Below are 144,179 nucleotides of genomic sequence, written 5' to 3' on the forward strand. Positions count from 1 at the left end.
GAATAGATGTAGAAGTAGAAGTGCATGCAGAATTTGTGTTAGACGTACAGAAGCAAGGAGGAGAAAAAGAGATGGACAAGGGAACGGCATGTAAGAAAAGGAAAACACTCATCTCAAAGTGTACTGGTACTTAATTTAACTAATGTTGCTAGATTATTTGTACATTAGCTTGGTTTTGCATGATCCACTTAATAAGTCTAATGTCATGGTGCTGAAACTACTTACTAATTTTAATAATATTTTAAAATCCACATTACATTTTAACCCATAAAGACCCAAACAGTCACTGGTGACCAAAATCATCTACTAATCTACAATGTCTTAGAACTTCTGATCAATTAATATTATATCAATTAATATTAAAAGAAATGGTGTAAAATTCAATTTGTTGTCTTTCGTGGTCATCAGATATGGCCCATTTGGACGTTCAGAGGAAACACCGTCATCTTCTACAACACTGATTCACCAGTAAAACCCATGGAGTTGGATCAATGACGGTGGATGGAAACACTGGGTTTATGTTCAGTTAATGATATCATTGCTGTTAAAGGCACTTTTTCTTCAGTTTTCTGACATAAAACCCTCAACTTTAATCTGAGCTTTTATGAACATCTACATAATCAGTGAATTATATGTGGGAAAATACCAGATTTTCACTTAAAAATACAAAATACAGAGGATAATATTATTATAAACAGTGATAATATACTTAAAGGTCAAATAGAGAGACAAATTCATTTTTGTAATTGCCACAAAAGTGGCATTGAATCGTTATGGGTTAAAGTTCACAACTCCTTGAATTACTTTTTAACTCAAACACAGTGATTATTGCGATTACCATAGTCGCTGTTTTACCTGCAGTAGGCGACAGTTTTAAGTGTCTGTAAAATAAATACTGTTTATGCTCCTGGTCTATTTACAACAGTGCATCACTTCACTTCATGATCAGCTGTATGCTGATGTAAATTGTTAATTTATTTACCTTCCCCTGAACTGGACAGCACAGACTGAAAAATGAAACATAACAGGTAAAGATGCGAAACACCTCATAAAAGCCTTATTCTATGCCAGGATAATCCAGAAAGATCTGGTTTTCCAGATGCAGTGGGAATAATGTTAATTAGCTAACACACTAGCATTGTCAGGAGCCTTTTCTTTCTTACTAGTTAAATGCACTTCCTCTGATCTTCATCATCACATGTAAAGTGGTAGACTGAACTGGATGTGTTTTATGGACTCATGGACACAGTACTGCAGTCTACAGTATAGAAATGTTTATATCTCAAATCATCATTAACTGGACATTTTACACGTGTGGTCATGATGTCTTCCAATATTTTTGTCCATATACTTTAGAAACATTAATATTTCCTCAAAGTTTAATGGGAAATTTTTCTTTATATATGAGATTTAAAAAAAAAAAAAAAAAAAACGTAGATGATTAATTGTGGTAAAAACATTATTATTTACAATCAGAGCACGAAAAATATTTAAGAAATTTAGAGGTAGAACATTTAAAATTATAGTCATGGATTAAAAGAAAACAATACTGTTGAGAGAAACTAAGTCAAAACCATCTCTGAGGCATTTTGGAAGCAAAAATAAGAATTTAAACAAAACTAATCAATGCAATGCAATGCAATGACATTTATCACAATATAAAACTATATTATGACATTTGTCATTATTGTTTTATTAGAAAAGAAACACCTGAATTCAATGTGTCCCAATATTTTTGTCCATATAGTGTAGGTGTACACTTACAAATAAAATACACTAAAATACCAGAAGGTCCTGTAAAAGTAAAGATCGCACAGCACATAAATTATTGCACAGTGCAAAGAGATGCACCGTAGTTGAGGTTACTCATAGTGCATGTCAGGACCAATATCACCAGTGAATTAGAGCAAAAACAGAGAGAGACCAGAGAGAGAGTTGGAAATGTTGAAGAGTTGAAGAGTCTAATGGTTCTGGGGACAAAGGATCTCTACAGTCTGTCCATCGAGTGGCTCTGTGACAGTAATCTGCTCCTGAACAAACTCCTGTGCTTCATTATGGCTGTCTCATCCATGACAGACACCAGTTTGTACACGGTCCATCTTTCTGCCACCATTCACAGAAACCGCCATCGCCATGTGTTTCAGCTTCATTTTCTACCTGCCACACATTAGTCTTTCATCATATTCTCCAGTCTTGGTGCTGCTGCAAACAATCAGCCTTCATCCTGCATGAAGTGGTGGAGGCGGAGTGGGAGGAAGATGTCCCATGAGTGTCAGTACATGCAGAATAACAAACACGGCGCCTTCTTTTATTTCTTCTTACATTTACAGCTGAGTCAAAAACTCCAGGTAAGGTTCTCCACGCTGCATTGCTCTGTTGTACATACAGGAGAAACTAAGAGCAGGTGTCAAACTTAAAGCCCCAAGGAAACTGAAAGTGACTCATGCAGCACCAGCACTTCCTGGACAGATCGGTCAAAACACAACTTACTCACAAGAAACACACTCAGATCTGAAAGAGATCTGGTCCAATCATATCAGTTTATACCATTATGTCCTATTTTTAATTTATTAAATTTGCTATAAATAAATACACAGAATGGCCACAAAAACATTCCCATCTGGATTAAAGTATTTAATATGTAAGTATATAGTTCAGATCCTTTCATTGGATAATTACTGGAGTGATTAATATGTGTGTATTATGTTAATGTATGCAGTATAAGTCACTTCTCTTTTCTGAAATAACCATCAGTTTGCCAGAACATATCCCACATGTCGTAATTCAGAAACCGGCTTAACTGAGAATTTCCAAATAGAATCCACTGTTTACACGATGCCAGCCAAATTCAGAATATTATCGTATTTAGAATAATAGCGTTACATGTAAATTTTTGCCTGACTCTTGTTTTAAATCCTAAAAAAAACCCTGCTTCGTGCATGTTCCTGTCCTCTGCCCCCACATCAGCTTCAACCTACAGCTGTGGTTATCAAAAAATAAACATATATAAATACAATGTGAGAAGGCTGCCTCATGTTTCTTCTTTGTTCCGGTCTATCCCAAAAACAAAAACTCTGACATGGACACAGAGGCTGGAACACACAGTGGGAGCCTGGAGCCAAAACTTGGCCTGTTTTCAGCCTGTTAATCAAACATTTGTATTGGCCTACAAACGCTCCACAAGTGGATCGGTGTGATGCCTCCACTGGAAAAAGTAATATATAGGATGTTTGTTTCTGTCTTTTGATTTATCATGACTGCTCTGAAATTACACCATGGCTTTGGCTCAGGAGGTAAAGCTAATAACCAAAGGGTTGGTGGTTTGAATCCTGCTCTGTCCTAGTCATGCGGCTACTACTCACACTGGTGTATGAATGCGTATGAATGCTCGGGGGTGGTCGGAGAATTGGCAGCCATATTATTATTATTATTATTATTATTATTATTATTATTATTATTATTATTTCTGAATGATTTTCAACTGCTTCGTATTCGGGTGCGTCTATGAAACTAGGTTAATTTTGGTACCTACCACTTTGCCAGCTTTTTTAGACCCAATAACAAAAGAGAAATTTAGACATATTTCACCCCAGGAAGTACCTAATGATGACCTCAGATAAACGCAAAAATGATTATACTCTTACTCTGAGCCATTCCAAAATTAATGAATTTTTAGTAAAACATCGGGGCTAAAAATAGGACCAAAATGAAACATGAAAAACATGAAAAGCTACCTAGGTGTCAGTGCATTTTATCTGGAAAACATGACTTGAAATTGTCTTATACACTGTTAGATTTTTTAATCCAGACGTGTGGGTTTTTCATGAATCAGCAGTGTCATTCCAGGTTTCGCATGTAATCCATCGTGTCCACTGGCGTTAAATGTGGAACCTGCCTATTTAAACACATACAGTTGTGGAAAAAATTATTAGACCATCAAAAGTCATCAAAAACAATGGTTATGCAATCAACTACTAACTCCTGTGTGTATCGTGTGACTAAAACAAAGATGGAATGTCTAAAAGCACTGTTTTTGGCAGTACAATGTCATAGATATTGATGTAAGAACTGAAGTGATTTTGGTTATTATCAAGAAAACATGGAAAATGGATAGATATCAACTCCGAAATTAAACTCTTATGAGCTATTTTTGTTATCATTATATTTGTCCAAACAAATGTACCTTTAGTTGCACCAGGCACTAAAATGAACAAGAAATTTAAGAAAACAAGGGGTGGTCTAATAATGTATAAATCGCGAGTTATTTTGCAACAGCGGTAATTTTTGTGAAACACTCTGCCTTGCATAATTAGTTCGATTCCCAAAATGTACCTGTGACAGAATAAAATATATTCAAAAAAATTGTAGCACATAATTTTCGTGTCCTTTTTACTGTCTTGCATGCAGATTTTTGTACAAAAATGATAGAAAAATAATATAAAAATGTGTTTTATCTGAAAAATAGCATCTCTTTTATCTTAGTAAATATTTATTTTTTAAAATTGTGCTTCCAAACTTGCTTCATAACATTAGTCTACATCTGGTTTGAATTTTTAGCTCCTCTGTCTTGTTTTTAGGGTCCAGTTTCATAGAAGCATCCTTTGTCCAAAGACAGAAACTCACTCCCCAGCTTTGATAACAGAACACATAGAAAAAAAAAACAAAAAACATTGATTAAGTATACAAAGTTAATGTGTGAGCTAGTTTGTAGCTTGAGAGTGTGATGAGCACAGCACAGTGGAATACTACATCAAATCTGTTCCAACATTTACTCAATCAAAACCAAAACCCATGATGACGTCACCAAACAGCTGGAAGAGACAAAGCAAAACAGACACAGATCAGTGTCAGATGATGCTCTTCAGTAAACAAAGAAATGAGAAACTACTCACTCCATCAGTTAGATTTAAAGAACAGATGAAACATATTAACCACAATAAGACTATTTATGTAATGAAAAATAATCTGAAAAAAATACTGCCATTTTTTCAAGCAAAAAAACAGAATCTTGTGCTGTCCTTGATACAGTGCTTGAGTAAGAAATGTATTAGGAATTAGATTTTTTTTTTTTTTTTTTTTTTTTTTGCTGAATGGTCTGTTTAATGTTTATTTAAGTATTTTATTTTATTAGTGATAGTTAACAAGACATTGTGGACAGAAAAAACAACAACACATACATAAAGGGAAAATCAAACAAATAAACAAACCAAAAACAACAACAATGACAGAGTAATGACAAACAACAACAGTGACAACATCATATTACAATGAAAAAGATAATAAATGTGAAGAGCAACTGAACAGTATCTTGGTTAGGGGCAATAGGCAAAAGGGGAAGAGGGGAGTGTGAATGAAAGATTAGAAATGAGAAAAAAAATTGAAATTACATTGTATTTGCAGTGAACGATTTGTGATTCATAATGCACTAATATGTATTCTTAATGGAGCATCAAAACATCAAGTTATCAGTTACATTTTAACATAATAATTTAAGGTTTTATAACATCATTATTTTATAAGTCATGGGTTTATTGTTATACTTTATGTTACAATCATATATTAATGATCATATATGGATTAAAGCATGTGTTTATCTGAATTCATGTATCTGAGAAACAAACAGGCCTGTGTTTAAAATCGTGCTTGTGTAAAACAGAAAATACCAGCGAGCGGAAGGTAAAAACAAAGCAAAGCCATAAATGTGCTCTGAGGTGGTGGGCAGCTGTGCGAGACTGGTGTGAAGATTTTTAAAGACAGGATTTCTTTTGTCAGTTAAGGCCAGTCAGCCAAAAAGTGACAGGGCTCCTGTCTGTGGCAGGTGTGTGTGTGATGATATTAACCAAAAAGTACCAAAACGAAAGCACACACAACTGAGAAGTCTGGGACATTCCTGAGAGATGGTATTGAAGATGTTTCTGAGTTTATTGTTGTGTTTGCTGATGAGTGTTTAATCAACTCAAATTCTGTTGTGTCAAAGTTTTAGAGACAAGTGTTCCATGATTATTTTTAACAAAGTAACACAGAAGATTAACAGAATTTTTAGTAAAATTTCAAGATAATTCACATTAAAGCTGATAGAGAGGTTTCAGTGGATCAATATATCAATAATGTGAAACATATGTATGCTTTTCATGAACATATACCATAACCTCTTTATTGAAAATACTCAATAAGGAGCCAAGAGAAGTGTGAGAGGTGAAAAATGAAACCATAAACTATATAAAGAAGTGGATTTGGCCACCTTGACATCATCTGTTGGTCATTGTTGTTTTGAGGCCAAGTGTCTGAAGTTGGAAAACTGCAAAATTACATATTAGCTTTAAAATCTTATTAATAGAACAGTAATTTAAAGATGGACCACCTGATCACTTATTAGTGGGTCCAAATACAACAAATGAGGCTAGAATGTGTCCTGGAAAAACAAAAAAAAAGTTGTGCCAGGCACAACAAACCCCACCCCTCGTATGTATTGTATCTTATTTTGGCATCGATCCAGCTGATGTCATCATGTCTATGTGTGTGCTGATGTCAGCATATCAATTGCCTCTATATATGTGCCAAGTTTGAAGTAAATTGAAAGAAAATTGATGTTTTAATAGACATTTGAAATTTCGCCCATTATAAGTAAATGGGAGAAAAAAAAAAAGATTTTAAAAATTCATTAAAAATTTTAACTTTGACCTACCTTTCCCAAAATGTACTGACATCTGTTCTGGGTCACTGGTAACCTATAAACCAAATTTGGTATGAATTCAACCAATAGTTTTGCTGCTACAGACATTTGAAATTTTGCCCATTACAAGTAAATGGGAGGAAAAAGATTTTAAAAATTCATTAAAAAATTTGAACTTCGACCTACTTTTCCCAAAATGTAATCAGATCTATTCTGGGTCACTGACAAACCCAATTTGGTATGAATTCAACCAATAGTTTTGCTGCTAGTGTTAATAAAAAAAATAAACAAACAAAAGTAATTGTAAGTCTTTGGAAGCCACCATAGCTTACAAACATGTTAAAACACTAAACTTCATAATGTAACTGTGATCTCAATAATGTTTTAATCCACAAACTTAAGCTTCAAAAGTCTGTTTCGGTCGGAAATGAGCTGTTAATCAAAGCCCACACAACAAAATCCATAGCCTTCTTCTCTATTCACCCTAAAATCTTATTTAAAGTAGACTTTTTACAGGGTGCAAATAAAGTGAAAGGCCTCTGTCTACAACAGGGAAGTCAAATTCATTTTAGTTCAGGGGCCACATTCAGCCCAATACGATCTCCAGCAGGGCAGACCAGGAAAATAACATAATAAACTATAAATAACAACAACTGTAAGCCTCTCTCTATGTTTTAGAGCGAAATAAGTAAAATTACATTACGAAATTGTTTACATCTACTAACTATCCTTTAAAAACTTGAATAACATGAACAACCTGAAATTTCTTAAGAAAAATAAATGCAATTTTAGTTCTACTATGTCTCAGTGTGTATTACAAATTACAGATCACAGTGGATGTACAAATGCACAAAACCTTTAATAACAGGCAGAATATTGTTCAAATTGCCCTCATTTCTTTTAAAACATTTGAGGTTGTTCATGGTTGTTCAGGTTAGTTATATTTTTGGTGAAAGGATTGTTTTTAAATGGAAATATTTTCATGTAGTTTTACTTTTTTACAGTAAAACAAATTCAAAATTTTGGAGGTGTCATGACTTATGGATTATTATGATAGTATTTTACTGCTCTGACTCACTTTAGATCATGTTGGTCTGTATGTGGATCCTGAACTAAAATTCAACACCCTTGATCATTAATATCTTCAGTGTAATTTTTGAATTTCACAAGTTCATCCCATCGGCCGGATCGGACCCTTTGACAGGTCGGTTTTTGACATCCCTGGTCTACAAGTTTTTCTAAAATCTCACCTTTATTTTAAGTAATAGAGGGAGATAGGAGAAGATTTTTGGGTTAAAAAAAAAAAAAAAAAAAAAAAAAGAAAAACATATTTAGTTTGGAGTTGAACCAAAGATGAGCTGATGTGAAGCTAAACTCAAAGAAAAATTGGAAGAGCAAAAATAAACACAGAGAAGACTTTAGACTCCAGCCCAGACCCGAAGAGAGTGATTTAACACCTCAATGAAAGCGTCTTCTCTTGACATTTTCAACTGGAGAAATCAGTCCTTTAGTATGAGGGGACCACCCCACACAGGCTCCATCCATATCACTAATGACTTCCTCTGTGAGCATTCAACGCCCCTCATTGTCAAGTGAAATTACATTATGCTGAACATGGCTGATGATGATCTCACTGGTCTGGACTGTGAAGTGTCTGTGTGTGTGTGTGTGTGTGTGTGTGTGTGTGTGTGTGTGTGTGTGTGTGTGTGTGTGTGTGTGTGTGTGTGTGTGTGGTAGGTGTGCGCTAAGTTCAACTCACACACACTTACGTACAAAGACAGACCAAATGTCTTGGCTGTTTCCTGTCAGCTGGTGTTTCTCACGTCTGTGCTGAAGGACACGTTGAGTTGTACATGGCAGAACGTGTCTTATTCTGTTTAGTCACTTCCTGAACAGCACATGTTCTCAGCTCTGGCCCTTAAAATGACTTATTTGTGATTATGCTGTGACATTTCATTAGGAAATATATATATAAAAAATAAAACTCTTCTCGTAGACAATACAGGCAATACTATCTTTTCCAATAGCTGCAATATTTTGGTGCAACCTCTCCTCGAGGCGCCAGATGACTTGGATCTCAACAACTATGACCTTTATTTGGTAAACTTGGAGACAAAATTGCTCTTTCGTTTAATGAACTTCGGAACTTTGGACAAACTCCAGTCTGGTTATCAAACAAATTCAAAGAGACACTCCTAGTGTAAGCTGTGAATGATCTGAGGATTAAAGTTAAAGCTCTTTTAAATACCATCTTGAAAAGGCCATTGATTCATTTGATATTTGTGTGTGTCCAAAAACCTCTCAATATCCATTTTCATAATATTTAACAAAAGGTGTGATTCCCCTTCTCATGAGAAATGTGGACTTTTCTTCAGAGCATCAATCCATCCATCCATCTTTCTTTCTTTTCTTTTCTTTTTTTTTTTTTTACAGGGGCAGGGGAAAAGAAAGCGACGGATTGACACAAGACAGTGGGACAGAACAAACATAAGACAAGACAGTGGGACAGACCAACTAAGTGGCTGCTGTTGGAGATACTGATGCTGATCAGATGTATTGTGTTGGCATAAGCGTGTGTGTGTGTGTGTGTGTGTGTGTGTGTGTGTGTGTGTGTGTGTGTGTGGGGGTCTGTTCTGGTGATATGTGGTTTTCAACTATGTTTGCTTTAAAAAAGTTAATGATGGATTCCAGAGCATCCATCTTTACCAGAGAGGATCTTTGTCTGAATCCCATCTGACTGTAAACAGATGTTGTGTGTTGTAACCTGAGGTAAACAAATCAGATTCATCCTTTGAATGTGCTGTGTACATGTACAAAGAAACCTCTGTAAAAAACAGAATAATATCAGTGTGACGGCCTCACCCATGTTTCTCTGGTCTCTTTCCAGTTGCCAGAATCCCTTGGAGGGCAGGACCGTGGGCCAGACCGTGGGCCGTCCAGTCTTTGGCCACACCTTCTGGGTGTGGCTTGCTATTTAAAAAAAAAAAAACACCACCTCAACAGGTGTGCTGTCTCTCTCTCCCCTTGAGCAGCCTGTTGACCATGGCTCACATGTGGTATTGTTACCTCCGCCAAGAAGGTTCTGTTTTTGCTGGCGTTGGTTTGTCTGTCTGTCTGTCTGTGTGCAAGATAACTCAAAAGTTATGGACGGATTTGGATGAAAATTTCAGGAAATGTTAATACTGGCACAAGGAACAAATGATTAAATTTTGGTGGTGATCAGGGAGGGCACTGATCTGCCTTGGCAGAGGTCTGCGCTCTCCGAGTGCTTTTCTAGTTTTGTTTTTGTTTGATTCACATTTTGGTCGGATTTAGTTAAATAAAGCACCTTTCTTTGTTAAAGGAAACTGTTTTATGTCTTATGTTACATTCTATGAGCCAGGTTTGTAACATATGGGGGCTTGTCTGGGCCTTGGATTGGATTTGGATCATTGGCTGTTGTAGCATTTGTTAGGCTACATTCAGACAGCAGGTCTCAATGCACAATTCAAATTTTTTGGTGAAATCTGATTTTTTTTTTGTGTGCTTGCTCAGAATCCGAATCCGAATCAGCTCCAAGTATGTGAACACATACAAGGAATTTGGCTTCGGTTTTTCTTTGCTTGTGACATACAGTTTCAACATAAACCCAAACACACTTAAACATAGACCTAATATAAACAAACATTAGACTAGAGACAAGGACAACAATGGGTTGAGATTTACAGTGGATTTATATTGTAATATGTACAGAGTGCAAATTGGAGTTTTATACAGTGAGTGGATGAGTACAGGGATCTGGTCTATTAAAAATATATGTTTATGTGTATATTGTGTGACGGCCCCTGCTTAGGTGTCTGAGAGTGTACTTGGTGGTGATGTCATTCTGTGTTCTCTCTTGAGGATGAAGCTGAGACATCACAGTGATTGGGAGCACCTGGGCCCGGTGTTCCTGAGGACCTTAAAAGGGCCAGATCCAGCGTGGCTCTTTCTCTCTCTCTCTCTCTCCCCTGCCGACCAGCACCTTTTGTTTGATTTACTTTTTGTTTCTTTCAGCCACACAACCTTACACCTATACTATCCACGCATCCACATGCACACCACTGATACTACTGACTTACACACCTCATATTTATTGTAAACTTTGGTTATTTTGCGTTATACTTTAATAAATATTTTGTATTAAGTTAGCACTGTGTACTCCTCCCATCTTTTTGTCATGGCCTAGAGCCGGGTTATGACAGAATGGGGGCTCGTCCTGCTGTTCCTGGTTTGGTTGCGTGATTTAGTTTTGATATTTGTGGATTTCTTTCAAGGTAGGTTTAAGTTTAAAATTTAAGTAATCTGGTTTTGATTTCCAGTTGTGCGTCTGAGCTTTGCTTGTGAGTCGGAGTTCTGTTAAGGTTTGACGGTGAATATTTGAGGTTATCCTGATTGGATTTAAATTGGCCTGGCTGCAGGTGTTGGTTCTTTTTTTTTTTTTTTTTTTTTCTTCAGGTTAGGTTTGAGCGCAGGGCCGGCGGGTGCGCGCTAGTGGAGCGTGTACGCCGGTGCCTTTTGTTCTTTGTTATGTTCAACAGCTGTTGCGTGATCAGCTGTGATTGAGGAGGGCACACAGTGCATTTTGGCTGTCGGATTGTTTCAGGTACGTGGAATCTTGGTTTGCTGTTTGAGGTTATTAGTCTGTGAATTTTGTTTCTTACCTTGGGGTGCTGAGGGAGACTTTAATCCAGGGGCCGGTCTTTTAGTTTGCGCCGGTGTCAGGTGACCAGTGAGACGGTTGTTGGTCCTCGGTGTGCAAAGTGGTCGCAAGTGGTGCGGAGTTTTCCCTGGTAGGCTTAGCGACGTTCCCCTTGGGTTCGTTGCAGGGGTTTGTAGTGTTGTGGCGAAAGTGGTTAAAGCATTGTCTTGGGAGCGTGGCCGTGGTTTCGGGAGGGTTGCTAGTTCACTAGTCGCTTTTCCGTACCAGCGGTCTCTAGTGCATAAGTACCCACCACAAGTAGCTGCATGAAGCCTAGGGGGGAGCTTAGTTAGGCGGGTTGTGTTTAGGTAGCGGGGAAACTCCAAGCCGGTGTTCAGGTGCACACTGGGATACTTCACTGTCCTGCTGGGCCTGTTTGGGCGGAGGTTTATTGTCTGGTCCTGGTTGTGAAGTTGGTGCGGAGATGGCTGAATGTGACGCGTTTATTGCAGCTCCGTCAGAGGAGGCTCTGGAGAAATGTACGAAAGATCAGTTGCTTAAGATGGCTGGTTATTATTCAGTGGCTTTGGGAGATAAAAAACTCAAAGACAACATTAAAGCGGCTTTGAAAGTAAAACTTTGTGAAATTGGTGTTTTGGCAGACCCGGAGCTGATTGCTTCCTCTTCCGGGTCCTTTCCTGAGCAAACTCAGGGGTTAACATTTGAACAGAGAAAAGAGCTTCTGTTGTTGCAGATGGAGCATGAGGATCGGAGACGAGAAATGGAGGCTAAGACACAGATCGAGTTGGAGATGATCCGCCAGCAGACTGAAAAGGCAAGGTTGGAGCGACAGCGGGTTGAGGTGCGTCCTTTTGACGTTAACAACTTGCGGTTATTGCCACAGTTTAATGATAGGGACCCTGATTCATTTTTTGTGTTGTTTGAGCGGGTTTCTGCGGCCAGGGGCTGGTCTGATGTGGAGTGTGCTCTGCTGCTTCAGTGCGTCCTCACGGGGAAGGCGCAGGAAGCCTATTCGTCTTTAAGTTCGGAGGATAGCTCCAGCTATGTTAAAATAAAATCTGCTGTGCTTAAGGCTTATGAGCTTGTACCGGAGGCGTACCGTCAGCGTTTTAGATCGTGGGAAAGGCGAAATGGCCAAACATGTTGAGTTTGCTCGTGATCTGACTATCCATTTCAAACGCTGGTTAACTGCGCTTGACGTTTCGACTTTTGAGGGTTTGTGTGACTTGCTTATTTTAGAGCAGTTTAAGAACACACTGCCTGGTGGGATTGCGACTTATATTACTGAGCGAAAGGTTTCCAATGCTGCCGAGGCGGCTGTGTCAGCAGATGAGTATGTGCTGCTCCATAAGGGCAATTTTAGAGAGCGCACCCCAGGCCGTTATGGGTTGGGGGGAATTAATCGCGGTGCCCCGGCAGCTGATCAGATGCGTCCTGGGAAGGCTGGTGTGTTTAAAGCTGATTTAAAATCACGAGGTAGTTTTGATAACAGTAAAATTTGTAATTACTGTCGTGGAGCTGGCCATTGGAAAGTGGATTGTCCTGTGTTACATTCTAAAACTAAGGGGCTGAGGTCTCATGTTAAACCTGTTGCAGCTGCTGCACCTGTCGTGACTGGCTGCGTGTCTGAGGCGTGTACCTCTGATGTCAGGGAGCCAGGTGTGTTGGAGGCATGCTCCTTTCATTAGAGATGGGTTTGTGTCACTGGTGGGCAGTAATGTGAAAGTCCCGATTAAAATCTTGAGGGACACAGGAGCCTATGATTCGTACATTATGGGCTCTGTGTTGCCGTTGTCTGCACAGACTGGTACCGGTGATGGTATCTTCAGTCGGGGGATGGGTTTAACCATTCTTCCTGCTCCGTTGCATAAGGTGGTTCTTGACTGTGAGCTGGTCCAAGGTGAGGTGGTTGTGGGGGTGCGGCCAGCGTTTCCTATTGAAGGGGTTCATTTTATTTTGGGCAACGGCCTGGCCGGCGGCCGCGTCTGGACGGACCCTCCTCCTTTACCTGTGGGTGGAGGTGGTCCGGTGTCTGTGGTTTCTGACCGGAGCTCCAGTGATTTACCTGAGGTGGGTTCAGTGTGTGTGGCTACCCGTGCAATGAGTAAAACTGAGTCGGAGGCAGACGGTGATGGGAGGCTTGAAGTTGCGTTTGAGGCTCCATCTCTGTCGGATTTTCCGCTATCGGTGTCGCACAGCGAGTTGTCGCAGGAACAGCGGAGTGATTCCTCTCTAAAAGACGTGTTTGGCAGTGCTTTGTCTGCTTCTGAGATAAGCAGTGTGGCCAGTGGTTATTTTGTGCACAACAGACTGTTATTCAGAAAGTGGGTGTCTTTGGGTGACTGCTGTGTGGGAGATGCAGTTTTTCAGTTAGTGGTACCAACTAAATTCCGCCCTTTAGTGCTTAAAGTGGCTCATGATGACAGTGGACACTTTGGTGTCAGGAAAACTTATTTGAATGTCTTAAAACACTTCTTTTGGCCACATGTTAAAGCAGATGTTGCAGCTTACATAAAAACTTGTCATGTGTGTCAACTAACAGGCAAACCAAATCAGTGCATTAAGCCGGCTCCTTTACAGCCTATCCCTGCCATAAGTGAACCATTCCAGCATTTGATTGTTGATTGTGTTGGTCCGTTGCCATGCTCAAAGTCTGGCTGTAAGTATCTCTTAACAGTTATGTGTCTAAGTACCAGGTACCCTGCCGCGTACCCATTGAGGTCGATAACTACTAAGGCAGTGGTGAAGGCGTTGTCCCAGTTCATCTCAGTGTTTGGCATTCCAAAGGTTATCCAGAGCGACCAGGGCTCAAATTTTTCATCTAGTATGTTTAACCAGGTCTTGAAATTATTGCGCATTAAACATAATCAGTCGTCTGCTTACCATGCGCAAAGTCAGGGCGCCTTAGAAAGGTTCCATCAGACTCTTAAGTCTCTCCTGCGTGCATATTGCACAGAGTTAGATCGGGACTGGGAGGAAGGGCTCCCATGGCTGATGTTGGCTGCGAGGGAGGCCGTGCAGGAGAGCACGGGATTTAGCCCAAATGACTTAGTGTTTGGTCATACGGTGCGGGGACCTTTGGCTGTGTTAAAGGGTAACTGGGTGGAGACTGAGCCGCCCACAAACTTGATTGATTTTGTTAACGGATTTCGGCACAGACTGTTTATGGCAGGTGGTATGGCACGGGAGAAGCTGCAGTTATCACAGAGCCGAATGAAGAAAAATTATGATCGTCGTACACAGCGTCATGAGTTTAGTCCAGGAGACCAAGTTTTAGTCCTTATGCCTATTGTGGGCTCTCCATTTCAGGCAAAGTATACCGGCCCTTATACTGTCACTGAGAAGGTTTCTGATCTTAACTATTTTGTTGCTACACCAGGACGGAGAAAGTCGAGGCAGCTCTGTCACGTCAACCTTCTGAAACTTTATTACACGAGGGGTAGAGATCCAAGTACAGCTGATGGTCCAGTGCGGCCGGCTCTGATGGTCAGTTCAGTTGCTGTAACGTATGAGGATGGGGTGCCTGAGCCTGATGACAGTTTACTGTATGGTCGTTTGAAAAATTCAGAGTTTCTTGGTAATTTAGATAAGTTATCACATTTACCTGAGTCTAAACGTGTTGAATTGGCTGAGTTGATGCAGGGATTTCCCTGTTTGTTTGGTGACGTCCCTTCACGTACTGACTGGGTGGTGCATGATATTGATGTGGGGGACGCGCAGCCTATTAAGCAGCGTTGTTATCGCATGTCACCGTTAAAGCTTAAACATCTTGATGCTGAAGTGGTTTACATGCTTGAAAACAATATTGCGGTGCCATCATCATCTAGTTGGGCCTCGCCATGCATTTTGGTTCCAAAACAGGACAAAACACCTAGGTTCTGTACTGACATGAGAAAGATAAATTCAGTTACTAAACCAGACTCTTTTCCTTTACCAAGAATGGATGACTGTATTGATCAGGTTGGGTCTGCTAAATTTGTGAGCAAATTCGATCTGCTCAAAGGATATTGGCAGGTACCTTTGTCTGAGCGTGCTCAGGAAATCGCAGCATTTGTTACACCATCAGGTCTCTATTCATATACAGTAATGCCGTTCGGGTTGAGAAATGCACCCGCAACATTTCAGCGCTTAATGAACAGAGTTGTGTCTGGTTTAGAGGGTTGTTCCGTGTATTTAGACGATTTAGTTATATACAGCGACACTTGGCCTTCCCATTTACAGCGTATCCGTGCCCTGTTTGAGCGGCTGGCAGAGGCACGGCTCACCATCAACTTGGCCAAGTGCGAGTTTGCTAAAGCAACTGTAACTTATCTGGGTCGGGTGGTAGGACAAGGTCATGTAGCTCCTGTCAAAGCGAAAGTTATGGCCGTTGAAAAGTATCCACAGCCTACAACAAAAAAGGAATTACAACGGTTTCTGGGTCTGGTTGGATATTATAGAAGCTTTTGCAAAAGCTTTTCTTCTGTGGTGTTCCCGCTTGCTGAACTTCTGAAGGCCAAAGCAAAATTCATTTGGTCTTTGGAATGTCAGCAAGCGTTTGATAAAATAAAGTCTGTGCTCTGTTCTTCTCCTGTACTGGCAGCTCCACGTTTCGATCGGACCTTTGTGCTCCAGGTGGATGCCAGCCAGGTTGGAGCGGGGGGCCGTCTTGCTCCAAGAGGATGACCAGGGGGTGGTGAGACCAGTTAGCTTCTTTTCAAAGAAGTTCAATCGCTATCAGTCCAATTATTCTGTAATTGAGAAGGAAGCATTGGCGTTGATTTGGGCATTACAAAATTTCGAGGTTTATGTTGGAGGATGTGCGCCGCTGGTGGTTTATACCGATCACAATCCTCTGACGTTTTTGCGTTCGCTGAGGTGTCCGAATCAGAGACTGATGAGATGGTCTCTTTTCCTGCAGGCCTATAGCCTTGACATTCGGCACATTAAAGGTGCTGATAATATTATAGCCGACGCATTGTCACGCGCCCCGATGCTCTGAATTCTTGGTTTTCGAATCAAGAATAGGTATTATGATCACGTGATGCCATCCCGTACTGCTTCTTGTCATGCTTTACTGTGCCTGTTCTCTTAAATGTGCTTCCCAGGTACCGGGATTGCTGAGGATGGGGGGTTAGAGGACAACAGCAGGAGGAAGGTTATGTATTTTGGTGTTTATTTTTATTTTTGAGTAACTTTAGTTTTTTTTTTTTTTCAGATGAGTTTAGTGACCATTTTCACAAGTGTTTTCATTGAGGGTTTTTGTTTGTTAAAATTTTGGTGTCTATTATGTTATGTTAGAGTGCCGGTGTTCCCTTGGGGACACCGACTTGATGGGGGGGGGTGTGTGACGGCCCCTGCTTAGGTGTCTGAGAGTGTACTTGGTGGTGATGTCATTCTGTGTTCTCTCTTGAGGATGAAGCTGAGACATCACAGTGATTGGGAGCACCTGGGCCTGGTGTTCCTGAGGGCCTTAAAAGGGCCAGATCCAGCGTGGCTCTTTCTCTCTCTCCCCTGCCGACCAGCACCTTTTGTTTGATTTACTTTTTGTTTCTTTCAGCCACACAACCTTACACCTATACTATCCACATGCACACCACTGATACTACTGACTTACACACCTCATATTTATTGTAAACTTTGGTTATTTTGCGTTATACTTTAATAAATATTTTGTATTAAGTTAGCACTGTGTACTCCTCCCATCTTTTTGTCATGGCCTAGAGCCGGGTTATGACAATTGTTATAGTGCAAATTAGTCAGTTTTATACAGAGTGCAAATATAAGTTTGTGAATGGGTGAATTGGAGTCAGGGGGATACTGCTTGGCTCATGAAGTGTTCATTAGAGTGACGGCCTGAGGGAAAAACTGTTCTTATGTGTGGCTGTTTTGGCGTACAGTGCTCTGTATGTCACCTGCAGGAGGGAAGAAGTTCAAACAGGTTGTGACCGGGGTGTGATGGGTCTGTAGAGATGTTTTTCCTTTTACAATGCCTCATATTACACATTAAATGCAACTTCTGTCAGTTTTGAGTATGAACTGAATAAGACCCTGAAGTGACCCGCATGTGCAAAAGAGGTCCTGAGGCATGCACTGTTTACTGAAGTGATACTCCTGGGATGCTGAATTGACGTTTGTTGCATTTTGATGATGTAAAGGTTGGATAAATGCAAATGGCAAAACATCAGATAGGTACTGAATTTAGGACCACACATGAAAGTGGCCTGGGTTGGATTCGGAAAAATCAGATTGGTACTGTCTTCAACAGATCGGACACAGCTCACATATAGGCAAAAAAAATCGGATGTGGGCCACATCTGCCTGCAGTCTGAACGTAGCCTTCATCACCTGTCCAACGATATCCCATAAAGCCTTTGTGGACTACTGTCACAAATTCACTCCAGTATTCCACCATTTTTGTAAAGGGGTAGAGTCTGTCTGAATGGACCTGTTACCTTGTTACATATGATCCCTGTTTCAGTAACAATGTTATTCATTTAATGACATTCTACAGATTTTTGGTTGACTGGAGAAAATGATCAATAGCAACATCAACAAAATAATCCAAATACCTGAGACTGGAAAATGTGTTTAATTACTATTATATATTAGGGCCTATAGTACAGTGTACTAGTTGTGGTTTGAGGTCCAATAAATATTAAGTTAAATAAAGTACCTGTCTATACTTTCCTACTTTCTGCAACTGGCCCGTGAAACCCGCTCAAACATCCTAATTCTTTAACATATTTGAAGATTTTTCAAAAAAAGTAACATAATGATTACTTTCCCCGGTAACTAATTACATTTATGAAGGAGTAATTCAGTTATTATTCAGTTAAGTTTTTGGGAAAGTAACTAGTAAGTATAATTAATTACTTAAAAATACTTAAAAGTAATTTGCCCAACACTAATTATGACAATTATGCCTAATCTCCACTTACTTTAGCATGTCCATCACAGCAACAACACAAATAATTTATTTTTATATAATTGCAAATAATTTATGGCTATCAGGGGTTAATGGTTCTTGAAATAAAACATAAAATAATGGAATATGAGTGTGAGGGTAAACATACTCTGTGTTGCTCTCCTCTATATTCTAGATGTCAGTTCAGTTTTGATACAATAGACGTCAAAAGCCTCCTACTGATGGACTGGATAAATGGATGGATCACATGTTTTCATCTGGTTTTCTTCTTAAATGGGGCACACACCTGAGCTGATAATGAATCCATCAGATCAGCTTCAGCCGGGTGGAGTCCCGCTCAGTCTGAGTTCACGGACGTCAGTGAAAGTCAAGTCATGTACTACGTCTATATTCTTAGTGCGTTGTACATGTCAGATGTTCATTTATGTGAAACCAGTAGCTGCTGCCATTTTGACCTGGACTCCATGGAAGAAGAGAACTTGGATCTCAGTGGAATCTATCTGAATAAATAAAACATAAACATAATGAGTGTTGTTTAAATATTCCAGTTTCAAGTCTTTATGAGAACAATGTCCATGACTTACTTTACTCTTGTTTGATATTTAATGAATAGCTCTGTCACACATTTAATGTATAATCACTGAAAAATTAAGAGATTCTCTGGTCTTCCTCATTAAAGGCATTTATTCTAGAAACTACTACCAACATTTCAAATAAAATAGCCATTTAAAACATGTATTTGCATAACATTAAGATTAATTACAACAAAATAATAGGCCAAAATAAAATAAAACAAAATATAGTGTCTACATGCTTTGTTAATGCAAAGTCAATGTACAATTCATATTCACTTGTAAACACTCAATAATAATGACTGAATATAAGAAGAGTGTGGTATCAGTATTTGGTGGATTAGCTCTAATTTTCAGTCTCAGTGTTGATATGTTTAATTAAACTGTTTTGTTTCCGTTCTTTCTTTGCACCGTCGAATGCACTGTGTCACTTCTAGAGCTGAACTGCAGTGGCTCAGCTTTGTCTGTTGGACTGTGACCCTCCATCTTCATCAGGTTCACATTCAGAGGTTTTTAGTGACATTTGAGTGAGCTTTTTTTTTGCCTGAACTGATGACGTTTGCATTTGGAGCAACATCCCCCTCTAGTGGTCATTAGGAGCTACATGGGCTTGGTTTGGTGTCGATGGAAAAAAAAAAACCTTCACATCTGGTTTAATTATTTATTTATTAATTTTACTGAAGCTAAAACTGCTGTAATGAAAGAAACATTTCACTGTGAATCTAAAATGCTCAATGTAAAAGCTAAGAAATTAGTTTTGAGGGTGCTTTATATCAGTGTGTAGGATTTATTTATTTGGTAATAATGTTTTCACTTGTATATAATCACCTGAATAAAAAAATTTTGTTTCATTATCTCAGGATGAGCTATTTATGAAGCAGAAGTGCCAAGTTTCTATAGTAGCTTCTGTTCCTTTTGTTCATTCCATTTAATGTTCTATCAAGTGTTATTTTGTTTTACTGTTCCTTTCACTAAAAAGTACAGATCAGACTGAATGAACTGACTCTAACCAGGATATTTCATGTTTCTCCAGCATGTTAGAATTTTGATTAATGCACAAGTCAGTATATAACCATTAGTAGTATATTGTGCAGTGTTTTCGTTTTATAAAATTCAGATTTTTCAATTTACTGAAGGAAATAAACTGTTGCAGTGAAAAGTGATTTAATGATGAAAGCACTGGATCCCAGATTGGAGAACTCAGTGGTGATCCTGTATTCCACTCAAAGACTGGGAATAATTTGTGTAGGTGACGGAACATTTACGTTAGACTAAATAATGACAGACTAGACGAGGACATGATAAAAGTATATGAATGGATGGGATGCAGACCTCAAAATTAGTTTCCTCCACCCACACCTTGTTTTTTTCCACCCAGTTCAGATGTAGGTGGTGATCGTGGTGAAGGATTCGATCTGGATATTTCTGACATGGATTCAACCCAAACAATGATGATGATGATGCTGTTGGTTCCTACAGCAGGAACCTGTCACAACCACAAGAACAAAAGACAAAGTCTGGAAGGTTTTGGAACAATTTAGAGCCAAGCTGATACTCAGGTTTATTCTACATAAGGCTTATTGTTTATATCTATAAGAAAATTTAACTAAGTTAGTCTTTGTGTATTTACAATCCAAAAATAGAATGGACTGTAAATGCACAACTAAAGATATTGGTACAAGATTGTAAAGTAGTATTTTCTTTCATGTTCCTAAAATGTAAAATCTTTAAATATGATCATCTGTCTTACACCAATTCAGTGGAAATTAGTTTCATTTTAAATTAGTTAAAAATGTCTGGATGGAAAAACATTTGAACATATCGCCTCCAACTGAGGACAGACGGCCTCATATTACAAGGATACTAAAGAATAAGTTAGTCATAAATGTTTTATCTATTTTCAACACAGATTTTTTGATTTTATTCTAATATTAAATAATATTCTAATACTAATTGCACTACTGCTGCTATTATAAACAGATTTATATATGCACACTTCATATTCTGTTACTTTAGTCTTTATACCACCTCTTTATTTTTATTGTATTTTTTTAATAAACTGCATGGCTTTATTAAGTACAAGGTGAGAGAGAAACAGTATCTCAATGCTCTGCACATCCTCTGCATCTAGTGAATTGACAACAATAAAAATCTTTGAATAAATAGTATTGTTAAACTCTAGTCATGTCGGTTTCATTTTCTGGGTTGCTTTAATTCTCTTTAGACTGCATGACTGTATGAAATGGGCTACATAAAGTTGAATTCCACAGATTTTGTACAATATCACTTATATTTAAAGTTATCTGGAAAGACTGAAAATTTAAGTTTGACACAACATCGGTGACATGGACCAGCAAAAACAACAGCTGCAGCAACATTACACGACTGAACCAGTGACACCTCAGCAGAATGAAAGGAACATCTGCTGTGAAGGTACAGTCATAAGAGCTGCAGCTACAACAGGTTTGTTTATGCGCTTGCAAAAAGTTCTGTCTGAAAATGAGGCTTTCATAGTAAATTCACCTAAGATTATGTGTTTTTAGTCTCAGGTTCAACATATTTTTTACCTGATAATTAATGTAAATTCATAAAATGTGCTGGATTTTCATACACATCTGACAAAGTGACAAACGTTGGCACATTTTACAGTATGAGAATGTGAATAAAACACACAAACCCCTTAGTTTTTCAGTTTATTGGCAAAATAAAACAGAATGAATGTTGTGAGTACACACATAATAATCCAGCTAGCTACCAGAAGTCCATCTAGTTTTAACAGAACTAGAAATCACTATGAAGTTAAGGGGGTGTTTTTCATATAGGCTGTACATAAGAAAAAAAAAACAAAACAGAAAATCAGGATGATGTTTTTGTACATTATAAAAACTACACGACTTCTTGGCTCAAAGTTAAAATTGTACATAAATGTGTTTTTAAATGATTTGCTGCATAAACAGTTTTTATTTCCATGATGTTTCTCCTCAAAATACATGTTAATTTCCCTTTCACATATTTCAAATGTAGTTTAAAGAAATAATTCACCCATCAAACGTTTGTCTTGTTTGAGATTTTATACCAAAAATACAGGTTTGTCTATGAACTTAAAGCTTCTTTTTTTTTTACAAAAAAGGTTTGCTTTTGCTCGTCTTTCCGACAAGACAGTCTTCTTTAGTATCTCATTATTTCTATTACTTGAACAAAATTATTTCCTGATAATTAAGGAAAGAATGGGGGAAACAGGTTTAAAAAAGAAAATAAAGGAAACACTGGCAGTATTTTTGGAAAATTCACACAAATAATGACTAAAATTATATACAAAATACTAAAAACATTTCACAATAACTCAAAACGCTGGTGTACAAAAGTTAAAAAAAAAGAAAAAGAAAGAAAGAAAGAAACAAAAATAAAAAGAACACCCCGTAGGTGGAGGTTCCAGTTGTCCAAATCTGTTAAGTCTTAAACTTAGCTTAGATTCTGTCATTGTGGACAATTAATGATTTCTTTTCAGATTATTGTTGGGAAATAAACTAAAGACACAGCGACACTGTAATCTGAGCCTGAGAGAAAACGCACTATAAGGACAGGGAAGGAAATCACACACGATACTTCATCCTCTCTGTCTCATCATCCATCATTCCCTACTTCCCCCACCAAATTCTCCTCTTACTCCTCCTCTGCCTAAAGGTTCCAGTTTTTCACAAGCATCGCTCTTTGATACAAAGTTCACAACTAAAAGTCTCTAAAGTGCTCTGAAGACTGGACAATACAAAAATAAAGAAAGAAGAAAACAAACAAAATATAAAGCCAACACATTATTTTACATTTGGACAAAATGTTTCACCAAATACAGGGTGGAAAAACACATGACTCTGACTCCCTCTGTCTGTCTGTCTGTGCATCTGCAGTTCAGAGTGTCACTGGGTGTGCTGAGCTTCAGTACTTTGGCACTTTGGTGTAGTCCTCTGTGTGGACATTCCTGCACAGGCAGATGGACAGGATCATCCCCAGCAGCTGCAACAACAAACAAACAAACATCAGACACACGCTCACTTACAAACCTGGGTCACAAATAATTCAAACGGTGCTTTTCTGACACTGTGCAACACCGAACACAAGAGCAGGAGTCATGCAGTCATGTAGCATTTTTAACACTAGCCATATTTTCAGTTGCACATATGTAAGCATAGAAACCCTTGATTTAATCATATAATAAACCCCGCCCACTCTGCGTTGGTACTGGTACTAACACACACAGTACTGCACTTTAAAAGTTAAACCAGACCCATTAGTGGCAGGACAGTAGCCTGGTCAGCCATCCCTCTTTCTCAATAAGAAATCCCTCTGGAATCGCGGGGCTTGAATCCAAATATGAAGGCGGGACTAACAGGCGCCGAGTAAACCAATCACAGATAAGACTGAGGTGATGCTTTTGTCAGAGAAATTTAAGAATACAGGATGTAATCTGTAATTCAACCCTTATTTCTGAATCAAACAACCGATGACAGTTGCAAAGAGATCTGTGGAATTGGAACTGACTTTAACTTGCGACAACATCCGCCCCCCAGACTTGTGATTGGCTCGGTATAGAATAGATTGTGCATATTTCACAGCGACTGGCCCAATTTCCAGACTGTATTGTCAGTATAGAATACACTGAGAAAATGGGATGGCTGGCCAGGCTAGTAGGACTGGGCAATCTGACCAAAAGATGATGGTTAAAAGATCATCTTTTGAGGTAGAATCACAATCCAAATTCGCTTCTTACAAAACAGGGATGTCAAACTCATTTTAGTTCTGGCGCCACATTCAACCCAATATGATCTCAAGTGGTCCGGACCAGTAAAATAATAGCATAATAACCAATAAATAATGAAAACTCCAAACTTTTCTCTTTGTTTTAGTGTGAAAAAAGTTAAACTGCACCAAGAAAATGTTTATATTTACTGAAAAAAATGTGAATAACATGAACAACCTGAAATTTCTTAAGAAAAACCAAGTGCAATTTTAACAATATTGTGCTTCGTCTGATCATTTATGCATGTACATTACAACTTACAGATGGTACTGGATCTACAAAGACATAAAACATTTAGTAATAGGCAAAATATTGTTAAAATTGCACTAATGTTTCTTAGGACATTTCAGGTTGTTTGTGGTTGTTTATGTAATTCCACTTTACTATGAAAGATTACTTCAAAACATAAATATTTTCATGTAATTTTACTTTTTTTAACTAAAACAAGGAACATTTTTGAGTTTTCATCATTTCTAGGTTATTATGATAGTATTTTACTGGTCTGACCCACTTTAGATCGAATGAGTCTGTATGTGGAACCTGAACTAAAATGATTTTGACACTGTTGACACTTAATATCGTCCGTATAATTTGTGCATTTACCAAACTCATCCAGTGGGCCAGATTGGACCCTTTGGCGGGATGGTTTTGGCCCACGGGCCATATGTTTCACACCCCTGCCATAAAATATTGCGAGTTACAACCAAAGTATTAGTTTTGCTCTAGTTTTCTCTGGTTTCTGGAGACTTTGTGTGCATTGTATTTGACTATAAACCCTGAATGTTTGCATCATGTTTGATAAAAAATTATTACAACACTGATAATACCTAGATGAAACAAAGTCTTTTCCAGTACATACACCTACAAGGTTCCAATAATTATCTTGATAATGTGGCCTAATTTGTCCTGCTGAAGTTTTTTAAAGGATCAAAACCTTACACATAACTCTTAAAGCACCTGTGTGAATCAGACTCACTGTCTGAGCTCATAAGCCAGACCTGCAGCTCCTGGACTTATGTTAATTCTCTGTGTAACATTGTTTTGCTGCAGCTGAAGAAATAGCAAACTCTGCAAGTTAATGCAGACTAAAACACTTTAATGTGGACAAACGTTCAAGTATTGCTATACAGAATGAAGAAACTCATAAACCTTGGTCTTTTAATGCTACAAACCCATGGAGCAACAGTGTAAAATAATGTAATCATACTAGTAAAAAGGTTCTTGAAAGTATGTCATATGACACAAAATCAAAATTTGATCTAAACCGTTTAATACCTATTGGTGCATTAATCCTATCGATACATGTAAATAATTGGTGAAAAATGCAGTTCGTCATCTTTTCATGGTCATCAGATATGACCCCTTTGGACGGTCAGAGGCTCCGAAGTGAACATGGAAACACCGTCATCTTCTACAACATTGATTCACCAGTAAAACCCATGGAGTTGGATCAGTGACAGTGGATGGAGACACTTGTTTTTATGTTCAGTTAATGATAGATTTGACTGAAAAAGTCACTTTTTCTTCAGCTTTTTTAAAATTTCTGATATAATAAATCTCAATTTTAATCTGAGCTTTTATGAACATTTACATGATCAGTAAAATAACTATAGGAGGATACCTGATTTTCACTTAAAAATGCAAAATAAAAGGGATAATAATATAATAAATGATGATAAATCTCTTAAGAAAGGTTAAATATAGAGATAAATTAATTTGGGTGCTGCCATAAAAGTCGCTCTGGGTCTTTATGGGTTAAAATGCTGCAGTGTTGCGTCTCTTCGATAATGCTGCCTACCTCAATAAAAGCCACTCCGAGGCAGATTCCCAGGATGACCCACATGTTGGTGCGAAGCCAGCTCTCCACGCTGGCAGAACAGCCCTGATGTGACACAAAGCGAAGCACAGTCATCAGTTACACCTCAGCCAGTCTCACTTAGTCTGAAACTGGTGAGACCATAAAGAAGAGCGCTTTACCACGTCGTATACGGGCCAGTCGGGCGTCTGGGCCTCGCAGAAGCCGCTGTCGGAGAAGTTCCCAGTGGCCAGAGAGATGTTCTGGCAGGAGCAGGGGAAGAGCAGCTGAGAACTGTTGACGATCACCATGTTACCGTTCCAGTCCATTCGACCAGTCCATCCACAGCACTCCATCTGCACAGAGGAGCAGAGACAAACACAGATGAACACACCTTTGTGAATAATTAAAGATTCAGGTTGGATTTGATTTTCAGCAAAAAACTGTGTTTCGACATAAGCGTCAGTGTTCTAGATGTGAGATAAATGTTTGACTGTTCAGGTTCAGACTATGGGGAAGTACTCCCATGATTATGAAACTAGTCTTTACAGGGACAGAGGTGTAATTTTCTGAGCAAAAAGAAAAGATCTACAAATAAAGTGGTACATTTACACAGGAAAATGGAAATAATCCGAGTTTCTACCTTAGCTATAACATCATAAAAACATCTGGGGTTGTGAATGCTGCTTCTTACTTATTACCACCTTACCTGACCTCCTATTTCTTCAAGTTTTTTTTCTCATTAATTGTAAATATAATCTTACACCTTTTCCTCATAACCTGATCCAGCCTAATAGAATGTAATAATTATATATTTATGTATAGTTTCTCTACTTGCCCTTTTATTCTTTTGAGTATGTTTCATCAATCACTGAGTCACTCTGTTTTTTTTAGAGAAAGCTTCTTCTTCTTCTTCTTCTTCTTCTTCTTCTTCTTCTTCTTCTTCTTCTTCTTCTTCTTCTTCTTCTTCTTCTTCTTCTTCTTCTTCTTCTTCTTCTTCTTCTTCTTCTTCTTCTTCTTCTTCTTCTTCTTCTTCTTCTTCTTCTTCTTCTTCTTCTTCTTCTTCTTCTTCTTCTTCTTCTTCTTCTTCGAGCTACTTTTGTGGCAGCTCCTAAATAGATTTTTGTCAATATTTATCCTTTCTTAAGTTATTTATCACCATTTATTATTATAGCATCCTCTGTATTTTGTTTTTTTTCTGTGAAAATCAGGTATTTTCCCATATTTAATTCACTGAACATGTAGATGTTCATAAAAGCTTGTGGTAAAGCTGAGGGTTATTATGACTTTTTCAGTACAATATATCATTAACTGAACATAAACCAAGTGTCTCTATCCACTGTCACTGATCCAACTCCATGGGTTTTACTGGTGAATCAATGATGTAGAAGATGACGGAGTTTCCATGTTCACTACGGAGCTTGTGAAGGACCAAATGGGTCACATCTGATGACCATGAAAAGATGGCAAACTGTATTTTACACCAGTTATTTCAACGTATTAGCAGGTTTAATGGTTCAGAGGTTTTCAAACATTTTAGATCAGTAGATGTTTTGGGTCGCCAGTGGCTGTTTGGGTCTTTATGGGTTGATATTAATAATAACAACAGTAATTATAATAGTTATAATAATTCTACAGTCTAAACAGCATTTAGAAAACCTTCAGCTTTGTATCAAATAATAAAAACATTGTGTATAAGGTTGAGATTCTTGTCTGTATTAAAGGACTGGGGGTTTTTTGTTCTTATTTTAGGGCAAACCAATAAGGATGAAAGAAATGTGATTTCCCACTCACAGTCCTCTGGATGAAGTCCCAGGCCTGCTCTGTGGTGGAGTTGTTTCCAGGGTAGTTGTCCAGGACCTTGGAGACGATCTTCAACATCTCCTCATCCAGCTGAAAGTAAACAGGTTGTGGAGTTCACTGAGTGAGTCCTGTGAGTTTAAACGCCTGCTGGTGTGACCTCTGATTACAATTACAGTAGACCTGTCTGACAGAATGTTGTATTCAATAAACAGTTCATCCTGTATAGTTGTCATGAACAAGGAAATCAGACATAGACAAAAAACCTCTCTTTTTTGTTTGTACTGGAATGCAGCCTTAAGTGGACACAGAACTGCAGTTTTGGTTCCTTTACACTGAACTACTTCTCAGTGACATATCGAGCTGATTATTACTCTTTAAACCCAAACCTGTGATTACTTCAACATAACCGTTGTGTACATTACACTAACTCAATTTAATATGTTATTCAACAATTCATATTGTATTGCAGATGTTCGCATCAACATGACGGTTAAACCTGTATGCTAAGATCTAAAGGCATGAAACGATTGACAAGAAAGTTACTATAATGCTACTCCCATTAGTGTCTTTTTCTATTATATAAATATGTTTAATTCTACTCCCATTAGTGTCTTTTTCTATTATATAAATATGTTTAATTCTACTCCCATTAGTGTCTTTTTCTATTATATAAATATGTTTAATTCTACTCCCATTAGTGTCTTTTTCTATTATATAAATACATTTAATTCTACTCCCATTAGAGTCTTTTTCTATTATAATTCTACTCCCATTTGTGTCTTTTTCTATTATATAAATACATTTAATTCTACTCCCATTAGTGTCTTTTTCTATTATAATTCTACTCCCATTAGAGTCTTTTTCTATTATAATTCTACTCCCATTAGTGTCTTTTACTATTATAATTCTACTCCCATTAGTGTCGTTTTCTATTTTATAAATACATTTAATTCTACTCCCATTAGTGTCTTTTTCTATTATAATTCTACACCCATTAGAGTCTTTTTCTATTATAATTCTACTCCCATTAGTGTCTTTTTCTATTTTATAAATATATTTACTTCTACTCCCATTAGTGTCTTTTTCTATTATATAAATATGTTTAATTCTACTCCCATTAGTGTCTTTTTCTATTATATAAATACATTTAATTCTACCCAAACATTTCTTTTTGCCTCATTATTTAACATTGTTAAAGTTACCATTGCCAGGTTCCCTCATGGACTGACAGTGTTGTGTATAACGACCTACAAAGTAACATGTCCCAGTAACGCAACTACTTTTTTTCAGGTAAAAAGTAGTGTAACACGTTGCTATTGAAAATTTGGTAATGAAACGCAACTCCTTTTTCAATTCGGCACAATGTTACTTTTCTCAGGGAGAGACCTGACAACTATTACATACAATTTTTTCGCCCAATTTTTTACGCTCTAAGAATTATGTGCATGCTTCAAACGGTCGGGCATGGTCAAACACACTCTTTTTGATGTAAATACCCAGTAGTCATCCAGTAGTGAAACAGCTGTGCCTGCGCAATAGTCACAGGCTCTTATTTCACCTCGTTTCATCGGGTAACTAAACAACAGTTGGACAAAAAATGATAACCCTTATGTATTTAGTGTTCACCTGTTTGCCCATAAGACGTATGGAGGCTATGTTATTTCATACTGCTTGGTAGGGCTTAGTGGTGGTGTTGAAGCCTATAGTAGTCCAATGTTTTCTTGTCAAGTGCTCTGTTTGTGGCATTTTTTTTTTTTTTTTACAACAAAGAGCACAAAAGAAATACCTTTTATGTCCTCCATAGTAGAACTTTATGTAGCCCTACACATTTAAGAACAGATATGTGGTTCTGCCTAAAGTCAAGCAACATAAAAGTAACGTAAAAGCAACGAGTAACGTAAAAAGTTAGTTTCCAAAGAGGGCAACTAGGTAAATCAGTGGTTCCCAACCTTTTTTGGCTCATGACCCCATTTTAACATCATAAATTTCTGGTGACCCCAGACATTCAAAACGGAGATATTTTTTTCCTAAAATTAATTTGTTTTTGATCATGTAATAGTTTGCTATACTATGTTGCAAATAAAAGTTAATTCTAGATGACATTTAGTCTATATAATGTATATTATTATGGACGGAGGCAGAAAAGCCAGGCGTAGATTACTGCACAAAGTGAGAATTTTATTTTCCTTGGTCAGGATATGTACAGTCAGTCCAGCTTGGATTTACAAGGCTGACAATTAATACTGAACAAACAAGAACTCAAACTATGAATTATGAAAGAGCTGCAGCATCTGAAACTGACCACAATGAACATTTGAAAGATAAACAGTACCACAGTGCTTCAGTTTCAGCTTCACAGTTTGTCATGTCTGTTATGTATGTGATTGTCTCTCTCAACTCACCATATATTTTCAGTAAGTAATTTTTTATTTTTTTTAATTTTTTTATCAATTACTAGAAATTTCCGGCAACCCCATTTGAATTCCAGGCAACCCCACGTGGGGTCCCGACTCCAAGGTGGAAAAGCACTGATGTAAAGTAATGGATTAAGAAGTAACAAGTAAAAAGCAAAAGTTACTTTTTAAAAGGAACTTCTAAGACTGCTGACTGATAACTTTTTAAAAACATGTATTTGGTCTGAGCTGTGGATTCTTCTTTATCGTCAGTAGAGTCTTGTTCCTGTGAAATGAGTCGTCCAGGTCCAAACACAGCACCTTGAACTGATCCAAACCACTGGAGATGAGAACATTTCTGTGTAATTGTTACAAAATCTTTTCCCATAACAGCCCAGGATCTACTGGCACATCCAAGGTCTCCAGTAGACTCTGAAAAAGCAGACATTCCTCTTTCATCACGGCGACAGGACGGAGTTTCGGATTTTCATCTCAGATTGGCAGAAAAACTGGGACTGAAACAGCGTAGAGGTATAAAATCTAATGTTCACATACAGATATATCTGTTAGCGCTCTTAAAAACTAGATTCCTGCTTTTTATAGCATTCTTTCATGCAGAGGCAGACAGCTGGATCCACCCAGACATGTGGACTCAGGTCCTGTTTATCTGAGCCAAAGGTTCAGATCCAAGATTTAACGCTGAATCTTCCATTTTCAATTGCTTTATTTTTCTTCTCTCTTGGCTTATCTTATTGTAACTCCTCTTTTTATTCATCGTTTTCCTCATCTCTAGTGGCAGAAAGTAATAAAACGCTGTGTTAAGGGGCACTTCTGAGGTACTTGTACTCTACTTGAGCATTTAGATTCTATTCAATTTTATGTTATTTTATCCCTCCAGTCCACTACGTCTCAGAGGCAAATACTGTACTTTTCACTCCACAGACAGTTTTGGTTAATTGTTTATTTTATGAATGGATTCTACATCAGTGATGTCCTATAATAAGCAGCGTGTAGTTGGTTTATATTTCAGATGTCTGGCTTTATTCATTTAATTTTAGTGATCTTCCTACCTCTATTCTTAATTTAAATCCACTTTTTGGTCTTTTTCTCCCCCTTACCTTTAGCGGTAGAAAACACTTACTTAAATACTACACTATGGTACACATCTGAGGTACATGTACTCGACTTGAGCAGTAGAGTACGCTATTTTAGAATTCTAGTCTACAACATGTCAGGGACTAATATCATAGCTTTTATTCCACCACATTTGTCTGACAGCCTTAGTTCATTTTCAGATGAGGTTTGATATCATGGGTAATAGAACACAGTTTCAAAGCTTTGCCTCTTTCATTATCTCACAAAAAGCAGCGTGTGGTCACCTCACATTACAGATGTTTTGAGTTGTTAACAGCTCCAACAAACAGTGATGCTTCCATTTAAGCTTCTCACATGGTTTCATTTCAATACGTTTTCTATTTATCCAGCATCTCAAGGAAAAAACATTTAAAAAGAAAACAGATGAGTGCAGCAGAACTGTTTTCTTTCTTCTGTCCTCTGTCGTTTATCCCATGTTTAGAGGTTTATCTGATGTCCCTGCTAATACAACAGGATATAAAATCATTCAGTTTAGCTCCGCCTACAGCAGATTACACAGTAACAGTACATTACACTAACATTTTCCTAATTATGTACCTTTACTTGAGTAGAATTTTTGATGGATGACATGTAATTGTATAGTTACATGTGACAGAATGTGATTTGTAATTTAAGACTATGTCCTCCACGATTGCGAGTCTTTGAGTGATGTTGTGCAATCATTCGCACCATTCAACAATCCACAAAGAATGCATTTGATTCCTCTTTGCAACAAGAAAGAAAATCAGAAAAAGATAGATAAGGAAATAATGACCCACATAAATCTAGTCTTTTCATATTTGGTGAATACTCTACTATGATATGTGTTAGCTAGAACTGTTGACAAGTTAATACACGTATTTAAGCTTACAGCAATATATAATGTAACATTTTTAGAGGTTTATTTGCTGCACTAAAGTTTCTAGAGTCACTGGTCTACTAGTAAAATGCCTCCAGAATAAAAGTCGTGAAACTTTACCGAAGAACAAAAGGAAGAATAAGTCAAAAATACTGGTTGGCTGTAGTTTCCATGATACAGTCTTGGGTCAAATGTGAATTTCTGAGAATTAATGAGAGAGTGGGTTTTACTCAAAAGGAATGTTTGTCTCAGAGGTACCAGATCTACTTTAAAACACTGTCTGTACATTCACTTTCAGGTTCTTTCAAGTGGACGATTGATAAATCTATTGTATAAATATACATAAATCAACATATATGTAATAACACTTAATCATATACATTGAAAGTATCAGCAAACCAGCACTTTTCCAATTCATCTTATTAAAGTATGCAAGATGTAACAGATTTAAATTGTAGACCAGGGTTTCCCATTGTCTTGTTTTTTTGGGGTTTTTTTTTGTTTTTTTTTTGTTTTTTTTGTTTTTGTTTTCTCTGTAAAGTCTTCTCTGACTGTACACCAGAGGGCGCTGCAGCTCCAAACCCTGTCAGTTTCAATTTCAGTTTCCTGCTGGTATTCCAACCATATGTCACCTAATTACACACTGTATTCTCCTGCCATGGATGATGGTATGCTTGTTGTGGAAAAAAAAAAAAAAAAAAAACTCAGGAAACTGAGCCGGTTTCCATTTGTAGAGCTGGTTGTTTTCTTGTTGCAGCAGGGCACATATCTTTGTATATAATGACATGTTATGACAAACTGTGGGTGTGAGAGCAGCCAATCAGATGGAGGCATTTTAACAGGTGTGTTACAAACCGATACATTCCTTTTATCAAAGTCATCTGCACACACAGTCAACACTCTGGTATCATTAAATCAGGTGTGGGCGAGAGTAATGAAGAGGAACCTCCCACGATGACTATCTGTGCTGCTGTCGAACATGGGCTGAAGAGTAAATCAAGAGGAAGTGACATCACTCACCACGTCCTTCTGGAAGTAGATGAGCGCTCCGGCTGCTATCTGAGCGATGAGGATCAGCAGGAGGCAGGTGAAGTACTGAGAAGGGAGGGATGTGAGATGACACATGACAAACTCATCAAAACATATGTGGTGATTGAAAATTTTAGACACCGAAACACTGGAAGATGAGGTGTCCCATAACTCAATGTCTCATATATTCATTTTGAACAAAATCAATGTGTAGGATTTAAGTCAGGTTTCCGTCCACACTTACTGCAAATTATTACTGAAATGTGCTAAAAGGGAAGTTTTTCCCCGCCACTGTCACCAGTCACAAGTGTTTGCTCCTGGAGGATTCTGTTGGGTTTCTGTAAATTTGATTTGATTTTGATTTGATTTGATAAAGCACTTTGTGACTCTGTCTGTGAAAAGTATATAAGTATACTATAAATAAAATTTGCTTACTTACTTACTTACTTACTAAAGAACATTCAAATTTCTACGTGTCAGTATTGTGAATGCTCCTTTTGAAATGAAACAGGTTAGACATTATTGGAAACTCTGCAAGATATGCAATAAAATAAAACTTCCTCACCAATGTAACATAATTTACAAAAATGTTTTAAATGGACAATAAAGCTGGAATGCCTTAGTTAAATCAACACTTAGTGGTATTTTCTGATCTCAGGAAGAAAATGCTATTGATTTAATACTTAACTTTGATTCAATGCAGTGAAAGCAGCCTCATAGTGAACAAAATAAGAACAATGAGAATTATTTTTCATCTCTATTATTTTTATTCTCAGCAGCTGAGGGAGAAAATGTCTAGACATGAAGTAGATCTGAGGAGACAAAAACATACTTAATAACCATATCAGTTAAGAATTTTTGAGGCTTTAATGGGTGATCAGAAGGACCTGATGATGTCCAGTGAGCAGGTAAACAGATCCAGGACTTAATTTTGTTCCCATTTTAGTAAATAAGGATAAATCGAAATAATTTTAAGTGACAGACAATATAATGAAATGTAAAACGGCCTCTCAGCATTAGTAAAAGTTCATACGCTACCCTATACAAACATACTCTTCCTCCTACATTTTCTATATTTAGTTGTTAAACTTCTGTGATAAACAGATCCAGGACAAAGCAGCTACAAATTCTAGGTTAGTGGTGTTTTAGAATAGTTATGAGGAACTTTAATGTCTGCTTTACTTTCATGGTAACACACATTCTATATGTGCAGACTGAACTGTAAAGCACAAAAAATACACCAACACACAAGGGAAAACCATAAACTGTATAACAGAGGTGGATGTAGCCACAGTGACGTCGCCAGTTGGTTTGTGGACTGATGCTTTGAAGCCTCAACTTTGGCGTTTAACTGGATCTGGACGAGAGAGTGGAGCTGGAGAAGAGCAAGGACCGAGATATCACTAACTTTCGAAACACATTAACCACATGGACTAATCGCTAATTTCTGCTTCACAAACATACCTTTATGTTTGATGACAGTAAAATCAGCCTTGCTTTATATATATTTTAACACACCAATTAGTGCTCCTAGGCTAGCTAACAGAACATATAATCAAATACCACATTAAAGTTGCTGTGCTTCATAGTCTTTTGGGCATCACTGCCTAAAAATTCCATGATGACCTTTCCACATATTGTTATTAAAGTGGTCTGAGAGGAAAAATAAATTCTATCTATTTCTCTAGATTGTGTTTTTGAGTTGCAGAAAATCTACCCCGGCACTAACATGGGGATTTTTCCCAACATATATTTTCCTCATTTGTTTTTCTCTCCATACAACCATTGTTTTACAAAATATCTGTTCACAGTTAAATACAAAACACCTACATCCCCCAGCAAATGTTTGGACAAACTATTGTTTCATAAATTGTGGCCTTCAGACAATAATATTGGATGTAGCACATGCAGAGACGTCTGTCGTGATGTTGAATGGCAACAACGATTAAGTACGGTATTGAACTAGTTTTTGAAACAGCACTAGTATTGATATCTGTTTCCCAAATACAGTCCTAGGTAAAAATCCTAGGCCAGCATTAGGTTGTTGGTTTACTAATGTTATAAAAATCACACATATACATTCCTTAGTCTCTGTAAATCTGGATACATGAAAAACACATATGTAACCTTTTAGTTCAGAAAATATCATTGGGATTTATTGCATTAATTTTCTGATGTTTGATACCATGTTTCATTCAATGTCAAACATTTCCAATTGTTCAGCTTCTTCAACAGATATTTGAGATCAGGATGTGACGGATCATTTCCTAACCTCTTCATTTTCCACATGGATACAGGAGTTTACCGTTTATGTGTGGATGAGAGGCCCAAAACATAGAGGAAAATGTTAATTTTGCTAAATATTAGTATTTGTGTGGAAAAGGCACAGGTTTTTGCCATATAGGTACAGGGTTAAACATATGATTCACAGATCTATGTAGTGATCAGTGTTAAGATCTGCTCAACACTGACTTAGAAGAATGGTTTCACTTTTCCAATGCAGCATTAAACATTGTCAGGTCATCTATTATTAGTTATTTGACATGGTGAGAGAGATACAGAAGGTTTATATTTCACATTCTGGCTCTTAGCCCCCACTTTCAGCTCCTGCAGCTTTGATGCTAACATTAGCCAAGTTATGCTAACAGCTCAGGTATTGTTATGAAGTACCAATGAACTTTATTAAACATTGCCTTGCCCCCTGTGAGATCTCAGCAGAGTGGAAATATTGTTATTATTATTACTGTGGTGGATATGAGTCTACAGTCTAGTTTTGTGATGTAAATGTTTCATGGTGTACACCTTTTGCTGAGGTAGTATGTTAGCGCTAGCATTAGCTCAACCTTTCCTCTTCTCCAGCTATAATTATCTGCTTATTTCTGACTCCTAATCCAGTCACATCACAGTGGCTACATCCACTTCTTTTATAAAGTTTGTAGAACTTTTGCTTTGGCTTCATTTTCACATTTGGAAGTTACCCCTTAGGGAAAACTCAATCTGTATCAAACTGATATGATGCAAGTTGAATGTAAAATCAATGAGTCAGTCAAATGAAACACTTTCACAAATGAAAGTTTAAGATCTAATATAATGAAACTACTCCATCTTATTAAATGAACTCTTTAGAGGATATACAGTCCACACAGGCCGACTCACCAGGCCTAACAGACAGCGGATCTCATAAATGGCCCCGAGACAGCCGAGGAAGCCCAAGAGCATGGAGAAAGCCCCGACTCCGATCAGGATGTAGCAGGCCACCTTCACAGATGTGGAGTTACCTGTTATGAAAAAAAAACAATAAAACAGACAGTGTTCAAAAATATAATTTGATTTTTCATAACACCTAAAATTACAGCTTGTTGGAGAGAATGTGGAGATGTCAATGTAAATCATGCACATGTCTTTGGTTATGTCCTAAACTTGCATTATTTTGGGATAATATATATTCAACAATGGTTAAGATATTGGGTTATGCAATCCATAAAACATGTTTGGTGATGTATTCCAGATGTATTATTGGTAATAATTTAAGAAAAAATGATAGATATTTTTTTAAAATACTATTTGCAGCCTGTAAAAAGGCTGTTACCAAAAAATGGTGCAGATTAGAACCACCTACAACTAACGACTGAATACAGATTGTGAACAGAATATTTGAAGAATCTGACCCACAGATTGAGGACTCAAGAAGAGCAGTGTCATGATAAATGGGAGAAATGGACGATTTTCATTTCAACGTCACATTACTAAAACCAATTGTTAGTCACAAAGGTTTTTTGTGGTCAGTGTATCCCAAATGTCCCTTATGTTTGTTTTGTAATGTACAGAAATCAAACAATAAAAATAAAGTGTAAAAAAAAAAAAAAAAAACAGACTGTGTTCAACTTGCAGCTATCAATATTAATAGGTATGTTTTTACCTCCTACCCAAATATGCAATAACATTTTACATTTGAGTCTGTTCCAGCTCATCGAAAAGTTTATTGTTGACTTGAAGACAAAATTCACTGCATTAAAACAATTCGGCAAAGTGAAAATCCACTGCACACCCTGGAGTATAATCATTTCTCACTACAGAGATAAAACACTACTACAGCTTTATGTGTTAATAACTGTTGACCCTTGAGAAAATATTTCAGAGGGTTCAGAGAGAAGTGAAATTCGCACACAATTAGAAACACAATGATGATGTAGGGAAAACACAGGAGAATTGTTCCATTAAATATGGAATACAAACAATAATGACAAAAAGTGAAACAGAAAAATTAGCATATACTGATCTATGAAATATTAATGGTGAGTTACATAAAGTACTAACCATTAAAATGCTGCTCATAATAATATGATTACATAACACTGCACACTGAGTCTGGATACTTTGGCATTCTTGTACAATAAATACTTGGCTTCAAGGCACATCTGCAGGAGTCAAAGTCAGGAGGAGTTATTTTTACTTTTATTTAGTTGAGTTGTTCCACCGTATAATATGAAAGACAATTATTATGTCAACAATAAATTCATTAAAGGGATTTCCACAGGATGTTATAATGTTAAATCAGTGGTTTCCAACCTTTTTTGGCTCATGACCCCATTTTAACATCACACATTTCTGGTGACCCCAGACATTCAAAACAGAGACTTTTTTTTGCTAAAATATGTTTTTGATCATGTAATAGTTTGCTATACTATGTTGCAAATCAACGTTAATTTTAGATGACATTTAGTCTATATAATATATAATATTATGGACGGAGGCAGAAAAGCCAGGTGTAGATTACTGCACAAAGTGAGAATTTTATTTTCCTTGGTCAGGATATGTACAGTCAGTCCATCTTGGATTTACAAGGCTGACAATTAATACTGAACAAACAATAACTCAAACTATGAATTATGAAAGAGCTGCAGCATCTGAAACAGACCACAATGAACATTTGAAAGATAAACAGTACAAACATTACCACAGTGCTTCAGTTTCAGGCTCACAGTTTGTCATGTCTTTTATTTATTATGATTGTCTCTCTCAACTCACCATATATTTTCTATTAGTAAGTTGTTTTTTTTTTTTCTATCAATTACCAGGAATTTGAGGTGACCCCATTTGAATTCCAGGCAACCCCACACAGGGTCCCGACCCAAAGGTTGAAAAACACTTATGTTAAATGTTTGTAAAAATCTTCTATCGCTCAGTCAAAGCCATGCAAATCTGCACACAGTTGCATGAGGGAGCAATCTGAGCTCTACAAACAGCCTGACATGGAAACAAGCCGAACATGTGTGGCTGTGAAAAATGAAAGGAATCGGAAACAAATGTGTTCTACAGTGCTCTTCTTCTGGTGTGTGATCAGAGTCCAATGTAACGCAGGAAGCTAAAATAAGACTCCAGCTTCAGATTCAAAGCCCACGGTGGGATTTGGGGAACTCTTGTAAGCGATGGAGTGTGACGTGTCAACGATGAGAGTGAGGCCTGGTTTAATCGGGTTCATAGATGTTCAGAAATACAACTACTCAAATAAGTATCGCATAGATTCACAAAACATTCAGACAGAGCTCAAACATCATGATCTGCAGAAGAGGCTGAAGCTTCAAGTCTCGTACTGGAAGGAATACATCACTGTGCGGATGTCTGCCAATACCCTGCTGTTAAAACCTGAACCCCCCTCAAGCAAGCGTTTGGCAGAGTCTCCATGGCCTCAAGGAAACATGGGATGCCCCGGGGGATCAGTGAACCAGGGCAGGCAGCTCACAGCTCCAAGACCAAGACAAAGAGAAACTAGGGGAGTTTATGATGGAAAATTAGGCTGAGGAAGGGGGAGGGGTGGTGACGCAGGAAATGAAAAGCTGCATGTGTTTGCGTACCCTGACACACATGCATACACGTGTGCAGAGTCGACCTACAGAGGCCAGACTGACAGTAAAACACTGATGCAGACAAGGCTTGAGGACACACAACGTATATATTTTCCACTGACAGTTTAACGTTACAGGCCTGTTTCTTATACCTTTCATTCAATAGACAGTTTTAGGCTTTAAAAAAAATCTACTTATGAATTAATTGACTCATCTTTACAGCTCATGTTTCTGCCCCGTCAGCTTCAGCCCATTAATAATGAAATTTGCTGACAGTGTACATCTGCAGGCTGATCAGTGTGTGTATAGGGTTTAAATATATACTGTACATGTTTGTTATAAAAGACAGTTAGTTTTGGAAGTTGTGTGTATCTATGTGAATGCATTTACTTTGACTTGAACATCCTGGTTAGATTTAGATTTTTTAAGTTCATGGGTTTTGTGTTTTAAACATCACGAATCTGGATCTAATCCTAGTTTTAACAACATTCAGTCTTGAGATTCAGAACTCAGACTGAATTATATAAATCCCTAAGAGAAATTCATGAGCCCTTAAACTCAAAGAAAAAGGAAAAATAAACTCAGAATCCGTTGCATGTATAAATCTTGTTTTTGTCTGTTGCCTAAAATGGTTTTGATCTCAGAATTAGTGCCTTGTAGTGGTTTTTACTCAGACTGATTTCACACAAGTGTATGGCATTAAATAATGGATGAATCAGTGTGACATTTTTAATAAGCATATGAATGCTTAAGTTATGGCCAAAAATGTGTTTTATGAGATCACAGTGATCTTTGACCGCCAGAAATGAGTCAGTTTATCCAAGTGAAGCTTTGTGCCACAGGAATAAAGCTGACATGAACCAGCGGAACTCAGTGAGTCAGTGTGGAACAGCCCTGAAGTGATGTGAAATTACTGTTAACTTGTTTGAAGACAATAGAAAACACGCTCATAAACTGCTTTAACTGTGTCTGGATTCATAAACTGTATGTCCTCCCTAATCTCTGTTCCCTCTTTCCCTTTAAATAACAGCACAAACAGTGGTGTGGAACACAGAACTGAAACAGACGGTGTCAAAGTCATGTGGATTTGATGTGACACAGATGAAACAGAGCTCGGGTCCTGTTTTGCTCCGACTCAGCTCAGGGTTTGTCCAACCAGGCCACAGCAGCACCAGGCTGACTTCATTTCTCACATGCTGCACCAGGCAGCTCATTGATTCATCCTCAGATCACTGCGATCATCTGTGAGCCTATAACGGGCCACTGGCTCGCATCAGAAAATGTTCCATTGAGCATCAATACGTCTCATTTATGTCGTCAACACAAAGCTAAACTGTGCACTGTACTTTAACTCTGTGCTTCGTGTGCTTTGTGTCGCTGTATGACCGCATTTCGATGAAATCCCTGGACTCACGATGCCTGTGCACCCTCCCCTCTGTTCGGCCAGACTGGTGATGTAGTGTGTGTCTGTGTGTGTGTGTAGTGATGAGTAAGGCGGTGAGCGCACTGGGCTGATGTGATGCATGCTGATGCTGGATGGAGCAGAAAGGGCCCAGTGTGTGAGGGGAGGACACCTGCGGAGCGGCCACAGACCACGGACAAATGTCCTCAGTGACGCTGCCTGGTCTGCCACAAACACACACTCATCCCATCCCACTGGCTGTCTCTCTATTACACTCGCTCAATGTCTGTCTGTATATTTGAGTTCTCTGTCTTTCTGTCAAACTGACACTGTGGTCTTTATCTTCATCTCTCAGACTCCGCTCTTCTGTCAGTACTTTAGTTAAAGCAGGAAAATCTTCAATGACATCTAACAGAAAATACACCCGTAAATTAATTCATTAAAGTAGAGGATCCAGTAGTGCAGGGGTGTCAAACTCATTTTAGTTCAGGGGCCACATTCAGCTAAATTTGATCTGAAGTGGGCCGAACAGTAAAATAATAACATAATAATATAGAAATAATGTCAACTCCAAACTTTTTTCTATGTTTTAAAACGAAAAAAGTAAATTTACATTCCGAAAAGGTTTACATCTACAAACTATCCTTTCAAAAGATGTGAATAACATGAAGAAACTGAAAAAAATAAGTGTAATTTTAACAATATTAAGCCTCAGTTTATCATTTACACATGTACATTATAACTTACAGATCACAGTGGATCTACAAACACACAAAATTTAATAACAGCTGAAATATTGTTAAAATTGTACTTACTTCTCTTGAGACATTTCAAGTTGTTCATATTTGTTCAGGTTGTTCACATTTTTTGTTTTAATGTAAATACATGAAAATATTTACATTTACAAAGAGAAAAATTTGGATTTGTCATTATTTCTGTTATTATGATAGTATTTTACTGAATCCTGCCCACTTGAGATTGAATTGGTCAGAATGTGGAACCTGAAATAAAGGATTGTTAATATCTTAGTGTAATTTTTGCATTTCACAAATTCATCCCAGGGGCTGGACTGGACCCTGTGGCGGGCCGGATTTGGTCCCCGGGCTGCATGTTTGACACCTGTGCAGTAGTGGGAAAAAAAACAGGACACTTTACTCGAGTACAGCACTTCAGGTTCAATATGAGGTACTCTGCTTGAGTATTTCCATTCTCTGCTACTTAATACTTCATCTCCACTACATCTCAGAGGTTAATATTGTATTTGAACTCCACTATGTTTGTCTGACGGCTTCTGAATACCAGTGAAATCTCCTGAAATCCTACAGAAAGCAGTGTTTTGTCAGCTCATGTTTCAGACATCTGAGTTTAGTCTTTTTTTTCATCCTGTCTCTGTGTGTTTGTCTGCCCTTTATCCTTACTTTAACTCAGCTTGTTCTTTTTTCCTCACTGTAGTTGCAGAAACTAACAAAGAACATCTACTGAAGTACCAGTTTGACATACTTGTATTTAACATGAGTATTTCTAGTTTCTGCTACTTTATGATTCTACTCCAGTGAATCCCAGGGGCATGTATTGTCCTTTTTACTCCACTACATTTGTCTGACAGTGATGCGAGGACTTTGTACAATGGACAATAGAATGAGATTTTAAAATACAGCACATAATTAAAGATTAAACCACAGTTTTCCAATGTTTTTGATGTAGATCTGTGTTCTTACAAAGAGTAGTGTGGTCACATTTGTCTATCAGCTGCTAAAAGCTCCAACAAATAGTACCTTCTCCCTATAAACTTCTCTCATGATTTAATTTGAGTAAAAGGTTCATCCAACATGTTTAAGATTATAGGAAAAAACAAAGTGAAAACAGATGAGTGGTTCAAAAATCTGAGATTTATCTAGTGTTCCTGTGAGGAGAATGAAAATTAAACAGAACTAATATGTGACAGCAATGTTTGAGGGCAAGGGTGAACTTGTGGCACAAAGTGATGTTCCCATTACAACCGTAACTTAATTTAACCCATAAAGACCCAGTGCCACTTTTGTGACTGCTCCTAAATGAATTTTTCTCCGTATTTAACCTTTCTTAAGTGATTTATCACCATTTATTATAATATTATCCTCTGTATTTTGCTTTTTTTTTTTCAGTGAAAACCAGGTATTTTCCTATATTTAATTAACTGATCATGTAGATGTTCATTAAAGCTGAGAGTAAGTTCAAGGGTTTTTATATCAGAAACAGAGAAAACTGAAGAAAAAGTGATGTTTTCAGCAAAGATATCAATAACTGAATGGAGAAACAAGTGTTTCCATCTACTGTCATTTATCAAACTCTATGGGTTTTACTGGTGAATCACTCAGCGTTTTTACATTCACTGTGGAGCCTCTGAATGTCCAAATGGGTCATAAGTGATGACTATAAAAAGATGACAAACTGCATTTTACACCAATTGTTTACATGTATTGATAGGATTAGTGAATCAACAGGTATTAAACATTTCAGATCAGTCGATGATTTTGGTTGGCAGTAAATGTTTGGGTCTTTGTGGGTTAAATGGTGGGATCCTAAAGAGTTAAGTTTGTACCCGGTTGCGATGTAAAGTAAGAGTCATGTTACAGATATAATATCCCTGAACCAATATGTTCCAATTAGTCACTAAATGCAGCATAAATACAGACTGATGTTCTACTTTAACTGTCCATGAGCAGCTTGGTTTGTTTAGCTTATGAGCTAATGCTGTGTTTACATTATGAAACTGTTCATTGCGAATGCAGCTTTGTGGTCACTGCTGTTACTAATTTATCGTTATCCTTACATCACTGAGTTTGCCTTTGTGAGATACAACATGTGGAATGTTCATGTGTGTGTATCAGATAATAAGTTAAACATCCAAACAGTTTATACCCCTCACAGATGTTTGCCAGGATGCTAATAGCAGTGGTTTGTCCCAGTAGATAAAGGACTTGATCCTCTTTCGCTGCCTCGCAGTCAGAACAACTCATCCCTGATCCTACACGATTCACTTTTCCGCCATGAATATGTTGACCCAGATGGAAGCCAAATGTTAAGTATATTTACTTGTATGTTTAAAAGTTCCTAAACTAGGATCACCGTCAACAAACCCACGTCAGTCTGGATCAGCAGGTCTGTGTCAGATATCTAAATCTTGCAGATGGGTGTCAGGTGGAAGTGGGGAACTGTGGTGTGTAGAGGAACCTTATTACTGAAGATGAAGATACAAGCTTAGGGTTGTGTGTTTAGTTGATACAGGAAGGAGGAAAGCGATGGGGTGAGATAAGGAATCACATGTCATCAAATGAAAACGGTAACCTCACCAATGTAATGTCTGTTAGTGTGGTTCTTTTTTTTTTTTTTTTTTTTTTTTTTTTTTTTTTTTTTTTTTACAATTTAATGCTCAATTAAATTTCAAAACTCCTTTTTATTATTTGTTATACTTTTTTGGTCATATTTCACATTGATATAAAGCTAATTTTTGTAAGGTAATGCAACAAACATGGGGCTGTAACAAATTGTTGATACACATAAGTATCATGACATTATGTCTTGTAAGATATTAATTTCTCAACAACACTAAGTTGATCTTTTATTAACAGTTTATGAGCAAAGATTGATGCTGACAATGACTGAAATAGTAAGTAATTTTTTTTTTTTTACTAACATAGTATGAATACTGTAGTGTTCTCTTTACTCTAGATTGTTTATTTCAAATAGGCAATTGATTCTCCAGGTATAAATACATACCTACATCCATTGCATGTCTGAAAGAAATACAAACTTATGGAGGTCCTACCCCCTTTTTCTATTCTTATATAACTCAAATAAGCATATTTATATGCATGTAACTTAAAGTTTCATTGTCACTGAGCAGATCCTTCAAAAACAACAAAAAAACTAAAATGAAAACAATATAATATGACATGATAGCGAGTGATAGCAACAACACAACCCTGTTTGAAAGCTCAATTCTCTGTCCTGTACACCTCCAAAAATGATTTATACCTTTTTTTTTTTTTTACACTGCATTACATACACATAACTTTCATAACTTTAACTGCAGCTCTTCTATAAATTCACACCACAAACTGAAACACACATGCACTTCAAAGCAAGATCTCAAGACAGTTTTTTTTTTTTTTCTTTTTTAGCCCTTCTCTGTCTACTGAAGTAAAAAAATATTTATAAAAATGGGGATTATGCTGTCGGGGGCCGACAACAAGGGTATTTCCCCCAAAAACCCCAGTCCTCTGCCATATATAAATCTTGCCCCGATAACTGTTAGGCAATCGATATGAACCCAATTTGAGCTACCCCGACCTGACAGCGGCAGAATAATGGTCAGAGAACCAACCAGTTTTTCCCACAAAACTCCACCTAGTAAATGAAAATGACACCATATGAACTCTGGATGATAGACAGAAAATGGACATTTGTAAGACGATAAATATGAACCAGATTTTATCTCAACTGGCCTATTATCGCTTGATTTATGTTAAAAAAAAAAAAAAAAAGATTTTCAACTAAAGTGCCCCCATTTGGATAACTTATAACACTCATAGAGAAGCTGAAATTGATAGGGTTTTTCCACTAGGGGTCCCCTATGTTGGTTATCAAGGGAGAAGAAATCCAACCAAATCTGTCCTAGTTATTGCATTCACACAAAGGATATTAGGGGTAAAACCGATCGCTTTGTTGCTTTTCTTGCAACATCACTCATTTACTGCCAAAGACTGAATTGAAACCCGCCTTTTTTTTTTTTTTTTTTTTTAAATTACTGTGTTGATACGTTTACTGAAGTACGAGCTGAACACTTTCACTCCATAATTCTAAAGGAAACAAGAAAATCCACATCAGTCTGGTTAGAGAACCCCTGTCTTTAATTCCTCCTCAGAGAGAGAACGTCAGCGTGACTTAAAGGAATTTCTTTTGTCAAACACAGACAGGAGCAGCAGACAGACAGAAACAGAGGAAATCTGTCTGACACTGGGTGTTTAACTTTGAAGCCTCATGTGGTAGAAACAGCATACTTCAGTACATAAGCACATCTCTACATGACAGGACGAGGCTGAAGTGAAATGAGAAATGCAGGTGTGTTTAGACGACATGTGCATCAGTAGCTTCTAATTTAAACAACAGTTTCCAAACAAAAATGTGTTTCCATGAGCTTGACGGAGGACAGTGCAGGACTGAAAAGCGCTTAAATGTTAACCCAGATGCATTTCAGCCCCCAGCCCTCATCACGGTCACCATGACTGATATAAAGAGGAAAGGAATGTCTGATACCAAACACTACTGAGCTGAAATGTGACGGCCTTGGCTGACTGCAGGGCATTACAGTAGGTGAGTTTTACTAATGGTGCTTTTACAGTCACAACAGTGCATCTCCACCACCACTGTCATGTCCATACTGGAACAGGGTTTCTTTCCTGTAATCCTTCTGTTTATGCTGAACATTACACTTAGATCATTTATTAATACACTTTAGATATTAATAATAGGGGGAATCCAAAGCACTGGTTATCAGCAAAAATACTGTAATGTTTTATGAGTTTATCTGAAGAGGACATGATGGTTCAGCAGACTGGGCCTCTTTGCGCCTCAGTGTTCCAGGTATCAGATTCCATGCTTGGTTCACTGTAGTAGAAGCCAAGTAACAAAAAGGCAGACTGTGACCTAAGAATGGATTGGATTTTGTCCCCAGGCCAGTAGAGAATATCAGTATCCAGAATCAACAGAATTAATAATTATAGTAAATGATATAAGTCACAACCACATGTTCAAACCAAGGTTATTATCCTTAACGAAAACTAACGAAATAACTGAAAACTATAATTAAAAGAAAAAAATAATGACAAACTGTATTGCGTGCTTTCAAAACTAACTAAAACAGATAAAAATTATGGATAAAATTCCCTTCATTTTCATCTTCGTCAATGTCGGATTGATATGAAATCGATTTATTTCGCTCAAGCAATTTTAGCTGCTGGCACCATACGCCACCTCACAGTCCGTCACTTCTCGTCACTTGTCGTTCAGTCGACTTCTCACCTCCACTCTACCTGGAAACATGGAGACTAAAGTTGGGAGAAAGCAGCAGAGTCCTGTCTGGGATTTATTTGAATATGATGGCGAAGAAGATAAAAGATATCAAAAAACTAATACTAAAACTAAGCATTTAGAAAAAAAAACCCAAAAACTAAAAACTAATTTAAACTAACTGAATTAGAGAAAAAAAGTCAAACCTAAATAAAACTAAACTATGATGAAAAATCCAAAACTTTTATAACCTTGGTTCAAACTGAAGCCAATGCAGGATGCTCTTTAGGTTAAAAACAATAGACTTCCATCCAAAAAATAGTTTTCTTTTAGAAATCCTCAGTTGATAACCTTTTAGCTGGAGTTCTTCTGGTCTCATTAATTCATTTATAGTAAGAGGTTGAGTGGTACTTCAGTAAATTATTGCTTTGCTTTTTAAATTTTAAACTTTCACAGCTGCTGTTTATTGAATAAAACATTTTTTTTCCTGACAGATAAGTCAACTGTAGTTGTGTTTAATAAGTTAAACTAACAAGAGAAAGAAATTTGGTCCACAAACGTTCCAATGAAAGTAGGAGTATTTTAACATAAAACTGGTCCATCAGCATAATTTAGCTATGTTAACTAATGTTAGCGTTATTCTTTTGTAATTGTTGTTTTCTAGACACATAACTGAAACCAGACCTGACCAGCTGAAGCAACACCATCATAACACAACACATCCCACAGGTTTGTCCTGTAAGCACTAGGTATGATGGGCAATTACCCTGATGTGTCCAACCCTCTGGAACAGGGTCCGTTTGGACTCATCAGAACACATGACCTGTTTCAATTGAAACACAGTCAACACAGAGCAAAATTTTTATAAAAGTAATTAAGTCTCATTAGGTCCTCCAATGACACACTAATGCTGCATTTCCACTACGTGGAAACCGGCTCTACTCGGCTCAGTTACCAGGTACTATTCCTGGCAGTGGGGATTTCTCATAGACTGCGAGGGAAGCCCGGCTTCCCCTAAAATTACGAAAATTAAATGGTCAAATATGTACGGTTGTGTTGACATTTTATTGACTACAAATGTGTTAGAACACGTTCATCTCAAAGATGAGTTCGTTCAGAATCAGCTTTATCACAAATCAACGGACGTGATGTTGTTCACGTCTCATACATTCCTGTTGTGCTGTTTTCTCATTCAGTCTCTGCTCAGTGCATTTGCCCATAGACGCCGGGCGTCTATGGGCTTCAATGGGACTGAGTGGAACAGTTTTTTCATTGCCTCAAAACTGGACGGTAATTGGATAAATGCCACAATGTTGTGCTCCCGGACGCCAGGTGTCTCTGGGGGTGAATGGAGCTGTGGGCGGAGCTTGGCTGGGTGCCAGAATCCCACGTGCTGATTGGATGATCAGTCGAAAGGCTGAATCCCGTTTGATTGACAGCTATTTTCAGATCTACTCCTTCACTGACAGAGTTCAGTTTAATACCGTCACGCATTCTGCTGCGAAATCGAGAGAGAAACCACTACGAAATTACTCGTTCATTTCTTGCACTGTAAATAAAACACACTCATTGGACTTCCTTGTTTCAATTTAACATCATTTCAGCATTTTCGTGTTTCAGTTACATAATTTAATCATTTCTTGTTCGAGTTTAATATCGTTTTGTAGATAGTTAAATCAATCAAACTGTCGGCTAGGTCGGAGTGAAAGGAGCATCTCTTGTTTAAAAAGGCTGAAGTCTTACACCCACAACACAATGGGCCAAGGCAATCTAGGCAGCCCAGCTCTGCTGGACATTCAGAGGACACTGGTCCAGTCCCTGGAAAAGACGCCTACTTGGTACGATAAGGTCACTGACCACTTTCTTAAAAATGAACAGAGGGCCGAATTTCTGTTTAAGTAACTTGACAATTTTTTTTGATGTAAGCCGACAATGAGCTTCCCCTGTCTGAAAGACGAGCAGCCACCACTGATTCCTGGAGACCATTTCCATTACAGGATACTACCAACTTTAGAGTACCTGGACGTCATAGCAATGCTGTGCGTAATTTCCGTGACATGCTCAGAGAGTTGCTGATAAACTTGCTCGTTGTGCTTTGCCCCGTCAAGTTCATGCTGAATCTTTTCATTGGCCACCAAGGACAGAAATGTCTGAACCTCCTAGACCGACCACGGTGTCATTTTGTGGGCTGTCATCATGGATTAGCCTACCGGTATATTTACTGTAAACTTCTGAATCACTTTTTTTTTTTTTTAAATGGCATGCTGCGCATCAATGATGCAATGATGCAGAGACAACTTTCTGACCAATCAGTGGACTGCAGTGTTTACATGTCACATTTTAGTACCTCTTCACCCGTTTTGGAACCTAGGTCGAGCCAGTACTAAAAAAGTAGTACCGGGTAACAGATTCCAGGTTCTTTTATGTAATGGAAACGCAAAAAGGCCGAGTCGAGTCAAGTTGGTATCACGTAGTGGAAACACAGAATAAGGTTGAAATTGTGAATTTCAGAGTATTTCTATGTGTGTCCTATGAAGGGTTAAGACTGAAGTGTGCATGTACACTGTCCTCTGCCTCCACATTGACTTCAACCTACAGCTGTGGTTATCACTAAATAAACATACATAAATACATTGTGAGAAGGTTGCCTCATGTTTCTTCTTCTTTGTTTTAGTCTGACATGGACACACAGACTGGAACACAGTAGGAGCCTGGAGCCAAAACTTGGCCTGTTTTCAGCCTGTTAATCAAACGGCTCCATTTGTATTGGCCTACAAACGCTCCACAAGTGGATCAGTGTGATGCCTCCACTGGAAAAACTAATATATATTGGATGTTTGTTTCTGTCTTTTGAATAATCATGACTGCTCTGAAATCAGGCCAGGGGAACATTTGTGAATGGTCTTTCACTGCTCTGAATTTGTCTAAAATTCACAGAAACTCATAAAAAAAAACCCAGAAAACAAAACAGTAGTCACTTTTCCATTGGACATCTGCTCAAAACTTTACCAATATTTACTAAATGTCAAAAAAGAGAAGTGCATACTGTCGTTTTTTCCACTAAATCACAAATGCAATGATTTGTTTATTTATTATCGTGAGATGACACGAGAAGTCATTCCATAAACATGGCGATGAACGTAAATATGGTGTTGATTTACAGATATTTTCATTATTATTATATATTACCCCTCTATCTTGTACTAAATTAAAAAATGATTGGGTTTCCTGATGTGTCCACATATATTGCGACATGTTTCTTCTTCTTTGCGTGTTGTTACGTACGTCAACATCCATTTTTTTTTTAATTCACCTGACTTGAGTTGCAAAAAAAGGTCTTTCTGTTGCAGTTTTGTGTGATATACCATTTGCACTACGCCCGAAAAACCACCTCTTGCCAGCGCAAAAACTTTTAATCGAAAATGAGACTTTTGGCAAAATTTTCGTTTTTCCATTAGGTAAATTTTTATGCGCAAGTTGTGTTTGCGCAATTTGAGGGTCAATGGAAAAGCGACTACTGATTAAGTATAAAAGTTCATGTGTATCTTTAAAGTGGGATAAAGACAACACTTACTCAGGACGACAATGAAGCTCTGATTGTCCAGTAGGAGCCAAAGACCAAAACCCATGATGATGGCCCCAAACAGCTGGAAGAGTCAAAGCACAACACACACAGATGAGCCCTGAAACATCTCCAGTTGTCCACCCTGAACTCATCTGTTTCAGAGGTGATGAGCAGCTAAACGCTCCGCTCTGCTCTGGAGGATTTCCCTTCCTGCTGAACTGGATTTTGTCCTCACAAGCGTGTGTTTATGTAGCGCTAAGAAGGTCTTAATCTTCGATCACACACTTCATTTCCACAGAGGACAGAGAGGACAGCAGAGAGCGAGTGTCACCGTGGTAACTAGGCCACAAACCCTTCATCTGTTGTGTGATTAAGACACACAGAGATGATGTCCATAACACACTGACGACCTTAAACTAAACTAAGCTGTTCACGGATGTTGAACAGGGAGACGTGAGGAGCAGAATGAAGACGATGAAGTGTTTCCCTCATTTAAGTTTTAATGGAATGACAAAATAGACATGCTACTCAGAACAAAAATACAAGCATCATGTGGATTATATACAACTACATTAGGCGGTCAGTTTCAATTTGAGCTAATATCAGTTTTGGAGGAATTACACAATTCTTTGCATTTGAGTGTTTACAATGGAGGTAAAATGTCATGAAAATAGAGTTAAAATGGGAAATGAAAGGAGAACAACAGACGAAGGATCTGTCTTTACAGGAAATAAATGTATTGTACATAGAAAGATGAAAATATAACAATTAAAATTACTGGATAAACACTAAAACGACAAATCTGAGAAAAAGAAGAATGAGAAGAATAAGAAGGAGCAGCAGCAGATGAAGTAGAGGATGATGAGGAAGAAAGAAAAGGAGATGAAACCATGGGCAAAGAAGAAAAAAAGAACATGAAGACAAGAAGATGAAGATTTTATTGTGAATTACGTCAATTTTCAAGAAAAATTCTAATTATAAGAATTACATTTTGAGAAACAGTTGGCCTGTTTATTTACGTATTATATGGTGTATATTGTTACATATTAGCATTTTAAATACATATTACCACACATACATTATACATTAGTCTTTTATCTTATTCTTTATTTTCATAATGTGACTTCTTTCTCTTCCTAACCTTATTCTAATATTACTTTTTACTTTTCTAATATTACTTTTTTTTCAAATCTCATTGAAGCCCTAATGAGCAACTACTGTGAAGTGTCTTGCTGTTCATCATTTTCTCTATTTATTTGTTTCACTTCACTTTTATTTACTTTTATTGCTATTTTGATCAGATTTTTATCATCAGATTTTTTGAGGAAGAAGAATGAACTACATTTTAATCACTTCAATAAAAACAGAGCTTGTGGTCCATCCATAAGCAAAGGATTTTCTGACTTTTGTGTTGTTTAAGCCTCTGGGACTAAATCCAGGTTCAGGACAATACCAGGACATTTAGACACAGTTAGGATATTAAAACAAACTTATTAACTTCTTGACATTACATTCCTTTTTTCCTAATAAATAATGAGTATTTGTCCTGTTATTGTCTTCTCTGTGATCTATATGTAAAATGTTGTGGTTTGTAAAACAGAGCTCTACCTCACATGTTCTCATGAGTTCAGGTTACAGCCGAACTCCAGTAATATTTATTTCACAAGAGACTTGGCAGTAGAGAAACCACAGCTCTTGCTACATACAGTAAAGAAAACACAATCTGTCTCAAGGTTGTCCTACATTCTCTGCTTCTGTGGATGGAGAAATTGGCGTCTTATGTGGGGATTGTTTTTTCCTGAAATCTTCTTTACACTTCAGAGTCTCCAGAAGTATCAGATTTCACTCGGAGGTCAGATTATCTAAGAACTCTGAAATGTGCACTGCAAATTACTTGGTTCCTATCACAATGCAAAAATCATAATCTTACCAAGTGTATTTTTTTTTCCCCCTAGTCAAAACATCTCATCCCACTTAAACTAAGACATAAACACGTAAAGAGTAACTTTTCAGTGAGATATAAGAACTTTTTTTAGACAATAGATCTCGAAAATCTTATTTCAAGAAATCTTAACCAAGATAATTTTCACTTGTTCCACTGGCAGATTTTTTTTTTTTGCTTAATTCAAGATTTTTTTCTTCTTAATTCAACCCAAAAAAAATCTGCCAATGGAACAAGTGAAAAAAACTATCTTGGTAAGATTTCTTTAAATAAGATTTTCAAGATCTAGTGTCTAAAAGTAAGCTCTTTATATCTCACTGAAAAGTTACTCTTTAAGTGATTATGTCTTATTTTAAGTGTGATGAAATATTTTGACTAAAAATGAAAAAAATACGCTTAGTAAGAATTTGATTTTTTCCAGTACAAGATAAAAAAACAAAAAACAAAATTAGATTTAGAAGTGTTTGATAATTCATCTTGTTTTCAGAGTTAATTTCTTATGTTAAGTGTTCCTACATCTGTAGATATACTTATTTCAAGATTTAACGATCTTAATTCAAGAAATCTGTGAAATTATCTTTTTGCATGTACAGATATTTCACTTGTTTTGAGTACCTATTTCCTCAGATTTAGTGTTCGTATCTTACTTTTAGACACCTTTATTTGCAGTGTGTTTAATGGTTGTTAAAGATGAATTTCTACTCTAAATACACATCATTATACATCAGTGGTTTGTTTGTTTATCAGGGTAGAATACTCACAAAGAAGATGAGGTTGAAGAGGAACAGGAAGTACTTGGTCGCTGTCACGCAGCCTTTCCCCATCGTGTTTTATCTGTAAACATAAGACATGACAGTCACATTACAAATCTCCATAAACAGCCAGAGCCAGAGGACACGTGATTAATAACACAGTGATGTTCGTCTGGTTAAAAATGTGGTCGAGTTGCAGCAGAGGTCAGATGATTGTTCAGATCTGCTTTGGGGATGAACTTGATGCGTATAATTGGTGACAGATGCAAACTAGCCCAGACCTTGGGGGGTTAAGCTCGTCATGATCTGAACTCGAGGGGGGGATTACACCCGCAAAACCAGTGCAACCTCCTGTTCAGCCTCAATCTGTGAGCTGTGCACACGAGGGGGCGGGGCCACGAGATTTGACCTGCTCTGCCACACTTCAACCATCAGTGACCCTGATCCAAATCCACCCAAGATGCTCTTCAGTCTCTGCTTCGGCACTCCATTCCCTCTGCCATTGTTCAGACGTGTTTAGGTTTTATCTCATATACCGTTAGCTTCTTAGTGTAATTGCCTAAGTCATAATTTTGGCCAAATCATGATATCTGCGTAACTTTACTCTCCTAAAACTGCTGCTTCATTTTTCATCATTGACTACGACCTGAAAAAAATATGACTTTGACAATTATGCTACGAGGCTAATAATATATATAATACTTATCGTTACTTCTAAGGTTCTATTTCTTCAAATGAAACATGATTTTAGCATTTCTTGTTGCCATTTTGCAGGTTAAACATGTAAAACTGAGAAGGTCAGTACACTAAATTTTAATTCATTTTGAGATTCCTTTGTTACTATGCTATGCAACATTACTAAACTTGATCTATACTAGTGCAGTTGGAGCTGTAGTTAAGTTTTCTAAAACAAATGTCTTAATTTTAGATTCTCAAATGTGAAGTTTTGCTACTTTTTGAAGCTTCCGAGTTATCAAGGCATTTTCTTAAAGACTAAAAAAAAAGTAAATTTCAATAAACTAAATAAGAGACTATGCACAACAAGCCAAAACAGTGAAATAAATGAAAAAACAAGTGATGCAAGAGGGTGATCGATCCCCTGTGCTTATTTTTGCTAAAACAACCATCTTAGTGTTTGTTGTCCTGTTTTAGTACCATAAACTGAAATACCTCTGAAGGTCACTGGATGCTGGTTATAAAATGGACACAGCTTCCAAACACTAACACTGAACTTGTCTCTAAAAATACAGTCAATATTTTTTTCCATTGTTATTCTAGTCACAAACATTTTATTTGATCTCTCTGATAGGTGACCTGGTGGTCCATATTCTAAGGCTACATTCAGACTGCAGGCAAATGTGGCCCAAATCCAATGTTTTGGTCCATATGTGACCTGTATCCGATCTGTTAAAGATAGTTTGAACAGCACAAATCTGACCCCGGCCACTTTCATATGTGGTCCTAAATCCGATATGCATCTGATATTTTGCAATGTGACTTCAGTCTGAACAACCAGGTCACATTTATCTGACCTTTACGTTACTGAAATGCAACAAACATCACAATTCTGCCTCCCAGGAGGAGGAGTGGTGGGAAAAATATATTTACTTCCATAAACACGGTGCATGTCTGCGTGGTCATGTATTACATCAGGACCTCTTTTGTGCATGTGGGTCACTTCAGGGTTGCATTCAGTTTATACTCAAAATTGATAGAAGTTGCATTTAATGTGTAATATGAACGAGCACACACACACAAAAAATATCGGATTTCACTGAAAAAAATCTGAATTGTGCATTAAGACCTGCTATCTGAACGTAGTCTAAGTGTTCTGTATCAGGCTCTGATCAACAAACTACCCATTCAGACTGTCAGAGTTCAGTGTATATTTTAAAAAATGCTACTGAAAAAGATTGACAAGTAATTATTCATAAATTCCAGTAATGTTCAACATGTATCCTGTTACACTTTATTTCTGTAAATAGACCCCAGTAAATCTTACACACTCAACCTTTTAGTGTGTGTCAAAGCACATCACTTTGTCATTAATTGGATTGTTTTAGTCACTCAGAAGTCATCATTTTACATTTCACAGACAAAATAAGACAGTTATTTAAGAAATGAAAAATATAGGACCCATGTCCCTGTGTCTCATACATGTTCCATCAAGAATCAATAACACTTTAAATTTGTGAGGTTGTCAGGTTCTGTCTCTATGTTAGAGTCCTGTGGTCTTGATGCAGGAGATCAATCTCCCAATAGAAGTGGGTGGTACTTTGACTGGAGGAGAACTCAACTAATTAAATAAAGTCCACATATGACTTCCTATCAGTGCTCAATAACAACTATATCTATGTCTGTAAAAATTTACATGTTATAAACCATCAAAATATGGACCATTATAAGTAAAGGAGATTTCCAAAGATTCATCAAAAAATAAAAACTCAAAATTTATCAAAACTGTGAACAAACTTTGTAGATATTGTCCCAAGGAAGCAACGTATAAAACTAGAAATTAATCTGACCGGTAGTTTCATCTGAGAAATTGCTAATGATGACGCTGGACACAGTGTCTTCACAAAAGCTCATGCTCTATCAGCCGGTGAAATAAAAGGCAGATTATGATGAACTGGTTATAATGAATACCATTTAGTTCAGAACTCTAGTTACATGTGATGGTGCCAGGGACACATTTATCCCACTTTTCCAGTTCTGATATGACACCGATTGCTGGGCATTGGGTATTATCTGATCCTGGGTATGAATTCAATATCAGGGTTCAATCAATAAAAAATATACCGTACTGTATGAAAGAGAACAGAATCAGTGTTTTATGTGTAAAGCAGTGTTTCCCAAACAGTGGGGCAGGCCCCCAGGGGGGACATGGGGTCACTCCTGGGTGTTTTTTTTTCTCCTCAGGTTAGAACATGTAGCAGGTGGAACTAATGTTTTAACACTGGAGCACCCTGGACTCTTTTTAGGAACATACAACAAACAAATCTACTGCCACGGTGATCGGTGACTAGACTAGACAAAGAGTTTAGGTTTGGAGAATGGACAAGGATTGGACTGGAAAAGACAACTGTGCAATGTTTCTGTTTTTACACAATTTGTACAGTTTCCACTTTAATGTTCTGAGATGTGCATGTAAACGGGCTCATTGCAGCCACTGATATTGTTAAAATGTTCATCTTCGTTACGAAAATGTGTTTGTTGTTCTAAAAAAAAGTAACTTTCTTGTCATAGTTGTAAGATAATTGCACATTTCCTATTTTTATTTGGAAAAATATTGTCTCAGGGAGTAGTCTTGTTGAGTTTAATTGTATTGTTCAAGCAAAAATCTAAGTTATTTTTAATTTGCACAACAAATTATTCAAGGAAAAGCAAAAAGTATTATTATAATATTGATGTTTCTTTCAATAAAAGTTATAATTGCACCACCGTTACAATGTTGTTGGGGTTGAGGGGGGGCTGGAGATTTTTCATCTTCCAAAGGGAGGCCCAACCACTGGTGTAAAGATGCTGTGCTGAATTCTACTCCCTGCCGAAAACTGAATCGCCAGCAGCTGCCAAAAACAGCTCCCTCTTCCTAAGTCAGCCATAAAGAGGACAAAGTGCACCAAATTCACCCTGTCAAACCAGAATAGCTCCAAATGTGAGCTGCTAAAGTCATTTCAGTCCTTTAGCTTCACAAGCTAATTCTGATGGGGGGATGCAGTTTTCGGCAATATCTGATGCCAAATTCTGCTCCCTGTCGAAAACTGCATCCCCAGCTGCGGGCGATGTAGTTTTTGGCAGTATATGTTTATATTGTTATATATTTTGTGTGTTGTGTATCTAAGATTTAACTTTAGAAAGTTTTATATACCTTACAGTTTGCACATTCTTTAATATTAAACAGACAAAAAACATAACTGCAATATTGTCCTCTTCATGGCTGACTTAGGAAGGGGGAGCAGTTTTTGGCAGGGAGTAGAATTCGGCACAACAAAAGGAACATCATTCAGATTTACTACTACCCTCTAATAAAACGTACCAAAAATACACACAAAGTCATTAAACTGATTTTTTTTATTTTAAATAATAAATTCTGCAGAAACACCTGGTACTGGATAAATGGATCAATGTCACGGATATCTGGAGCAGATATCCGTGTTCTGACCAGTGTTAGGACCAGTGTTAGGGTCTGACCAGTGTTAGGGTCTGACCAGTTAGGGTCTGACCAGTTAGGGTCTGACCAGTTAGGGTCTGACCAGTTAGGGTCTGACCAGTTCTGACCCTAACAGCTGGAGCAGCTGTTAGGGTCAGAACTGGTCCAGTATCTGATACCAATATGGGATCAGTGCATCCCTTAAGGTTGTGTCTGCCACATAATGACGTATACCTGCAGACTGTAAAATGATCGGATAAAACACTGTACACTTCTACGCCTGCAGCACATTCATGTTTTAAAGAATGTAAAATTGTTCATCTGTGGCTTTAACACAAGTTCGTTGCTGAATCCAAGTGTTGCAGCCATACGTTTGTACATAAACTCCTGTTTGCCGTCTCATCGTCAGAGCCCAGTTGAACTCCTCGTATATGAGCTTCATCTCCCTGCAGCCTTCCCTCCTCCTCCTCACCCCCTCCATACAGTAATGGCCTCTTACTGTCCAATAAATCTATGAAAATCTGGGTGAAATATGGTGGCCTGACTCGATATTTCCTCCTGGCAGTGTTTCCCTGTAGCGTGAGCACAGTGCCCGTGTTTCCGACCCACATTCCCATCACTGAAAATGGGTTACTGTTACAATGCAGCCTATGCCAGTTTAGGGAACAGGATGGGGACGGGGACGGGGACGGGGACGGGGCACCTACAGGGAAGACAGAGGAAAAAGAATATGCAGTGGGAAGGTTTTGGCTAAAGCAGAGCCACATGAACACATTACGGAGCAGGATGAATCTGTGTAACAAAGCCTCAGATACATGAGACACTGCGCTCTGAGACCTCTTAATCTCTGGCCTTTTCCACTAAATTAGCTCTGGTTCTTAAACGGATTCCATTAAGGATTCTTGAAATATTGGTTCCATTTAGGGCATTTGGTTCCATGTTTCCACCAGTTATAAGTTATTTAATCAAAAGGGGCCAAAGCACAATGAACATCAGATCATAACATAACATTGAACCCAGTCCAGCTCACACCTGCCATCTCGTATTTAGTCTTAGTCTCTTTTATTTACACAGTCGTGTTTTTGCGTTCAGTGAAACCAGCCTTGACCAAACGTTCAACTAGTTTATAATACAGAAACCTGAAGGCTACATCACCACCACGCACCGGCTTTCATAGAGCCTCTCTGCATTATTCTCTCCCCCAACAGTTTCTCCGATGTTTTCCTCTCAGTTTTCTACTTCTAACCTGTACAGCAGAGGTCATCCTGCAAAGAATTTATCAATAATTTTTACAAAGAGATAATGACGGTGGACCATGTTTTCAAATATTACAGAAGTACATTTATAGGCCTGTTATACTGGTTTGCATTTTTTTTTTGTAAATTGTTGGTTTCGGAGCTAAACTGTGATAAATCTTACATCCTTTGATAAGATGATTTGGAAAAGAAATAATAAAAGTGTTGGTTGGCTCATGTTTTCAGAATATATGATAAAGCATTACTACATATACATATAGTCTCGGAAAAAATTATTAGACCATCAAAAGTCATCAAAAACAATGGTTATGCAATCAAGTACTAACTCCTGTGTGCATCATGTGACGAAAACAGACAGAAAAGAAAACTTGGAATATCTAACTGTTTTTGTCAGTACAATGCCATAGCTATTAATGTAAGAACTGAAGTGATTTTGGTTATTATCAAGAAAACATGGAAAGTGGATAGATATCAGCTCTGAAATTAAACTACTATGAGCTATTTTTGTTGTTATCATTATATTTGTCCAAACAAATGTACCTTTAGTTGTACCAGGCATTTAAATGAACAAGAAATTGAAGAAAACAAGGGTGGTCTAATAATTTTTTCCACGACTGTATATAAAGTGGTATATACATATATTCAGGTTTATGTATGTATACTCCTGAACAAAACCTTGCACTTTTTGTCCTGATCTTCAGATTTTGTTCAGGAGTGTAGCACTATAGCAGCCTGTCCAGCCATCCGGTTTTCTCAGTGTATTCAATACTGAGAAAACAGTCTGGAATTGGTCTATTCACTGTGAATTACGCCCGATCTATTTTATACCGGAACAATCACAAGTCTTGGGGGTGGGTGTTTCGCAATGCGGCATATGCACCAACTTCTTTTTGTTGCGAGTCAAAGTCAGTTCCAAGTTCGCAAACTTCTTTACAGCTGTTGTCGGTTGTTTGACTCAAAAAATAAGGTTTAAATTACAGATTACACCCTGTATTCTTAAATTTCTCTGACAAAAGTGTCATGTCTGTCATATCTGTGATTGGTTTACTCGGTGCCTGTTAGTCCCACCTTCATATTTGGATACAAGCTCCACGATTCTAGACGGATTTCTTATTGAGAAAGACGGATGGCTGGCCAGCCTAGCACTATACAATTACAGGGGTTGGACAAAATAATGGAAACACCTTCACCTCAAGATGTTAATGCCCCAATCCATACAGCTAGAATTGTTAAAGAATGGCATGAGGAACATTCTAATGAAGTTGAGCATCTCGTATGGCCGGCACAGTCCCCAGACCTCAACATTATTGAGCATTTATGGTCAGTTTTAGAGATTCAAGTAAGACGTCGATTTCCACCGCCATCGTCTCTAAAAGAGTTGGAGGGTATTCTAACTGAAGAATGGCTTAAAATTCCTTTGGAAACAATTCACAAGTTGTATGAATCAATACCTCGGAGAATTGAGGCTGTAATTGCCGCAAAAGGCGGACCTACACCATATTAAATTATATTTTGTTGATTTTTTAAGGTGTTTCCATTATTTTGTCCAACCCCTGTACTTACACTAGAAAAAATGTGAAAAGTGAATGTATTCTAATGGTCAGACAGTTTATTAAAGCAGAACCAGAAAGTCAGAGACAAATATCCACTTGGAAAAATACAGTTTCTCTCACTAATTTACAAAATTTCACATTTGGACCCAATGCTGTATCTTAAAAACTATACCAAAACTAGCATTTTTGACTGAATTAGTCCTTTAATAGAGACCAACATTTACTAATTTTAACTGTTATACTTTATGCTACTTATTCTGTCCAGATGGGGATGTTTGGTGGGCCTGATGTGGTCCATGAGCCACACATTGTACATCAGTGTTGGTAAAATAAGCCTCACCCACAGTTTTCTCTTCAAGTCAACATTTTTTGGTCGCGACTGGAAACCAACTTTCTGGTTTCCAAATGTCGTTTTGATTGAAATGCAGCTCTAAATGAATTTAATGGTGGAAAAGAAGCATGTGTAACATCAGCCAACTAAAACCAATCACCAGGAGCTGATCAGGAGAAAATAAACATGACCTCTATCCTGAACCAACAGTAAATGCTCTCCTGTTGCTTTAGTAAAAACAGCACATTGTTACGACATATGTAAAAAAAAAAGTCACAAAGTGCTTTTGTGTTTTGTGAAGACCTCAAACTGTACAGACAACTCTCCCTTTCCTTCCATAGAGAACATATACAGTTGTGCTCATAAGTTTCCATACCCTGAAAGAATGCACATGGGATGGTCATGGATGTTCCAACATGACAATGACCCAAAACACAAGGCCAAGTCCACCTGTCTTTGGCTACAGCAGAAAAAAGTGAAGGTGAAGGCATGTCCATCTCAGTCTCCTGACCTCAGTATCATTGAGCCACTTTGGGGAGATCTCAAACATGCAGTTCATTCAAGAAAACCCAAAATCTTAAAGGAACTGAAGGTGTTTTTGCCAAGAATGGGCAGTTTTACCATCTGAGAAAATGAAGTGCCTCATCCACAATGACCACAAAAGACTTCAAACTGTCATTGATGTTAAAGGGGCCAATACAGAGGATTAAGAACTAGGGTATGTCAACTTATCATCAGGGTCATTTGGATAGTTTCTGTTGTCAGTATGATTTAAAAAGAGCAAACACATCTGTTTGATAATAAATGGCTTCACCCAAACACTAACCACGAGTGAAAGAAAAGTTTTTGTATTATCATTCATATTGTCAGAAAAATGGCCAAAGAGTCACAAATTCTGCTAGGGTATGTAAACTTATGAGCACAACTGTAGATACAAAATCCCTTCTACAGACAGGTGAGTTTTGCAGACGGCGATGGACACAAATGATATCAGCAGCTGTTCGGAGCTGGAGGATGAACTGACGTCCTACTGAGACGAGCTCTGAAATACGTCTCGATATCTGGCCTGTTTGGGACATTAGGGCCTTCTTCCTGTGTTTATTTTATTCTTCCACCACAGACACATCCAAATGATAAGAGAAATGTTCTCCCTCAGCTTTGGCTCACTTGGGTTTGTGTTTGTTGTGTGTGAAAGAACAAAAATGTACCATGTTTCCAAACTCCTCCACTGAGTGAAACCAGAGCAAACAAACCATTAACTTTAAGTCACTGTGTAGGTTTATAACCAGCAGTAGAAAATGCATTTAGTGGTTCTGTTAAAGCAAAAGTCAGATGACTGTTCAGATATACTTCGAGTATGAGCTGAGAAGATGATGTGTTCAAGTGCTGACAGATACATACTTGTACTTTGTTCAAGCTCTTCCGTTTCTTAATGATATAGTCTGTTTTTTGTTTTTTTATGTTGCAGATTCTGGCTGAATGCTACAGGGATGTGGTATTTTTAACATCTAAACTCTAAGTTTGTATCAGAGGAAATGTATCTGTTGGTTTGTAAATTCTGCAGGAACTTTGTGATAAAAAGCTTATGATTTGCTCCACAAGAAAATCTTCACTATTGAAATGATGACTTTACAATAAACGATAACAGAAGTGTACATGTGATCATTGAAAGTAAAATACAGAGGAACTAAACCACCAGGACTGACTATTTGAGTGCGGTCTGCAGGGTTTTCTAACTTTAACATTGATAACACCAGTTAATCTGAGGTTAGCTACTCATGTAATCTGATTGGCTAAATGTTTCCATGCATCCCAGTGCAGCTATGAATTAACTGAAAATTATTTCCTCTTCAGGCAGTCTGTTGCAATGCGTTTATCATGATAATAAAAATATGGTTTAGTGTTATCAGCTAATTAACCACGGTCACATGACTTCACCATTACCACTCCTATATCCCACCTTGTATTTTGATGCTTCTATAAAAACATGTTCCTTAAGTGTGAACTGATGTTGCTGTTGTTGAGTTTCAACACAATGAAGATGTAAAATCATACTAGTGTCTCTGAATTTCTGCATGTATAATTTTTTTGACTAAATGTTGGTGACCTCAGTTTACTCTTTTCACAATTTATTAGCAATCATCTTTTTTAAGACTCAAAGCCTAAAAAATCTTAGTTTTACCTTAAATGTTAGTCACAGACTTTAGTGTTTAACCACCTAGAAAATGCAGTCAAAACCAACAGACTTTGAGACAAGAGAACTGGAAACAAAGAATCTGGTGTGAATTTTTTATAGTGACATATTAATTTTTTTGGCAACCAACCAAGTGTTTTTCAACCTTGGGGTCGGGACCCTACGTGGGGTCACCTGGAATTCAAATGGGGTCGCCTGAAATTTCTAGTAATTGATAAAAAACAAAAAAACAAACTTACTGATAAAAAAATATATGGTAAGTTGAGAAAAACGATCACAATACATAAAAGATATGACAAACTCTGAAGCTGAAACTGCAGCACTGTGGTTCTGTTTATGTGTCAAATGTTCATTGTGGTTGGTTTCAGATGCTGCAGCTCTTTCATAATTCATAGTTTGAGTTCTGGTTTGTTCAGTATTAATTGTCAGACCTTGTAAATCCAAGCTGGACTGACTGTACATATCCTGACCAAGGAGCAGTAATCTACACCTGGCTTTTCTGCCTCCGTCCGTAATAATATACATTATATAGACTAAATGTTGTCTAAAATTAACATTTATTTGTAATATAGTATAGCAAACTATTACATGATCAAAAACCAATTAATTCTAGCAAAAACAAATGTCTCCGTTTTGAATGTCTGGGGTTGCCAGAAATTTGTGATGTTAACATGGGGTCACGAGCCAAAAAAGGTTGGGAACCCCTGCTCTAGACTCTGTTTTAGACTGATTTCTGCAGCACTATATAAATACAAAAATTAATAACCCACTACATTAATATGAAAATTATAAACCACTACATTATGATGCAGTTTGACCTACCCAGCAATAAACCGATGAACAAATAATTGTATCAGATGCTAGATTAGAATTGCACACTAGTTACTTAACTCCATTTCTACGTTTCCTAACTGTATAATTGTGAAGTTCTGCTTTTCTATACTTAACGCCATTAAAAAAGGCACGGTCTAATCATGTGATTAAATTTCCAGAAAATGATTTGCTCAGGTCCCTATTTTGTATATATTGCTCATGAGATGAGTAACACAGTTAAAAGCTGTATTTTTTTCATTCCTGACGCGCGTGACGTTGGCATTTGGACTTATCCCTTAAAGTCGGACATTGAGTCGAATCTCTTGTACGGAGTCACGCTTGACTGGTAACTTTAGGTGTGGTCAATAGCCGATATAAAGGCAGCAAAGAAAACGCCAAAATGTTTTTGCCAGCTCAAAATGTCAAGACTTACGATACAACAGAGAGAACGTGCCATTGGCATGTTACAAGCAGGTCTGAGCCGTGGTGAAGTCGATCGCCATCTGCGCTGACATCGCAGCACAATCAGTCGACTGAGCGATCAGATCCCTCAGGACAGGATCAGGAGACTTAGTTCCATTCATCGTCGCTGCACTGGTTGCTTGGAAGCCAGAGGTGTACACACCCAATATTGAATGATGGCACTTTTAATTTCTGAGTACCTGTATTCAGTGACTGAATAAATGTCTTAAGTTGATCACAATTTGTCCACAATTCGTTCTCTAATGACCAGTGCGTCCCTCTTTAATATGAAGGTAACCCCAAACCAATTAATTTAATATATCTCCAAATATACATATTATTCTGACCTGTGCATTTTTAATGGCGCTAAGTATATTCTGGTTTTCAGTTTTAATCCTAATACTTCTGGGTCTTCTGTGTTGAATCGTTTCTTATTATCTTCTTAGTCAGCTGAGCCACGTCCAAGATGACTTTCTGTCATGACAGACAATAAAGTTTGATTTACAACTTCTGAATTCCATGCACAGCCTGTGTTTATTAAGAGTATTCTGTGTGATAGCGCCACTAAAACTCAAATATAACTTCTGAATTCTTCTTCCGACTTTAACACATTAAAAGTGAAACCAGAAAAAACCACTAGTGAATGAGTCAAAGGGATGATTTAGTGACCTTTCCACAAACTTCCACTGGGTTTTACACACAGATGGTGCCTTTGAGGTGCCCCAGAGTTCTACATTTCAACACTGGAAGTTGTAAACATGACAAAAGTATTCATGTACTACTAAAAAAGAAAAAAAAAAGCATGTAACAGAGCCTTGGTTAAATATCGTAGGAGCTGCTCTGAGCTGCAGCTGATGACTGAAAAAAAAGGAAATCTGTGCCAGGAATTCACATGATGTTTCAATTAATGTGATTAGCCTAAAGATGCTGAATATAGTGGTTTTTATTTTACTTTTTTTTTTAGCTACTTCAAAAAAAAAAAAAAAAACCAAAGGGAAGAAACAAATCACACCACACAACATCAAAAATGTGCATGAGGGATAAAAATAGGAACATGCCATTTTCATTATTTCCAGACTGCTCTTAGTTTGAAAGGAGCACATTCTAAAAATGACAGTAAAAGTCACAAATGCTGTTTAAGATGAGACAAATGTGAACTGAAATCAAACAGAAGCTCTGTAGACTCCAGTTCTGTTCTGTTCTGACCCAGTTCTCACAGACTTTGAAAGTGGGTCGTCTGTCCACTCTGACCTGTCCAGTGGACACGGTCCCAGCGGCCCCTACAGAGCCCATCATTGACCGCTCACTGATGCAGCCATCGGCCCTCAAACGCAGACGGTCAGTGGGCCGCAGGGTCACAGTGACCGAGATCCACTTCAGCACATTCTGAACTCGGAGCCCAGAGGACAGCCGGCGTCTCTCATCTACCACAAAACCTGTCGGAAACATACCCACGCTGGCCTGCCAAAGCCAAATTGCTGCACTAATTATACTTGATGTGTGACTGAATTACCACGTTCCAGACCCGCGAGGGGAAGTTTGAGGCTTTAAAGACGCTGAGCCTTTCAGAAACGTATGCAAATAGTGAATTTACAGCTAAAGTCCAACATTTCCATGACGAAAAGGCTCTGACTTTAATTTATTTCTATAAATAAATGGTCTGTAATGAACATAAAAAAGCCCAACATACATTTATGGATAATAAGCGTGTCTTATTCCAGTTTGTGACTTCCACAACTGACATAAATCCAGTCATTGCAAGAACATCCATTATTTTACACAGGGTAGATACTAGTGTCTTATTTTATTTAGATTAGGACATGAGTCAGAGTAACAAGGACTAAGTCTGAAGAAATCCAAGTCAACCACGGGGGAAGGTTTTGTTGAGGGAAACACATTCAGTGATGGGGTCTGGGGGACATTCTGCACAATAAACAATATTTTCTGCAATTTGGTGAATTTTATGAAGCAATTTATGACTTTTTCCACATAAGTTTATAATACAAATAAATTTACTACTGGAAAGGAAAACACAAATTCAGACACTAGTTAATGGAGTAAACAGTGTTTTCATATAATGTGCATTGTATTCAAATATATATCCTAAAATAGCACTAACAATGTCTTAAAATCTTATAACATCTAAACCAAAGCTACAAAAAGCATCTAGACAGTTAATTCCTTTAAAACAGCAGTCAGCAACGCAATAAAGGAAAAGCATGACCCAGTTTAAAGGAATATATCAAATAAAATCTATAAATAAATATAAGGATGATGAAACTCAGTTTAATCCAAGTGAGTTTTTAAAAAAAGAAATATAGTTGTATTGTTTTGTGCTTTTCTGTTCTTTAAACAAATCCATTTATGTTGTGTGTAATGGGATATAAGTTTATACTTCTGCCACTCCTTTTCAAACATGGGAAGAAAACGAAATGTTAACGTGATATGCAAATGTTAAATATGTTGGGGAAAAAAAAAAAAAAAAAAATTCCATCTATCTAAATCTCGTACTGCACCAAAAAGTTTACAGTGACACATTCTATAATATTATTTACTTAACAGGTATATGGGTTTTTATAAGTAGTCTAAATATATTTCAGTTGATAGTTAGACGTCCAACCTTGTCAAATTAAAGCTGTGAGGGCTCGTATGAAGAAACCTGTCTGCTCTACCTTAAGACTAGTAAACAAACACACAAACAACACCTCTGACAGTTAAGTAAAAAACATTTACACTCCATAGTGACTCATAACATAACTGGTTTTGACAGTTTTAGCTTTGGTCATGTGGGACTAGTACGATCTGAGTGCCTCTGGTCATTTATAATAACTGTGGAGTTCATCTGTATCTTAATCCTGTATGAATCATCCATGTCTGTCATTTGTGAAGAACAACTCCTCCTGTGATAATATTAGTCTCATACAAAGACACGTCTCAGTGATTTGGAGTCCATCCACTGGTCTAGACTAGGACTTCAGAGGTTGTGGTAATTATCATAAATCGAAGTGTTTTGGTGCCAATCCAGGAGGCTCATTTTGAAGTATAGCATGGACAAAACCTTCAGAAGAACAGATAAAGAGACAGATGACAGTATATATACAGTTATACAGGGGTTGGACAAAATAATGGAAACACCTTCACCTCAAGATGATAATGCCCCAATCCATACAGCTAGAATTGTTAAAGAATGGCATGAGGAACATTCTAATGAAGTTGAGCATCTCGTATGGCCGGCACAGTCCCCAGACCTCAACATTATTGAGCATTTATGGTCAGTTTTAGAGATTCAAGTAAGACGTCGATTTCCACCGCCATCGTCTCTAAAAGAGTTGGAGGGTATTCTAACTGAAGAATGGCTTAAAATTCCTTTGGAAACAATTCACAAGTTGTATGAATCAATACCTCGGAGAACTGAGGCTGTAATTGCCACAAAAGGCGGACCTACACCATATTAAATTATATTTTGTTGATTTTTTAAGGTGTTTCCATTATTTTGTCCAACCCCTATATATACAGTTATCGGTAAGTGGTGACCTGTTCTAGTGAGCCCAAACATCATAACGTGGGAATCATTTCAATAAGCTTGAATAAAACCCAGACTTCCCTTATCCTGTGGGAATGCGTTACATGCAGCACAGATGTGAGGGTTTCATGTCCAAATCAGTGGAGGTCCACAGGTTATCCTAGTCTATGAATACCCACTCTGACCCCTCCTGGTTTTCAACCTGCCTGCACACTAAACCTCACTACACTGTGCGTCATGGTGTCTGTATCTGGTGAGGATAATTACATGTAACGTTATAGCAATCTGCAAAACAAAGGCCCTCAACCTCTTTCTTCTCCAATGCATTTAGTTCAACCTTCATTTCAATGAATCTGACACTGATGAAATCCTGAGGTACATTTATGGTTTTATCTGTTGTTAATGCATGCCGTTTTTCTGGGATGAAGCAGTATTAATGAAAACAAACATAGGAACGTACATTATTTTGGAATAAAATTTTATGTAAACTTTAATATTCTTTATAATACACCAGGTTAGACTGTTCTTTGAACTTTTTACTGCTTTATTTATCTGAGAATGTCTTTCATATGAAACAAAATAGCTATTATAACTGAAATATCCTAAACCAAATCAATGGTCAATTGAACTGAGCCAGAATTGAATCAGATTGTGAAATCTCTGGTGATACCCAGCCCTAGTCTCACCATTGGAAGAGGAAGTTCATTTTGTGAAATGGTAAAAACCTTCTGGATCAACATCAACTTGCATGACAGATGACGTGGTAGACATTCGAGTTTCCTGATACTCGATGCAAACAGGACATGAACACCGAGAGGTATCACTCTACCTGAGCAACACCTCAACCATGCACTGCCACGCGAGCAAACAACACACACTGCATGTTTCTAAAATTCACTAACATGTTTAAAGTGCTGTGAAGTTCAGTCATTGGTGTATATCATACAAGAGAGGCAACACACTTACACTGACATTTGTGGTGTATTGATTAGATTAAGACCATTTTATACATAAAGAAGAAGCAGTAAAATTACTCACAATACTGTCTGACACTTCTCACAACTCTGCATGATATTTTTGACAGAATGAAACTGAAGTTCCTGTCACATATGATCATGGGGTGGGTTAGAGTTCAGTAACTTTCAGAAACTGGCTACCAGGAACAGCAGTTACATAACCATCGAAACAAGACGCACTTAACCACACACGCATTTTCATCACTTCAGCACTTAAACAAATAGCACTAAACATCTGATGTACACCAAACAAATCCTAAAGGCATACAGGATGCACTTAGTCACAAGACTTGTTAAACAGAGACAGAACATTTGAATCACTATGAAACATATAGACCCCAAAGGGAAAAAAAGATAGAAAACAGCATAGATTCACAACTTCAGGTCAACAATAAATGTCTGTTTCCACATTTAATTTCCTCTTCATTTTAATTTTGTGTCATAAAACTCTTGCATCTGAAGACAAAAATAACCTCATTCAGATCACTGTGGGATGTGGTTTGACATAGTTGGGTTTGTTGACACATGCTTTACTATCCCAGGGATGAGACGAGTGGAAAAATGTCCATAAATTTGACAAGTTTGAGAATCTGGTCTTGCTGCATTTGTTCTCTTAAAAAAAACAAAAAAAACAAAAAAAAACATGCAGAATATATGACAGGTGTTTTCTCATGAACAACATCCAAACTAGAAACACTATGATCCTTAAAATCTGTAAAATTTTGCAAAGCTTCACTTCACAAAAACACACAAGGCCCACAAAAGAACATTCATATCGGAAGACATAATAACAAGCAGCTAGTGTTTTCATCAGTTGTAATAAACAAGCCTTTGCACTCGTCTGTCCCTCCTTGACTTCAACCTCCTCCTCCTCCTCCTCTTAAAGCCTCTTGTTGTACCAGGCACAACAACACACAGCTCAGTTGCGCTGAATGACGCAACAGAACTCAATGAAGATAGGAAGGAGATAAGAGCAGCAGTTTAACTGATCTGTTGGTGTTTAAACGACTATTTTTCATGCACATCAGAAAAAATGCTGCCAAACCGGCTCATGTTCTTTCAATCGATGAGGTGTATCGGAAATACATATACAGGTGACTGTCTCTGGGCGTTATTTAGCCGTTCCTTTGGTTTTTTACACAAAAGATTGAATTAAATGAACAAAAACACACTCATTTAGATCAAACTCAGGTGGTAAACTCCAAAAATAAAGGATTCAGTCCAAAGAGACCCTGTGGTGACCTTTGCTGAAACAAAAAGACAAAAAGATGCTGAATAGTTCAACTATTTTACTTACCTCTAATCACTGAATGAATGATGAACCTTTTAGAAATAAGATCAACACCTCACTGACACTTTAACCCTACTAACTGCATATTTTAGGGTCTTATTGAGTCCTGTTACAATTTTATATAATGAACATAATATAATTAAAATAATTAAACAGGAACAGGAAATCGTCTCCATCCAGCTTTAGAAAACAGGTACAGCTAAAAGAAATAATACAAGCCCTTGTAAAACCTGGGATCCTCCAGATATTTGCTAATTAATCCCTGAGACTGTAGCCACTTTTACACAGAGATCCCAGAAAAAAGGTTTGATGGTGATCCCACCCTTTTTCCACCATTGACTGATTTCCACAGCCAAAGGAGTAACACAGGTAAGACAGGCTGGACTTTCACACAGCGGACCTGCATTACGGAATCAAAGGGGCGGTGACGCAGTGCAGCGTATAGTGTGATGTACAACTTGTGCGTCAGAAATACCTTGTGCATTGCGGCGTTGCTAACCTCTCCAGAGTCTTTCACTGTTGTTGTTAGCATGGATAGAGACCTCCACCCAAAGTGACAACAGCTCACGGATCTCGTCGTCTCCCCAGTTCTACATCTTTCTGGTCACGTTGATATGTTTGTTTACTGTACACGGCCCACACTCATTTTTAAATCCCCCCCCGACACAGGGGTCTCATACACAATATGTCATCAAAATGCCACGCCTACGTTGCGGAATGAGAGGTGTTCCTTTTACATAGCGCTCTGGAATCATGATTCCACCTTTATCACGGCTCTGTTTCTACCTCCTGAGGCGTTACAGAGGTGGGACCAAATGATCCCACCATTTCATTTACACAGACGTCGTTCTGGAATAAAGGTGAAATATTCCCAGAACAAAAGTACTGTGGAAAAGGGGCTTGTGTTTCACAGGATTAGTAAAGTCTGGTTTTTACTAAAACTTACTGAATTATTCCTTGGTTTTGGTATCAAAGGACCGCTTACACGCTGCAGTTTTACAGATAGTAAAATGTTCCTTAATCTCATTATTTTATGAGATTTCACTTTTCTAAAACATTAAACTTCTTCCCTGAAAGAGCCTCCTGAATTTCCACATAAAACTTTCATTTATCATCACCAGCACAGTCTTCATTATCTTTGACCAGAAAACAAACTGAATAAATGTCTGGAAGAAGCAAAATCTTTCAAGTAAGTCCACATTACAGATGTTGAACTGCTCTGGATCTGTATTATCACAGGACCTCTGTCCTTTACTGAAATAAATTAGGTCATTTTCAGTGGACTTTGTACTTAACAAATTGCAAACATGACAGATTTACATGATACCCACGACCTCTGCAATTATTACAAATTACCAGAGATCCAGAGGTAGGACTGGTCCCATGTGAACAGGGTGATATAGTGTCATTATTTCCACATTACACTGTTTGACTGATGCTCCTTTAAAGACATCTTCTTGTTGCATCTCATTATTCTTCTCTGCTATGATCTCAGTATAGAACTAACACCACAGTGATTCAGTTAGATTTTGTACCTTGGTCCAATATTTCAGTAATGAGCTTTCACAGTTGTCATGTTCAGTTTAATTTACTGAAAGGAAAACAGAAATGAATAATCACAGCCTATGTTCCAAAATACAGGCCAGTACATGCCACTTTGAACATGCATGTGCATTAATTAAACTGTTTATGTATCACCAGTGACTCTTACCACATTGTTTGTATAAAAAATTGACAAAAGTAATGTTAATTTTAATTATCTGAATGATACTAATCAAGTCAAATGTCAACATTTATAGCCGTTGTCCTATGTACATAATATTACTCATCTTCGTTGAATTCTTGGTCCTGATTGTGTTCAGAGGACTGTCATACCTGTATAACAGACTTTAACTAAAACAACCTCAAAGGAAGTTGTAAAAAATTTACCTGCTCATTCATTTGTTAAGGGCTTGTAGTAAAATACTTATGTTTCATGCATACAATATGTCAATGACAACACAGTTAATGAGAAAATACAATGCTATTAATCAGTCATTTAACATTAACTTAAATATTTTGCATTAAATTCAGTTAAAAATGATTGTGGTTTATTCTTCTCGGTGCATATAAAATAAAGAAGCTTTATGATTAACACAGAGTTTGTTAGGCCATAGAAAAGCGTACAATCTGAATGAGTGTGTCAAACAGATGCATGTGCACAATTTTTAAATGTGAAAACTGCACTATAGTAAAACTGAGCTTAAAACACTCCAATCAAAAGTCTCACAATCTCCGGCAGTTCCATGTCCAGTCAGAGGATTAACACTGCATTTGGAACAGAGTGAATTGTGGGTAATTAATGGTTGAGTTACCTGTTCATAAGAGGTATACAGTATATGATGGGTTATAGTAGGGATGTCAAGCTCATTTTCTGTCAGGGGCCACATTACAGACCAGTAAAATAACAACATAGTAGCCTATAAATAATGACAACTCCAAATTTATCCCTTTGTTTCAGTGCAGAAAAATAACATTAAATTATTTAAAATATTTACAAACTACCCTTTCACCAAAAACATGTGAATAACCTGAAAAACTGAAATTTCTCATGAAAAATATATGCAATTTTAACAATACTATGCTGCAACTTATCATTTGTACATGTGCATTACAGATCACAGTGGATCTACAAAAGGCACAAAACATTCAGTAACAGGCAGAATATCGTTAAAATTGCACTTCATTTTCTTAAGATTTGTCAGGTTCTTCATATTTGATCAGGTTATTCACATGCTGTTGTTAAAGGATAGTTTGTAAATATAAATATTTCCATATTGCAATATTACTTTTTTCACATTAAACCAAGAGGAAAATGTGGAGTTATCATTATTTACAGGTTATTACGCAATTATTTTATTTGTGGCTGTATGTGGCTTCTGAACTAAAACGAGTTCGACATCCGTGACTGTTAAAATCTTCAGTGTCATTTTTGCACTTTGCAAATTCATTGGGCCACATGTTTGACACACCATCATCATAGCAAATTAAAACCCCTTATTACCCAACACTGCTCAGTACATATGCCCATCACAAAAACTCCAGTCTTCCTCATGTAATTCCTAAGTCACATGCTGCCTGTCACTGTGCACGATGAACAAAGTAATCCATCAGTAAACAAGCCAGAAACTTTCTGTTTTGTCTGGTTTTGTTTTTACGTTATGCCTCATTTCCATTTCCAATCACCCACCGACGACATTGGAGACAATTCCCTGAAAAACCCTTTCCCCTCAGAACTTCAACACATGTCTTTGTCTGCAGCGTCTTCATAAGCAGTTAACGTCATGCTCTGTTTAACGGCTTCACATTTAGTGAGGAAAACAAAAAGTGCTTACAAAGACACGCTGCCACGGAGACTCAACATAACAAATGACAGCAACAAATAGTCTATTAAAAGCTTAATGTGCAACATATTTGACTTGTAATATAGAACGGTTGGATATTTACAATTTATAGTTACTGATGATGCTGGAAACAAAGTCACAACAAGGGGACAATGTCTGCTGTGAGTTCAACCTGTCAGTTCTTTCATTTGACCACTTTAACCCTTAAATAAACTGTGTGTGTTTCTTGTGACTCCTGAAACTGCGGGGTTGACAGATTGTGACGTGCTGGTTGTGAAAACGTTCTCCATTCAGGGTTAGTGAGCGGTGTCAGTGCATCGGGTCCACATCACTTACACACTGTTTGACTCATGCAGAAATGTGCAGGAGGAGCGTGGGGGTAACAGCAACAACAAGAAACTCTTTTGTTTTAAGTAACCACGCTCATCCCCCGTTGTTCCTTCCAGAACTGTCCGCCATCTATTTGTGGACTACATTTAAATACCATATTAGGACAGAAGGAACAAACAAACCAGATGAATGTTTGTCAAAGCTGTCCATTTGTTGTCACATGACTTTAACCCCATAATTTGTCTGATTATTGGATTATTGGACTGACTGAGTGACGTAACCGTTTACACATAAAAAGGTCATGTCTGATTGGCTTCTTTGGATTTCAGTGGCTAACTAGGGCTGAGCAATATGGAAAAAAATCATATCACGATAATTTTTTTCGTATCAGATGATAGATTAGGGGTGTAAGAAAATATCGGTTCAGCAATATATCGTGATATTTCATTTCACAATAATGTATCGATATTAAAAAGTACTGCATCGATATTTTAGGTGTTCATTCAAATGCAGATATTGTGGAGGTTCTTTTTCGGTTTTCTTTTATGTTTATATTTTCTTTATTATTATTTACTTATTTACATTTATTAAATAATGTTAGTTCCTTTGTTGAGATTGCACAAAAATAATGTTATGATGTTAGTTATGAACTTTTAGAAAATGAACATTTGAGCAGGATCTTAAACTGTAATGTCTGTAAAACATAATTTAAGTTTTAACATAGGGATTTCACAGGATTTTGCGATATAGCAATAGATCCTGTTCTGATCAAATAAAAATGTCTTTAGTATTTGTGCATATTTCTGATGTAATTCATCAGTGAAATAATCATTAAAAAAAAGAAATAAACAAAAAAATTGCCTTTTTAACAGTATCATGATATATCATGATATATTGTATCATGATCCTAGTATGGTGATTTGTATCATAGTGCCAGATTCTTGCCAATACACACCCCTACAATAGATATGTATCATGATATAAATCAAATCACTATTTTTGTGAAGCTTAAATTTTCCATTACTGATAAGTTCACCAGATGGTTATTTTTGATTTAAATGTGATTTATTTTCTGTCAGAGGTTGAACATGACAGATGAACATTATACAACTGTTTCAGAGAAATACAACAGATACATATATTAAAACTAAACTAAAAGTCTGACCAGCAGGCAAAAGCTTTCAAGTCCAAATAAATAAAATCTTTATTCCAAAAAGGTTCGCGTGGAGAGGCCAGTGTTTGCGATCTTTGCATAGGCTACATGTATTTGTTTGGTACACCTCCGTATTGTATTAAAGGCCCCAAACCAGTGCAGCGTTACACCCCTACTTTTCAGTAACCCAGTTGCCCAAGTTCGCAGTCAAATTTTCACCCGAAAAAACACTCATTACCTCCCGCTGGAGCCCAAACATTAGTGTGTGTGTGCTGCGGCTGGCTCTTACGCTTGTGCTGTGTGCGTCAACCTAACTTGCCATTTTATTTTTACAGCAGACTGACACCTGTAAGGGCGAATCATGATGTTGAATATGTCGCTATTGTGAGCCTGGTTCCAAATGCATCACAAAAAGCAACATGACAGCTCCTGTGGCCGTTTTACACAGTGGGAGGAAACTGTCAGTATGCCACATCTTCACATCCAAGCTACTCTTGAGTGAATGTCTTATATTTGACCTTTGACCTGTTGGGTAAGTGGTTATGGTGCAAAGTCCCCAGTCTGACGGACCTTCAAACTTTTGTTCTCTTTTCACACATCCTCAAAACAGGTCAAAAGTATATGACACAACATTTAATAATCTCCAGACTGTGTTTGTGTGTTAAACTTATTTTAAGTTTCTTTCCTCCTTTTTCAGTTTTCATATAAATTTTCTTTATGTAGCTAAAAAAAATCTTTAATTCATGCTCTGGAAGTTTCATCCTGACTAACTACCAGTTCTCAGCTGCAGAGTCCACAAACACTCGAACACTTAACACCACACACTACTGGTCACAGCCCCACCATGTCGTCTCCCCACCCAACAACAACCCCACTTATACACACCCTTTCAACACCACACAGCCTCCCTCCCATCGCCCCTCTTGTCTCACTTTGAGTGGCCACCAAAACAATGGCAGCTTTCAGATGCAATTTTCTCTCCAGCAACAAAAGGGGAAACTCGACACACAGAGGGCCGCTGCATCCTTACATTTCCTCCGCACAATAAAGAGCCACGGCCGTTTGAAACATGCCCTTTTCTCATTGTCAGATTTGGTCTTCAGACACCTGACACGCCTTTTAGCTGATTTTCGGACGGTGTAAAGCTATCCTGACGTTCAGGGACGGTGGCGGCAGCTCCACACCTTCTGCACAATCACCAAAACAAAGAGAGGTACTGCCTAAGCTTGTCAGGAAGAGAACCACACCCTCCATAATTAATTCAACGTTTGACCACTGCATGGCAAAACCAGTTTGGGCTTCACACACAACAACTCTATTCCGACTCCATTGAAAAGGAGCAAGCTGTGCGGGTTGCCATGACAACGGGACAGCAGGAGAGGGGAGGTGTGGGAAAACGGAGTCACTCAAATCCTTTTATGGGGGGGTAAAAAAAAAAAAAAAAAAAAAAAAAAAATCGCACGGTTGTTTACACTCAAAATGAGGCGCTCACTCTGAAAGCATGAAGCATGTAAACAGTCCAGAGAGTCACCAAGTCATCGACTGCAACAGATAATGACAAGTGAAAAAGTCCCCACCTCTCCTCCTAGGTCAGTCTGCTGATAGAAATTCATTATTTTTAATATTTTGTAATAATTAAAATAGGAAAAATAAACCTGATGCATTTACTGGTCACCAAGATATTGAAGATTATAAGTAATTTTCTTCAAATAGTTATTTTTTTTAGATCATTTGGCCTGGAAATCCTGTCTACAAAAGAGTAAAAAAATGCACATCAATTTCTTGATGCCTAACATATAAAATAAAACAATTAATCACATCAGATGTCTTAAACCAAATGTAAAAAAAAAACAACTGAAAAACTGAATTTCTTGTGTGCTTTAACTTTGTTTTGTGCTGGGATCCAGTTGTTTATAGACATTATCCATCTCCATTTCCATGTCTAGTGTCTCAGTATTTTCCATCCATGCAAAGCCTTGGTAAAAATTAGCGAGTATTGTTTTAATCCATACAGCCCAAAAAAACCAAACAGTGAAAATGGTATATTCTCTCATTTGAGAACACAGAAGACCATTTCTCTCTCATTGGCTTAGTTAAAAGTGTGTATGACTTTCGTTACCAATTTTTCATCAAATCTGTAAAACCCGAGTCATAGCCTTAATATCATGAATCCGTAAGTCTTTCCATGATTACGCACCTGAATCTCTTCCCTCATGGTGAACAGTTTCGAAGTTGACTCCATCACAAGCCATTCATTTCTTTAAATACCAAGCCGGAAGGTCACTAAGGCATTTTCAGTAATTTATCGCAAAGTACATTGTGGGAATGGGAATTCCACGCAGCAGCAACAAACACGGAAACGGCTTCATTGCTTTTTGCTGCTGTGGTCGCGTGGAACTCCGAAAAGGCCCGAGTGACGGTTTGGTTTCGGTTTGGTATGTACACAAAGGACTGCTTCAGATGGAGTACACTTCAAAGTTGGTCACTGTGACGGAAGTGATTCAGATGAGTAATCCTGGAAAGACTAACAGATTGATGAAACATAAGGCTATGGCTCTGGTTTTACAGATTTGATGAAAAACTGGTAACGAAAGTCACACGCAGCTTTAAACAAAACAGAGACCTTTTACTGAACTCAAACTACAGATTCATTTACCTGAACTATCAATCCCTCAGCTTTAAAGTCATTTCACACACGTGAACCAACCTGACAAAGTGATCGGTAATGAAATGTGCCTTAGTTGCAGGTCTAGTCCTGTTAAACTATGAGTTTGTTGTCATGTTTCGTGGAAGTTATGAAACCTTAAAGCAACAGCAGAGGGATTTGGGGAAGACGAGCTGTGAGAAAAACTTGACCTTAGTCCATTATGTCATTTGTTATGGAAAAGAAATATGAGAAGCTCCAAACTTTTAGACCTGTAATTAGCTTCAGGGCATTTCCACTAAACAAGGGAAACAGGTTATGAATGAACGCAGCATTTTTAAAAGCCTTTCAGCTCATGTCTTGACTTTAGGTTGAACACAGGTCTAATTAGGGGAGTGAAATTTCATTGACAGACCAGAGAACTTTGTCGGGGACAGAAACATCACTGAAACACCTGAACGTCTCACCCACGGGACGGACCGCAATAGAATCTGGTACAGAGCTGACATCTGAAGGTGAACCGACTCCTCTTAAAGCTCCATCATTATGTCACCCTGAAGGCATCGTAGTCCAGTCATATGAGATGGAATGTGGTCGAGGTGTACGAATACACGGCAGATCTCAGATTTTATGCATGGGGTGTTTTGATGACAGTTATCACAAAACCTAAAACTAGAAGCACTCGGAGAGCGCAGACCTCCGCCAAGGCTGATCAGTGCCCCCCCCCCGTGGGCCCCCCCACCCCCGATCACCACCAAAATTTAATCATTTCTTCCTTATCCCATTTCCAACAAACCCTGAAAATTTCATCCAAATCTGTCCTTAACTTTTTGAGTTATGTTGCACACTAACGGACAGACAAACAAACAGACAGACAAACAAACAAACAAACCCTGGCAAAAACATAACCTCCTTGGCGGAGGTAATAATGTGCTCATGGTTTTACTAAATAATCACAGTATATTGAATTACCATCATTCCTGTATCATAATCAGTGTTTTGCAAGTTACTTCCAAACTGTAATCCATTACAGATTACTTGTTACAGTAATTTAAAAGTAATTCCTTACCTTATAAATGTTACTCTCAGAATTGTAATGTGTTACATGACTCCTATATTACTTTTGAGTTACATACAGACTCTCATCATAAATTGCACATGTGCAGTACAATTCTAACGACACTCAACTAGTCATAGAAAGGTTAGCTTACCTTGTCATTGCTAATCACAGGGATCATGCTAAGCGTCTGTAAAGTAGGGTTAGGATTAGTAATGAGCATACGTCCATGTGGACAATGTACTGTCTTCTGCCATCATCACCCATTGGCTGAACAACAGGAAATAGAACTTTCCTGTTGCATTTTTGATTCCTTAAGGTCTCACGGTTTTGCTGTTTTTTTTTTTTCTTCATTTGAAGAATTAAATTACGGGCAAAAAGCGTGTTGTAATGCAAGTGCTATTGAACATGTACCGAGTAAAATATTATTGGAAATTGATTCGTAATGCCTTACACTACTGCATTACAGCAAAAAGTAATCCATTACTGTAATGAATTACTTTTGTAACACGTTACTCCCAACACTGATCATAATACATTAACATATCGCCTGCTACAGTTGTGTGAATAAGTGCATGTATGATCTCTAGACTGATCTTGTGTCTTCAAGTTCCTACAGGGAGAAATTCAGGTTCACTATGACTATAAATATGAAAAACTGTGTTCACATCCTGTTGTGTCTGTGTTTCTAGTTGTGTCTGTGTGTCTACTTGTAACTTCCCACCCCCCAAACTATGATCTTTTCCTGTTTTTGCCAGTTAAACTAAACCTCAAACCTGCCATCAAGTCATTATCGGTTAAACTTGTGGCTGATGGTGGCTGATAGTTGGTGCAAGTACCGAGTACTGTGCAGGTACAAAAGGAAAGTAAATATTTGTGTTGCAAAGTCTTTCCTTTCACTATCTGAGAGTTATGGCTTTAAATACCCCCCTTACTACACAAAACAACCAACCTCCAAAGTGCAATTCATTTTCTTCTTCATATGCAGATGTTCCACCAAAGCAACAACCTGTGCTCAGCATTGCCCAAGAACTAATCAAGCAACATCCTAAGTTTTACCCCCGTTTCCAGTGGTGTAATCCAGGGTATACAGTGGTATACGGCATATACTTACTTATTTTTCAGTCAGTATTGTGTATACCCACTTCTAAATCTCCCTGATGTGCACCATTCAATAGTATCTGAGCCAAACTGCCCATGTTTTCCCCTAGGATGGTGAAGCCATGACCCGCCCTACTCTGCCTGTAATTGGCCAGTACTCACTGCCTTCACGGATTAGATTGGTTAACTTTAGGCATGAGGACTGATGAGCCAATCAGGGGCCGAGTAGGGCGGGTCATGCCCAGGAAAATATTGCTAATTCGGCGCCAGAGCCAGAGCTCTGCTTAGCACTGGCCACCTCTGGAACCTGACTGGACACCTCCTCAGGTTCCAGTGTCACCCAAGTTGATTGACAGGTCACTGCACATCTCATTGAAAGATCCACAATTATTGGAAATGCAAACAAGAAAGGCAGAACAAACGTCTTTCAAATGAGTGACACATATCAAGAGAACCTACTTCCATGGAATACATAATTCTGAGGTACGTTTTAAGGTGGTTTCAGAATGAGCCACTGTTTTAAACTACTGCACATATGACTGCACATTTAGAGAAGAGATGTTGTCACCAATAGTTAAACTGTGTGAGTAGGCTAACATTATGAAAGGCTAACGTTATGAAAAGGATAATGTTATAAAAGGCTAACATTAGCCTATGTTTGCCTCATGTTGAATACATTTACATTCATGCAGCTGCTTGTGTGACAGTAATAGCTACAAACTGCTCCTGATCAAGTCATGATAATTTTATAACAATGAGCAAATACTACTGATGGATTTTTGGGTAAACTAAACAGAGTAGTCTTACATGTCACTGTTTCTAAAGCAGCGTTTTTCTGGACTACTTTAAAAAAAAAAAAAAAAAAAAAAAAAGAAGAAGGGGCAAAAATTGAGAGTATACCCACTTCTCCAGGGACCACTACACCACTGCCCATTTCAGACCGACAGTGAAGGGTTCCTCTCATATCTACAGCACCGACTTGATGCCATCAAAATGTGGAAATAGACCTGTATATGCAGGACTAATCATGGGTTATGGTTAGTTTAATATTCAATTTATTGATTAATTATTTTGAGTTTAATGATCAATAGTTACCTTGTTTCTAATTAAATGAAAGATGATTAATGTGTCTTGGTTTCAGTTTTTTGGCTTTATTACTATATCAGCCATTAAAACTCCACTATCAGTCGACCTCTGCATCATGCAGTTCCTCCTGCTGCCTGAAGGGGTGATAATCCATCATCCTATCATCCATACATCGTTCTATCATCTCCTATATTAATACATTATATCACTAGAAAAGCTAACACTTACGCATGTTCTTTTCAACCTATTCTGCTATCCCTAGGATAGGCAATCTGCCTCTCAAACCCAAACTTTCTCTTTTAGTAACGTATCTATTCATTCATTCATTTGTTCATTTGTTTTTCTACCAAGTCCATCTGAAACTCTAATGCCCTTCATGGAAATATGTTGAAATATGCGGTTAATTTAGACAAGTCACAACTAATGTTTTTTTTTTTTTGTAATTGCTTGATAGTTCTAACGTAAACTATCCAAAGTACAAACAAAAATCACTTCATGTCACCAAAACAGTCCCTATGAATTATGGGTATGTATAATGGGTACTTTGGGAACCTCCACCATGTGTTTACAACATCAACTCCAGACACATCAAACCAAACAGAGGAGTCAATGTTCTCACAAGGCTTTCAGCGATGTATTCTGGTTCCTTGGACTCTTTCAGGGCAAAAAGAAACACATCCATTAAGTAAACTCCTCCTGACCAATCCAACCCTGAGTTTCGTCAGACGTGGAGGCTGGTTGAACTTATCTTACTGCAGATCTCCACTTGTTACATGAGTCTTGACAGAAAAGGCGTTCAGAATGCAGCCAAACTGGTATTGGGCTCATGTGTGCTGATTTGCAAAGGTGACTGAAAACATTCTGCTTCTTGTCTGACAATCATCCAAAACTTAACCGCCAACAGCTGCTAAGTTTGCCGCAGCAGTGATCCATTCAACAAAACCCGCCGGTCTGTTCCCGGTGTGTATGGAAAGGTAATTAAGGTCATGAGGAGAAGAGAAACGGAGCCTGCAGCTGAACTGATTTACAGCCTCACATGTTGAGGAAAAAGATGGAAGATGTGAGGGGGAGGAACCTGAAATGTTGGCAGAGCCGTGATGGCACTGTGAGCATAACACTGACCCACATACCCATCTGTAACACAGACCTGTCCTCATAAACACACTGCAGCCTCCACTGTAGTCCCGCAGAAGATGGCTGTTCTGCAGAACCAAGACTCTGAAATGGAACCAAACTGTCTTGTATTAAGCAATAAAAGTCTAACAATGGAGTACACATATCTTACTTGGCTAGATTTCTTTAAACTAGAATAAAAGTGGACTGAAAAGGCCATAACAGGGATCAAAGTCATGTCCCAGCTCTTTTTTTTTGTTCCCCATCAGAACCAGAATCATGATTATTGCCATGTAAGTAAACAGGGTTCACATTACTAGGAATTTTGCTTCAGTGGTTTGGTGCATACATGGAGTAGGTAAGAAGCATGCAGTAAAAAATAAAAAAACAAGTAAGACAGAGTTATAATGAATGGACTGTCAAATTTTGAAAAATACACAATATATGATATACGATGTGAACAAAACCAATGGGTTTGAGTGAGGTGTAATGGAACTGGTTATGATTCAGTGCAAATGGTGCAAGTAAAAGCAAGATAAAGTGCCAATGCAGTACATTTGGTGTTGCTGTTATTAAGAGTTCAGGAGTTCAACAGCAGAAGGGAAGAAGCTGTTCCTGTGGCGTGAGGTTCTGGTCTAAATGGATCACAACCTCCTGCCTGACGGAAGTGGTTTGAAGAGTATGGGACGTCACTTTGAACAAACATATGTCCGGGACTGAAAAATGTCTTTATCTGATTATATGAGATATTACACATTATGATCAGCTACTTATATGAGGATTGTGAATTTAAAAGATCACTTTACACGTAAAGTAACTAGTGACTTGTGGTTCAGATGATGAAGTGTCATTTAGTTTTGTGTGAAACGGTTCAGCGGATCGTATCTCATCTCCTGTCATATATGTCATTGAAATTAAAATGGATGTCACCTTGACATATTTCTCTTTTTTTTTTCTTTTTTTTTTAAAGTGGAAAAAGTATTAAAAGCATCTAGAATTACTACATGTCTGGTCGTGTTGAAGCTGCAGAGATGCCTTCAGTGACTAAGTAGCTTGTGGAGAGAGAAATGTACAGTAGGTTGATAGAAAGTGTGGGTGTATGGTCTTTCTACCTACATTTTATTCTTCTAAAATCTGACTTTCTTGACTTGCAAAATCATCCAGTAAATTAACAAATATATGTGTAAACGATGTGAAAACTGATTTCTCTCCTGTCATTGACTACTGAGGCTGCACCACTAACTGAATCATAGTATTAGTTCATGAAATTATAAAATAACGGATATGAATGAAATGTAAAAGTCCAGCCTGAAGAGGATTTAAGGATCTGTGTAAAACATGTAATGAAACATGCTACTGGTTTTTAAGTGTTATGTATCATATTATGCTAGTTTAAGTGGTAGATTTTTGAAAAAAAAAAAAAAAAAAAAATTTCAGAATGGGTAATCTGTGTATACAGTCATGTCTGAAAGTTTTGGCAGTGGCACAAATTGTTTTTTTTTCTTGAATGTGACTTATTTGCCAATAACAGCCTTGAAACATACTTGTTCTTCAGAAACATGGCAGAAGTAATCTTTAAAAAAAAAAAAAAAAAAAAAAAAAAAAAGAACTACAGCTGCCAAAAGTTTTTGCCATGATAAGATCACATTATCGCCCACAATATTTGCAATATGACATTTCCCCCCCAAACTGTGACGTAAGTTGCTTCCAACCATATTTAACAGATCTTTGAGAATGATATATTAAAATAGGTGAAAACCAGTACAGGTCTGGTTATGATGAAGCTGTAAAGACATCTTTACTGACTGTAGAGTCAAACTAATATGATGGAATCACCGCAGGCACTTTCAGTTTTTTTTTTTTTTTCACTATTTATGTATTTTCACAGTCTAATACTTCAACACTTTTACAGCAAACTTTCTTAAATGACAAATGTTTTATGTATAAATGATGGAATAAACTACCTGTCTCAAAGTGTGGAGATAATGGTTGTAATATAATGTTCTCTGATGTGAGGTCTATGTGGAAAACCTGGGACAGAACAATACTTTTCTATTAGAAGTAACAAAACCACAGTTGTGTTATTTAAGATGGACTCAGAGTAAATGTTCATTGTGGAAGATTCATGTGCTATTGTGTGACGTCATGAAGTTTATATTGGAGCTTGTTTTGCACTGAGAGCTGGTTGTTTTAGTGTTAGCTAATGTTGTACACAGTTACCACTGTAGAGGAGCAGAAGAGAGGAAATAAAGAGAGAAAGAACGTGTTTGTTTCCACATAAAAAATGACCTGAGTCATCTGCACAGATATCAGTATATGTAGGTTTTGTCATGGATATTGGCCAAAAAAACAGCCGTTAGCTCAGAAATGGAGTTGAATAATGTTGAAAACTGACCTCCTGACTCCAAAGATGAACTTTATGCTACTACATGTGCACACGCCAATCATACATAGTGAACACATTTAAGAAAAATCAACCTGCGGATGAGAAAACTTAGCTTGGCTGGATTTATAAAAACTAGATTATGCTGCACTTAAAAACAAGAAGAAAACGTTCAAATGAACCCGTGTCAAACTTGTTCCTCTGATAATACTGATCCTCTGCTGAAGAATTATGCAAACTTTTGTTTTAGTTTGTCCCTGATTAAATCTAGACCATTATTAGCTGAAAATGTTAATATTAGATTAGTATTCTGGTACAGAACACACTTGATGAGGTTATGTTTCCTCTTGAAAAAAAAAAAAAGGTTTGTTTTACTTTTTCCAAATTCTTGTTTTTCAGTGTGGGATCAAACTGGACTAGTATCAAACTTTTATTAAATGTCTGATAATGTCAGCCTGGAAGTCCTCAAGTTAAATTTCACTTCCTGTGGATGTTCTTTTCATTGGGTTTTAATGCTAAAATAAGTAGCTCTTCTTCAAAACAGACATTGCTGTGTTATTATCTGATTTTTCTCCAACTGACCCTGAAAATTAAAGTTTAATTAGAGCATTTTATTATTAGATGGCACACAACAGCAGCAGCTGTTATATATTATCATTTCATTTTCTATTTTCAACTAATTCTGGATAGCTTCTCTAAATTTCATATTTAAAGTGTTAGTAAACAGCCCTACAAATATACCTATTTATAAGTGTGTTCAACCCAAAGCAACGCATTAAAATACTTTGTGATTCAAGTCAAACCAAAAAATATTTAGTTTGTTATCAGGTTTAGCAAAGAAAACCAACAACAGTGATAAAACCATGCCAAATTCTGACATTTTCTCATTTAAACCTATTTTTAATACTAACTATTAAAACCTTCGTTGCCTTTGCTTTATGATGGATCAGTTGTTGCAGTTCTAGGTCAGCCAGTTCTGTGATAAACATCCAAGTCCAACGTCCTTTAAATGCCTTGTTTTGTCTTTCAACTGTCCAAACTCCAAAGATATTATTGTTTCAAACTGGAAAAGCAATAGATGAATGAATGCTCAATAACCCCACATGTTTGTTTTTTTTTTTTTTGACTGAATCACTGTTTCATCTCTGGTTTTCAAGCTGTTTCAGAGGCTTTAACTCCCTGGCAGGAATAAAAATGAAAGAGAAAACAGTGTTTTAAAAGGTCTGGGGCATAAAATAATGAGCCTATCAGAACAGACAGACAACTGAGTAAATACCAAAGTCCACCAGTCAGCTCAGTTCACACGTGTTTTCCATTCAACTGATAGACTCTAACTTTACTTTCTGTTTGCACTAAATCACCAACAACACAAACCTGTCTGAGCTTTGTCACATTTTTGGCTTTTCACCAATTTCATCCGCATTTTTCATCAAGTTCCACCCGGGTTTACTGAGACTACCTTTAACACCGCGTTACATTTGGCTCCAAAAACCCATATGTGGTCACTGTTTATAACAGAAAACACATTATATCAGGAGTAACAAGTGGTTTCATTGCGGTGTTGTGACATTCAGTGTAAATCATTTCCACAGACGCCACATCATCAGTCCTGTTTGGTTCAAACTGTTAAATAACTACTTCAGATGCTGCACTTTTACGCAAAGCTTTACGCAAAGAACCCAACACCGAGCGGATCAATATGAACCCGATCACCCTGGGAGCCACGCAGGAACTGGACCCTCGTGTCCCACCAAATAAAATTTAAAAAATGTTAGAAAGCGTTGTTTGCAGTTTCCTTCTGTGAAAACACAAACCGCTCATGCAGGAAGCACACTTTCTGTTACTTACGTGTTTGTTTCTTCGCGCTGAAGTGCGGAGTAAAGTTCGGCGTCGGAGCGGAGCGGAGCGGTGCTGTGTGTGCGCACTGTGCGGACTGGGGCTCGGACTGAGACTCTGACCTCCTCCTCGACTAAACGGGACAACAAAGCATCAGCAGCAGCAGCAGTAGTGGTGGTGGTGGTAGTGGGTCTGTGGATGCGCTCTGCTCCTGTCCTGTCCCCACCATGTGGCAGATATGGGAATTAACCAGTCAAACAGCCTCCTTTAACCCATAAATCCCCGCGGCGCTGCGCTTTAAGCGACAACAGAGGATTAAAAACAGGCTGTCTGCAACGGATTTGAACACATGGAGGGAAACAAAGAGTAAATATAGAGGAGGCAGAAAAATGAATGAACTAAACCCATAAAGACCCAAACATCCACAGGTGACCAAAAGAATCAGCTGATCTAAACTGTGTAATAACTTCTGATCCACTAATCCAGTGTTTTTCAACCTTAGGGTCGGGACCCCACGTGAGGTCGCCTGGAATTCAAATGGGGTCGCCTGAAATTTCTAGTAAATGATAAAAAAAAAAAAAAAAAAAAAAAAAAAAAAAAACACTTACTAATAAAAAATATATGGTGAGTTAACAGAGACAATCACATATATAAAGGCATAACAAACTGTGAGTCTGAAACTGAAGTGCTGTGGTTCTGTTTATCTTTCAAATGTTCATTGTGGTCGGTTTCAGATGCTGCAGCTCTTTCATAATTCATAGTTTGAGTTCTCGTTTGTTCAGTATTAACTGTCAGCCTTGTAAATACAAGATGGACTGACTGTACATATCCTGACCAAGGAAAATAAAATTCTCCCTTTGTGCAGTGTTCTACACCTGGTTTTTCTGCCTCCGTCCATAATAATATACGTTATATAGACTAAATGTCATCTACAATTAATGTTTACTCACACATAGTATAGCAAACTATGATATCATCAAAAACAAATTCATTTTAGCAAAAAAAAAAAAGTCTATGTTTTGAATGTCTGGGGTCACCAGAAATTTGTGACGTTAAAATGAGGTCATGAGCCAAAAAAGGTTTAGAACCACTGGACTAATCCTATCAATACATGTAAATAATTGGTGGTGGTAACCGGCACAATCACACCTTTAAAAAGAAACTCACTGCTGCAAAAAGGTCTTAACCTCTACAAATTAAACCTGATGCTTAACTATAATACACAGCATGTTCATATAAGACATTTCTTTACTTTTTTAATCATGTTGTCCCATACTGAACCACTTTTATTCCTTCAGGTCTTTCCATCAGGTGCAGCTTTATACTTCTATTGCATTATATTTATAAAGGTAAATACTTTATACATTTACATTTAGCCTACATTGTATATACATTAACCCATAAAGACCCAAACACCAAACAAAACCATCTACTGATGTAAACTGTTTAATACCCGTTGATCCACTAATATTATCAATACATGTACAGTGGGGCAAAAAAGTATTTAGTCAGCCACTGATTTTGCAAGTTCTCCTCACAAAACAAACAAAACACACACAAAAAACGCACACAATAAACACAACACACACAGCAAACATACACACACAACAAACAAAACACACACAACAAACACACGCAATAAACACACACAACAAACATAACACACACAATAGACACACACAATAAATATAACACACACAATACACACAACAAACGTAGCACACACAATAAACATAACAAGACAACACAAGACAAAAATAATCCAAATGAGTGCAATCTGTCGTCTGATTCAATAAGATAAAAATGATGTAAAACAACAAAACACACACACATCTGTGTGTGAGTACAGAATGTAAAAGTAGAGACTGTGTATTTTTGTCACCTCTGAGTCTGTTTTTTTTCTTATTCTCAGCTTATTTCTTTTGCGCTCCTCCCACTTGGATCTAAGAGAACCTGAGAAAACCTCTCCAGCATTTTCTGTCTCACACACCAACACAATAAAGACACTCCACGTTAATTATATAAACCATATTTCCAGAAAAGTTGACACATTTTCTGAGATTCAATAAAAAAAAAAACAAACACTATCTGTAATTTGCTAATTCATTCCAACCCTTATTTAACCAATGAACAGATAAAGATTAGATTAGACTTTATTGATCCAATACCCAGGTCAATGCAGCAACAAAATAAAGTGTAAGAAAAATGGGTATGCATAAAGATGGTGCAAAAGACAAACAATATAATAATAATGGTAACAAGAATAAGAATAAGTATGAAGAAAAGATTTCCAGTGCTTTGGCTGCTCATTTTAACAACAAAAAAAAAAAAACCAACATATTTAGATTGTGCTACCTGTAATATAAAATGATAAATATTGTGATAATATGACGAAGTATGAGAGTGGTGGAGAAGCAGCTTGTGACTGAAAGGTCACTGGTTTGAGTCCCTGGACTGGCAAAATATGTGTTTGTTGATGTGGCTTTGAGCAAGGCATTTTGCTCCCTGTGCGCTTGACGTGACTAGACTGCAGTGTGTGTGTGTTTCCTGCATGTTCAGCCACTGATGGGTTAAAAGCGGAGGGATAGTTTCAGTGTGTGTTGCATGTAAAATTATACTGATTCATAAAGGTCATTCTTCTTAATCAAAGCAAAGACAAAATTGCTTTTTATATAAAAGTCAAACTATAAGAGTTGAATTAACCCATAAAGACCCAGTGTTACTTTGTGGTAGCTCCCAAATGATTTTTTTTTTTCCTCTTTTTGTGACCTTCCTTAGGTGATTTATCACCATTTATTCTAATATTATCCTCTGTGTTTTGCATTTTCAAGTGCAAATTGTGTACTTTTCATGTATTTTCCTATATTTAACTCACTGATCATGTAGATGTTCAGAAAAGCTCAGAGTAAATTCAAATGTTACTGTATCAAAAATAGAGAAAAGGGAAGAAAATGACTTTTTCAGCAAAATTTCTCATTAACTGAACATGAACCCAGTGTCTCCATCCACTGTCATTGATCCAACTCCATGGGTTTTACTGGTGAATCAATGTTGTAGAAGATGACAGTTCTTTCCATGGTAACTACGGAGCCTCTGAACATCCAAATGGGTCATATCTGATCACCATGAGAAGATGACAAACTGCATTTTACACCAATTATGTACATGTATTGATAGGATTAGTGGATCAACAGGTATTAAACAGTTTGGATCAGTCGATGCTTTTGGTTGGTGATGAATGTTTGGGTCTTTTTGGGTTAAAAGAGAAACAAAGAGAGGAAATCTGCACTTTAGAAAAAGAGACTGAGTGTTGTGTGTCTCTCTACAGAAGTATCCAGGCAGCACCAAGAACTGAAATCCCATCAGATACTGCAGCCTGTGAAGACGAATACTGTCAACCTGTCAGAAGAATGGAACCCAGAACCTCCAGTTTACACCAGTTATTTACATGTATTGATAATATTAGTGGATCAACAGGTATTAAACAGTTTAGATCAGTAGATGGTTTAGTTTGGTGTTTGGGTCTTTATGGGGTAATGTATATATCATGTAGGCTAAATGTAAATGTATGAAGTATTTCCCCTTATAAATATAATACAGTAGAAGTATAAAGTTGCACCTGATGGAAAGACCTGAAGAAGTAAAAGTGGTTCAGTATGGGACAACATGATTAAAAAAGTAAAGAAATGTCTTATATGAACATGCTATGTGTTATAGTTAAGTATCAGCTTTAACTTGTAGAGGTGATGACCTTTTAGCAGCAGTGCGTTCCTTTTGTGCCGGTGGACCTTCACACTGCTTATTTCTGTTCCAGTCCAGCTCTGCTCAGTGTTGGTACAGTCGGACCAGTCTGCCTGGTGCTGCAGCAGCGTGTGGTGAGGTCAGGCTCCGTCTGAATGTACAATGGTCCTGTGCAGCACATGCACTCAGTTAGTACAGCGTGAGGGAATATGAGCTGCGTTCACAGCCGTATTCTGTCATGTTACGGTCCGAGAGCAGACACACTGTCCAAACACAGCCAACTGTCTGATTGTGCTGTGTGTAATGGTGCGAGGTCCAGGCGTCAAACAAAGGCAGTGACTGAAGGAGTGGTTTCACTGGATCCTGCAGCTTCACACGGTTTTTCTAACAGATGACTGACTCTTTGGATTAATGACACTATTGGAGCTGAAGCGTCACAGTCGGAGCTGAGCAGCCTGACCTCACTGCCCTCAGCTTCACAGCAAACTCTTCTTTTCTTACTTGTGGTGACGTGTTAAACCCCATCGTCCTCTCATTTTTTCATCAAACCAACACAAAGCAAATCTTAAAGAGATGTGTGGAGGTTTCTTTTCTTTTTTTTTTTTTTTTTTTTTAAAGATGACCCTATATTTACACACTTTCCTCTGAGAATAAAAAGATGTGTAGTTTCAGTCTTGGCAGGTGTGAAGGCTTTAGCAGAATGGACAGTACACTGAGGTGGTGGAAGGACACACATTGTTTACTCAAGCAGAAGTACACAGACTTCTGTAAACTAGAATTACAGTTCTGGGGTTAGATCCACAAACCTATCAAGCAAGGTTTAGAAAAATTTGGAGACAAAATAGTGACAAGGTTTCTGGTTCAAAGCACTATAAAGTGAGGATCTAAATTAGACTTTTTTTTTTCCTTCTTTTTTTTTTTTTTTTTAAATCAACACAATAAAGACACTTCACTTCAATAATATAAACCAAATTTACAGAGAAGTGGGGATATTTTCAAAGATTCAATGAAAACTACAATCTGTAATTTGTTAATTAATTCAAACCATTATGTAACCAACAAACATATACAATTCTTAAATCTAGTTTTATAGTAAAAAGTAATAACAGTGTCAGGTTCACTGAAAAAAATCTAAATCTTACCAAGTGTATTTTTCTCGTTTCTACTCAAAATATCTCATCACATTTAAAATAAGACATAATTTCCTAAAGAGTAATTTTTCAGTGAGATATAAGAACTTATTTTTAGACAATAGATCTTGAAAATCTTATTTCAAGAAATCTTACCAAGATAATTTTCACTCGTTCCATTGGCAGATTTTTTTGCTTTATTTAAGATTTTTTTTTTTTTTTTTTGCTAAATTCAAGCAAAATAAATCTGCCAATGGAACGAGTGAAAATATTTTTGGTAAGATTACTTGAAATAGGATTTTCAAGATCTATTGTCTAAAAATAAGTTCTTATATCTCACTGAAAAATTACTCTTTAGGTGATTATGTCTTATTTTAAGTGTGATGAGATATTTTGTCTAGAAATGAGAAAAATACACTTGATAAGGTTTTGATTTTTGCAGCGTTTTCCCTACCGCAGTAAGCTGCTGTGTCCAAGCCAAATTCATGTAAAATCAACTTGGAGACCATTAAAACTACACTCTACTAAACAGACTTTTCCCAGATCCACTAAAGGCCTGAGTTACACTTAAGCATGTTTTGTTTTCAGGTTTTTGCTTTTCTAAATGACTGAATAAAATGGTTTGAAATTGTGCTAAATGATAAATTAACATTTTATAATTGAAAAATGTTACATTCTTCTCACAGATGGACCTACTGTCCTCATTTTCCTGCAGTTGAGTTTTCCATAAACTCAGAGAAAACACTAGAACCCAGAGTATCTCAGTCCTCTGAAAACCAAGGCAAAACACAGCTTGAAAATATAAAACCATGATATCAGCAACTATTTTCTTAATATATCACTTTTTTTTTTACAGCATTCCATCACCTGATCTTCTATCCAAGTCAATCCAGGCCTTATACACATGTCTGTTGATACATACTCATGGGGAAGAGAGCAGGAACTATCTGTTTAGAACGCTGGATGTTTATTGAAGTTGTATTTGTACGGTAATGTGTCTACCTACCCAGTGGCTGTAGCAGAATCTTGTATCTTTTATGACATTAATGTTCTGTGGTCAATGTCAAATTTTAATAATTTAAAAAATCATGTTTGTTTCTACAGTACCGTAAATGTCTTAATGCCTTTAATTAACTACTTCCGGTCTTTTTGTTATCTGTATATTTATAGATCACTGTTTTTGCAGCATCTTTAGTTTCTCTTTTTTCCAAATGATTATATCAGATGAGGTGATGTTCAAGGATGTTACATCTTACTGAAAAAGACCTGTACAATGTTTGCTCAACAAACTGCCTAATTTGTTTTCATGTGTGCAATGGGAAAATAATTACTTTACATTACTGATCCAAATGCATTTAATATTATGGTAACTGCTCATTATGATGTGTTCTGTGGCTTCTGAGTATAAGAAGACCCTACAACACAATAATACAAACAACACTTGCATAAAAGTATTTACAATAGAATTTACACTAAGTTTGATTTTCCAGGACATACATTACTTCTATTACTGTTATGACATTACTTTTTAATTTTATTGTTATAGAGCTAAAGGACAAAGTAATTATCCTCAGGGGATCAATGTGCATCTGAGTCTGAAAGCAGATGTACAGGGTGGGGAAGCAAAATGTACAATGAACATTTAATTGTTTTTTCTTAGCAGGCACTACATCAATTGTTTTGAAACCAATCATATATTGATGTCATAATCATACCTAACACTATTATCCATACCTTTTCAGAAACTTTTGCCCATATGAGTAATCAGGAAAGCAAACGTCAAAGAGTGTGTGATTTGCTGAATGCACTCATCACACCAAAGGAGATTTCAAAAATAGTTGGAGTGTCCATTAAGACTGTTTATAATGTAAAGAAGAGAATGACTATGAGCAAAACTATTACGAGAAAGTCTGGAAGATACTATTAAAGAAGAATGGGAGAAGTTGTCACCCGAAAATTTGAGGAACACTTGCGCAAGTTTCAGGAAGTGTGTGAAGGCAGTTATTGAGAAAGAAGGAGGACACATAGAATAAAAACATTTTCTATGATGTAAATTTTCTTGTGGCAAATAAATTGTCATGACTTTCAATAAACTAATTGGTCATACACTGTCTTTCAATCCCTGCCTCAAAATATTGTAAATTTTGCTTCCCCACCCTGTAAGTACTTAGTAAAGATGGTTGAACAAACTTTACCTGGATTCTAAGTAATGTCTTCTACTATGAAGGATTGTAGATTAATGTTCTGAGCTGAGATGGTACGGCCACTTGCAAATATTGCCTTTATTGATTTGTAAAGAAATAACATCAGGATTTTTAATCATGTGTCTCCAATTTTTACACTGAAATGAGTTACAAGCGATTCCCTTTGTAGGAAAATGAAGCCCACATTAGGATATGCAGTGTTAAAGGTCATGAAGTGATTAAGAAAAGGCTCAATTTGCACAGATATTTTATACAACATTTAATGGATTAAAACATTTAATTTGAGCAGAGATGATTGACAAACACTTCCAGTATTACTCCAAGACAAAACTTAATCAAAATGACTGCAGTTTCAGGCATTGTTCACAGAATGTTGTGAGAAATTAAACAGAACCATCAATGATGTCATCACTGCCACCTGTGCTTCACAAGCTGCTTAACATGAGAAATGTCCAGTTAGATAAACTAGACTATGGGAATTAAAGCTAAATGATGCAAGCAAAAAAAAAAAAAAAAAATCCCTTCAACATGCATAATTCAAAAATATGTACAGGAGTGTAGAGAAAGGCAGGTTTGAAGCCAGTCTAAAATAAAAACTACAGCCAGGTGCTTCATGTAAACCATGAAATGAAAAAAGAAAAAATTTAAAAAAAGGCACTTTACATCTAGTGAGGTAGGACTCCCGTTTCAGAAATCTGAAACTTTCAAGCATTACTCAAATGAAAAGCCAATATAGATTTAAAAGGCTTAAAAAAAAACAAAACAAAAAAAAAAAACACAACAAAACTTGATTAAAGTTTCCAGGAACCACATTAAAGCTGCATTTTACAAGCTTCAGTCTGCAGAGAAATGATGTATTTGGACCACAACGTGCATGTTTTGAAACAAAGTACGATAGAATTATTTTAAAAACATGTTTATTAAAATCTACAAGTTTATCCACAGGTATCGCTTAAAAAACAAAACATAAAGTGCAAGTAAAATGTCCATGTCAAAACAAGACAGGCCTCATTGTTTGTCCAGGAGAGGAGCTGCCATGTTCTTGATGACTGAAGACTTGAGCTGAGAAATGAGGCTGATTTTCATCAACTTGCTGCTTGAGTACTTTACCTTGACAGCCTGCAGGAGAAGAGACGTTAAACTCAAGCTCATGTCAGAAGATACATTTAGACTCATGTACTCACCTGGAACTTTGTTTTGCCCTCATTTACAGCCACAACATTTTTGGCGATGTGCTGCATGATGGGCTTCAGGTGAGCCTCATCATAGGTAGAGTAGTGCTGCTGAGAAGGAGACTGAGGAGACAGAAGAGACCAGTTAATATCGAAGTAGAGGACAGTTTTCTGCATTAAAAAAAGACCTTACTTTGATGCCAGTCAACCTACCCATGGTAGTTCATCTAGCAGCAGTTGAGAGAGGCAGAGTGAAGCGGCAGCAATCTCAGAAGGTCGATAGTGAACCATGTTGTAGTCAAGGAGAGTCAGTTCCATCAGATATTTGGCCAGTGTGTGTCTCTGGATGTCAGACTAACAAGATATTGAAAAGAATCTTTAGGGGAAAGCCACAAATCTTTTGAGCAGGTCAATATAGTTCTACTAGATTAATTAGCAGCTGACAGTAGATCAAGTATTGTAACATTCCTTGCATTTAAGATATCTGTTGTGTGCAGGACTCACATTGGCCACTTTTGAAGCCCTCCTGAGAAAGTGTAGAGGCACGGGACGTCCCAGCTGAAACTTGAGGCTCCTCAGGATCACCTGCTCCATATCCAGAATCTGAGACTTTGTGAAAGCATTGTCTGTGATGTAGGCAAAGTCTCCCACCTCTGGAGCATACATCTCCTCGTACTTGCAAGCCAACATCATGGCAGTGACGCCAACGAGCTGCAGCTTTCTACGAGAGACTCGCTGAACCTGCAGAAGACAAGAGGTGTAAGTCTTAAAGCATAGAGAAGAATATCTACACTAGTCCCATGAAACAGTTTGTACCTGGAGGAACCGATCCAGGATGGCAACTGTGAGGTACAGAGTCTCCTGCAGCAGCTGGAACCTGGAGTGAACCTGAACCAACCAGTCAACCAGAATAGCTCGCATGTGTCCTGTGATCTCATAACCCTGCATGTAGTTTTCTCGTACAGCTAGCTGGACCTAAGGAAACAAACCACGTTAGTGTAAAATGTAGAGTCCAAGCACAAAGTACACATGTAAGGAGGAGAAGCCACCTCAAGGATGTGTAGGTATTTGTAGATGTCTTTGACATATTGGGAGCAGAGCTGTGGAAAATCTCCATCCTGCTCATCAACATCCTCCACAGTGAGCAACGCCTCAGAGAAAGCCTGGCACAGCTCCTCCTCCTTCATGGGCATGTCAGCCGGCTCTTCTGTGACTTTAGCAGGAGCCGGAGGCACTTCAGAGACCTGGACCACTGGAGCCACTGACTGGACTGCAGGATATTTGGGATTTTGGGCAGCAGGCGGTTTAGCTGAGGCTTTGGTTGCTCTTCCCCTCTGAGAAAATGTGTTAGTCATACAAGGACACATTGAGAACCTAGTAATGTAAAAAATTTCAGAAACTGTTATTTAATGCTACTGATTTGCACTGAAGCATCAGCTTTTGAGAAAAAAGCAAGTAAAGTTCCAGGACGTCAGACACTTAAAGCTGAGAACTGAATGCAAATACTTGATTTTGAATAATTTGGATATTGAAACATCTGAAATACCCGGTGTGGCCTAATTTCAATACTCAAGGTCTTCTGTCAGTGCATGCAGCATTCATTAAAAAAAAAAAAAAAAAAAATCTCTCTATTGGTTGGTGTTTGGGAACAGAATCTGTATCTTACAATTGTTTCCCGATAACATAGGTTTAAAAAAAAAAAAAAAAAGTTATTAAAATGTTTGGGCGTGTTTATTTATTTATTTTTTTTGCACATTTAAATTCTCCTTGCACACCATTTTTAAATGACTGACTATCACAGTTACAAGGAAATACATAATGAGGCTAAAGGGTACGAGACAATAAAGACACTGTAGTTCAGTTTAATTCTTTCCATTGTGTAACCTTTGTGTTGACGGCTGCTAATGTTGCATTGGAGTTGGTCATCTCTCCCAGCGCCGCTCTCTTAGGACCAGCTGCCGCGGCTTTACCCATCCTCACTGGGTTGTTTGCAGCACCCAGCTGCTAAAAAAGAAACAGAGAGCGAACGGTCGTGTTAACAGCTGCATAGTTTACAAATCGCAGAGAAGCCGAGAGTCGAAGATACTGACAACGCTAACGCTACTAGCCAGTGAAGCTAACCTAACCATGCAGCAGTAGCTAGCCGAAGCTAACAGCTGTACAACAACAGGACAAAGTCAGTACAGTTTTACTCACCAGAGCACGGGCTTCCACAGAGGACATGTTTAAGGTCGGTAACCTAGTAAAATCAAGAGGAAGGAAACCAGGACAAGGCTCCAGAGACTCCTAAAACACCGATATATGAAGGTAAACAACAGTGAACTGACTAACGCCGAGTCTCTACGCTTTCAAATAGCGCTCCGTCAAATTTGATTGGATACAGGTTTTAGTCGGCCATTCCTGATTGGTCCACAGGGAGGCGTCTCGTCACCAATGACCTTTGACTAGGAAGTAGTTAATTATTATCGTAAATTTGTGACAGTGGTTTTCTAAGTTATATATATATATGTATATATATATATATATATATATATATATATATATATATATATATATATATATATATATATATATATATATATGTGTGTATATTTCATACATACAGATACACACATTTCATATTCAAACATACAAATCTAAACTGGATTTGTTGCTGATGCCCCAAATCTGCACCCTCTGTTATTTAGAAACAGGTCAAGTCAGTTTATTTACATCGCACATTTAAAAACAACAGACACTGACCCAAAGTGCGTTACAGACAAAGGTAGTAAAAACATTTAGAAATCAGGGTAGAACATGGGCTAGAGCATAAGAAAGGCAAAGAATATAATACAAGTTAGAAAAAAATAATAATAATGCAATTAAGACTCAGGGATAGGAATGATCAATAAGCACATAAAATAAGTAAATAAATAGAGATCAAAACAACAAGAAAAAAATTAATGAGATTAAAACAACAAATATGATTCGGACAAAAACAGAATAAAAGAAGAAAAACAAGACAACTGTGTCAGACTGAACTAAAAGGGTAGAAAGACGGGTTTTCAAGTTAGATTTAAAACTGGCAGTGGTTGGGCAGGATTTGGTGTGAGATGTTTGACCATTCCAAAGCATAAACAGAAAAGGCCCAATCACCTTTTTTTTGAGGCGTGCTAGGGGGATTGTGAGGAGTTGCTGAGAGGATGACCTGAATGACCTTAGGGGACAGTAGGGACCTAAAAGATCTGTAATATATGATGGAACAATACTGTAGAGAGCTTTAAACACCAAAAGTAATATTTTAAAATCTATTTTATATTCAACTGGTGGCCAGTGGAGATGAGCCAAGAAAGGTGAGATAGGTTCTCTCTTTTTGGTATTAGTTAAGAGTCTGGCTGCTGCATTTCAGACCATTTGTAGTCTATTAATGTTAGACTGGGTTAAAATTGTATACAATGAGTAGCAGTAGTCCAAACAAGATGAAATAAAAGGATTTTTTTGATAACTCAAAATGTTATGGAAGGATTTGGATGAAATTTTAAGGAAATGTTGATACTGGCACAAGGAACAAATGATTAAATTTTAGTGGTGATCGGGGGGAGGGGTGTTGATGGTTTATAACATGGAAATGGTCAGAGATACCAATATAGTTACTATTGAGCACTGACAGGAAGTCATATACTGTATGGACTTTCATACAGGTCCATGACCTTTGACCTTAAGTGACCTTGAAGAGTCAAATTCAAAGTCACCAATGTCTAGTTTTCATCGATCTTCTTCTTCGAAAGCACTGGTTGGATTAATTTCAAATGTTTCATGTAGCTTCCTTGGGACAATGTCTACAAAGTCTAGTCACAGTTTTCAGAAATTTAGATTTTTGAACTTTTGAAGTATTAAAAAATATGCCTTTTTCTTCTAATGGTCCATATTTTGATGGCTTATAACATGGAAATGGTTACAGATATCAATATAGTTACTCCTGAGCACTGATAGGAAGTCATATGTGGACTTTCATTTAATTAGTAGAGTTCTCCTCCAGTGAAAGTACCACCCACTTCTACTGGGAGATTGATCTTGTGCATCCAGACCACAGGACTCTAACATTGAGACAGAACCTGACAACCTTACAAATTCAACTTGTCGATTTTTGATAGAACATGCTGGTGAGATACAGGGACATTGGTCCTATTTTTACCTCCACCAAGGAGGTTATGTTTTCATCAGGGCTTGTCTGTTTGTCTGTTAGCAAGATGACTCAAAAAGTTATGGAAGGATTTTGATGAAATTTTCAGGAAATGTTGATACTGGCACAAGGAACAACTGATTAAATTTAGGTGGTGATGGGGGGCGGCTGATCTGCCTTGGCGGAGGTCTGCGCTCTCCGAGTTTTTTCTAGTTTCCATTTGCGCTCAGTCTGCCTACACTCACGTTGTAAAGCACGGGTAGAATCATGAAGTCAGGGTGTAGTGTTAGACCTAGATTTCCGAGACTTAAGAGGGGCCATATCATTTAGGCAAAAAATACCTCTCCCATTCTCTAAATATTAGGGACATACCACATCTTTATTATTGATGCTCCAGAGAATGTTACATTAGATCAGTGATGTTGGGACTTCTATTTAAAGAGACAACAAGTAAGCTCACATTCATACATATTCTTTATATTCTTTTAATTATAACTCATTCACTTCAAGTCATGTAGACGATATATTTTTTTACATGTTCTCCAAACTGCTGCACACTTTGCCTTGTACAATCAGCTGCACTCAGACCTCCATGCTGTAATCTGGACCATCATGTACTTTCTTGGCTGTAATGTGTTTTTTCAGATAAAGCTGAAGGGAGATAATGCAGAGTTAGCAGTGAACGACAACACACCTCTTTCATGGCAGACATTTGACTTGTTATAAAAGCTACAAAGCGCAGGTGTCAGTAGTAACATTAATAGCACTTCTGTTCCATTTATCTCCCAGGATGCTGTTCCAGTAACTCAATGAACAGTTCCAACACCTGAAAGTAATGCTCCTAATGAAACCAGTTACACCTGCGAGTGTCCTGACTGAACTAATCTAAATGTTTGCCATTGAGAGGTTCTATTATTCTGTACTGCCCAGCATTATGGGCTCTATGCACAGCCCCACTACTTCCTGAACTTAAAGCATCTCCTTTATTTCCTGTCTTTCATTATTGGACACACTGAATAATCCAGGTGTGCCTGACCACAGTAGTCACAACATGAAGAAGCAGGCACACCTGGATTAATCAGTGTGTCCAATAATTTTTAATTTTTTTGTTTTTATTACGCTTTGTACATAACAAACACAGCAATTTCACATTCCATGTGTCAGTGTGGCATACAAGGGAACAGAACATCAACAACAAATGACTAATATTAAATTAGAATACAAATCAGGAAAAAGAAGTTTTGGAATAAAATTAATAACAATTAAATAATATAGAATAAATAAATAAAATAAAAAAAATATTATAAACCATTGCACAAGGAGGAAATTCAAGTATTGATTTCTATGTGAAATTTGTTCAACGTTTCGCATAATTTTGTGGCTTTGAGGTTTTCAATTAATTTCAGGGACTTTAAGTATAGTTTGAAATCATTTATAAAAAAAACAATAAACTAGGGTGATGACTTCATAATAATATTTTTGTGAATAAAAAATTTGGCAATACACAAAATAACATTGGAGCAGAATTTGTTGTTTTTGTTATGGAGGATCAGACCAAATGTTATATTATTGGTTGATATCGAATTTGGGAATGCTGGGATCTGTTGTTTCATCCAATAGTTAATGTCAACCCAAAATAAATGCACCACATTACATGAAAAAAATACATGGTCTGTCATCTCATTGTCATTACCACAAAATGTACAAATATTATCATCAATGCCAAACGGCAGCCTGAGCAAATCCTTAGAGGGATAGATGTTACTCATAATATACAGTGCGTTTCAGTGTTTATAATAATAAAAGACGGGAAATAAAGGAGCTGCCTTAAGTTCAGGAAGTAGTGGGGCTGTGCATAGAGCCCATTACACTGACTGCAGGGTTTGAAATGTACAAGAAATAATCCTTAAAGTTTTCAGTGCTCACAAAGTTTGGACTGCTGACATATGATGCTGCACAGCTTTGTTAAAATATGTCAGACTGGGGCTGAAACCAGTAATTATTTTCTCTTTTAATGGATTAATTATTTAGTCTATGAAATGACAGAAAATGTTGACATGAAAAGTGATTTTTTTGTGTGTTTGTATAATTGGGAAATAAAATTAGCAGGATGCTTTCTTGAGACAGCGAGTGGTGTAGATGTCTTCAGGGGCTGGCAGGTTTGTGCTGGTGATTGTCTGCAGCTTTGACAACTCTCTGCAGAGCAGGTTTTTCAGCTGCAGAGCTGTTGTCATACCACCACAGTCTGGGAAAAGAAACGGAAAAGGAACTATGATCATAAAAATCTTATCATCAACATATTTTACCTCAGTAGTCTTGATCAGGGCTTGATGATGGCTTTATTAACCCTTTAAGTGCCAAAGTCGCAATACTGTGACAAGCAACAAAACTGAATAGAATAGAATAGAATGCCTTTATTGTCATTATACATATGTACAATGAAATTAAAAGAGACATCTCTCTTATAGTGCGTAGTGCAAAATAGTTTAAATGAAAAAAAGTGTAAATATATACAGAATAAAAACAAGCATGTTAACCAACCAAGAAACAGTAGAGATAAACACACAATGCAAACAGGCACCTTTTTGAAATCTTGATGTCAAAACTTAATAAAAAAAAAAAAAACCTCAGGTGCCTAAAGGGTTAACATTAAATGTCATTAGAATATTACTGATCATTTCTGAGAGGGTTTTTTTTGTTCCTTGATGACACCTAACTCTTTCATACACATTTACATCCTTAGCTCCTACACTTATTTTTACTTTTGACCCAGTACAGAGCACATTGATTATAACAACAGAAATACTGGCGAACGACACAGTATAAAATTCTCTGCAGCAGCACAAAAGATTCAGTGGTTGCATCAACTCATGTCCTGCATTTTTAGTAAAGTTCCCATTAACTGACCCTGTGGGACCAGATGTGTAGACTTCTGATGTCTCCATTATCTGCACTATGTATTCAAACAGGTACGAGAAAAGCTAACAAGATCACACCCATGCGCTTCAAAAATACTTTTAAGTACTGGAGGAGCTGTTTTTAGGAACACATTCTTTTGAGTCAACTGCCTGTGTTTTGTCTTGTATGAGCCACACCTAAAATTCTTTTCTTTCATGACAAATAATAAAGGTTTTTGAACGGTGGTGGAAACTGGAGGTAACATGCGCTACATGGGAAGAACATGCATACTCCACACTGGTCCAAGGAACTCAGGAATATCTGTTGAAGTGGTCATAGCACTGAACTGATGTGATGCTCTGTAGTATCTATGAGTAATATTGTCATGCTTTTTCCAAAATGAAAGTCACCTGCCTCTTCTTGGTTTGTATTGATGAGGACAAATTCACTGTATCCCCCCTGAAATAACACCTGTGATTGTACCTCTTGCTTTTAACATTTGTCCTAATAAAACACATTTGCACTATTTTTTTTTTTTTTTTTTTTAGCAAACAAGCCTATGATGTGCATGACAAGTGGGCAACAGTACACACTGGCTTCTTGTTTTGTATAACAGATGATGTAATGAGTTTGTAATGCCTCGTGTTTGATGATGAATCTGTTTTTGCCTGCTGAGCCGCTCTTATGAGACCATTATTAAATGAATGAATGGAACAATACGAAGCCTCTGAATGCACTATTTCATGTTTTATCTCTTTGAATTGCTTCCTTGTCAAGAGTAGGTCAATCCTACCAGCTTACATTGATTTTTATGAGCTGAGCACCAATCAAAAAGGCTCTGTATGTGATTATTTTGTCTCAACAACACAAACCAAACACCTCTTAAGACACACAAAACACCACAACTGGGCTGTCATCCTTGTGTGATCATCTGTATTTGTGTTTAGGTAAACAATCACCATCCACTATGAGCTCTGATTTTACGAAACTCCTCCGCTGAAGGCTGTAAATCTTCATCAAGTGTCACATTATCCATACTAGCATTTTTTTGACTTTGATTTAAATGTGTGTGTTTGGTTCCAGCAGCCTAAGATTCCATGTTTTTCAGTCCTGTCTGTATTAAAATCTCATTCTCTGTCATTTACAATCCTGTAAGACACAACCCTGTAGATTACTTCTGAGAAATGAGCTGTTCTTAAAGTGATAATGTTGGAAAAAACACAATAATCTCAGGCCTGATGGTTCATTTAAAACTATGGACATGGTAACTAAATACCCACTTTGTGAACTTTTTACTGACCTTTGGGCTACATCTGAGGATAAGGTTTACTCAGTTACCACAGAGACTGCTCACATGTTGTCAGATCTCACAGTATCTTGTCTTTCTATGATAATGAAGCTTCTCCATGAAGACTGAAAACTCAACATGAAGGTTGTTACCATTTTCATTAGCAGTTATTTTGGTGATCCACCTATCACTCTATAATTGCTTCATTGATTAAAGTCATAATTTTGCAAATGTGCTTGTTTTAATATCCCTCTGCCCACAGTAATGCATTAAATTACTTTTTTTTATATTAAAAAAGTAATAAATATTGCATTTATGATCAGATATAATGAGGAAACACATCAAATAGTCACATTTGAGAGGCTGCAACCCCCAGCATATCAGTAATACGGTGTGGAAGAACAACTCAATCAACGCAGTATCAAAATAAATGCTGATTATTTTTTTCAGTTAATCCACTACATAATTAACTTCTCTACTTTCAAACTTGTGCATTAAAATGATGATTTGGTTGAAAGGTGTGGGAAAGAGAAACAGTACAGTAGTGGTTCTCAAACTTTTTACAGTGGAGTACCCCCTGAAATATATATATTTTTTAGCCAAGTATCTCCAATTCTCCCTTCAGCATTTTTGATTGAAAAAATGAGGCAAAATTTGTTCCTGTTCAAAACTTTGTAAACAAACAAAATATATTTAACTTTAATATATTAAAAATAACAAATCTTTATAAGTATATTTTGTGTGCAAAATATGCACTGAGAAGTGCCCTCTGTAATTGTTAAGAAAAATAAATTAATGCGTCATTAATGAATAAATGAAGCTTTCATCAACAGAAAAAAAACAAAAAAAACAAAACTTAATTGCTTGAATAAATTAATCTTGAACAATATGAAATAGAAAAGTTCTTAAAATGGTAACCAAGGTTGGGGGGGGGTTTGAAAATATTGAAATTAAATAAGGCCAGGAGTGTCAATTTTATTATATGAATGTATTTATTGTGTTTTATATTTCAGCATTATTTATTTTGTGTTCAACACATGATGACTTATTTAATGTATTTTTCCCAAAAATTTCAAGTACCTCCTGGGCTTCTTCCAAGTAACCCTGGGGGTACATGTACCCCCATTTGAGAAATACTGTACTAGAGGACAGCTACATGCATTCAGTGTAAATTCAGATATGAAGTAGCTTCAGACGTCAGGAAACTATCAGACATCTTATACTTCTACCTAAAGATATCTGATAAAGGTTGTGTTGAAGGTTGTTGAATGAGTGAAAAGACCTGGAAGTACCGAGTGTCAGCCATGATAGGAGCAGTCTCTAAACACAAAGGAGCTTCCTTTAGTATCTCCTTCAGCAGAAGACACACTGGACCATCCTCTACCAAAGGAGAGAATCCCACAATTCAATGTGGCAACAACATCAGCCAAAAACAAATGTTAAGGAAAACAAACGATCATCATGACAAACAGGATGCATTTTCTGTCTGATGCTACAACTGTAACATATACTGAGATGAATTTAACCTATAAAGACCCCGCTCTACTTTTGTGTCAGTTCCCAAATCTAAATTTCTCTACTTTTACCCAATCTTAAGTGATTTATCCCCATTTATTCTAATATTATGCTCAATATTTCGCAATTTTAAATAAAAATCACGTATTTTCCTATATTTAATTTACTGATTATGTAGATGTTCATAAAAGCTCAGATGAAATTTGGGGGTTAAAAATAAAAAATGGAGAAAACTGAAGAAAAACTGGCATTTGCAGTGAAATCAATCATTAACTGAACATAAACCCAGTGTGTCCATCCACTGCCATTGATCCAACTCCATGGGTTTTACTGGTGAATCAATGTTGTAGAAGATGACGGTGTTTCCACAGTAACTACAGAGCCTCTGAACGTCCAAATGGGTCATATCTGATGACCATGAAAAGATGATAAACTGTATTTTACACCAATTATTTAAATGGATTGGTAGGATTAGAGGATCAACAGGTATTAAACATTTTAGATCGGTAGATGCTTTTGGTCACTGGTGGATGTTTGGGTCTTTATGGGTTAATTCAACTATTCTTCGTCTTTGTCGTCAGCATCTTCATTAGTAATTTCTTCAAACATGTTCTCTGACAAAACTACTGGTTGAATTCATTTCAGATTTAATATATAGCTTCCTTGGGACAATGTCTACAACGTTTGTTCACAATATTAGGAGATTTTGATAAATTTTTGAAAATATTAAACATTTGCCTTTACTTGTAATAGTCCATATTTTGATGGTTTATAACATGGAAATGGTCAGAGATATCAATATAGTTACTATTGAGCACTGACAGGAAGTCATATACTGTATGGACTTTCATACAGGTCCATGACCTTTGACCGTAAGAGACCTTGAAGAGTCAAACTCAAGGTCACCAATGTCTAGTTTTCATCAATTTTCTTCATCGAAAGTAGTGTTTGGATTAATTTCAAACGTTTTACGTAGCTTCATTGGGACAATGCCTTCAAAGGCTATTCAGTTTTCAGAAATTTAGATTTTTGAATTTTTGAAATATTAACAAATATGCCTTTTTCTTCTAATGGTCCATATTTTGATGGCTTATAACATGGAAATGGTTATAGATATCAATATAGTTACTCCTGAGCACTGATAGGAAGTCATATATGGACTTTCATTTAATTAGTAGAGTTCTCCTCCAGTGAAAGTACCACCCATTTCTATTGGGAGATTGATCTTGTCCAGAACAGGACTCTAAGATAGAGACAGAACCAGACAACCTCACAAATTCAACTTGCTGATTATTGATATGACATTCTGGTGAGATAAAGGGACATTGGCCCTATTTTTTGTATTTACCATCAGTTTAAGACTAGACTGTGACTCTCACTTGATTATCCTATGTGGAGAAATTATGCATTTAATAAAACAGTACTTGCTGCACTGGCTTCCTGTGGCTCAGAGAACAGACTTTAAAACGGCTCTGCTGGTCTATAAGTCTGTCCGTGGTCTAGCACCAAAGTACATCTGTGACATGTTGGTCCCATATGAACCATCTCAGACCCTGAGAACCTCAGGGACTGGTCTTCTGCTGGTGCCCAGAGTAAGGACTAAACAGTGAAACTGCGTTTCAGTTCCATGAGCTAAACTCTGGAACAGTCTTCAGACAGGCCCCTACTCTGACAATGTTTAAGTCCAGGCTGAAAACAGCTCTGCTCAACTGTGCATATAATAACTGAAAGGGTTCTATCTCCACTCTTCTCTTTTACTTTATTTTAGTTGATTATTTTCTGTTTTATTGTATTTGGGTTTTTAACCTGTCTCTTTTCCATTTTTGTAAAGCACTGTGAATTGCCCTGTGTATGAATTGTGCTATACACATAAATTTGCCTTGCCTTATTTTTTTTCTCATTTTAAATAATAAAACCAATGATAACCAATGATCCTGGAAATAGTTGTAAGATGTGGTGTCATGAAGTAAGCACATTTGAAAAAATTATGTTGTTCCTATGAAGGTTATAATAGTTTTGGATTTTAAATTATAGTTTAGTTTTAATTAGTTTTGACTTTTTTTTCTCTTATTCAGTTAGTTTTAATTAGTTTTTAGAGCAGGTTTGTTAGTTTTTATTAGTTATCGTTTTTTTCTGAATGCTTAGTTTTAGTTTAGTTTAGTTTAGTTTTAGTATTAGTTTTAGTTATTTCATATATTTTATCTTCCTCACCATCCTATTCAAAGAAATTAGTGAGGCATGGATATGGGTTACCCTGGACACTTTATTTGGGGGTCGGGTTAGGGCGGCTCATGGACTGAGCAGAGACACAATGTACCGTACAATGTATAAATTCCCTATAGCAGGTTGAGGTGGGGTGCAATCCATACACAACGTCACTTACGTGAAACAATGCGAAGATGTGCAAAGCATGAGAGGAGATGCACAAAGCAGCCAGCAGTTAAACCAGATAGAAACATATATAACCAGCTAACCAGCAGTTAAAGCAGATAGAAACATATATAAACCAGTTAACCAGCAATTAAAGCAGATAGGAACCTATTACAAACCAGCTAACCAGCAGTTAAAGCAGATAGAAACATATATAAACCAGCTAACCAGCAGTTAAAGCAGATAGGAACCTATTATAAACCAGCTAACCAGCAGTTAAAGCAGATAGGAACATATATAAACCACTTATAAACATATCTAACCCAGTTCCTCATCAGTAAACCACACTTTAGCAGATCTCTCATCTCTTAATCATCTCCAGTTCCATTATTAGCTAACTTTGCTTCATTTCAGTTCAGCTAGCTGTAGCTGTAACATCAAACGTTTTTGAACATTCTAACAGGTTCCATACCTCTGTAATTGGATTAGTTTTCATCCTCCTCTTTTCTCCTCTTCTAAACTGTGCAGTTCAGGGCTTGGAAGGCCTTTTCATGGTGATAAACTCTCCAGTTTTAACCTGGATGCTAGTTCAACACTGACTCTGTCCTTTAGCTCTGCTCTGTCACTCACACGCACACACACGGTACGCCAAAAAAAAAAACCCGACCCATGTATCACTACAGTAAACCCCAGACAGGACTGTGCTGCTTTGTCCCAGCTTTAGTCTGTATGTTCCAGGTAGAATGGGGACCAGAAGACAACTGGAAACCACCAGTGACCACACATGACAGACTGGGAAGTGTTGTATGGTGTCACCAGCTCAAACTGCTGGAGCGAAATAAATCAATTTCATATCAATCCGACATTGACAAAGACGAAAACGAAGGGAATTGTATCCATAATTTTTATACGTTTTAGTTAGTTTTGTAAGCTCACGATACAGTTTCAGTTAGTTATCGTTTTTTTCTTTTAATTAGAGTTTTTATTAATTTCAGTTAACGAAAATGTTTTTTCAATTTTAGTTTTCGTCATTTCGTTCGTTTTCGTTAACGATAATAACCTTGGTTCCTATCAGGACAGTCCCTAATCCTTGTATCTTTGTATCCTCTACACATGTGCAAAAACACTACTTCCCACTGGTATTTGTATTCTCAAATAGTGAATTTAGTCAACTTTAGATACACAAATCAGACTAGAGGCAAAATAAATTGAAACTACTTTAAAATACACAAGACTCCGGGTTTCAGAGAATATAATTGTATCTGGACCCTGAGTTTATTTAATTAGTAATGAAAATATAACCAGCCTTCATTACATTAATACCATGTATTAGACAAACATCACTAAAGAAAAATATGTAATTAATAATTAGTCATTTCTATTTCTAGTTAATTTAGCACCCATTTTATTTTAAAATATTGGTGACAGGAAGTAGTGTTTTTGCACAACAGAATAAACAGGGTTTCAGATCAGGTAGACAGAGGTACTTTAAGGAGTCTCATGTTGAACCAGGACCAGGTTCAGACTGGTGGACAGGGGTCAAACTTTGTGTTGAATTATTTTGTGCTGGAGTTGATTGTTTGATGGTGTTCCATGACTTCATATTTAAACTAACTGTAGCTAATGTTGCTGCTGTAGAGAAGCAGAAGAGACACTGATCATGTTTATACACACACTCATATTCTGTTAAGGTCCTCATTCCCAAAAAGACAATATTACAAACAACTAGTTTACGTGGTCAAGGAAAAGGAATATCCCAGTAATATTCCTGTTCATATGGAGCCATTCATACCTTAATAAAAATCAGATTTTTTCCAATTTCTTCCAAAGACCTTCAATAAAAGGTCACATTTTCAATATTAGCTCATATCTATAAAACTGTTAATATAATGTTTAGCGTAGATGTTTCTCCTTCAGACCAAAATGTGGGCTTCTTTTTGGATTCATCCATCTCTAGTAGAGGATCTTTGTCTTTATTCCAGCTGATCATTAACAGGCTGAGTTTTGAAACTTGTAAAACCTGCAAATTAGTTTCATTTTCTTAAAGGATGAATGAATGATATCCCACATTGGAAAGTGCTCCATTTGGGAAAAGGCCTAATTGGAATATCCCAATGAAAAACTGTTTACATGGTGCCGATAAATTCTGCAATTATAGTGGAATATTAGTGTGCATGTAAACGGACTCCAATCAAATCTCAAGAGAGAAAGCAGGAGGATTTTTGTGGAAAAAAACACTGAAATCCTTCACACAGAAATTAGTGGGTGTTACCATATAGATGACTGTCATGTTAGAAATGGAGTTAGCTAATGACAAGAAATGACAAACTACAACCAGCACAAAAATAACTCCAACAAAAAAATCTAATGTAAACATACACACATGAATTACAGAGTGAACCTTGAAATGTACAAACTAAGAAGGTAAATCTGACCCACGACACTGAAAACACAAGCATTAAATCAGTTTGACATGTGATGTTCACTTCTCTCATCCATCACCATTCACTAAACCTTCAAACAAGCTCAAGAAACAAGAGTCACAAAGAAACTTTATATAGTTTTCAAGTATTCAAAACTGTTAAATAAGTACAAGATGTGTTCACATGATTTACATATCGGACAATATATGCACTGCCCATTTTTAATTCTCTTTACATGTTTCCCACTACCCACGCAACACGCTAAAATGTCCGCAAACTATTCACATTTGTTTTGCTTTTTTTTTTCCTCTTTCTTTTGAATCAATTGGAAATCTTGACAGCTGTCTATTGGACAAAGACCACACAGACGTAGGTACACCTGGAACAGTTTACAGTGTCGGATGGAGACGTCTGAACAAAAGGGAAGGACAGACTGAGCCAGGTTCAGAACGGTGATTAGCTGCTGGTGATATGAACAGTACATATTAAACACAAGAAGAGTGGGTTAACATTCATCTCAGTTGATCCCTTGATCCATTGGGCAGTTCATTTACTTCCACAGAAACAAAAATAATATACAGAAGGACTGACGGAGACTTTGAGAAGCATTTCCGATAATTCAAAGGGGAAGCAAATGGCTTAACATTTTCACTCTTCACTGATTAATCACGTCACGAATTTGGTCTAAATGTGTCTTTCTTAAGGCACCTAATGCTGTTGGATAGTTTTTTCAGAATTGTGCATCGAAAAATATCCTGTAAAGAAAAAAATGGACTAGATACAACAGATAAATGATGTGAGACATATCCTAAATTCAGGCTTGTTAAGAAGTTAATGCTGCCACCAACAGGGTAATACAGGACACAAATTCAAACAGATGATGATAAGGAAATAAAGTAGCACCAAAGAGTAAAGAATACATTTTTCTATGCTATTAAGTACATTTCAGACAATGTGATTTTCTAGTGTCAACGAACATCATTTACTTGCTTCCAAAATCAGATTGAGTTGAAAAACAATGAGACTGGACTTGTGATAAAATGTAATTCGTGGTCTTGCTGGGGGATGTGGAGCCAGTCTTTCTGTACATTACTTTCAAAAAGCATAGATGAAACCTTTATATATGGATTTGGTTTGATTTCAGTTTCTCTTCTTGAGTGAAAGGCTCAAACTCATATCTGTGCCATGTTGCCATTATACAGCTGCTCCAAAGCTCAAATCAAACTCAGGTAAAAAAAACAAAACAAAAAAACAACCTAAATCCATTTAATGAGACATTTTTGACTTGCTTATAGATCCTGTGTGCTTTTATTTGATGCAGTTTTATTTTAAAAACGCCCCAAATGGACTGCTGGCAGCCAGTACACTGAGAAGGACTTGTGCACATCATTCTTTTCTGCTGCAAATGTTCTAAATAAACCCTTTCATAATGGAAATGAAACTGAGTATTAGACAGAAATTAAGCATGCAGAGTTTATAAGTGTTTCATTATGAATTCCTTTGTGAGATGTTTACGTCAGTGGTCCACAACACACCAACTTGGATTCAGCTCCATCTAAAAATATTAACTTTCTACTTAAAAAAAGCTCTGCCTGCCTGTGAAGCACCAAACATGAGCAACTTCATGATACAAGTTTGACTTCTATGGAGATGCATAAGTAATTAATACAGTGATAATTCAAGTGATTCTCTAGCAGGAACCCTACGGAGATAATGAGAACATGGCACCAGACTCCAAAATGAACCTTATTATAATGCCTCTGGACCAACCACACCATACGTGACATAGTATGGTCTGCCACAAAAATTATACAAACTGAGACAGAAAGTTCAATAAAAACCTGCCTATGAGACAGAGGGGATAGTCACCATACTGTACACTTTCTACAATATCCATGTCCATTATGAATAGAACAAGTGCATTCACTTAAAGGAATAGTTGAACTGAAAACTAATTCTCCTTTTTCACTTAGCATACCGTTGAATTATTTCAAAACAACTTGGCAACTTGCTGCATTTACAGATAGCATCGCATGCAGTTTAAATGCCAAGAAAAAAATGAGTGTATGGATGAAAGTTGGTTATTTTAAAGATCGGTTGTTTTTTCAATAAATTGTCAGTAAAAATGGTCAAAAATGCTGGTTGCGTTTGTGCTCAGAGGCCAAACTAATTTGTCCCACAGTAATCCGAATTCTAAAAACATTAGTTTCATAGTGAGATATAACAAATAGTTCATGCATTTAGAAAGTGCAACCTGCGAACTTCTGACACTTTTACTGACAACAAATGAAGGATGAATTATCAATTATAGTTAGTTTCATTTAACCAACTCTGGGTGAGTAAACTTTGGGTAAACCGTTTCTATAAGACCTTAACAATAGAACAGAAACTTAAAGATGATCAAAATAAAGAGGAATCATGAGAATTAGTTACAGTTCAACAGCCCCCTCTAGTAACATTTCAATTCTTGTTTTTTCAGGATTTTTTTGTTTTGTTTTTAAATTACTGTACTTCTTTTACATCAACACAACAGTTGATTAGCAAGTCATCTTTATTTACAGGAAAAGGTGGGAGTGATGAGCTCCACAGCTTATGCATTGAGCCTCAGAGACTGATCTTCTCTCCTCGTGGAGGAGATATCAATGGTCATGGAGTCTTTACCCACAATAAGTCGGAGACGCTTCGCTGGAGGAAGTGGAATGAAATCATCTTCGAACTCATTGTCGAAGTAGTCGTCTTCGTCCTCCCCTTCATCGTCATTGTCCTCTTCGGACGTTGGGTCTCCCATGACCTTTTGGGTCCGGTGTGCACCATTCCTTGCCTCCAGACTTTGACCAATGTCCCCGTTGTAGGACATCTGGTCTGCCTTTGTCTGGGATATTCTCCGTGCATCATCCTCCCTCTTCAGTTGGATTTTTAACTTGGTGGAGTTACTGTGGACCACGGGGGCAAAGCCGTTATTCAGTCTGGCTATGTATGAGCTGCCCTTGTCCTTATCACGGTCCTTGCTGAACTTGATGCTGATCTTGCTGGAAGAGGCTGAGTTGATGGCAGCGGTGGAAAGGTTCGAGGAGCCGATGGCATCGCTGGGGTCATTGGTCTTGCTGCTGCTGCTGTCCCTCCGCCGGCGGAGCGTCAGTTTGGGGATGCCCGTGTTGTTCTCCAGGATCAGCTGTGCATCGTAACGTGTGATCTGGCGCTTCTTCTTGCCCTTGTCTTGCGACCGGCAGCTGCCCTTGCTTTTGTCCCTGCGAAGGGATTTGCTCCCGTTGGCGACGCCTTTGTAGTCCCTGTGTCGGTCCGAGTAGCTCAAAAGCACGTTACCACAGTCTGAGAAGCTGGCAGCATGACCGGCGGACACCGGCACGAACGGCTCACTGTACGAGTCCTCACATTTAATTGTCCGCTCAGTCCTGAGCCGTGTCAGCCGTTTCTGCCTGCTGCATGACCCTCCTCTTCTACTGTAGCCGGTATCTAGTTTCGGCTGCTCCAGTCCGACCCCAGAGTGGAGATACTCCTCCATATCAGCTGGCTCTGTTTTAATGACCACTCCACCAGGGACTGGGCTCAAGCCTTCCAGAGCACTGGGCTCCAGCTTAACTCCACCTGCTGTGTCCTGGGCTTTTACAAGAGTCCTAGTGGACCTGCGAGTTCTGTACGTTGAACACTGGCTACCCTCGCTGCTTTGCACAGCTGCTAGATTGCCGTTCTCCTTGGCAGCATTGGCAGCATAGCGAGTAAGGCAGCCCCGCTGGCCTAGTGTCTGCTGCACCAGCTCCTGTCCATCCTTCTCCTTCTTGACGGTGACACCTTTACACAGCGACACCTTTGAGTCCCTGAGACCCAGCTGGCAAGTGTCCCCTTTGGCCAATGCCTTGGGCTCTGCAGCCCTCCTGCGACTCCGCAACTGGACTTTACTTAGTGAAGGCTTGGATTGGGATTTTAGTCTCTTTGGTACCCTGTTATTGTTTACGCGACCTTGTTTTGAACATGAGGTAGTAAGGGCTCTTGACAAAGTCTGTCTGGTTTGAGTCCTGTTTTTATACTTCATGCCAGACGATGCTCGTTTTCTGGCAGCTAGAAGAAAAGACAAAATATCACAAATTGCACATTAACAACATTTTTAGGACTGTGCCTATACTTACAATTTCATTACAAGCATTTATATTACTGACACCACAACATTAATAATACACCACTACTCATACTGAACTGGATGAGAAATGATGCAATTTATCATCACACACATCAAAGTCTGGAATGAAGATGAGGAAATGACTGCACAAACAATCTTACTGAGCATAAAGACATTAATTATTCTTACATTGATGTGTTTTTGGCATTTCCTGAGAGTCTACATCAGTGTGGGAGCCCACAGAATGACTATCCGAATTCCTGTTTCCTTCCCCCAGTTTCTTCAGTCGGTTCAGTCGCTTGTCTGTCTCCCGCAACCCGTACTTGCTATTGATCACCGGTACCTCCACTGGCAGCCCAGCTTTAGATTTGAAAGCACCAGTACCCCGTCTGCACAACAGTGGAAAAATTAAAAAAAAAAAATTAAACAAATTAAAACAAAAAAGAGAATCATAATGGAAAACTCTGTTACAACTACCGTTTTAGATGAACCATGCATATCAAAGCTATAAATGTATTACTTTATAATTAACACCTTAATCTGAGGTTATTTTAACATTAGATCATGCTATAATAAGCCTTAACTTAGCAAATGTGTCTAGTAATTAACTAATCATGTTTTTGTTTACAAACTTATGAATGTTTTAAGTGTTAACAAATGTCTTGTCAAGATTTATTGAGGATTGCAGGATAATTAAGGTGCTACATAACATTAGTGAATGGAATGTAAGCAAAGTTAACTAATACCCCCGCCCTGACAGACAAAACTTTGCCCCTCCTGCTCACTGACACCCTGCCTAGTCAGAGATTAATTTAGAATTTTAAATTAAAGATAATTTTAAAGTAGATTAAAGTAAATTACTGCGATTTTTGGGTAGTTAAAGAATTGGGTGAATAGTGTTTGAGAAATAGTTTGGACAAATTTTGTGAGTTAAAACTTTTGGAAGTTTGTAAAAAAAAAAAAAAAAAAAAAAAAAAATCCAAAAATTGAAATTCGGCCATCAAACACAGGGCATTTGCACCTCTCCTTGTGGTAAAGAAAATGTGTCACATTTGAAAAGAATCAGGTGACTAGTATGGAATCACAGGAGTGCCAAAATTAAAAGGAAATAAATGTGGAAATAAAAAGAGAATCAATAAAAGAAATTTGCAAATAAAAAGAGAATCAATAAAAGAAATGTGGAAATAAAAAGAGAATCCATAAAAGAATCAATAATAAAAAATATACAAATGCAGTCATATCATTGCTTTTGCTTATTCCATTTTGACATTGTCTTTTCCATTTGCTTATTGTCATTGCTTTTACCTGATGGCTCAAGCTGTCAATCAAATGGCTGTGAGCGGGTCTTTCTGTCCAGGATAACTAGTCGATATCTGATCAGACGATTCCGGCTTGACAGTGGCTATGCAGTAGCTATGTTTATGTGTTAGCTCTCAGCGTGGGAGACCGGAAGTAGCGTCACGGACAGAACGTAGAAGAGAAATATCTGCACTGACGAATGCAGACATGGACGAAGCTGTATGGCGCAAGGTAAGTGTCTTATCCCCAGCATAAAATACGATCTTGTCATGTTATCGGTCAGCTTTGTACACAAGTCTTAAGAGGGACAAAAGCTACACCATGACTCTGATTCACATATTAGGCATTCACAATACACTAATTAGCAGCCACGGCCGAAGTTAGCACTAGCTATGGGCAGAGCTGGGCTCAGTGCCATACAGCTTCGTCCATGTCTGCATTCGTCAGTGCAGATATTTCTCCAAGACTTTCCATTACATCTTCCACCAACCTTAAAATATAGTCCGTTGGAAAATTTTCCTCCACATACCGAGCAATTGCTAATAATTTTCGTTGAACGCCTCTTCTCAATTCGTCCACGTCCACCATATTTAACTTTCCCTCTTTTTACTTCAGATAAATGTGTATGCGCGTCTACGTCCTGTCCGTGACGCTACTTCCGGTCTCCCGCGCTGAGAGCTAACACATAAACATAGCTACTGCATAGCCACTGTCAAGCCGGAATCGTCTGATCAGATATCGACTAGTTATCCTGGACAGAAAGACCCGCCCACAGCCATTTGATTGACAGCCTGAGCCATCAGGTAAAAGCAATGACAATAAGCAAATGGAAAAGACAATGTCAAAATGGAATAAGCAAAAGCAATGATATGACTGCATTTGTATATTTTTTATTATTGATTCTTTTATTGATTCTCTTTTTATTTCCAAATTTCTTTTGATTCTCTTTTTATTTCCACATTTCTTTTATTGATTCTCTTTTTATTTCCAAATTTCTTTTACTGATTCTCTTTTTATTTCCAAATTTCTTTTATTGATTCTCTTTTTATTTCCACATTTATTTCTTTTTAATTTTGGCACTCATCCTGCAGGTCAACTATTTACTGTTAGTTAATCACTGTAACTGCAATAATTAATATTGAAAAATTTCACAAACTATAATTGCTGATTAAACAATGTGTAAATGAACTGCATAGTTACCACAAACACTAGTAGTGAGTGGTTACTAGGAACATTAATTTTTTACAGCTGGAAAAAGCCTATTATAGTATTATCTAATGGTAAGTAATTTATGTTATCCCTTATTCTGCATGACCATAATCTGAAACTACTGCAACGTAATAGTTTTCCCTCAATAATCCTCTATTTTACTGATAGTAATGAACAGAAGTTATGATCCTAATGTGTTTTCCTCAGTACAGGCTTTATACAGGAGTGGCCGTTGCTGTAGTTGTAGAACATGGTCAGCTTTACTTTATAGTTACTGAGAGCTACTACTCAACTAATATGATGCAAATACACAAGCTGATAATGTTGAACATAAAATGTGTTATAAAACAGTTAAGACAGAATTCCTACCTTTCACATGTATAACATTCACAAAACTCATTGTTTTCCCCAAAAAAACCATCTCCGTAGTAACAAGATATTTCCTCCCCTGGTTCAATGTCCCTCAAAACTTTGACACAGGCAGTGTCCCGTCCTGTCGATACAAACTGAAAAATGGATAAATAAAAATAACTTTAGTGAACGTTCGTCTAAAAACCAGAAATATTGCAAAGAGCCACGAAACACTGCAAAGAGCCTACCTTGCAGTTTGGTCGACAATCTAAAAGAACAGAAAGACAAAGAATAAATTTAGTTACAAAAGAAACCAAGAATCATTCAACGATTCATTCATTCAAATGTAATAGTGCAAGTACTTATGTTAGGAGTTAACTTCATCTACCTGTGCCAACAGGTAAGTGTAACAGAAGAACATTAAGTTACATGGTGGATTTAAAGCATCGGAAATGTGGACTTAAATGCAGAGATCAACTGACATTCACAAAAAATTTTAAAATAGACCAACTAATAATATTAATAATAATAATAATAACAGACTTACTAATACCCCCACCCAGTCACACTACTCTTCCTGCATCACTGACACCCTGCCTACCCAGGGATTCATTCTGAGTCTTAACTTTCAATCTTTTCAAAAACTTGAAAAAAAAAAGCAAATATTGAGAGAAAGGCACATGTAAAGAACATGTTTGTGAAATTTGAAAAGAACTGATTAAGTAGTGTCAAAGAAATTGGTTGGACAATTTTTCTAAACTGAAATATTTAAATATTGATTAATAATTTCAAAGATTTAAATTCAGCCATCAAACTTTGTACTGCACCTCTCCAAGTGGTAAAGAATATGCTTGTGTAATTTAAAAAGAATTGGGTGCATAGTGTCTGAGAAATCTGAGAAATACTTATATTACATCATATTCCCAGCAATAAAAAATATATGCATTCAAAAACTATTAAATAAGGTTCTAATATTTATTAAAAAAAAAAAAAAATACAACCCTGTTACCAATACGATCAGTTTTTCCTGCATTCACTAATAATGCAGTTATTAGTGCTAATGGCAGCAGATGAATACCGTGATTGATGAACGCAGCCGGTCCCAACCAAAGCTGCGCACAGTTCTTGCGAGTCGAGTACATGACACTGAAGTCATTCTCCCCGTGCCTGAGCAACAAGTTCTCCTCGCTCTCTGAAAGCTCGGCAATGCAACCCACAAGATACTCAATCTTATCATTTCTTTTCCTGTAAAACAATAGAAAACAGAAAAATGTGTAACAGATAAGGAGTCAAAATGCTTTCATACACATGTACACTTTACAAGTACTTTCTCTCCAGGATGAACTTCTACTAATGTGTAGGATCCTGACGAGAATGCAGCAATAAAACACACATACAAGATGTTCATTTTTCCACACAAGTTAGGACAGATAAGGCGGGGTACACACCAAAGGCTTTTCTCAATCTGAAGAGAATTTTTATCTGTTACAGACCCCACACATGAAGACAAAAAAAAAAAAAAAAAAATCAAGCATTGGGACAGTTTTGATCATACTGTGTGTGGTGTGCTCCGATAATCTGAGCAAGGCACACCACACACATAATGATTCTGTCCCACCATCGATCTAGAATCTAGTCCTCCAAGCCAGAAATCTCGCATGATCTAACAAAAATAATAAGAAAAAATTCGTGGATTAAACTAATTGTCAGGACCTTTAATGATGATCATCTAATTTCACCGCGGCTGATCCACATCCGGTTTTATTTTGAAGTGAGCTTCACATCTGTTTACATCCATCCACAGATGTCATTCAGCAGCGCATATTAGAGATTTTGATGGTGTGCATTTAGGCAAAAATGAAGCTGTCCAAAGTAAGTTATGCATAGACAATGTGTTTAATCACAGGTCAGGTCAGGTTGTAGGTCTAATGTGCGTGGGTACGGGCAGGTGTGGGTTTGGAAAACTGGACCCATGCAGGACTCTGCTCAGGAACAGTTGGCTTTTCCCACACACATGAAGATTTTTTGTCGTAAATACTGAACAAGTCTAATATTTACAATTTTCGGCCCCGACCCGTTTCAGAGCCGATTATTAGGACAAATTCACTCTTAACATACCTCAGACCACAGGATAACCTTACTGGACAATCTTATAAGACATATAATAATCTGGCATTTGCCATCCTCTGTCAGGAACTGGGAAAATTGGGACAAAAACAGCCCAATTATCTTTAAGTGTGTACCCCGCTTAACATGGAGGGAGAGGGATGATAAAAACTGATTAGTAGTGTTGTAATCATCTTAAGTTAAAAGGTGATTGTGTGTCCTCACCATTCTTTTGTTGCCACAATTTTAGCTCCATTTTGCTCTGATGAGTAACGGTTACAAGGAAGAATTTCAAACCCGCTGTCAGTGGCAAACATCCGCAGATACACAAACACCTGTGGAAAATACAGTTAGTAGTCTGTTATAAATGACTTTGATACTGTAAATTACAAATGCGTGTTCAGTAATTTTTTTTACATGTTGCTTGAAGAGCCTCTCCTGCGCTTTTGTTTTGTGGAGAAATAGATTTCGTGACCAGTCTCCAGACGTCAAAGCCCGGAAAGCTTTCTCCAAGTTGTCATGTTTCTTGAAACGCTCAATGATCTCCTTCAGCTCCTCTTGCCTTCCCTTAATTGGCCTAAATCTATGAGAACAATTATGTCACAAAACAAATGGTTAAAAATTGTACATAATTTCATATTCAGCACTGATCATTCTGCTCTTCTGATCATCTCTGTTCTTTATCATTTGGGCACTTTGTGGTCTTCCAAATGGCTGGAGGCAGCTAATTTACATGAAGAAATCACAAGTATGAGAAACAGAATGATTCTGAATAAGAATTATTTATATGAAAATAATTAAATACGAGGAGAATGCTCTTGCCCTTCACTTAGTGTGATGTTTGTTTACTGTTGAATCAACTGCTGTCATTGCTGCACCAACACACCAAAGGATATTGCTGCTACATGAACACCTACTAAGCCATATATAAGATTTGGATCATTTGAATTTACAGACCAATTACAAAATTATGATAACAAAACTACATGTGACTTGATAAAGGATTTTGGCCATGTTAACCACCCCATTACACAACACAAACTCAAAAGAAAAAAATGAAAAAAAAAAAAAAAAGAAATCTGTAAAGACACTGCACAATGAATCTTTAATTTGTGAACTCAGCAGCATGTTTCCACTCCAATGCTCAACCCATCAGTTATTCAGAGATAAGGCTGCTGACCTGGTGTTCATTTTATGAGTTTGAAAGCCAAGGTATGGGTCCAAGATGAGGCTTGTGGTTAGGTCATCATTCTCACACAACTCCTTGGCAGTCATTCCTGAAGAGGGCACATACCGCCTCTCAGCCTCCAGGTTGGCTGCATTAAACCCTGTAAACACAATCACAGATCATCATTTCGGTATGACTGCTGATGAGTTGCTAAATTGTAAATGTGAATATCTGTCTCAACTTACTGCGGCTACATCTTCGGTTTCTTGGGTGGGTTTTGTTGGGGCGCAGGGATGCCCTCTGTGGATGCTGAGAGCGAGTCTGGCTCTGGCTCACAGGTGGTTCGCTGGTCAACTTCGTTCCGTGTCGTCTGCCATTTAATACCATGTTCTTGGATTCGCCCAGCCACTTCATGCCCACAAGCCCCCTGGTCCAGTTGCATTTAGTCTCCGAGATGAGGAAACGCTCTTGAGTGGGGAAGACTGGGGTCGAGAGTATGAAACCTGGAGACAGATCAGACAACAAAAATATATGGATCCACAGCCAGGGAACTTAGATGTTCACAAAGGAATGCAAATGGAAGGGAAACACAGTCTGGGCTGCAGTGATTTCCACAAAGAAACACACATTCAAAGTGTGTCCTTGTTCACACTAAACTGCTACTTGAAAGACATGATTGAGAAAAAACACACAGATATTTTGATATCCTAAGCTGTACAGTAGGATATAAATGTGCCTCTGCCTTTGCCACACAACCATAACAGTTTAGGTCCGTGTGATGTCACAAACATGCATCAAATATAAGAGTCATATACTTCAACCACAAAACCTGACTAGATTATGTGTGAGGAGCACTGATAGCAAGGTCACAACAGATTACACTGTCATACAACATGCAATGGATCACAGCCTGATGAGAACAAACTATTTTAAATAGATCAAGATGGAAATCAGGATAAACCTAGAATTAAGTTGTTCAACCTATGATAAAGTGCTGCACTTCGGTGAAAAAACATATTGCATTTATTGTGAACAATATTGTGATTTCAACTCACTTGGTTATCAAAGAGTATGCACAGAAAACCGATGTTTTTGACATGTACATTTCTTTCCAGTTCAAGTATACAAACTTAAAGTCATACTAAATTTACCCACTTTAATTTTACAGTTATTTAGGACTTCTCTATTCTCTGTGTTGCTGAATACAAACAACAGACACTGGACCTCTAACTTTCGCAATCACAAGATTACACAGGCTGGCATCATGATTAATTTATCCAAACAACTTTAGTCTACACCAAAACTTAAACATTTTATCCACCTGACACTAGCCAAGTAAATACACTTAAGGTTGACAAACATGACACTAATAATAAAAGCTGTCGATGAAGTGCAACATGTGACCAGCATCAGTCATTCTTCCAGGTAATGGCTGGTGCTCGGTAAACTGGTGAGGTTATAAACAACCATGCTAAGCAGTGTTGACTATGTCTAAAATTGGTCCTGCAGCGCCCCTTAGAGGTAACCCCAAATATTTCACTGACTTACTGTCAAGTGCAACAGAAACGTCTTTGGTGCTACCAACCATTCATGTGAATTATTACTCTATATAGTTCTGTTTGATATACTTAAATAAACACGTATCGTCACGTTTATGATTACACAAACCATTAAACGTGTACTGCAGGCGATACAGCTTTGCAAAGCGCAAATTCGTCGCATGGATCATCATCCCAAATGTAATCGATGCATAACATGCTTTGCATCTGTAGCATGTGTGTAGCATTTGAGCAGATAGCCGTAAAAAACACAAGATACCACGGGCTGCATAAATCCGGAAGGCCATACCGGCTGGTGAGGCCGAGATTAGAGTTATCAATTTAGCTTGCACTGTTTGCTAACAACCAACCGTCTCTCCACCCATTCAATTCGTTAGCATTGGGCTAGCCACCACAGGCGACGCCAGAGATGCTCGGCCGTGGTGGTTAGCATGCAGCGAACGCCGGTCACCGGCACTAGGGTATAGTAATTTCCATCAAGTAACTCAAAAACAATCAGCGCTGCACCCGAAACCAACATAGACACAATGAATACGACCAAAAACCCCAAATAAAAACGACTATTACTTACGTTTGTAACATGACACTATATAACAACTCCATATTTAAATCGGCTTCGGCATTTGCTATTGTACATCCAAACCACAACACAAACCTATAGTTAGCTTAATAGGTCGCCAGCGTGGTGTAATAATGAAGGAACCTGTTTACAAAAGCGTGACCCTTGCCAGGACATACAACATATATGAAGACAACCTTAGTGATCCATCTATCGCACTTAGTTTGCATTAGCTAGCAGCTGATGGCATCGAACTCCGTTTGAGGACAGCTAACTTAGCTTGGCTCAACGTCATTACCCACAGCCAATGAACACATTATTAATCGTTTTAAAGTACATTGCCACAAAACATTTCATTTTGTGGTTGTAATACCATTACATAATCTTACATATTCGACAGAAGCCAGAACATAGCTGCACATAAATTAGAGCAAATATCCAGCTAACGTTATGCTACTTACCTGCACACCACTGAACCAAAGCACTTAACGCTAGCTAGCTGACATCCCCTGCGTTAGCTCTGGTTGTTTGATGTGGAAGCCATTAGCTAGCCTAACTGGCTAAATCACTCATTTGTAAGCAAATCAAAAGTTATTTTAGAAGTATGTATCCTTGCAGATACACAACATTGTCACTACCACAGTTAGAAGATCACCAGTTCGGTGAAGGCACTGTTATTTACCATGAGAGCTAAGAGTTAAATAGCACTAAGCTGAAAGCATTTTCACGCGTTGGTAGCGTTAAATGTCTTGAGTCGACAACAGAAACAGGGCGAACATATTTCATACTCACAAGGTGTTTTGTTAGACAATCACAAAATAAAACCGTACTCCTCAAAACTAATCCAAAATTGGCACGACACCCTGAACGAAAATATCACAGGAAACACATTTTTTTTAAAGAAATTAACATTAAAATTCAAGATGGCGGCCTAGCACAGGCGAGAGGGAGAGAAAGGCGCAGCACGGCCATCCCAAAGAAAATAGATCCAAAATATACGCAACCATTCTCATCCATAGGATTCAAAACCACCATCGATACTCTAGGGCACGAAATTAAACAAGTTATATGGATCTTTCTACTAACTTTTTGTGTCTTTTTCATAAGGATGTATATAACCGGTATCTTAGTTTGTGGCAGAGATTGTCGGATGTACACAAAAGTAGTGCTGCATAAACAAACCTCTTTACGCTTCCTAAAGAATCCAGCGGTAGTGGGCAGACAACGGCTGGTTCTGCCTGCTTATTCCTTGCAGAACCTCAGTGGAACAAGCTAGAACAAGAGAACTTCCAACCACAACTACATCACAGACTGTAACTCCCCTAAAATGTTATAATATTTTGATGCCCCCTCCTCCGCCCCTTCTCATTACTTGTTAATGGGGGTAGAGTAGACGTGTAAAAGGGCTTATTCCTATTGGACAGTCTGTGGTAATTCTAAAAACACCGTTTGCAGCAGCTACACCCTGTAGTTATCATTTTTGTTATCAATTCGAATGTTAAAAAGGACTCACTATGAGCTCCCAAGGGTGACCAAATTCCCAACAAGGAAAATGTGGAACGAAGAGTGGGCCTGTGCTTCTGTGGAACATGTTTCAACAGAGATGTCCTAAATGTTAATATTTAATCTATCTACAATAGATATATTTATTTACACTAGACCTCAAAAAATGATTTGAATGAAATGGGACTGATGAAAAAATAAATAAATAGACAATACATAGACAACATTTTGGCTTCTCAGATCTATCGCACTCTACTTGACATTTCCTTGTTCTGCTGAAAAATTGCCAAAATAAGCATTCAATCAACACTATTTTCCTTCCAAAAATCACAAAGGCCTTTAACATTATGGCCCACTGTTGGTTTTAATGGATGCTCTCAAGACTGTTCAGCTTCATCGCCCAGAATAAAACATTTGTTTGAAAAGTAATCAAATGTAATGGAGTGATTAAAATTAGTGCATTTCTCATTATTCTGTTAATCTGTAAACTGTTGTATTTCAAAAAGAAAATTCACAACATTTTGTAGAGATTCAGAAAATTAAATTATATTTGCAGCACATGTGGATTGAAAATGTGACTTAAATTTGTTTGAAGTTTCAAAATTCTCTCTAAACTGAAATGTGTCAATATACTATGTGTGGAGCAATGGATAAATATGCTGTGCAGTATCTCATAAAGTTGGACACCTGCTCACCTCTCCAAGTGGTCAATGTGATTTAATCAGATTTGGCATTGCATTTTGGGCCCCACAGTAATGAAACCTGGAAAACAAAAACCTGTACGCCAGAGGCTACTGTATATAGAGCTGAAGGCCTATACAGGTACATTGCAAAAATCTGAATATTGTGAAAAAGTTTAAAAGAAAAAAAGAAAATTATCACTTACTTAAGGAACTGATTTTTAAAAATCTAATCTCACTACATGTACACTGAACTGAACCCTCATTACAGCCTACAATTTTTAAAAAAATTATCTCAAGATAGTAGAATATTTCACTTTGAGTTTGAGCAAATCACTGTTTATTCAGTCTAAACACCATGAATAATGTTGTTCAGTAAACACTTTCTCCATCATGGAGAAGAGTGACGTCCTTCATGTGAAGGGTAAGACACAGGATATCACTGCTGACAGGCCATGCTGTATCGAAGTGGATAGTTTACTGGAAGGGAGAAGTGTGGGAGGGAAAGGTACACAAGCAACAGGGACGACTCCAGCCTTGAGAAGAGAGTCAAGAAAACCCATTTCAAGACCTTGATGAAACTTCACAAAGCTGGAGGCTGGAGTCAGTTCATCCTGGACAAGACACAATGTCAGAAGAATCTTACCTACTGTACGTTAAAGAGAAAACTGGACAATGTCTCAGTGGTCTAAAGTCCTCTTTTCAGATCACTGTAAAATTTGCTTTTTATTTGGAATTCCATATCCCAGACTTTGGATGAAGAATGGAGAGGCACAGAAACGTAGCTGCTGCAAGTCCAGCATAAAGATTCAACAGTCAGTTCAGTTCAGTTCACATTTATTTACAAATCATTTAAAATATGTATACAAGTTGTATTCATAGTTTCCAGCAAGATATGATTTTGTGAAAAGGGTAGCCCCAGAAGCTATCCATAGCTTATAAACGGGGGTCATTAAGCAAAACAGTACAATTTATTATGAAAACAATCCCTATTTCTCTCTAGGCTAAAACCTAACCCTTGCTCTAAGAACGGCCTAAGGTAATTCCAATAAATACAGACAGTATAGAATTTAGACAGTATCAACACATCAGCACAAAATTAAACAAATTTGAGAAGTAGTTTTTGCTTTAATTGCTTTTTAAATATGGACAGGGATGCAGTGATGGTTTGGGATGTCATGTGATTTGCTGTTGTTGATCCGCTATGTTTTATCAAGTCCAAAGTCAACATAGCCATCTAATAGGAGATTTTACATCACTTAATGCTTCTGTCATCTGACAAGCTTTATGGAGATATTTATTTCCTTTGGTTGTGGGACTTAACACCTTTCCACAGTACCTAAACTGCTCAGAACTGGTTTGTCGACCATGGTCTTACTGTCAGTGATGTATACAGTACTGGAAAGTCACACTTGAGTAGAAGTACAGGTACCAAAAAATTACTTTAGTAGAAGTTTAAGTCACCAACTGAAATGTTACTCAAGTTAAAGTCTTTAAGAATCCAGTATTTACTGTACTGAAGTATATGAAGTAATCTACAATTAAATGTACTCAAGTAATGAAAGCAAAAGTACAAGTAAATGTGAAAAACAACCAAAGGCAGTTAGAATTTTGAATATTACACCGCTACTCCCATCAACAGATTGTGTGTGGATCGTTGTTTGCACTTCTGCATTACTCGATTAGGTCCAATGACAAATCAGCTTCCTCACTTTGTTGCAGTCATTGGTAATTTCAATGGTGAAAACACCGAATTTCCTTTGATCTGTTTTTTGTAACATGAAACAATATCGTGCATCAAAAATGTATAGTAGTAGAAGTATGCAATTGAGTTAGGAATGTAGTGAAGTAAAAGTGAAAAAAATAAAACATAATCAGTAAAGTACTAATCCTCCCAAAACATACTTGAGTACAGAAGTGAAATATTAGTACTTTGTTACTATACAACACTGCAGTGGCGGCTGCTCGTCTTTCAGAGAGGGGAAGCTCATTGTCAGCTTAGATCAAAAAAATTGTTAAGTTATTTAAACATAAATTTGGCCCTCCGTTCCTTTTTAAGTAGGTGTCTTTTCCAGGGACTTGATAGCAAGTTCACTCCGACCCAGCCAACAGTATGATTGATTTAACTATCTACAAAACGATATTAAACTCGAACACGAAATGAATAAATTATGTAACTGAAACAAGAAAACATTGAAATTATGTTAAATTGAAACAAGGAAGTACAATGAGTATGTTTTATTTACAGTGCAAGAAATGAACAAGTAATTTCGTAGTGGTTTCTCTCTCGATTTCACAAGCAGAATGCATGACAGTATTAAACTGAACTCTGTCAAGTGAAGGAGTATATCCCAAAATAGCTGTCAATCAAACGGGATTCAGCCTTTCAACCGATCCTCCAATCAGCACGTGGAAGCCCGGCATCCAGCCCAGCCGAGCTCCGCCCACAGCTCCTTTCACCCCAGAGACGCTGAGCATCCGGGGGCGGGACAACATCGTGACATTTATCCAATTACCGTCCAGTTTTGAGGCAATGAAAAAAACTGTTCCATGAAGTCCCACTGAAGTGCATGGATGCTGAGCGTTTTCAGGTAAATGCACTGAGCAGAGATCGTATGAGAAAACAGCACAACGGGAATGTATGAGAAGTGAACAACATTGAGTCCGTTGATTTGATAAAGCTGATTCTGAATGAACTCGTCTTTGAGATGAACGTGTTCAAACACATTTGTAGTCAATGAAATGTCAACACAACTGTACATATTTGACCATTTAATTTTTGTAATTTTAGGGGAAGCTGAGCTTCCCTCGCAGTCTTTGAGAAATCGCCTCTGCAACACTGGATACTACACTTCATTGTCCAGTCAGTTCACCTGACCTGAACCCCATAGAACATCTATTGTCAAAAGGAAAATAAGAGACGTCAGATCCAACAACACAGATGAGCTGAAGACTGTTGTCAAAGCCACCTGGGCTTCCCTAACACCTCACTGACCACAGGCTGATTGCTTGAGCATCACATTGCTTTGATGCAGGAATTTGGGGGGGGGGGGGACCGACCGCAAATTCAGTGTAGAAATTAGCATACTTTATGAATAATCCAAAGTGTTAACCTGTTTTTTAAATGAATATTATGAAATATTCCAATATTGAGGGAATGAATTTTGGATTTTCATGAGCTGTGAAATATTTCACCATAATGAGTCTAAAATAGATTAAAGTTTCAATGTTTGAATTCAGTTACTAGAAAAAACAAACTTTTTCATGATATTCTTTTTTTTTTTTTTTTGATCGATCTGCATATGCTGCTCTCTGCAATGTATTTCATTTTTTATTTCATCAGTTATCAGCTCTGTGCAGAACTTAATCGGGTGATCAATACATCTGTGTGAATGCCTTATTTCTGTAATGATGCTTTAGACCAGGGGTGTTCAAAACCCGGCCCTCGAGGGCTGGTATCCTACATATTTTAGATATTTCCCTCTTCCAGCACACCTGGTTCAATTAATGATCGGCTAATCATCAAGCTCTGCAGAAGCCTGATAATGATGTAATGGTTTCCAGGTGTGTGTGCTGGAAGAGGGAAATATGTAAAACATGCAGGGCACTGGCCCTCGAGGACCAGATTTGGACGCCCCTGCTTTAGACGTTTGCACTGCATGCACTTGTTATTTGTAGAACTGAGGCTAATAAACACAGAAAACTCAGGATTAGAACCTGCTCTTAGTCTCAGACTGTTCATTTGTCAATACACTGAGGGTAAATTAAATAAGCCAAAGTCATTCAACTCAGCAGTCCTTGTAACATAAGGAGAAAATTGATGTGAAAACTCGTGCTCTTTGATTGACAAAAACATGGTTAACTTCCTTCACCATTATTTTGAACCATCAAACATTTATACAGTTCAGAAAGATGAACATATCTCGTCAGTAGTCTAAGTTGTCAGGGTGTTCTCTGTAAATTAGTAGTAAATGTGTCTTTTACTCTCAGATATTCATGCAGTTATAAAGTCTAACAGCAGTAGGATCAGTCTGATGGGGTCAGTGAAAGAATACAGGCTTTAACCCATAAAGAGATAAATAACTGTTGATCCACTTATCCTATCAATACATGTAAATAATTGGTGTAAAGTGCAGTTTGTCATCTTTTCATGTTCATCAGATATGACCCATTTGGACATTCAGAGGCTCCATAGTTACCGTGGAAACACTGTCATCTTCTACAACATTGATTCGCCAATAAAACCCATAGAATTTTGATAAATGACAGCGGATGGAGATGCTTGTTTTTATGTTCAGTTATTGATATCCTTGCTGAAAAAGTCAGTTTTTCTTAAGTTTCCTCTGTTTTTGATATAATAAGCCTCAACTTTAATCTAAGGTTTTATGGAAATTTACATGATCAGCAAATTAAATATAGGAAAATACTTGATTCTCACTTAAGAATGCAAAATACTGAGCATAATATCAGAATAAATGGTGATAAATTACTTAAGAAAGTTAAAAATAGAGAAAAAATGGTCATTTGGGAACTGCCACAAAAATAGCACTAGGTCTTTATGAGTTAAGAATACTGTTCACCAAAAAGGTAACATAATCAGTGTAAGTGGTCTGACTTAAAAAGACAATTACAGTAAATAAAATAATAAATGAATAAATGTGTTGGCATGTTTCCATCTTCAGCCTCACCCTACAACACTTATAACACAATGTACAACCCTGAATAGTTTATGAGTTTTCTACAGCATGTCCACTGAAATATCTCAAGCTTCTCGCATTAAATTGCCAGGAGTCATAATAAATGATTAATTGATTTGGAAAAACAATAATGAACTTGGCCGTAAACAGATCATGAAGTCAACTGGGTTTATTCACTGATGAATCATTCCTGTATATTGACTTTTTATTACAGCTTAATTTATCCTTATATTGTTTATTGTAAGACTATCTGGGTTGCAACATATGCGACTTATCTCAATAACGACCCTGAGAATGATCAGCTGTGCTAAGATAAGTGATTCATCTGTTCTTATTTACAGTAAATACAAACCTCATTTAGTTTTTAATGTTAATGTTTACTGAACCTGCTGTATGACTATATTTATTTAACTCATGACCTTCCCAGCACTTTTCAAAACTTTTCCATGTTTTTTTCAGCCATTTACAGTTATTCCCCCACACACGTTCTCCTTCTGTACTACTGGACCTCTGTCAGTATTCACTGTAATGTCAAGGGTCATCTATTGGAAACAATCTACTGCTTGTCTCCCACTTCAATGAACACCTAAATTATACTTCTGTAAAAAAAAATAAATAAATAAATAAAAGAGAAAAACTTGACAAAGGAGTTAAATGAGTGAAAATGCATCATAACATCTATGTAAGTTGCATTATTTTACTTTTCTTTCTTATGTTTTACTGATGCCTGGATTTTGCACAATTAATTTCTGTGATTTTTATATGATTGTTTAATTTTTGTAAGGGGAGGTATTTACATAAGTAATTTTTTATATTTGAAACTCTCCTGCATAATGTGTTAACTGTATTTATTCAGTTGTTTTTGTCATGTTATTGTACGTAATGTGCAAATAAAGTAAAAAAATGACAAATAGTACAAATGATGCTGCCACTCCTCACTGCCACCTGCTGTACAACATTTTCATTTAACATCACAGACACTGCTCAGATGTGTGAAAAATGATTTTCCATTTTAGTTTCTGATGTGGCATAAAACAACACAACTATTCAATTACTGAATAGTATTAAAGATGTGACAGTCAAATTTACATGGTAACAACATGTACTAAAATAACATGAGAGACAGAATATTATAATGCACCTCACTCTTGTTCTCAATTAAAATACTGAATTTTATCTCTTTACCTGCCACCTTTATTTTTTTATATCAAAGACCAAGGTTCATAAAATATTTCTGAGTGTCATTTATTATTGTTATTATCATTATTCAGCCATTTACAATGCACATGTTTTTTTTTTCCAAATGTAACAAAAACAACTTTAATCATATTATTTTGCCTGTAAACCCTGAGTATATATCTGCTGCCTTTTTTGGACAGATGCAGACTGAACTAAAGATACATTATTTTAATGATCCCATACAAAAAAAATGTCATGTGAACTGTTTTGAGAAAATTGTAATGCACATTAATTTGAGTGATTAATCTTTCCTATTAAGGTTTCTGCATGCATCAAGAAACACACTGTTTTACATTAAAACCCAGTCATTACAACAGTGGTTCCCAACCTTTTCAGGCTTGTGACCCCATTTTAACATCACAAATTTCTGGTAACCCCAAACATTAAAAACTCAGACTTTATTTATCTATTTTTTTTGCCAAAATTTGTTTCTGATCATGTAATAGTTTGCTATACTATGCTGCAAATAATTACTTATTTTAGATGACATTTAGTCTATATAATGTATATTATTATGGACGGAGGCAGAAAAGCCAGGTGTAGATTACTGCACAAAGTGAGAATTATATTTTCCTTGGCCAGGATATGTACAGTCAGTTCAGCTTGGATTTACAAGGCTGACAATTAATACTGAACAAACAATAACTCAAGCTATGAATTATGAAAGAGCTGCAGCATCTGAAACTGACCATAATGAACATTTGAAAGATAAACTGTGCCACAGTGCTTCAGTTTCAGCTTCACAGTTTGTCATGTCATTTATGTATTACCATTGTCTATGTCAACTCACTATATATTTTTTATAAGTAAGTTTTTTTGTTTTTTTTGTTTTTTTGTAATCGATTACTATACATTTCAGGCAACCCCATTTGAATTCCAGGTGACCCCAAGTGGGGGCCCGACCCCAAGGTTGAAAAACCCTGTCATTAAAATATCAAGCAGTGTGTAAAATTGTATGAACTTGGGCCAGTTACGTAACATTAAAATAAATGACATTGAATGCTTGTACGTAACTGTATAATTCAACACTATATTCTATAATAATGGAACTCATAGTGCCATTTGCATTTGGTATTTCAGAATAAATGCAGAACTTTTACAGTATTTTTACAGTGTTTTATTGCTTCATTCTTTGTAGCATAAAACACATTGAAATGTTTTGTTTTGCAGAGCAGACATGAATGCTACTTTATTGCAAAAATGACAGTAGAATCATGTTTATTTGTGTCAGTTTCAGGGAGGAAGTATTAGGCATGTCTGCTCACCTTCATTTACTAGAAGATATAAAAGTAAAAGTAAACTGTTGCTCATGAAGTTGGAATGAAATATTTTCCTTCTTCTCATGAAATGACTGTGACCATGGGATTTATTTTTCTAGATAAAGTGTAACTGGGACTCAGTGTGTATAGTCATTGCACCAGGTCAAAGGTGATTACTGATGTATAATAATTGGAATAAAAAGAGGAATGTGTTGGAAAATGAAATTATTCCAACTTTATGGGTAACAGTGCACATCATTGTTGTCAGTCCTGTACTTGAGTCCGTTTCAGTCTTTTGAAGGTTTTGGTCTTCTCTTGAAACTGACTGTCCGTCTCTGACAAAGACAACTTGGTAAAACAATTGAAGGGATATCATTAAATCACATGCTTATTGTCTCATTTATTTGTTAATTTTTTTAAAATAAACATCATTCATGCATTATTGAAGTAAAACCTGCTTTAAACACAGCAACACAAGTCATTTCTGATTTCAAAAATTGGAAGAAGAAGCTGTGTCTCTCTGAAGGAAATATAAACCAGATTTTCTGTAATAAAACTTTCCCAACACCACAAAGTTCATCTGAAACACCAGTATCCAAAGGAAAACAGGAAATTCTGTAACATGTCAAATGTAGAGCCAAATGCTACTTTTGTTCAAATATTAATGCCAAAAGCAAAAATGAAATAAACATGGTTCTGTATAGTCACCGTGTTATTATTTTTGATATATCAGCTTTAAATGTCCATTACTGTCATTTTTAATAAGTAATTTGTATTACTTCCACCTGTCAATCAAACTTTTATCAGCACTTGGGAAACATGAAACAAAATTAGCATAAGTGATGCTGACGAAGCTATTAGAGAGCATTAATGATCTCCTTCTGTATGAAACTCTTCAGTAAAGTCCTCGCTTCACCTGAAGAAGTTAAGTGAATAGTTGTACATAAAGGTTATCTTTGTAAATATTGATTTTTAAGGCAGTAGCTCAGCTGTTGGGCAGATTTTTGCCTCGTGGAGGCTACCCAATTTAACTAGTTATCATATATTGAGGGGTGCAGCTAATGCAGTGTTAGCTTGGCAGATGGAGGGGACAGGATATGTGCTGATAAACTGCTGATCCTGTTACATTTTTCTGTTTTGATTATCAGTGATGAACAGTGTTGTCAGATGTAGGTTATGATCATCTGATCTCTTTATGACTATAGTAACTGTAATCAGTCTATGCATTTTCATTAACTTTTATGAGTGATCAGCAGTGCCTTTACAATTATTCAGCTTGATGTCAGACATAACTTAAAGACATTCAACATTTGAGCTATTTCATATTGAATACAGTAACTTCTGATTTAGTATTATCTTCAAACTGTGAAAATGTCTAAGTTTTGACTTCTACACAATAATTTTCTTCAAAATATTGTAATTATAAGCCTCTGGTACTCCTTCAGCACCAGACTTTTACATCCCTGTGCAAGAAGGAGTGCTTCCACAGGTCATTCCTCCCCACAGCCATCAGAATATACAACATTTCACAGTAACCCCACCCCCATATCACACCATGTACATGTGCAACCACAGTGCAAATAATGCAAATATGTTAATACCATTTACATTTTAAGAATGTAAAGAAGAATTTAAATAAATATTTATATAAATACCATATTTCTTATTTTCCTTTATATTTCACTCTCACTTGTGATTTTTTTTCTACCTGTCTTTCTCTTGCACTGGAGTGTTGTATGTTGCTGCTGTCAACTGTGAAATTTTTCCATGGTGGGATCAATAAACTCCTATCTTATCTTATCTTATCTTATCTTATCTTATCTTATCTTATCTTATCTTATCTTATCTTATCTTATCTTATCTTATCTTATCTTATCTTATCTTACAATATAAAGCAATTTACATATGGAAACACCGATGATGAGACAGGCAATATATGCCTGTACATGCACATGTGTGTCTGTGTGTGTATATGTGCATGTGTGTATTGACTGTGTTCTTATTTGTGTAAGGGTAGTGAATAGAAATGGTTTTACAATATGGGATTTATAAGTGGGTGGGATATCGGGCTGTTTTGTTGAAATAGGTAAAATATTGAACACATTTTTGTCACTGCTTGTATTTTTTTCTTTAGGTAATATCTGCTTATCCACAGACTGCAACTGGAAATTGTCAGTTTTTCTACAACCTGGCAAAGGTATCTTTCCTGGTTTTGAGGCTAATGTATTATTGCATACTGTCCCTGATAAAAAAAAAAAAAAAAAAAAAAAATTACCATTAGAATATACACAATCCATGGCCCTTGCTGTGTATCTCATTGCTACACTAATAGAGGATGAATGACATGTTTGTGACACAATGTATATTTTTTGTAAAACTGGGCAAATGCTCAGACAAACCATCATTTTTAAGAGACTTTAAACTGTGACAAGTGATTAACTGAAGTTAACTAATGTTTCATTAATTTCCAGTTAATACTCAGTCCTAATATTGAGCTATAAAAGTTAGAAGAGGGACTGGAACACCATTAATTATGCAGTAACATCTTCCACTGAAATAAGCAGGTTTGTTTATTGGTCCCCATTATGTTTAAAAGTACAATATCTCAGAAATTGATTGACAGAACATAAAAAATATAGATGTTGTTCATATTGACTTAAAGAAGAAAAGATTTTGGTGACCAAATGTCAGAGGTAGTGGTTGCTGTGGTCTCACAAAACAGTTTTTTCATCAAAAATCAACAATTCAAACTGTAATTTGGACAAAAGTTCACATGCATGTGTAAAATAGTAAAATACGATGTGATTACATTTTATATTCAAAGGGTCAACAGTCAGATTTACAATTATCACTGACATCAGTCTGTTACCATCATGTTTTGCAAAATCTTTTTTTTTTCTTTTAATGAAAGAGAAAATGCAGTATGAAAGAGTGGCAGGAAATTACAGTAGCCAGTGAATTCTACAGTCGCTAATTATCAGCTATCCCTTATTACCATAAATAGTCTGCCACTAATTGTAGGTTGCTAATAAGTGAGAGAATGGCGGATTATGATCCAAGGGAAGTGGATGCATCTGACTGAATTTCACTGTAGTTCGATGAGGTGACTTTATTTATTTATTTATTTTTGTCACATATGCAGCTGATATTTTATGTTAGTATGGAATTTGTAAATTAGCTGAGCCGCTGTGGAAAAAAACATCAGGAAAATTTTTTATATGTGGTGGTTGCTGGGATAAAATTACAACCTCTTCTTTTAAATATTATATTTTACATTTGCATTAAACTGTAAACATGGAAGCTGAAAAAAAAAACTGTAAATGTTTGAAAAACACATATGATAACAATTACAGGAAACTTTACTATCCTGAGGCACAGCCCAGAAACAGCTACATTGAGTTGAACTCAGTGGGTGTCGAGGTTTGCCTCTCTTTGCATAGCCTACTCTACAGAGTGGTGTAAAACGTGTGGGCTGCATCGCACTGCTGCATATGTGAGCAAGCAAGCTGCCATGGAAACCACCTGAAACCTTGTCCCTGAACAAACGTGACCTTCTGTGTACTGTGTTTAAGGTGGAAGCTATGCTGGAAGTCTGCCCAGTCAAGGCTTTTTAACATTCATCTTTACAGTTTACAGTTCATGACCAAGCAAGCAAGTTGTTCCCCCAGGGCATTAATGGGCTGCAGAGGCCAGACAATGAAAAAGAAACTCAACACACAATACAAACATATTATTTGTCAAAGAATAACTCAATCATGGGCAGCAGCTCAGTATGGCACAATGCTTTCTGTCTGTCATCTTCCTTTTTGAGAAGATTGGAGATTTACCGGTAACATCTATTAATTTAGTATGTGTCAGTACTTTTGTACCTACTCCATCTGTGCTACTGAAAACAAATACATTTGAAAAGTGCACAGGTGGGTTATTTATTATTTGTGATACTGTAGCCTGGGAACCAGATACATCCTCCTGAGACTAAGTTTCATTTGCTCCAGCAGATCCCTCTGGCATGGCTCCCCAAAGAAGGAGAGAAAGCCCATAACACATATAGGGTCATAATAAGGATCAGTTCATGATTTCACAAAAAAAAAAAAAGTGTTATGTCAAAGTCTACATTTATGTTTTTTTTTGGGCTAAAGTGCCTACTTTGTGAATCATAAACAGTTTTCTCTTGTTCTACTTTTGTTACACCACAAATCATCAACCCGACAAGACTGTTCACTACCAGGATGTGCATGTCTTGGTGCTTTATTCGTTTTGTGAAGGAAAACCTATCTGTCCTACCATAGTAGCAGCCCCTGAATGCAACATGAACTGTTAATGTCTGTCAGGATAAGATACAGTTTTCCTCCTGTAGTTGAAAAGCACTAAATATAAATTCAGTAGAGGAGCACTGATGTATTTCACCTCATATTTACCATTGTTTTCATAGTTATTGTTATTATTATTTTTTGTATTTCTGCAGCCTTAATTTCCCTAAGGGTTCTGCCCAAGGGATCAATGAAGTTCTATCTAATCTAATCTAATCTAATCTAATCTAATCTAATCTAATCTAATCTAATCTAATCTAATCTAATCTATATTTGGGGTGACACTTGTACACATTGTAACATATTGTAACATGGTCACATATTTTCTGGTTTCCACAGCACATCAACTGTCAATGATGACTTCACTGGACTTGTAAAGTGGCTATGGCCAGTTCATATCCGATACTGGCATTTCATTACATTACATCACTACGTTTTAAATGTGATGTGAATAATCAATGAAAGAAATCTGAAGATCTGAGCAACAGTATGTCTTTGAGAAGAAGATCTGCTTTAACTGTCACAGGAGATACTGAAAATCATAGGTGCGTGGTGCGTACGTATATTCCAGTGTGGGGAGATTATGATCTGTGATGCTCTGGAAATAATTCTGTCTGATTTCTTCATTATGTGTAGAAGTGCTTCCACATTAGACAGTGAGTGAACATGACAGAATGGTGTGGGTTATGATGGTATAAAATTGGATCAGTGTGCTCATCCTCACTGCTTTAAGAGCTGTCACAGGAAGTGGAGTCTCCTTGGACCATATTCACTCAGCAGCCATTTTCTGCAACACTGTGCTCAGGGTCTGTCAAACTCAAATAAAATTTTATTTTATTAGTTTATTTGGTAGGAACAATGCAAATTAATGTTCATTTGTACTGAACAACATCAGATTTAAATATTTTGGATTATAGTGAAAATAGTGCACCCATTTGCACCCATAGTCCCTAAGCAAGTAAGAGAAGACATCACAATTAAACCATACCAATAGAACAATCAAAGAACAACACAATAAAAATACACCACATTAAAAATTCACATTACATATACACATTAAAAGGTTAAAAGTTAAAAATGATCAGAAGACTGGTTTACTTTTAGCTACTGTTTGAGTTGAGTTTTAAAGGTTAGATATGTTGGGCATTTTCTTATTAAGAGTGGTCAACTGTTCCAGTATTTAATTCTCTTCACAGAAAGTGTATTTTGTCCAAAAGTGGTTCTTCTGTGTGTGTCACTCTGACACCACTGTGAGTCCTTGGTTTAAAACACTCCAACATGGGAGGAGGGGCAAGTCTATGTCGTGCTTTGAAAATATTTTAAAATGTAAAATTATCAAAACTCAGCAGATTCTACTTAATATAGCCTACTGAAATATTGCAGTGATTAAATTAAAGTGTTTTTTTTTTTTTTTTTTAATCAGGACTTTTAAGGATTTTTTTTTTTTTGTAACGTTATTCTGTTATTTTAATTACATGTATGCCTGTTAGGGACCAACTTAATAATAATAATAATAATAATAATAATAATAATAATAATAATAAGTGCAATCTGAATTATTATTGAACTTTTTAAAACTCTTTATTTTTCCCCCTATTTTTTTTTACTGTTTAAATCAAACTCTGAACGTTTGATGAAGAAAAAATATTAAATATACATAAAAGTTTAGTTTATTCACAAACTTATCTTGCTAATCTTTCTAAAGTCGTATGTCTAATGTTTAAAGTCTGATGTCTATCTTTTTTTTTCTGAGCTGGACTAATATATGTTCATTAATATGTAGCTACTTATTTTGAGTGAACGCTAAAACATGAAATGTAGGATGTTTTTGTGTTTACAGTCCAAAATGTTGATTCCGTAGGTCAAAATGAAAAACAGTCAAACTAAGGTGGCCACGTTAAGTTGAAAAATAAAAATACCAAACGTTGTTAGTATTTTTTAACGTCGCAAATAAATGTAACTAGCAAAGGCCATAGAATACTGTAAAAGCAAAAACATGAATACACCGTTATTTAATAAACCTCGTGCCATGTTATTTTCTAACGTCAGCCTACGTCATAACCTACGTCAGGGTTCAGGGGTCGGAGTTGAAAGTGGAGAGCTCGTGGTTGGAAGGTTCGCGGGAAACATCCCAAAACAAATCGGATCCGATGGACACGCGAAACTTCAGGTAGCATCAGTTTTGAAGTTTCCTGTCGGTAAAATAACCCGAGCAGGGTGACCATAAAGTAACGTGTTCCGTGACCGCGGTTCATCCACGAGCGTTTTCCACTCCACTTGACGTAGAGACTGAACCAGCAGGTTTCGGTAGCTTTTGGAAGCTATAAGCTAACGGTGAGCTGCGGCCGGTTAGCACTAAGCTGTCGTGTCCGGTGTTCAGCATTAGGTCCCCTATAGTCCGGAGGGTAGTATAGCCACGGTCCGGTACTGTCCGGAGTGAAATACAGGTGGACAGGTGAAGTACAGACGGCGAACACATGGCAGAAAGGCCAGAAGACCTGAACCTTCCCAACGCGGTGATCACCCGCATCATCAAAGAGGCGGTGAGTTCAACTAACGCACTTAAAACCTCTAATTCTTTGTCAAATGACCCGAAAAGGAATGTTTAGTTAATACAAGGAACTTTTCTTTACACTCCTGTGTTATTGCATTAGTGCGGCAGCACTTATTTGCATTATTCTAGTGGGACTAATAAAGGTTTATCTTATTCTGGTCAATGAATTAGTGGCTAAAACATCAGTAAAGTGAAGAACACCTGTCCATCCGAAATAGTTTGAAATGGGATTCCTTCATCCTCTGTGCCTCTTTATTAAGTTTTATGTGTACTCTGTGAAAAGAGGTTTTGAGGGAGTCTTACTTAAACAAAGGGGCACATACAGAGGGGTCATACTTAACTAAACTGCTGATTATAATCATTTTTACTGTGCTGCTTACTGGTGTCAGTTACATATTTTACTGATGAACGGACCACTACTGTATTTACCTGGTTTGTAAACAGGGTCTTAGCTCTTCAAATTTTAGTGCACATATTTCTACACACATCCATATTAGTGTATTTTGCCATATTCATATGTCATATTTCTATCCATACTGCATATTTACCACGCTTATTTCCCTTCCATTTAGATTTGTATATTGTTAACTGTTTGTTGTTGTTTTTTAATGCTGGGCACTTTACAGAGATGTAAATCTTTGTGTACTTCTTGTGTTTTGCAATGACAGTAATCTCTATTCTGTTGTAAAACTATTATCCACATTGTTGATTTAGAGACTGATGGATAAATTGGATACATCTATAGGGTGTTGATATGTCACCTGAGGAAAATTGGGTGCAATTACCTTTACAGAAATTATTTTAATGTCACTCATTATTAAGGGTTAGAAATGTTGCCAAAGATGCATCACAAAACCTGCTAATGGACACAGATCAGGAATATCAGATATCCTTAAAAAGGCCAGGTATCATAATGGCCGGTTACTTTTTCATTGGTCATTGAATTAGAAACAATTTAAATTTAACTAAGTATAACTAAAATCAATGGTTCAATGTTCCAAATCAATGGAACTCCTCATATTTTCATTATAGTGTGGATTGGTCTGTAGATTCTTTCGCAAAACAATAACCTATAACACCAAACAACCCGAAACTAGCACCTTGATTTTGTATACTCCCAGAAACTAGTCAAATGTCTTTTTATCTGTCTGCCTGTTTAGACATGTGTAATATAGCCTATGTAGTGACAACTTTGACATAATTGAATCAAAAGGTCCAAAATAATGCACATTTGGGTCAGGTCAAGTAGTGAAATGGTTACATGTTTCATGTTCAATGGGCTCTAACTTTGTACATATATAACCTATCAATGTATGTTACATATTTCAGCAGGTTTTTGTAAGCACTTAAACATAGTAAGGATGATGATTGCATAAACTAAAATTTTTGACCAAAAATATTTGAAAATGTGCTCGGTAACACGGTTTCTTCAAAAGGTCACTGGTTTTGACAAGGTTTATGCCAAAGTACTTAACATGCGGTTCCCACAGGAAATTCACTTAAGTTTGCCTATGATGTGTTAAATAACATATTAAACTACACTGATGTCAAAATTTAGGAAAATATTTTGGACATTTTTTGGCTTATTGACATAGATTTAAACTAACATGGTTTCAATTCTTGATCCTATTATGATGTAAGGACCAGTGTGTCTAGAAAACAAGTCAAATATTTTTGATACAAACGTGATTATACATCACAGTAGTAAGACTAGAAGAAAAGCACTTGGAGAGTGCAGACCTCCGCCAAGGCAGATCAGTGAACCTCCCAATCACCACCAAAATTTGATCATTTGTTCCTTGTGCCAGTATCAACATTTCGTGAAAATTTCATGAAAATCCGTCCATAACTTTTTGAGTTATCTTGCACATGGACAGACAGACAGACAGACAAACCAATCAACGCTAGCAAAAACATAACCTCCTTGGCGGAGGTAATAACAAATGAGTGCATACAGAATAGGATAAGAGAATCTTTAATTTTTCTCATAGATGTACGTGTTTCCCTGACCTATTTATATCCTCGCAAATGCTGCTTTTTTGTTGTTATTTGATACACCATATGCAGCATATAGTTTAAACAAAACTATCTTCAAATCATGTTTTGTCTTGAGTTCATGTAGAGCGTACAGTCCTACTCTACTGTCAGATTTGATTTTATGCTAAAAAAAAAAAAAAAGTGATGAGAGCAGACTTAAACTTTCTTTCCAAAAACAACTTAATCAAATCTAAGGTGAACTGTGAATTACATCCTCCATTTATGTCATTGGCTGTTATGGCCCAGGCTCTGTTTTGTCACACCTCTTTTTATGAACATGACATTGATGTTTGAATGACTAAAAAATTTTCTCAGCCTGCTGCTCATGTAGTCTGTGATGAAACATGTCTGTAGCTTTGCGATAACTCCTCCGCACCGTTTGTTTTCAACAGCTCCCAGATGGGGTGAACGTGTCAAAAGAAGCAAGAAGAGCCATTTCCCAGGCTGCCAGTGTGTTTGTGTTGTACGCCACTTCCTGGTAAGAATAAAAGGGCCATTTCCAAATCACACAACAGAGCACCGATTCACAAAACTCTTCTGGATTTAGGGAAGGCAGCAATGTTGATTTGTACAGGGTTCGTATGGGATCTTGAAATCCTTGAAAATGCTTGAATTTCAATGTTGTGTTTTCAAGGTCTTAAAAGTGCTTGAATTTTAGTTTAAGTGTTTGAAAGTGTTTGCAATTATAACTCTGTGATGTGATTTATTTATTCATTTTTAATATTAACTCTGCCAGGTTAGATGGCAAGCCAAAGCTACTTACAGAGAGATGATACATATAGAAAAATAAAACTTTATGTCAGAAGAGAAAATTATCAGGTGCTCTCAGGTCAACTCTAGGTAAATGTTTTATCTTAATCTTTCGCTCAGTGTGAGTGTGCCTGAAGAATGTCAAGTGACTTCCCTATTTTGGATAAAACTTTGTGTTTTCCTTTAATTATTAAACTTCTTGCTATTATGAAACATATTTTTATATGTTTATAGCATAATACAATGTGCATCATTGAGATAAAAAGTGAAAAAAATAATCATGAGTATATGTATTTCTGTAGATATGTATTTTACCCCAGTGATAAAGAGCCGTGCTGTAAAAAAAACTGAAAATTTTAGAATAGAATAGATGTTTATTTTCATAGTTACAGGAACAATGAAAATCTGTTTAGTCGCAAACACCTAAAGTGCAAAAAAGACTAAGAATATCACAAAATACAACATATTGGCAATATACAAAAACTACAGAGAAAATATTAAATCTACAAATAGTACTAAAATACTACTAATTGCCGCAAAAATATACAAAAAGCTAACTATGACAGATAAGAAATATGTACATCATATAAGGGTATATACAGTTAATAAAAAGGAAATATACAAGGTAAAATTAAAAACAAGGTCCATGGTTATGATTATTGCACTGAGGTAGGGTGAGTGTTGCATTGTCTATAACATAGACACTCATAAATGCTCAGAGTTAATTCAAAGGTTATATCAAAACAGAGAAAATCACTTTTTCAGCTAATTATATTAATTGAACATAAAAACAAGCGTCCGTAACGTGTGATGCGGCTGAAAAGTTTAAAATCTTCCTTTTACCTGAAATATTACGGTTTGTGCCTAAAAAATTATTTAACATTTTAGATCAGGAGGCGTTTTTGGTTGCTGCAGACTTTTTAGGTCTTGATGATGGTTAAATGTTTGTTCAATGTTGTTTATTTGCCATGTAGTGCGAACAACTTTGCCATGAAGGCCAAGAGGAAAACCCTGAATGCAGGAGACGTGTTGGCTGCGATGGAGGAAATGGAGTTTGAGAGATTTCTGGAGCCTCTTAAAGAAGCTTTGGAAGGTCTGTACATCATAACGGACACCTTTCAGCTCTCTGGGTTATATTTGCAGACACTGTACTGCAAGTGACCTTGACTTGGATTTTAAGAGCAAAATGGATGTTTCCATTTGTTTCATACACATGTTATAACTAGATGTCTTAAAAGCCCAGGAAAAAGGCTCCAGCATTATTGAAGTCTACAGACAGTTAATCCTACTGTTGTGAGATGTAGTCAGTAGGGGTGTAACGGTGGGGTCTTTGATACAACGGAGGTGTACCAAACGAATACATGTAGCCTATGTGAAGAACGCAAACACTCAGGAAGCAGGGTGGACACAAGCAGAACCCATGTGCAGGGTTTCCTCTATATACATTCAGCAGTGGCAACTTCTCAGTGCCACTGCAAATAAACCCAAAACATGACAACAGAGTATAACAGAAGCTCAGAAACCCGGTCGGATGTTCATTTTCAGTTTTCAGAAAAAACTTTGTGCTTTGTGGCACAAAAGAGTCCACAGGTTTGTTTATAGCAAAAAGGTTTTTATTTTTTAACTCAAGTTGGCAAAATCAAGTGAACCTGCTCCTCTTCTCCTTCACCGTGCCTCTGCTGTGGAGTTACTGTGAGGTCAAGTTCACAGTACCTCAGGGAATACTGTGAGGCGTTCAGAAACACTCAGTAAATTACAGTGTTTGCCATAAACGAACATTGAACATTCAAAAATACATTACATGTGGGGTTTCTGTTAATACACAGATGACTGAACAATATTTTGTAGAAATGTCCTGTGTCTCACAGGTAGTTATAGAGCACTCACCCACCCACACACACACACACACACACACACACACACGTCTCCTTCACTGTACCGAAAACGTATTGAAAAATGTATGGAACCGAAGACCCCTGTACCGAAAACATACCGAACCCAAATTTTTCTGTATCGTTACACCCCTACTAATCAGATGTACTGTCTCCTCTATTGATCTGATTTCAATGGTGTACACTCATATTTACCGGTGGTTGTTTCTGTTCTTTGATAGTGTATAAGAAGGGCCAGAAAGGAAAGAAGGAGGTGTCGGAGCAGAAGCGCAAAGATAAAGAAAAGAAGAGCGACTTAGAAAGTGATAAAACCAGAGAGGAGGAAGAGGAGGAGGAAGAGCGAATGGAGGAGGAGCCTGATGCAGAGAATGAGGTCGAGGAGGAGGAGGTGGAGAACTGAGGAAGGAGCGACCTCTGGCACAGAGAGGGCTGCCACGAACGAAGTAGTGCACTGTTACGTCTGAGCTGAAAGACGCAGTTAGACTGAGAGCTTCACTCTGAGCTGAGATGAACTGAGGCTGGTTGAACAGAGAACGTCTTCCAACACGTCCTACGAACTGTGACGGTCCAGACCAGCAGATCGAAAACACCTTCAAGCACAACAAAAGAACACAATTCAAGCCACTGTCTTTATCCAATTTGTATTTCCAGTCATCTCATGTTTTTTGTACCACGCTTCACAGTTTTGATATAAATGTTAGATTGTTTTTGTACATTAGAACTGAAAACACACTGGTAGAGAACATGAAAGAACTGTAGAAAACAGCAGCACTGGCCTGATGGTTGCGTCCTCATTGATGAACACCGTTAATTTTCAACAATCTGTCAATGTTTTGAGTTTCCATAATATCCTGTTTTGTGAATTAACATCTTCAAAATGTTTGTCTTTAAGGTGAGTTGCTTAAAAGTCTGAGGATAAGTACAGCTCATTTACATGAACAAGATATCTCAAAGCACTTTTTTTTTTTATTTCAGCTCCTGGTTAAAGGACTATCTTCTAATCAATCAGGTCTAAACATGAACAAATCTTAAGTCAATGTAATGTCCAGTTATGGATCAAAGGAATATTTGTGTGTTAAAAGTAAGGGAGCTCATTCCCAAAGTCAGATTCACACAATATGACCTGTTATTAAAGGACTTAAGGCCATGTTCATTTATGCTTTAGTTTGTAAACTGTTTATACTTTTGTAGAACTGTATGACTGAAATTTACAATAAATGTTTTGTATTAAAATAAAAACCAGCTGCACCAAATTGAGTACACTGCTTTTTTCAAGTTTCGAGATCACACTCATCCAACTGTGTTTAGTGGAAGGAGACCAAAACCCACAAAGTAACTGAATTTAGTTAAACGTCACATGTGAGTTTGACTGTTTATTACATTGCTAAATGTGGTTGTAAGGGGAAACGTCACAAAACGTCCAAAGAGTTGAACTGAGTAAGAAATAACTTGGCAGGATTGTAGTTTCACAGAACAATCCACTTCTAGATCACAAGTGTCATATGACCAGCCTGCCAAAGGGTCCAATCCAACACCTGGGAGGAGCTTTTGAAATTCAAAAATTACAGACCAATAAATTACTATAATCTTTGTGTAAAAAGTAACATTCCATAAAAATGTTGACATTTACAATGTCTTGTATAGTTTTACCAATATTCTGTTATTAAATCTTTTATATTTGTAGATCCACTGTGATCTGTATCATTTACACATGTATTTAATGAGGCATAATATTGTTAAAATTGCACTTAAATTTCAGATTGTTCACATTCACTTTCATAATGTGAATTTACTTTTTCCATTGTCACCCTCTTCAGATCATTTTGGGCTGAATGCAGCCCATTTAAGTTCAACTTCCTTTGACCTTGCTCTAGATTTACAGTACAAGTTCAATACAAACTCTGGTGTAAGTGCCAATTTTTTATAGCAATAGAGGCAAACAGCCTTTAAGAATTGCGCTTCTGGCTGTTAGACCAAAACCTGAACCTTACAATCAATCCTAGTTCAAAATTTAGATTCCCAGTCACCCTGCACTAACACATATCCAGCTGTTAAGCATTTGGACTCCAAACCTCAGCTCCCTTTTCTGTGGTCCAGTCTCCTTTTACTGTGTCCATCTCCAACAGTGTGTTTATTGGTTCAACTACAACGTGATGCAAGACATCCTCACGTCTTATGAATAAGGAATGTAAGGTACATGTGTTGAGTGTAGGAGTAAAACATGTAATAATAATAAAAAAAAAACAAAAAACCCTGATATCTAAACCACTTCGGTACAGTAATGATTCATTTGTTCTTTACTTCCTAACTCTGAAGGAAAACAAGATGAGCAGTTTTTTTAAGGACTTTATTTTGTCCACATTTACTCAGACGGACACTCGACTTTTCCACTGTTGATGTCGTCGATAACATCATGAGGAGGACGACCATCGATGGTGCAGCCGACAGACTGAGCTGTTCCCAGGATCTCCTTGATAGTTCCTAAAGAGGAAATGAAAGAAACCAAAGGTTTATGTGCTGTTTACATTACACTGAAATCACATTCAGGGCAAGTTTATTTACAAACATTAGGGATCTAAACAGTTATATGGACCATAGTGAAAACAGGATGGATAATCTGTTCATTTACTGGGCTGAATGTTCCAGTCTTTTCGGCACAGAGTTATCCATTAGTTTGAACAACCCTGTTTCCTAAAGCTGGGTCTCTCTGAGCCTCCACTGGAGTATACTCAGTCACTCAGACAGACGGGCATAGTGGCGGGAGGCTGAACAGTTTATGCAAACACTAACAGATCTGCAGACCAAACAGAATTCATCATCATACAAGTGTCAGTTCTTACCTGAAAGCTCTCTGGCAATAGAGCGAGGCCTCATGACACGGGCGATGCTCACGATCTCGTCAAAGCTCACACTTCCACTGTGCTTGACTGGAAGACAAACATACCGGTAAGTCAGGTGAGTTTTTCTAATGGTATCAAGTACCAGATACTTTCATAAAATGCTTGAAGTAATTTTTCATATTTGAGTTTTGGATAACTCATCAAGACACTTGCGTTTAGATGTTGACCAATCAATATTTAGATTTCAGATGTTTT

The 144,179-nt window shown here is 37.2% G+C and overlaps 5 protein-coding genes and 1 non-coding gene across 12 annotated transcripts in view; 1 reads left to right on the plus strand and 5 right to left on the minus strand.

The window, feature by feature from the left end:
* Positions 1–21,513: 21,513 nt before the first annotated feature.
* LOC115414115 (CD82 antigen-like) lies at positions 21,514–85,082 on the minus strand. 2 transcript variants are annotated; one of them, XM_030127332.1, is made up of 9 exons: positions 84,887–85,082; positions 52,209–52,281; positions 49,515–49,587; positions 35,798–35,919; positions 32,624–32,707; positions 27,218–27,316; positions 25,606–25,779; positions 25,427–25,510; positions 21,514–22,844 (listed from the first exon to the last, which is right to left on the minus strand). In XM_030127332.1, the coding sequence occupies exons 2-9, from the start codon at positions 52,269–52,271 to the stop codon at positions 22,767–22,769; spliced, it is 777 nt and encodes a 258-aa protein (XP_029983192.1). In that variant the 5' UTR covers positions 52,272–52,281; positions 84,887–85,082; the 3' UTR covers positions 21,514–22,766. The 2 variants fall into 2 exon arrangements, with proteins under 2 accessions (XP_029983192.1, XP_029983200.1); XM_030127340.1 differs by having other exon boundaries at positions 32,633–32,707; positions 84,887–85,079.
* A 7,219-nt stretch (positions 85,083–92,301) lies between these two features.
* ccnb2 (cyclin B2) lies at positions 92,302–95,454 on the minus strand. Of its 2 annotated transcripts, none has more exons than XM_030160823.1 (8): positions 95,318–95,454; positions 95,006–95,122; positions 94,171–94,455; positions 93,938–94,096; positions 93,626–93,862; positions 93,335–93,475; positions 93,134–93,244; positions 92,302–93,068 (listed from the first exon to the last, which is right to left on the minus strand). In XM_030160823.1, the coding sequence occupies exons 1-8, from the start codon at positions 95,342–95,344 to the stop codon at positions 92,958–92,960; spliced, it is 1,188 nt and encodes a 395-aa protein (XP_030016683.1). In that variant the 5' UTR covers positions 95,345–95,454; the 3' UTR covers positions 92,302–92,957. The 2 variants fall into 2 exon arrangements, with proteins under 2 accessions (XP_030016683.1, XP_030016675.1); XM_030160815.1 differs by having other exon boundaries at positions 95,006–95,125.
* A 12,435-nt stretch (positions 95,455–107,889) lies between these two features.
* On the minus strand, positions 107,890–121,485 carry kmt5b (lysine methyltransferase 5B). 4 transcript variants are annotated; one of them, XM_030121746.1, is made up of 10 exons: positions 121,346–121,485; positions 118,291–118,548; positions 118,058–118,205; positions 117,295–117,460; positions 117,103–117,212; positions 115,850–116,016; positions 115,020–115,039; positions 114,790–114,926; positions 112,102–112,301; positions 107,890–111,854 (listed from the first exon to the last, which is right to left on the minus strand). In XM_030121746.1, the coding sequence occupies exons 2-10, from the start codon at positions 118,457–118,459 to the stop codon at positions 110,368–110,370; spliced, it is 2,604 nt and encodes an 867-aa protein (XP_029977606.1). In that variant the 5' UTR covers positions 118,460–118,548; positions 121,346–121,485; the 3' UTR covers positions 107,890–110,367. The 4 variants fall into 4 exon arrangements, with proteins under 4 accessions (XP_029977606.1, XP_029977584.1, XP_029977616.1 ...); XM_030121724.1 differs by lacking the exon at positions 121,346–121,485 and adding an exon at positions 120,956–121,133; XM_030121756.1 differs by lacking the exon at positions 121,346–121,485 and adding an exon at positions 120,846–120,864.
* A 14,449-nt stretch (positions 121,486–135,934) lies between these two features.
* pole3 (polymerase (DNA directed), epsilon 3 (p17 subunit)) lies at positions 135,935–142,324 on the plus strand. Its single transcript, XM_030128242.1, has 4 exons — positions 135,935–136,394; positions 138,835–138,920; positions 140,167–140,285; positions 141,306–142,324. Exons 1-4 carry the CDS (start codon positions 136,329–136,331, stop codon positions 141,482–141,484), a joined length of 450 nt encoding a protein of 149 aa, XP_029984102.1. The 5' UTR covers positions 135,935–136,328; the 3' UTR covers positions 141,485–142,324.
* A 1,090-nt stretch (positions 142,325–143,414) lies between these two features.
* rpl12 (ribosomal protein L12) overlaps positions 143,415–144,179 on the minus strand; it is a 3,865-nt gene continuing 3,100 nt past the window's right edge. For both annotated transcript variants that reach the window (XM_030128231.1, XM_030128234.1), the window contains exons 5-6: positions 143,925–144,011; positions 143,415–143,565 (exon numbers count right to left, since the gene is read on the minus strand). In XM_030128231.1, the coding sequence (XP_029984091.1) occupies positions 143,447–143,565; positions 143,925–144,011 (206 nt within the window). In that variant the 3' untranslated portion in view covers positions 143,415–143,446. The remainder of the gene's footprint in view (positions 143,566–143,924; positions 144,012–144,179) is intronic.
* Positions 143,720–143,846, minus strand: LOC115417314 (small nucleolar RNA SNORA65). Its single transcript, XR_003935111.1, has one exon. It is a non-coding gene; the product is annotated as a small nucleolar RNA SNORA65 (small nucleolar RNA).

The sequence above is a fragment of the Sphaeramia orbicularis genome, chromosome 3, assembly GCF_902148855.1.
Source record: "Sphaeramia orbicularis chromosome 3, fSphaOr1.1, whole genome shotgun sequence".
Lineage (NCBI taxonomy): Eukaryota > Metazoa > Chordata > Actinopteri > Kurtiformes > Apogonidae > Sphaeramia > Sphaeramia orbicularis.

Coding starts and splice junctions, on each gene's coding strand:
- LOC115414115 (XM_030127332.1), bottom strand. CDS start 52,271: ATGGGGAAAGGCTGCGTGACAGCGACCAAGTACTTCCTGTTCCTCTTC. Junction 49,588..52,208: donor TCTTCAACCTCATCTTCTTT/GTGAGTATTCTA, acceptor TGACTCTTCCAG/CTGTTTGGGGCCATCATCAT. Junction 25,511..25,605: donor ACTGGCCCGTATACGACGTG/GTAAAGCGCTCT, acceptor GTGTCACATCAG/GGCTGTTCTGCCAGCGTGGA.
- ccnb2 (XM_030160815.1), bottom strand. CDS start 95,344: ATGTCCTCTGTGGAAGCCCGTGCTCTG. Junction 94,456..95,005: donor TAGCAGCCGTCAACACAAAG/GTTACACAATGG, acceptor ACATTTTCTCAG/AGGGGAAGAGCAACCAAAGC. Junction 93,245..93,334: donor TGCTAGATGAACTACCATGG/GTAGGTTGACTG, acceptor CTGTCTCCTCAG/TCTCCTTCTCAGCAGCACTA.
- kmt5b (XM_030121746.1), bottom strand. CDS start 118,459: ATGAAGTGGCTGGGCGAATCCAAGAACATGGTATTAAATGGCAGACGA. Junction 118,206..118,290: donor AAACCGAAGATGTAGCCGCA/GTAAGTTGAGAC, acceptor TTGTGTTTACAG/GGTTTAATGCAGCCAACCTG. Junction 115,040..115,849: donor GGCTGCGTTCATCAATCACG/GTATTCATCTGC, acceptor CTGTTCTTTTAG/ATTGTCGACCAAACTGCAAG.
- pole3 (XM_030128242.1), top strand. CDS start 136,329: ATGGCAGAAAGGCCAGAAGACCTGAACCTTCCCAACGCGGTGATCACC. Junction 138,921..140,166: donor GTGTTGTACGCCACTTCCTG/GTAAGAATAAAA, acceptor TTTGCCATGTAG/TGCGAACAACTTTGCCATGA. Junction 140,286..141,305: donor TCTTAAAGAAGCTTTGGAAG/GTCTGTACATCA, acceptor GTTCTTTGATAG/TGTATAAGAAGGGCCAGAAA.